Source organism: Chiloscyllium punctatum, chromosome 2, assembly GCF_047496795.1.
Source record: "Chiloscyllium punctatum isolate Juve2018m chromosome 2, sChiPun1.3, whole genome shotgun sequence".
Taxonomy (NCBI): Eukaryota; Metazoa; Chordata; class Chondrichthyes; order Orectolobiformes; family Hemiscylliidae; genus Chiloscyllium; species Chiloscyllium punctatum.
The window spans coordinates 6,267,392-6,389,287 of NC_092740.1; the positions used below are offsets into that span (position 1 = coordinate 6,267,392).

General features: G+C 46.6%; 2 protein-coding genes across 8 annotated transcripts; both read left to right on the plus strand.

The window, feature by feature from the left end:
* The first annotated feature begins 8,964 nt into the window (after positions 1-8,964).
* dab2 (DAB adaptor protein 2) lies at positions 8,965-51,852 on the plus strand. Of its 7 annotated transcripts, XM_072593014.1 has the most exons (16): positions 15,011-15,139; positions 26,443-26,505; positions 30,850-31,020; positions 37,988-38,127; positions 38,992-39,090; positions 39,504-39,635; positions 40,848-40,934; positions 41,620-41,637; positions 42,323-42,370; positions 43,392-43,454; positions 45,466-46,026; positions 46,410-46,521; positions 47,499-48,140; positions 48,789-48,856; positions 49,929-50,002; positions 50,611-51,852. In XM_072593014.1, the coding sequence occupies exons 3-15, from the start codon at positions 30,924-30,926 to the stop codon at positions 49,983-49,985; spliced, it is 2,124 nt and encodes a 707-aa protein (XP_072449115.1). In that variant the 5' UTR covers positions 15,011-15,139; positions 26,443-26,505; positions 30,850-30,923; the 3' UTR covers positions 49,986-50,002; positions 50,611-51,852. The 7 variants fall into 7 exon arrangements, with proteins under 7 accessions (XP_072449123.1, XP_072449140.1, XP_072449105.1 ...); XM_072593022.1 differs by lacking the exons at positions 15,011-15,139; positions 26,443-26,505 and adding an exon at positions 8,965-8,996; XM_072593039.1 differs by lacking the exons at positions 15,011-15,139; positions 26,443-26,505 and adding an exon at positions 13,215-13,387.
* Positions 51,853-65,903: 14,051 nt separating this feature from the next.
* Positions 65,904-117,833, plus strand: c9 (complement component 9). The gene is given in 13 exon segments (XM_072593069.1): positions 65,904-66,034; positions 76,863-76,989; positions 77,785-77,929; positions 82,085-82,226; positions 85,894-86,032; positions 86,644-86,850; positions 88,839-89,079; positions 99,058-99,210; positions 100,768-100,946; positions 110,832-111,063; positions 112,742-112,749; positions 112,751-112,888; positions 117,708-117,833. Coding segments are annotated over 13 exon segments (1,827 nt in total). The 5' UTR covers positions 65,904-65,948; the 3' UTR covers positions 117,738-117,833.
* The last annotated feature ends 4,063 nt before the right edge of the window (positions 117,834-121,896 follow it).

Genomic DNA, 121,896 nt, shown 5'->3' on the forward strand with positions numbered 1-121,896 from the left:
CTCCCTTCAGAATCTTATCCTTACTTACTATCTGGAATGGCCCACCATGTAACCTTGAATTGTGACCTTTGGACTTGGGAAGATGGCAGTGATTCAGTAGAACTACTGTGGATGGCTCTGCCTAATATATTGGTGTTTTTTTTTACCATGGAGGAGTTGTATGGAGGAATTGTTCATTTAAAAACTTGGAGAACACATATTCATTGACAATTTGGAGTGGTAAGGATGCCAAAGGGAAAAGAAGTAAGCAAACAGCAACAGGGAGCGGCTGGAGCAGGTGGAGGGTCAAACCAAGGCCTTGGAAGCGGTGATGGAGTCCTCGTCCTGACGGATCCAGGTACTGGAGTGGGAAGTGCGGGCCTTGCGAGATCAGGTCGACGACCCCCTCGAAAACCGAGGCTCGAGGACGACTCTTCGGGATTGTCGGACCCCTGGAGGGTGAAGAAGGTGGGCAGCCAGTCAGCTTCTTTGAACGCTGGCTGCCGCAGTTCCTGGGCCCTCCAATCGAGTCTGGCAGGTTGCACATTGAAAGGGCCTATCGGGTCGCTGTGCGCAGGTCTGGGCCGGTACAGCACTCCCTCCCGGTCCTAGTGCACTCCCACACATACAGGGGCAAGCAAAGAGTGATGAAGCCTCCAGATCCCTGGGAAAAGATCCACAGGCACTGCTGTACAAGGAGTCAAAAATCATGTTTTTCCAGGATTTCTTGGCTGAAGTTAAAAAGAGGCTGAGGAACCTGGGCATCCAATACTCCACAAGATACCCCACAGTGCTTCATTTCAGACACAAGGACTCAGTTTATACATTTGACTCAGCGGATAAAGAAAGCTAAGAACCTTGTGGACACTTTAAAATAGACCAAATGGTCTGAAGGATATGGTTAATGTTCATCCTTTTCTCCTTCATTCCCTGAGTTTTCCCTTTTCCCTTTTTTTCCTCTTTCCCTAATAATTTTTTAAAAATCTTAGAGTATGCAGTTCCTATTATATTTTTGAACTGGATTTGATCATGGGAAACTTTGTGGGTTCCCTGTTTTAATTTGTTCTTTTTCTCTTTTAGTCACTAGGAGGGGCTGGGCAGAGAGCTTGTCCTGACTTTGTTAAAAATCACACGACACCAGGTTATAGTCCAACAGAGCGACGCTCCGAAAGCTAGTGCTTCCAATTAAACCTGTTGGACTATAACATGGCGTTATGTGATTTTTAACTTTGTACACCCCAGTCCAAATCATATCCTGACTTTGTCTTTTTTAGTTGACTGCAGGATCATCTCCTTGTTTAGTTACGTTGTTTTTGCCTAAGGCTGGGGCACAGTCCAGGCCTGAAGGAGCTGTACAGGAGGGGATGCGTAGGGTGAGTTCATCTATGGACAGAGGGGGGAAAGAGTCTCCCATTCAATGTTTTATAGTTGGTTTTCTTCATAGCTTTTTGGTAACAATAGTCATTTGTAGTTGTGATAGAGTAGTTTTTGTATACTTAATTCTGCGACTCTATGAGTCTCCACTTAACTTGTGCTCGGTGCATTACAAGCAGGATTCTCCCTTCAGCGGGTTCAGGGGTCTCTGGAAGAGGATATGGCTAAGTGTCTTGTTAAATGGTGCACCTGCAACATCATCTTGACACCAAGAACAGCTACATAAGAATCCTACTCATTGACTACAGTTCAGCCTTCAACACTATTATCCCCTCGAGACTGATTACTAAACTTAGGGATCTCTCGGACTAAGCCCCACTCTCTGTAACTGGATCCTCAGTTTCCCGACCCGCAGGCCGCAATCAGTGAAGATTGAGGACAATATTTCATCCTCACTAACACTCAACACTAGAGTCCCCCCAGGGGTGTGTACACAGCCCCCTACTGTACTCACTGTATACCCATGACTGCGTCACCAAATACCAGGCTAATGCCATTTACAAGTTCGCTGACGACATCACCATAGTTGGTCGAATCTCAGATGGCGATGAAACAGACTACAGACAGGAGGTGGAAGACCTGGAAAAATGGTGCACTGAGAACAACCTAGCTCTCAATGCCGGCATAACCAAGGAACTCATTCTTGATTTTCGGCGGGATGTTACTCCTGTTCCCCTACACATTAACAGCACAGAGGTGGAACGGGTGGAGAGTGTCAAGCTCCTGGGAGGGGTCATCAACAACAAGCTTTCTTGGACTCTCCATGTGGACACACTGGGTACAAAGGCCCAACAACATCTCTTCTTCCCCAGGCAGCTGGGGAAATTTGGCATGACGGTGAATACCTTTGCCAACTTTTATAGGCGTGCCCTCGAGAGGATTCTGTCTGGATCTATCACTACCTGGTATGGTACTGTACCAGTCAAGATCGGAGATGGTTACAGAGAGTGGCGAACTCGGCCCGGACAATCACAAAGGCCAACCTCCCATCTATAGAATCCATCTACCAGGCCCACTGTCAAGGAAAGGCCACCAACATTCTCACATCCATCCCACCCTGACAATGTTTTTCTCCAATCTCTACCATCGGGGAGAAGGTACAGAAGCCTGGACACATACACCAGACGGTTTGAAAACAACCTCTACCTTACCATTGTTGTTAGAATACTGAATGGACTCACAAACTCCTAACATTCACCTGGACCTGTGGTGTTGTTTTTGCTGCTGTTTACCTATTATTTACTATCGATGTGACTTAACTCTGTGATCTGCCTGTATTGCTCACGAAGCAAAGCTCTTCACTGTGCCTCGGTACATGTGACAATAAATTCAATTCAATTCAATTCAAGGGAAGTCATTCGCCTGTTAAAAGGAAAAAAGTGCATTCTAGTCTTAAGAGGGAAAGGGTTGATATCGCTTTGTTGCAGGAAACCCATCTTGATGATGGGGAACACCTGAAATTATAACAGGGGGGTTATGACCGGGTATTCTTTTCATCCTTTACGACTAAAAGTAGGGGATTGGCGGTACTTAAGGGCGGCACGGTGGCACAGTGGTTAGCACTGCTGCCTCACAGCGCCAGAGACCTGGGTTCAAATCCCGCCTCAGGCGACTGACTGTGTGGAGTTTGCACGTTCTCCCTGTGTCTGGGTGGGTTTCCTCCGGGTGCTCCGGTTTCCTCCCACAGTCCAAAGATGTGCAGGTCAGGTGAATTGGCCATGCTAAATTGCCCCTAGTGTTAGGTTAGGGGTATGGTTGGGTTGCACTTCGGCGGGGTGGTGTGGACTTGTTGGGCCGAAGGGCCTGTTTCCACACTGTAAGTAATCTTATCCAGAAAAATCTGCCGTTCACATTATTAGAGCCAGTGAAAGATGAGCAGAGACGGTTTGTGATACTTAAAGCCCTGAGACATTGGAAGGAATATGGCATTTTAAATGTCTACTGTCCTCCAGTGCATCCCCTCAAATTTTTGATTAGTGCCTTTTCTAAGGTGAGTGCTTTTGGAACACGGTACATTATTATAGGGGGGGAATTTTAATTGTCTTTTGGATCCGACAGTGGACAGGATGCCTTGTGGGCCCCCAACTATTTCTTCGCAGACCAAGCAGGTAAGGAGTTGGGGCTGGTGGATATTTGGAGATGTCTTCACCCTACCGGCAGGGACTTCACCTTTTTTTCAAACCCACACAAATGTCACACAAGGATTGACCTCTTTCTGGCACCCTCGACCCTTCTGGATTCGATTCTGGGTTGTAAAATTGGGAATATAGCTATCTCTGATCACGCGGCAGTATATTTGGAGGTTAAGGCCAAGAGTGAAGGGTTAGGTTTGTGGCACTGACGTTTGGACCCTTTTCTCCTCAAGGATTCCAAATTTGTGGAATGCTTTTTGAGGGAGTTTCAGGAGTTTTTGACTCTCAACACAGGACGGCTAGTAGTCCATCCATACTGTGGGAGACTGCTAAGGCCTTTGCTTGGGGATTAGCTATTTCCTATTCGGCAAGTCGGAAATGACAGAAGGAGGAACAGCAGTGTCTACTTGAGAAGTGGTTGAAAGCCACCGAGGCGGCACGTTTTGCGCAGCCTTCAGTGATGAAGCTACAGTGGATCACGGCCCTCCAGGCTGCCTTGAATTCACTATTGACACAAAACGCAAGGAAAGAACCTGCTTTTGTTAGACAAAGGATGTTTGAATATGGGGATAGGCCAGGGAAGTATTTCGCGTACCTGACTAGGAAAAAGCGTGCTCCCCAATCCATTACTGCAATCAGAGACAGCGCCAGGGTCCTTACATACGATACTAAAAAGATTAATGAGGCTTTTCAGAGCTTTTACTCTGAATTGTATCAGTCTGAGGGGGACAGGAGGGCTAAAATGGAGACCTTTTTTAAGAAGCTGGACCTCCCAGAGGTAACCTTGGAACAGGCCTCTCTCCTTAATGCCCCCTTAACAGTTCAGGAAATACAGGAGGCAGCTTCAGAGTGGGAAAGCGCCTGGCCCTGACGGTCTTCCGGGCGAGTTTTATAAGGAGTTTATAGGGATTCTGTCAGGACTGATATTGGAGATGTACAATCACTCCTATATGCATGAACGCCTACCACCATCTTTGAGAGAAGCTAATATTTCCTTAATTCTTAAGAAGGGGAAGGTTCCTGAGGATTATGCCTCATACAGGCCCATCTCTCTATTAAATTCAGACTTCAAGATTCTGTCTCAGATCCTGGCGCTGAGGTTGGAAAGGGTGTTGCCCCATATTATTAAAGAGGACCAGACAGGCTTTATAAGGGGCTGTAGGTCCTCTAATAATATTACAAGATTGCTGAAAATGGTCCAAGTTTGTCAGCAACAATCGATTCAGGGGTTGGTGATTTCCTTCGATGCAGAGAAAGCATTTGACCGGGTGGAATGGCTGTATCTTTTTTATGTCTTAGAACAGTTTGGGTTGGGTGGGGTCTTTGCTAGGTGGGTGGAGGTTTTATATCACCACCCTCTGACCACGGTCATCACCAACGGGGTGAAGTCGGGAATTTTAGGATTGGTAGGGGTAGTCGGCAAGGCAGCCCCCTCTCCCCTGGGTAAAAACAAGGACTGCAGATGCTGGAAACCAGAGTCTAGATTAGAGTGGTGCTGGAAAAGCACAGCAGGTTAGGTAGCATCCTGCTCCTCCATTTCATGGCTGGGCCGAATATCTCTTATTAAGATGAATGTTCTTCCCCATTTGCTTTATCCCATGTGTATGCTCCCTATAATGTTTCCCAGGTCAACGCTACAGAAGCTTATGGGATGGTTTGGTTCCTTTGTCTGGCATCATGGGTGGCCCCTCATCAAAATTACTAAATTGCAGTTGCCTCATGGAGGGGGAGGAGTTGATTTCCCAGACATCAGGAGGTATCAATTAAGTTCCCTGCTGTCCTTTGTCTGTGATTGAGTAGGTAATGATCCAAACTCAATATGGCTGGAGATAGAGGCCTCCCAGGCAAAGTGCCCTCTTATTAACCTGTTGTTCATGGATAAGATGAGGACAGTTATGGACCACTGCTGGAACCCCATTGTCATTAGTACAGTCAAGGCATGGAGGGCGAGGCGTCAGAGTGAGGGTTGTTTATCCAAGACTTCACCACTTACACCCATAGTTGGCATGCCAGGGTTCCGACCAGGGATGATGGACTCAGGGTTCAAACTATGGGCAGCGAGAGGAGTTTCTAGTTTGGGAGACTTATTTGAGGGGGAGGTTATGATGTCTTTTGAGCAACTGAGCTGCAAATACGGGTTGCCCAGCAGAGATCTTTTCCGTTTTTCTCAGGTTAGGGATTTCATCCAGAAGAAGACTACACTTCTCACTAAGCCCTATAAGCCTGATACACAGAGGTTGTTGCCATGCTCCATAAGCACCCTTTCAGTTAGTGCCCTCTATCGTCTGCTGGGTGGCAGGGCCTAGCAGGATATTAACCAGTTATGTGAGGTCTGGGAGCAAGAGCTGGGAGTGGAGATCTCTTCTGAAACGTGGGAGAACATATGGGAGAATACTTGAAAGATCTCAATCTGTAATAGGACATGCGCTACACAGTTAAAAGTTCTGCACAGGGCTCATCTGGCACCAGACCGTCCAGCGAAGTTTAAAAAAGGGGCACCTTCAGTGTGCCCCAAATGTAAAATAAGTGTAGGTACTCTTACCCATTGCTTCTGGACATGCCACAGGCTCCGTGTTTATTGGAGTGCTGTGGCGGGAGAGATAGGGAGGGTATTGAGGACCAAAGTCAAAGTAGACCCGACATCTTTCCTCTTAGGTCGACCGAATTTACCATCTTTAGACAGGCATGGGAAGAAACTGTTTAATATTCTTGCATACTGTGTACGGAAGAATATTCTGATGAATTGGGTGCCTGAGAACCTGCCGGGCTTGCTGGGGTGGCAGAAATTAATTATGGAGCACATTCCCTTGGATGTTTTTACAAAAATGGTGCATCACACAACAGACCTTTTTTATAAGACTTGGCAGCTCTTTTTGAGTTACTTGGACACAGATCTGTCTGCTATCTTAACTCGGGTGTTCATTTAACCAGGATGGTGAGGTTTACTGAGCCCTGGGCCCTGGAGGGGGGCCTGGCTTTTGCCCGAAACGTCGATTTTACTGCTCCTCGGATGCTGCCTGAACTGCTGTGCTCTTCCAGCACCACTAATCCAGAACCTGGAGGGGGGTCTCCTGAGTTAATACAGGTATACATACAACACTCCCGTTTATTGTGTGAATTGAATTGAATTGATTGTCACATGTACCGAAGCACAGTGAAAAGCTTTGTTTCGTGAGCAATACAGGCAGATCACAGAGTTAAGTCACATCGATAGTAAATAATAGGTAAACAGCAGCAAAAACAACACCACAGGTACAGGTAAATGTTAGGAGTTTGTGAGTCCATTCAGTATTCTAACAACAATGGTAAGGTAGAGGTTGTTTTGAAACCATCTGGTGTATGTGTCCAGGCTTCTGTACCTTCTCCCCGATGGTAGAGGTTGGAGAAAAACATTGCTAGGGTGGGATGGATCTTTGAGAACGCTGGCGGTCTTTCCTTGACCGCGGGCCTGGTAGATGGATTCTATAGATGGGAGGTTGGCCTTTGTGATTGTCTGGGCCAAATTCACCGCTCTCTGTAACCGTCTCCATACCAGGTAGTGATACATCCAGACAGAATGCTCTTGATGGCACACCTATAAAGGTTGTCCAGGATATTCACCATCATGCCAAATTTCCTCAGCTGCCTGAGGAAGAAGAGACATTGTTGGGACTTTGTACCCAGTGTGTCCACATGAAGAGTCCAAGAAAGCTTGTTGTGGATGACCACTCCCAGGAGCTTGACACTCTCCACTTGTTCCACCACTGCGCTGTTAATGTGTAGGGGGGGGCATGAGTAACATCTGACCGAAAGTCAATAATGAGTTCCTTGGTTTTGCTGGCATTGAGAGCTAGGTTGTTCTCAGTGCACCATTTTTCCAGGTCTTCCACCTCCCGTCTGTAGTCTGTTTCATCGCCATCTGAGATTCGACCGACTATGGTGGTGTCGTCAGCGAACTTGTAAATGGCATTAGTCTGATATTTGGTGATGCAGTTATGGGTATACAGTGAGTACAGTAGGGGGCTGAGTACACACCCCTGGGGGGGCTCCAGTATTGAGTGTTAGTGAGGATGAAATATTGTCCTCAATCTTCAGTGATTGTGGCCTGTGGGTTAGAAAACTGCGGGTCCGGTTGCAGAGAGTGGGGTTTAGTCCGAGATCACTAAGTTTAGTAATCAGTCTCGAGAGGATAATAGTGTTGAAGGCTGAACTGTAGTCAATGAGTAGGATTCTTATGTAGCTGTTCTTGGTGTCAAGATGTTCTAGGGAGGAGTGAAGGGCAAGGGATAGGCATCTGACGTGGATCTGTTGGTCTGATAGGCAAATTGGAGTGGGTCAAGAGGAGTAGGGAAATGTCTCTATTCGGAGAGTGGGGAGCCTCTGAGAATCTCTGCTACAGAACATAGTTCAGGTCAAACCATTAAACGTTTCCACAAAAGAGTTAGATCCAATTCATAAGGATAAAGGGATCAAAGGCCATGGGGAAAAAAGCAGGAACAGGTAAGGTGTCAGGAACAGGAGCAGGCCATTCATCCCTCTAGCCTGTTCCCTCATTCAAATAAATCATGGCCGATCTGTGGCCTAACTCTATATATGTGCCTTTGGCCCATATCGCTTGATACCTTTGCTTAACAAAAGCTTCTCTCTCTCTCTCTCTCTCTCGGGTTTAAAATTAACAACCGATCCAGCATTCACTGTTCTTTTGGAAGAGAGTTCCAAACCCCTCTCACTCTGTGCATGGAAGTGATTCCTAACATCTGGCCCTCATTGTCAGACTATTCCTCTATTTCTGGAATCCCCAACCAGTGCGAATAGTTTATTACTCTGTCTTCTCCAGTTAATTGGACAATTAGTCATGATCATATCAAATGACAGAGCAGGATCAGAGAATGGATTGGCCTATTTCTATTTTCTAATATTTGTTCTCGATTTGTCCGTTGATGCTGTGGACTGTGGATCCTTTTAAAACATTACTATAGACTTGAACAAGAGGATCATTTGTGATCAGGAGCAGGAACCCTGGCTAATTTCCCCTAATTAAATGCCCCCTTAGCTGCCATAGACAAACTGAAATATTCACAAACTGTGGGCAACGTGGTCACTGGATACCATGTGACTTTGCACAATGCACTCTTGGCACTGACAGAGATTTCTTGAGGTAACATCGTGACTTAAAAAGACCTCAATCGGAAGGGAAATCATACACAAGCAAAATAGAAAGGACAGACATGTTGCGTTGGTGATAAGGTAGAAAAGAATTGTGGAAGCCTAGTGCTGACAGGGAGATAACACTCTGGGCCTGGCTGCAGGATACAAATCAATGAAGGAAAGGAAATGGTACTTGCTGACACTGCAGTCATGTGACCTCTCATAGGAAATGGAGTTGATTGGTCACCTGACTCAATTGGACCAAGACAGGATTTAGAGGCAGCTGTGGGAGTTGTGAGGTATGGTCAGTTGGACGAGGGTCTGGTAAGTTGTGTTTCTCTGAGCTGAAGGCTGTGCTACCTTGTTGGATTACTGATTCAGAAATGTGTTTTTGTCTTGTATATTAAGAAAGGATGTTTCCCCATACCCCCACCTTTATGCTATAGTTAACCCATTAACTGTAGGAATGAAATTTAGTCACTGACTTGTGAGTTACTATGGTGAGTAGTTTTTCTGACTGTATCACTCTGATACTCCTTCAACTGTAGTTTACTCCATACCTCTTCAGTGACTCATCCTGTTGCTTCTAAAGTACTAAATGACTTGCCTTACACAAGATTAAAGTAGCAAATAGTATCTTTATTATATGGTGGTCTATGGCAGTAGACTGACTTGTAATTGACCTGTTTAAAATTCTCCCAGGATAATTTTCCTTCAAGAGCACTTTCAACTACTTGATATAGTCCTTCAAGTATGGCTTTTTCTTTGCACTTTAAAGAGCCTAACTCTTATTCCTAATCTTGCCTAGATATGGTAGGATTCTGCTAGTGACCACTCCGTAAGAGTTTAAAACCACTGAACTCCTGTAGCTTTCCATCCCAAGGGATGGGTAGTGAATGTATCAACAGATGTGGTTGAGAGTTTAGAAGGCTGGGGATCTGGGTCAATACTCAGCATTGAGGCCTAGATAGTGCCTGCATGGAGAGACCCTTTTCTGCTTTTTTGTGGAGAAAGCAGTTATAGCTAGTTATTTGCCAGAAGATAGTGAATCTAGGATGACTTTCCAAGGAGGAACACAAATCATTGTCCTAAAGCAGGCTCTTGATTGATGGGGGTCAAGCCTTCTGGGAAGCAGGTAACTCAATGGAGTGGAATAACATCTGCCATCTCTTAATAGTAGAGCAGACTTATGGGCTGGAATGTCAGATTCTGCTCCTGTCCCTATACTCTGCAGGAGAGTGAATTAAACACTACCTGGACAAGGAAATATTTTCCAAATGAAATGGGACTCTCTCCATAACCTTCCCTGAGGATGTTCCTTTCATCCCTGATGGTCAGATTTATAAATTCTTAGTACTCTAATTCTAACAAACTTAGTCTGAACTGGCTTCCATTGGAAGGACTGTCAATGTTCCTTATCTTATCACTCAGGAATGTGAACTTTATGAAGCTTTCTTTGGAAAGGCTAGCAATCCAATTTTATAATCTTCTGTTTAAAAATACTGAAGTGTTTTGTCTAGAATTCAGCAAAGTCAACTGGTCACTTGACACTCGGCTAAGATTTGCAAGTAGTTTTTGTTCACTTTGAATCTTGGTCAAATGCCACATTAAGAGGCTAAGATTAATCTGGACAGTTAATCACTCCTTCAGGCTGACAGACTGAAGTGGTTTTAGTTTGAACTTTGTCTGTAATATTTCTTAGTCCAGTGTTCTGTCATTAGCCAGAATTGTCTAATATTCTGTTTATTTCAATGAAATTTTTTAATCATTGCAAATTGAGCCAAAAGTTGGCCTCTTGGTGACAATCAAGTTGAGAATCACTTTGTTCATGAGTCTATATCTTCAAAATTTAGATCTGGCCAAGAAAGCATAACCTCACTGACCTTCTCCTCTCAGTTAGAGGTGAGGCAGTGAATTCTAGCATAGACAATGACATGTTTATGAACTAAGTTATTAATCTCATTCCCAGAGCCCTATCACATGCAGCTTGTGTTCCTGACTTGTCTTTGCAGGGACCATTCTGTCTAAATAGACACTAGGCCACCCTCCTAAGACCTGCAATAGGTCTAATTTGTTTATTGAAGTTAAATTTAACTCCTCACCCATCTTTAGGTTGGTTAAAAGTGTACTTAACACCGAACATACTAATTCAAGTCTTATGAAGTTTGAATACAATCAACTTTAGCTGGCTAGCATCTCTAGTTTTTGCACAGGATCTCAACTTGGCAAAATTCTAGATTTTCCCCCCTCCTTTCTGATTCCAGCTGTTGCCTGGATACTGGTCAATCTTGACAAGATCCCCCTCCATGGTGCAGGCTAGTATAGATCACTGAATAAAGTAACCTGTAGCCAATGGCTATAGAAAAATAGATTTGTAGCTCCAGCTTTCCTTAAACTTTTTTCCTGAGGCGATAGCAATTCATCAGTCTCTAAGGGGCATTGTCAAAGGACTGTCCACTTCTAGTGAAACTGGATTTAGACTCCACCCCCTGCACCCCCCCCCCGGGATGTTCACTCATGAATTGCTAACTTATTACAATTTGGCAGCTTTTATGATCATACTTTGAACTTGAAGTCTGAGTTTTGGTATCCATTTCACAACAGTCTTGAGATTTGAATAATCACTCTGGATAGTCTGTCATTAGACTTGTTTATTGCCCCTCTGATTTTTAAACCTCCTGAATAAGCTCTTTTGTAAAGAGCCCATTTGCTTAGGGCCAACAGCTATTTTTGCTGTTAATTACACTCCTTCAGGAGTGCAGCCTAACATTGGGGTTATAAGTCAGCACACTCATAATCCTGAATATTTTCAGGCATGGAAAATGTGCATTCCTAACATGGAACTGTAAGCACTGTTAAAGGCAGTGGAGCCAGAGCCGTCTCAACTGCTTTTTGCCAAATCATGTCTTACCCCCTCAATTCTCAAGGGGTATTGACCCACAATATTTTTACATGTAAATCTTTACTGGGGACTCCTTCAGAGTTTGTGTGGTGATAGGAAATGGTTTCTATCATTATACAACTAGATAATGTTAGAACATCCAACTGTGTCAGCTTAACAATTGTCACCCAACCCCCCCCCCATGGTCCTGGGCACTAACCCTCACCTGCATGGATTGGACTACTTCTGAGGAGCAGTCTTTGTTTTTGCAATTGATGTCATAAATCACAGGCCATTCAGCCCACTATTGCTGCATCTCAAAGATCTAATTTCAGATGTACAGCATGGAAACAGACCCTCTAGTTCAATGTGCCCATGCTGACCAGATCTAGTCTCTCCTGCCAGCCCCTGGCCTGTATCCCTCCCAACCCTTCCTATTCATATACCCTTCCAGATGCCTTTTAAAGTTTCAATTTTAAACCAGATGAAGCAATTGCAACACTTAAGGCATCTGGAGGGATATAGGCTGGGTACTGGCAAATGGGACTAGATTAGGTTTGGATATTATGTCAGCATGATGCATTGGACTGAAGGGTTTCTGTGCTGTAAGTGTCTGATGCTCCTAATTGTGACTCTGCTAGCACAATGGTTTCCATGTCCCTTCTGAGGGGACAACACTGGTGTATTGGTTGGGGGCATGCCATTCATCTCTCTATTCCAGGGTGTTCTATACAATAGGCTGTTGCATCTTTCAAACTGAAGGGTCTAAGTGTTTCCTGGTCATGCTGTACCACAGCAAATGTGGCTGTTATTTCTTATACAATTGCTTGGCATGCTGCTATTTAATCAGAACACTGCAAATTAAAGTAATAATGTGGTCTCCCATTGGGTAATCTGCAATTTGAATTCTAGTCTTGTTGTCTCACACCTTTTGGATATGTGATGTGACTTTCCTGTGTCTTTGCCAGGTTCTCAGTTCAAACCAGATGGTCATCTGTTGTCAGAAAGACATTAACTTCCCCCCCCCCCCCCCCCTCCAGGTAAAACAGCTCCATCTCCTGGAGGAGCTGATCAGGTCTTGGCACAAATTGTCCATCTCAGTTGCCCACCTGGAAGTGATGGTGACACCATGATCTGCCCCAGATGAATACCAATATTCCTTTCCTGTTCATAATTGAACAGGCACTATCCCATTCAGCCCTAAACTTGCCCACCTTCAAATATCATGTCAGTCCCTGGTCCTCACTTGTTCCCATGCTCTTGAGCCCTTGGCCCTAAGTTAATCTAACTAAAACGGCCGATGTTTCATCCTACCACCTTCCTTGCAGAATTCCAAGTTCACTTCTCCCTGGGTGAATGAACTTGTCCTAAATAGCCTGCTCAAGCTCCTTAAACTGAGCTTGACTAACACTTGCCAACATGTTACTGACAGGGTTAACATTACTTTATAGTAATTCCTTCCTTTGAATTATTCAAAGCAAGGAATGCTGGGGGAAGGGCCCCACTACTGCATTCCCCTGTTCTGTCAAAACTATGAATAGTTATGAAACCAGACCATGTTCGGCTCCACTTAATTAGCTTCCAGATGAAAGCTGGAGCTGATACCTACCAGTGTCAAGCCCAGCACACACCATGGCATGTGCTACAAGGCTTGTACTGTGTGCTCATGGCTGCACTCCAGTTTCCTGTACCTATTCTGCAGGAACAGGATACAAACCCTCCTTTGTAAAGACTCAGTTTCTGTAACTAGAGTCTGGGCTGTTTAAAACTGCCATCTATGCTAAAATTCTTCTGGGAGAATCTAGGAGTTCCTGCTATCAGGGCAGATTAGAAGGTAAGTCTTTGTTCATCCTGCTCCAGTTCAAACTGAAGCGGGAGCTACAGGCTTAGCTTCTCCAAGCTAATCTTCACTTAAGGGCAAGTCTCCAGTGCATGGCTTGTGTAGTGTCTCTTCCACCCCACCCCAGCCCATCTCTAAAACAAGAGCCCCACAGGATCTGAGGGATGACCAGTCTTGATACAGCAAGAGCCCATATCCCATTCCCTCTATCCACAAAGTGGATACTAGTGCCCAGGGCAAAATTATCTCTTTCCTAATCTCAGACAGCTGAGGCTGGTCCATTACAATGGGTCTGGAGTTGTATCTCTTCCAGACCAGAAGGATGGCAGATTTTTCTATTAGAGTTTAGATATGCCAGTCACTGACATGTTAATGACACATTATCATTGCAGTTTTTTCATTTCAGTGAAATCAACCTCTTTCCAGAATAGGATTGAGCCTGGCATTCTAGGATACTAGTCTAATGACATTACCAATGCCCTGGATATAGCCAGTGAGTGACAGGTCACATTCAAATTTGGAAACTTCTCCAGGGAGGGATTCTGCCACTTCAGCTGAGTTTTTTTTAGGAATGCCCCTTGGGACTGAAGTTACCCCTGGAAATGTTGACTCTTATTCATTAATGTGTCCTGCTGTGCTTTTGTCCAGCACCACACTGAACTGACTCTCCAGCATCTACAGTACTCCCCTTCAGTCTGCAACTTGACCCTTCCTATAGGAACAGTAATAGGAGCAAGAGTAAACCATTAGCCCTTCACCTGCTGCTTCCCCACCCCCCATGATTGTGGCTGATCATCCAATTGTCCCCAGTTTGACTGTAATGTGACTCCCTTGCTCCAAGGTCACCTGAGCTGTATCAGTATCATCTGCTGTTTAGATTCCAGTTGGGTGTGGGCACTGGCAAGTGCAGAATCAACTGGCAAGAAATCCCAGTTGAAGTTGGGATACTTTGGAGAAGGCTGAGGAATTTTTGAGTTGGAGGGGCCCCTCCCTACATAGGGAGATGCTGTTTCGGATCTACTCCAGTTCACGTTTGCTCTGATCACTTGCTCCTACACTTCAATGAAGGATTGGAATGTACCGTCTGGAAATGGGGAGGTAGGCTGAACTCTTCCATTGGATGGAAATGTGCAGGATATTGGGAAGGCAGGAGTGGCACTGGATGGAACAGGTGCTGGCATTATGGGCTGAATGGCCTCTGCTGTAACAGTTCCTTCAGGGGGCTGGGCAGTATGCTAGCTGGACCGTTTCCAGACTCGACTAGAGTTGTAACCATGTCCTCCTTTCTCCCCCCTTCCCCCGGGGTAGACCAGCTCCCAGCCTGATTTCCCTCACTCCAGCTGAACTGGGTCGTTCCTTGCCTTCCTTGTGATTTTTAAACCAAGCTGCATGGGATAAGAGCTAAGCACATAGCAGCTTCCACTGCTGTTTAATTCTGAAATCCCCAAGAGTTGGGGACCACTGTTACCCACGGGGTTCCCTCACTCAGGGGTACCCGGGCTGAGCTGTCTGCAGTGGCAGTGCAGGGGTTAATGCTGGAGGCAGGGTTAATACGGGAGGGATGTTCCTGTTCGGACTTTAGTACATCCTCCTGAGCTGCTGGGAGTCCTCCCAGGGGTTTGGGGGGGGGGGGGGCTCAGTCTCTCACCCCCTCCCTCCTGCAGCTCTTCCAGCAAACCTCGCGGAGCTGTCTGCTTCCCAACTCCTGGGAGATGGGAGTCATTCCCAGTGACTCGGGGCTGGCTGGTAAGATCTGTTCTCTGACCCTCTTCCCGAGACAGTCGCTTATTACATTAGCCGGAGGAGTTTGCCCCCCCCCCTGTTATCTACTGTCTCTCTCCGAGATCCGTCTCATATACTGCCTTCCCCCCCCCCCCCCCCCCAAACACCGTGTCGGCGGGGGGGGTTGGGCTAGTGCTTTCTCTAGAAAGTTTGCTGTCGCTAAGTGCGTGTCAGTGACTGCCTGTAGTAACTGTTTTCTGCTTTAGGATTTGTGCTCAGTGGGGTGGTCTTATGGTGTGACCTGTTCTTCCTTTTCTTCCCCCCCCCCCCCCCCACTCTGGGCAGGGGAAGGATGTGAAGGACAGTTTCCCCCCCCCCCCCCCCTCCCCTCTTTGTAAGGGTTGTCTCTCTATTCTGAGCAGGGCTGTTATTCCCCTCTGCACTGCTGGGTCCAGGCACCTCAGTCAATGCAGCCGCCCTCGGGGCAGGAGGCCAGTTTGAACGGTAAGACTCTGGCTTCTGTTCCGAAATCCTCTCGGAGTTTTCAAGCCTACTCTCAATCGGGGGGTGGGGATGTGTGGAACGTGAGGGGTGCAGATCAGTTGTGTGGTGCTGGAAAAGCACAGCAGGTCAGACCGCATCCAAGGAAGATTAGATGTTTTGAGTAAAACTCTTAATGTTTTCCACTGCCCAGTGTGTTCTCACCTCTATGGATGAATGAACGTTCCATTTTCCCTTTCAGACTCTTCTGTTTGTCTTTTGTTTTAAATCATAAGTGACTTAGCTAGTCCACTTCCCCTGGTGTAGGTATTAACTTCTGGTCTAGGCTGCAACTTAAACACCTGTTAAACTTCAAGTTAAGTTTGGAAGGGTTCAGAAGATTTAAGTGTGTGCTAGAATTGGAGGGTTTGAGCTAAGGGATAGCCTGAAGCATATTGCCACCTCATTGGAGGCTGAGGGGGTGACCTTAAGATTATAAAATCATGATGGGCATGGATAGGACAAATACCCAGGTCTTTTTTTCCCTGGGGTGGGAAACAAGTCTAAAGAACAGGGCAGAAATCTAGGGTGAGGGCAAAGATGAGACCTCACTCAGGTGGTACATGGAATGAGCTGCCAGAAGTAGAGGCTGGTACACCTACATTCAAAATTCATTTAATGAACATAGGAAGAGTTGAGGGATATAGGCCACATGATGACAAATGGGATTAGGTTAGGATAACTGGCATGGGTGAGTTGGACTGAGTCTCTGCTGTATAAGATTCTATAAAAACCATCCACCCCAATCTACTCTAATTGGGGGGGGGGGGGCAGCATAACACCTAACCCTGTTCTGGGGCTCAAATGTTAGGTATAACTTAACCTTCTAACTTCAAATGCTGGCATAACTAAGGCAGCACTTTAAACTAATCTCCAGACTAACTGGACTCTTAACTTTGCTTTTTCTCCTTGGAAGCTCAGACCTGAGTTTCTTCAGTTCACGCAAACCCTACAATGGGTTCAACCCAACAAAGTTGAATCTTGTGGGATTCAGGGTGAGCTTGCCAGTTTCCTACAAATGTTTCTGTAGGAGACAGAGCAGGGTGGTGGAGGGTTGTTTGCCAGACTGAAAGCTTATGACCAGTAATGTTCCACAGGGATCAGTGCTGGGTCCACCTGTCACTTGTCTTGTATTGTCAAATCGCTATTAGTTTGTAGATGACCTCGATTGGTGTCGTGGGCAGTGAAGGTTAGCTATGAATTAAAAACACTGGTCAATGGACTGAGTGACAGATGGAGTTTGGATTAATGAGGCATTGCATTTATTTAAAAATAGGACTTGCACAATTAATGGTAGGGTCCCAGGTAGTGTTCTACCTGAAACCCCAGGTCTCAGTTCCTGCCCTTGTGAACATTCCTGGTCATGTTATCAAAACTGAGGCATAAGCTCCCACTCCAAGCCATGCCAACTATTCATAATCAAACCCTAACTTTCCAAATGCATCTAGAGTAACTTACCCACATGTTGCACTTACTGGTCTATAGTTCCCAGGCTTTTCTTTGCAGCCCTTGATGGCACAGCATTCACTACCCTGCCCCCCCCCCCCAGTTGTCTGGGACCTCATCTGTGGCTAATGATGCTTAAATTATGGGGCCTAGTTAATTTTTGCCTCTTGCAGTGTTATCTGATCAGGATCAAGAGATTTATCCACCTTCATGTATTGGATATATTAAAATACCTGTGGACTGTTCCCACAAAATTACAATTAACTTCCCAGTCATCTTTCACTTGAGAATTTATTGAGCTTCATATCTCTGGTTTCTACACATGTCCATTTTGGTCCAGAGGGTTTTTTCTCAAGTTTTCCTCTTAAATATACTTAAAGAACCACTTTGAACTCTCTCTCTTCTCAACCAAGGCTCTAATGTCCCTTTCACCATCTTGGTTTCCTTTCAGTGAACTCTTTCCCCTATACCTCAGGGATTCCTTGATCCCAGCTACCTGTACTGAACCATGCCTCCTTTTGTGGTCAAAGTCTCTCTACCATCCAAGGTTCCTACTCCAGTCAACCTTGCCCTTCACCCCTTCAGGAACATCTAGACCTTTTAACTATAGCATCTCACTTTAGAAGGCCTCCCATTCTTAGAGATTTCTAAGAATTCACATGGGTTAGTGTCAGGCTAAACATGATCAGGTGTTGCCAAAGATTCCTTTAATGGCACAAGGGGTAGTCCCCAGGGAAGTTACTGGAGTTACTTCAGAGCTCAGTATTACCTGAAGCTCCTACAGCTTCATGTTAAATTGTTGGATCTGCTTGGATTCACATAACTCCCATGGGCACTTCTACTGGGCTTCAACTCAGACTTGCACTTTTGTAAATCAAATTCTCAGCTTGGTTAAGTCAGCAGTGCTGAGCTGGACTTCAACACCCCCAATCTCTAGCTGTTCCACTGTGCTCCAGTATGCTTATTTATAGCAGTCTCCCTCATTTTGACTTCATCTGCAAGTTAGTCATGGACTAAAATAGTTTTATCTTAACCTATTTTTAAGATGTCAGCAGTAATTGTTCCAATGACTTCATTTAACCACAAATCCTTGTCCTGCCCCTCCCTTCCTTCTGAACTTTCACTGAACTAACACTTGAACCTGGAAAGTCAAGATACAAATCCATTCACCACATCCCTGTTTCAGAAAGGAGTTAAATATCCTTGTTCTAAATGATTGTGGTAGCTTTTCCCCACTTCACAAGATTGACCTCCTCAGCCACCCATTAACAATCACCTGGTTTACATTCTTCTCCACACTATGGTGCTGGTCTCTACAATGTACTTCTGGTCCTTCACCAACTTTAATCCCTATTACTGGCAGTTAGTCTTTACAGATGCTTAGTCTAACCATATCCAGACTAGGGCAAATCTCTCCTCATAGGAGGTCAGGTGCCAACCAGAACCTGATACAAAGGAAGGATGATGTAATACTCCATTTCTGGAGAGCAACAGATTCTAAGCTCTTACTCCCAATATTATCAGACTGTTTCACTGCAGATACTTTAGTTGAGGTGATAGTATCTGCTTTCTCAGTTGGAAATCTTGAAGATAACTACCAATTTAGTCACCACCTGTGCAAAGGTCAGTCCATGAGTTCTCAAAGATTCAGCTACAGAGAAAACAGCCCAAGCCTCTCCAGGTTCTCTAACCCTGGCAACATCCTTGTAAATCTGCAGATGTGCACTCAGTGCAACTTGACAATTTTGACACTGAAGCAATAAATGTCTGAATGCAGCATGACCCAGAATTAAGGCTTGGGGCTGAAGTAGACAAAAAGGCCACAAAATGGCTATAAGCATCTAACCACATCCCTTGGCATATCATTGAATTCCCCTGTCAACATCCCAGGGGTTGTCACTTTCAAACTCCACTGATCCCAAGAGAAGGTCAGACATTGAGAATATTGCAGTAAATAACTTGCACTCACCTCTGAAGGTGTTTATGCTTTATTGGTCAGTATTGAGTGCAGGAGTTGGGAGGTAATGATGCAGCTGTACAGGAAATTGTTGGAATATTGTGCAATTCTGGTCTCTTTCCTATGGGAAAGATGTTCTGACACTTGCAAGGGTTCAGAAAAGATTTAGAAGGATGTTGCCAGGGTTGGAGAATCTGATCTACAGGGAGAGGCTGAACAGGCTGGGGCTGTTTTTTTTTCCCCTGGAGCATCAGAGGCTGAGGGTGACCTTTATAGAGGTTTACAAAACTGAGGGGCATGGATAGGATAAATACCCTAGGGTCAGGGAGTCCAGAACTAGAGGGCATAGGTTTAGGGTGAGGGGGAAGATGAGGTCAAAGGGGCAACTTTTCACAGGGTGGTACATGTATGGAATGTGCTGCCAGAGGATGTGGGGGAGGGGGGGAAAGAGGCTGGTAAAATCACAACATTTAAGAGCCATTTGGGTGGCTATATAAATAGGAAGGGTTTGGAGGGATATGGGCTGGGTGCTGGCAGGTGGGACTAGATTCAGCATGGACAAGTTGGACTGAAGGGTCTGTTTCCGTGCTGTACATCTGACTCTCCAAACCTGTCCACTATATCTACAAGCACATACCAGGGGTGTGATGGAATATGGCCAACCTGGCTGGATGGGTCCTGCTCTAAGCACATACAGAACAAAGTAACCCAATTGATTGGCATTAACTTTCTGATCAGTAACAAAGTTGCATCTCCAAGGTGCACTAAAGAAATCCAGAGATCCTTGGACAGACTGTTCCCAGCTCCTGAAATGGCATGTGGGAATACTACCTGCATTATGCCTTTTGAAGGTGCTAGGATTGGAATAGGTGCTGAACCAACCAGTGGTGCCCCAATTCCCATGAATTGGTTTGAACTAAGTTGGCACTAAGACTTTAAGCTGAATGACCCTTGTGCCCATCTTTAAGCCTTGATCTTGGTTTTTTTTCCCCCCTCACTGGGTCATTCTGATAGTTCATTGTGAAATGCTAGGTCCTGTTAATGTCAATGACTAGACATCATTAGTGAAACAGGATTGATATGGAAGGATTAAGTTTGAATTGTTGAACCAGGGACAGTTTAGAAAGCTATCAAAGGAAAAAATCTTGAGGCCACCAAAGCAGTGATAGCCTGTGACTCCAGTCAGGACAGAATTGAATAGGCAATCCTTTAACACTGTCCAGGGAAAGGAATTGTAGAAATGTAGCCATTTGGAACTCCTCTCACAGGATGTGATAAAAGTGAATAGCCTAATTTAACTGAAGGGACAAACTAACAAGGGAGGCTAAATTTGAGTCAATGATCTCCTCCCTCAGATGGGCAAAATTCACTCTCTTCAGTAGAGCTGAATGACCTGCCACCAGACAGGCCTTCAGCTTTTCCCTCCACAATGCAGTAAAAGTTTTAATTCCATCTCTGTCCTGACCATGATCGTTGATATTCCCATGTTGAAGTGTGAACTCCCTCCTACACAAGGATAGGGTCAGTCTTTAGATCAATGGTGCTGGAAAAGCACAGCAGGTCAGGCAGCATCTGATTCATTTGGAATGAAGGGGGTTGTGCCTAAAACAATCAGATGCTGCCTGACCTGCTGTGCTTTTCCAGCACCACTCTAATCTAGACTGATCTCAGCATCTGCAGCCCTCCCTTGTTCAATCTGTATCTTAACTGATCCTGGCATGAAAAACCATGCCCCTGTATCACCAGCACTATTAATCTTAGCTAGTTTTTCCCCTAAAGTGATCCCTGCTGGGGTGAATGCTAGGAGTAATACAAACCATTGGCACGAAAGGCCTCTGGTTCCAGATGTCAATCCTTCCAGTGTCCTACCCTCTGATAGGGATTCCAGGATCTGGAATTTGATAGGTTGACAGATGGAGTCAACCAGCTTGTGGCTGAACTAGCCATTCATAAATCAGTGGGGTCAGACTGACCAGTGAATTTGACATGCTACTTTTAGTGACAAACATAGAATAAACTAACTAACCTGTGCTTGTTACTACAACAAGCTTCAACTTACTGGTCCTTGACCTGAAAACCTGTCCTAGCTCCAGTGTTATCAACTTGATTTAAGTCTGTTCTTTACTCACTTGTCTATTTTAAAAATGCACTGACCTTGAGCTGTTATCTTTGTATTCAGTGTTTTGACTCCCTAATATACTGGCTTTTTTTAAAAAGGGCTATAGCCAACATCACTTACTGCATGCTGCCCCTGGCAGCCTATGCTTTTTTGGAGTTTTCTGGAGTGCGGTTTCTCAAAGCTATTAAATGGGACTTTCTGATTAATATCAAGGGACTAGTAATGCAGAATCTCAAACCTGGGAGACATTGCCTTGGTGGATTCACACCAGAAATTTCCAGTTTTAATAGAAGTTCACCTTTTCTAATCACTAGGTTAAAATAGATGGTGTCATATTCCCTTCCCCATAAACCTGCCCTTGCACGTCTGGAGCCAGATCTGTGTAGCCAAGGGAGCCCATTACCATGGCTATAAATCAGAAATGGATGGGATTGTACCCTGTCCTAGGCTGACTTGGCTTCTCCTCTAGTCAGTAATACTGAATTGGCCACCAGTGAGTTGTCTAACTTCTTTCCCTAAAACTTTCATGACTCAAAAGGTTTGATAATCTAGTGATTTAGTACTACAGCCCTAAGACTCCACTACAGGAGTGTCACAAAATTGACACTTCCTAGTTAACCTGAACAGGTTGACATTACCCACCTCCAGCAAGTGGGGCTGAACCCAGGCTCCTGTCCCTGTTTGGAGCATGGGACCAGGGTGCACAAGCTGACATTTCCTAATGTTCCTATCCCAATCATCCCCATGCTTCAATCTGGAGGTCTGAAATAGGGATGTCCACCAAAAGTCATTCTGCAACTCCTCCAGTGAAGCAGCACCTGTCCCAATAAAAGTGGCCAGTTTATTAGATGTACAGCATGAACAGATCCTTCAGTCCAAGTGCCCAGGTCTTTGCCACTTTAAAACTGGGACAATAACCCATGCCCCACAAATACCAATGCATGCTGGCTAGATTATCTACAGATGTAGACATTTGTGGCATTACTGCCACGACTGACATTCAGTTACCACTGATTAAAACTAGACTCACCACTGCTACAAGAGCAGTTGGGAATACAGCAAGTAGCTCTCTATCTGGCTCCCCAGAGTCTGCCCACCTACCTGGCACAGGTCAGGAGTGTAATAGAATACTGTTTATCAACTAGAGTACCACTTCAAGAAATTAGGACAAAGCCATCTGTAACATCCTGAAGGGCTTACACCCAAAACATTGATTCTCCTACTCCTTTGCTGCCTGACCTGCTGAGCTTTTCCAGCAACACACTTTTAAAATCCATCTTTTTCCCTGCAACTGGTATCAATACCATCTGCAAAATACAATGCAGGAATTCTTTCCCATCTTCTCTGCCAATGCCCTCACCATGACTGACCTCCAATCTATCTCCCAGCTAGGATTCTAGTCAGCTGTTCCTGGATTCCAACTTTTCAGGGCTCCTTTTGTCTTGCTGTCATATGTTGCCATCATATCAAAAGGAGCACAATGAACATTCACACACCTCATACTGGCTCAATCAGCTCTGACTATTAAATGTGCTAACATCAGTCAGTGAAGTGTTTGCTATCTCTGGGTGAAGGTTGTATGCAGTCAGCACCATAAGATCTGCACTCAGGACAAGGCTGTTCAACCCTCTTAACCAGCACCTATTGAAATCTGATCTGACTTTATGTCCCACCCAAGATTCTAATCTTCTATTGTAGCTTTCATGCCTCTGTTTGCCTAGTTGCCATCTTTATCCAGGCAAAATTCTTGATTCTGTTCCAGTTAATAAATTGATTGAACACAATTTCAGCCAGGTGCTAAAACAATTCCAAGGTCTGGCAGTATCAAGAGTCCATGATGCTTAAAGACGACTCCCTCCCTGATTGAATTCTCAAATACTGTTTTGAGACTTTAACTGTTTGAGCTTGCAACCCCCTCAGTGGAACACTGCAGTAAATTTCTATTGTAGAGCAGGGTTGTCTGTGGGATGTGGCTGGAGCTGCTAAAACTCCATGTTGTCTAACAATCTGATTAGCAGGACTGCCATCCCCTTGTCTTCAAGTTCTTGACACTATATAATCTCTTGGCAGAATAGATCTGGTTAGCACTGATGCCTCAGCACCAGGGACCTGGGGTCAGGTAAAGTCAGATGACTGCAGACTTTCATGGATTGACCATGCTAAACTACCTATCTGAATTGCCAGACTTGTTGGGAAAAGGTCAATTTAGTATTTTCACCCCCATGGCTCACAGCCAATGTCAGCTCACAAAACATGACTATGCAAGAAGACTAGCTCTGTTTAATGTGGTCAGTCTACCTGCACTGTCAGCAGTGGTGGTCTTTGTCAATGAATCTGATAATGGAGCTCTTCTGATCCAGTCATCTGTCTGGGGTGGTGATTTGGAGATGTTGGTGTTGGACTGGGGTGTACAGATTAAAAATCACAACACCAGGTTATAGTCCAACAGGCTTAATTGGAAGCATACACTTTCAGTGACACTCCTTCACTTGATGGAGTGTTGCTCCAAAAGCTAGTGTGCTTCCAATTAAACCTGTTAGACCATAACCTGGTGTTGTGATTTTTATCCCCTGGGGTAAGTCAGTGCTGGTCAGATTAGCTGCATTCCTTGGGCTCCCTATACCCAGGTAGTCCAGCCTGAATCAATGATTCAGCTCCATTCCCCTCCTAGTTAATGTATAACCAGCAGCATTGTTACTTGGTTAATAGTGCTAGGAAGTGATTGCAAATCACGACTGTCCTTCATCAGCTCTTGTCGTTTAAAGTCTGAGTGTCTGTGTACAAAGTCCACCCCTCAGTATGCACTAGTACCATTTAAATGGTCTATTCCTAGCTGCTACACTTGAGGGATATGTGCCAAGTGCTAGCAGATAGGACTAGATTAAGTTTGGATATCTCATCACTAAGGATTAGTTAGATCAAAGGGTCTGTTTTCTTGCTCTACAGCTGGTTTGTAGAGTAACTCCCTCCTTTGACCCAGCTCAGTCTGGCATATTAAGATCTTGCTCACAGGATGACTTTGCCAAGCCTGCAAGCAGTCACCCTTGGTATAAAACCACCAGCCCACTTTCTCATCTCCTCTTGAAAGGTATGTCTACAGTTTCCATTCATGTTCCTGGGTGTGCTGATCCTGGTGACACAAGATGACTGTAAATTGAGTCTGAGTCTGGCATTCTCCTCCTGCAGTCAGTGTGGTGTTGGACAAGTACAGCAGATCAGGCAGCATCTGAGCAGGAGAATCGATGCTTCAGGCATGAGCCCTTCATTTCTCATCTTGCTATACTTTTTGGCAAACATGAGCACTTGTCTTTCTGTGACAAGTCGATTCAATATCCTTGTATTCTTTACCCTGGTTACTCAATCCACTCTATTGAAATGTAATTGAGGTTCACTAGAGTTATGTCAACTCCTGGCTGTAAATCTTTAAGAGCTGATCCATGCCCCTCTATCAGTCATTTGAGATGATGGCTAAGGGTTGGTCTTGCTTCCCCACTCCTGTACCCACACTTCCCCAATTAGATCATCCTTTGTTCCAACTGAGTAAGTGGACAAAATCTTAAATGGGAGATTTGTTTTACAACTTCCTAGGGGACTTAAGCACACCTGGACTTGAGCAAGATGCTCATCTAGCACAAGGCATTACCCATTGAGTCTTGACTTGAATTAGTCAAGCAAACCTCCTCTAAATGACTAATTCAGGAGGCCAAGTGGACAATGACAAATCTGACCTTGATGCTCAAACTTCACTATCTCAGCAATAACCAGACCTGGGGAGGCAGTGGTGCTGTTCCTGGACTATAACCCCAGACACTTTTTTTTTTTTGTAGGGTCCTGGATAAGAATTGAACATCTGCAGAGATTAATGCCAGAATTGAATTTGTCACTAGACTAAGACTGTAGTTGCATCTGGCTCATTGAAGGAAATCTGCAGTCCCCACCTGGTTTAGCTTGCATGTGACTCTAGCCCCATAGTAATGGGCAAAAGTTAGGACTGCAGATGCTGGAAACCAGAGTTGAGTGGTGCAGGTCAGGCAGCATCCAAGGAACAGAAACACTGACATTTTGGGCCAAAGCCCTTTTGGGGTTGACTTTGTTAACCCTCTAGCTATTCACTCTCCATCACAGTCAGCAATGGCCAAATCCCATGCCTCACTGACTAGACCTGGTTAACTCTAATCAAAACATCCATCCTTTTATACTTCAGTTCAAGAACTACAATTTGTTACTTTTCTGTCCTCATTCCATCTGCCAATTCTCTTCACCTATTGGTGTATTCCCATTACTACTAAATTGTCACCAAAGTGTTTAATGACCACTAACATTGTCCCATGTGCTTATATTAAAGTAACATCTGAGCCATTGTAAAGGTGGATAATGGTACACTGGATTTAACTTTTTTGGAATACTGCAATTTAGTCTCCCTTCTATCAGAAGGATGCTCTGAAACTTGAAAGGGTTCGGCAAAGACTTACAAGGATGTTGCCAGGGTTGCTGGATTTCCTCTCTAGGGAGAGGCTGAACAGGCTGGGGCTGTTTTGCCCCAGTGCTCTCGGGAAGGGGTGACCTTTATAGAAGTTTATAAAATCACTTGGGGGTGGGGCAGGGGGGCATGGATGAGATAAATAGACAAGGCCTTCCCCCTTGGGATGGAAGTGTAGAATTAGAGGGCCTAGGTTTAGGGTGAGGAGAACAATGAGACCCAAGGGGCAACTTTTTCATGCAGAAGGTGGTGTAGGTATGAATAAGTGACCAGAGGAAAGGGTGGAACTGGTACAATTGCAGCATTTAAAAGACCTCTCAATAGGTACATGAATAGGAAGGACTTAAACATATGGGCCAAGTGCTGGCAAGTTTGACTAGATGAAGTTGGGATATCCTGGTTAGCATGGATAAGTTGGACCAAAGGGCCTGTTTCCATGTTGTGTATCTAAGTGAAACACTTCCTTTAACATGTTTCTTTGAAGAAACTTCAAAACATTGTTACTGTGGTTTGTGGGGATCAGTAGAATCACTGACTAATTTTCTGCTTCTGTATCCTTCCATTCTTCACACCACCCCCCCCCCCCCCCCCCCCAACCAAAAGCTTTGGGTTGTCAGTCCTATTGCCCTTATCTCCAGGTGCTGTTTCTGCACTTTCCCTCTCTCAGCATCTATTAATCAGAACTACTCAACAACAAAGTTAATGTTTTTTCACTTTAGAAGCTATTGGTTTAAACTTCATGGTTTAACCTTTGAACACAGCCTCATCCACTTACTCTGCCTCAGTTTCTATCCTCTGCAGAAGAAACAGGAGCTTTACCAGGAGCAACTACTTTTTTGAGTCTTAAAGTAAGTGAATTAGACTTTATTTCCCTCTGTCTGCAGGCTACTTGACCACCTTGTGCTAATTTCTCTTCTATTCCCACAGCAGTTCCTACTGCAAGGTCACAAGTCCTGGTTAGCTTTGGGTTTCCAAATCTGATTTGACTCTTGTCAGCAGCTTCTATTGCCCTTGGGTGAATGAAAGTTGTAAACCTGGGAGCTGCTCCTAACTCTGGGCAGCATTGATCCGATACCTGCCCTGCATTTAAGTTTCATCCAAGGCTCCAAAGTAGCAGTCACTGGGTGGGCCACACTCTGTCCCTAGTCCACCTTGAAGGTGGGATGAGCTGCCATCTTGAACCACTGTAGTCCAGGGCTGTAAGTAGACCCACAATGCCCTTGGGGTATTCAGGGATTTGACCCAGCAATAGTGAGGAATGGTAGTTATTGCAAGTCAGGGTGGTGAGGGGAACTTGCAGGTGAGGGCATTCTCCTTGACCTGCTATACCCTAGATGGAAGTGGTCATGGGTTTGGAAGGTGCTGTGGAGGGATCTTTGAATTTTCTGCAGTTCATCTTGTGTTTGTACATTGCTGAGCCACGGTAGATGTTGTCAGCAAGCAGGCTGCTTTGTCCTGGGTGCAGTTAGAACTGCATCTAGACAAGGAGGAGTTTCATTGACTCCTGCCATGTATTGATTTTGGGCAATTCCTTGCTGTGGGATTCCTCACTTCTGACTTTTTTAAAGATGTCCCTATTTTCAACCTTTCCAAGCAGAAGCTGCTGGAAAAGTTCCAGTCTGGCACTGGGAGTTAATGCTTCAGGTCCACAGATGCTGCCAGACCTGATCTTTTCCAGCAATTACTGCAAATCAAAACCAGCAGAATCTACAACTTCTTGCATTCTTCAAGTCATTGAAGCATCCAGACACTTTCTTCCTCCCAATGTTTATGACTTCCTGTTTCTCCTTGGCACAAGACCCCACAAACTCCAGGCAAGTTTTCTGACTCTCTGGCTAGTGTTACTCTGGCTCCTTCCTCTGTGTCTACCATGGTCAAAATAACACTTAGCAATTACTGTCTCTTCCTTCAGTCTTAGTGCTGAACACCAGTGCAGCTCCTTCCTGACCCTGTCTCTATGCCTGGAGACAGTGACACAAATCGGGAAGGCAGAGCTAGGACATAACCAGGAAGTGTCTACAGCCATACACTCCAGAGTCAGACCTCACCAGGCTGAGCAACAGTCTGACTAGACAGGTCTCCACTTGTCCCCAGATCCTAGGAAAGAACACTCAAAGATCAAGGGAACAATCCACTGACACCTAACTCCATCCAGGACCGATTGAAACCAGACAGACATCCTAAAACTGGCTTTCTAATCCATTTCAGTTTAGTTGGAGTGTTGTAACTGAACCCATTGGTTCCCAACTGACCATGGTCCATCTACATTAGATGCTACATATCTAGCATTAACTTCCAATTGCAGTGGGGTATTCAAACCAGGTCCCTAGTCATGCTTGGCTGTTGCCTGACAATGCTAGAATCCACTCCCAGTAGGATGTGGCAGTATTGGAGAGTGGAGGAGATCGCAACCAATGTTGCATGGACTGAAGATTCAGCAAACTAGCACCTTACCATAGAGGTGATTATCATGAACCACTTAAAGTTATTGACAGGAAAATATTCCCTCCTGAGAATTGACTGGTTCATACAGTGAAGAACAGGGACATTTGGAAGGTGAGAATCAAACTGAGGCAGGAACTTTTATTTTCTATGTACTTAGATCTGCATTTTGTGAAGCTAAAGTAGAAAATGAAGTGTTACAAAATGGTGTTAGAATTAATTGGCTTTTGACCAGTATGGATCTTGGAGGCTGTTCAGAGCATCATGCTGTAGAACTGAATCATTTTAGCTGATTCTAGCTAGTCAGCTGTTGACTGACATTATCTTAGGATGACAATTCCTTTGACAAGAGCACTAGTAAGTATGTCCTGGATCACTGGACTATGGCAAAAGACTGACAATGTCATGATCTGTGGCACTTTCTCCCCACCCTCCAGTCCTTTCAAATCCCATACCTAGGTACTAAGAACAAAACATGAAACACCTGGATGGGTTTCAACTAACACTTATCCACTGATCAGATCTGTCCCTCAAGGATGGGATTGGATTCAATGACAACTGGGGCACAGCACAAATTTGACTTGAATCTAAATAGTCAGACCTCAATGGAAAGACTTGAGGCACCCAATTTACTAACTTCACCTGATCTTCAAGGAATGAGGCTTTGTGACCAACTTTGTTCCTTGACTTAGCAATTAGGATTGAAAGTTTTCACCTTTTGGGTGCTGAACATGAGGCAGCCCATGCCCTAACTGGGGCAGGACTACATCTCCTCCTCCTCCTCCTCCTCTTCCCCCCCCCCCCCCCCCCCCCCCCCCCCCCTTCTCTCAGATGATCACTGGGTCCATCATAGTTTGGTCCTGCCTGGCCCTCGGTCTTGCAAACCAGTAAGCTGCAACTTTAAGACTTGGCACTGACCAGTGTAAATTGTAGTACAGATCAGACATGTAATGAGTGGAACATATTGAAAGCTGTTAGAACCACTTGTTTTCTCAAGTTCTGATCTTTATCACTGACGATCCTGGTGTCTTGATCAGCTTATGTACTGGAAGTGGGTTTTATAACTGCTGATTTTTCAGATACTACAAAGTTCCTGCTGCTTAATAGCTTTTTTCCAGTGACTGAGGCCAAGCAGTAACAAGGCTTCGGCTTCAGCACAAGTTGGACTCTGATCTCTGACCCCTGTCAGATTGTCTGTAAACACATCTAAACAGACTGCCCTCAATACTGCTATTGCTAGGCATTCTGACATGGAACAGAAGGCCCTCTGCCAGTTCACTCATGCACCTAATTAGCAATCTAGGCTAACAAAGCCAGGTACAATGCTAATCTAAAAACTTTGTTTTTATTGCAATTTTCCACCTGGTGCATAATAGCCAAGGCCTGGTTCTGGACTGAGCCAGTCCTTGTTTCCTTTTCTCAGCTTTCTAATGAGATGTCTAGGGGAGGTGGAATCTAAACACCCCCCTCCCCCAGAGGTAGTGACACCACCACTATTCCTTTAAATTTCCTTGCACAATGGGTTTCTATCTGGAACGTCAGGCTCACCCCTCCGACTTAGTGAGGAAACACTTGCAGCTTTGGCCTGTATGACTCCAGTCCCATCCTTTAATTGCATAATAGCAATAAAGATTGGACTAAGTTAATGGGATGCATGTGACCTAACTCCACAAATCAACATTAGCTTTTACCTTGACCCCCTTCCCCCACAGTCTGACCACTGTCAGCTTGATGACTGTACAGCACTTTGCTTACCTCTAGCAAAAAAAACTGGGGTGATTGGGGAAATCTCCTGTTGGACAGGGTCCAACGTGTCACCTTCACTTTGACACCACCTGTCCTATTTCCATCCTGCTGCATAATACCAGCTGATGGCACACCTGGACACATCTCCTTCCCCCCCCCCCCCCCCCCGATGAAATCTGACTTCCATTAACTAATGGAACAAGGTGAGACACTGGTATAAATGTATACAGGCCTAAGCTTCAATCAGGAAGCCAGTTAACTTGATTTTTTAAAAAAATCTTGCTCCTGTTAAATTATCCTGATTGTTCTCTAGGGTTCTTTAAACTTCTCTGGCCTGGAGACTTTAGAACCCTTGCACCTGAATGGGTGGCACAGTGACGAGCATTGCTGCCTCAACACCCTGGTTTGATTCCTGGTTTGCCTGTCTGGGTTTCCTCAGTGCTCTGGTTTTCTCCTACAATCCAAAGATATGCAAGTTAGGTGAATTGGCTGGGCTCAATTGCCCATATTAGGTGCATTAGTCAGGATAAATATAGGATAGGGGTGTGGGTGGGTTAGTCTTCGGTGTCAGTGTGGATTTATTGGGTCAAAGGACCTTTTTTTTTGCACTGTAAGGAATCTAAATTTGGGTGGACAGTTGGAGTGATGGTGTTCATTTAGATTAAAGTTAAGCCTTCAGGATTTTGAAGCCATTGTATTCTGAAATTGGCATTGCTCAATTAAGTTTGTAACTGAGCATTAAGATGTGTTTACTGTTAAAACAGTACAGCATTTTTCCACTTAATGAGTGCCTATAACGAAAAGTTCCTCCCTCAGTCCCTCCAGATGTAATCCCTATCCTAACTTGAAATCCCAAGTCAAAATTGCAAATATTTACAGATGGCATGTTCCACAAAGCAGTGGCAGACCTAACCTGTCATATAGTCTTTAATGGTGTCTAAAATAGTTGGGCTCTAGCCATCCAATTAGCCCAATTTTCTATCAACTCTCTGCTCTCTCTACAGGCTGAACTGGCATGTCTTGATTGACTCAACCACTTCAGGACACCTTTATCAAAGGCACAGGAACTTGGATTTGAATGCAGATGGCAGCCATGTCTGAAACAGCTGAGATCAACAGTCCCAGCCAATTGGAGACTTCACCTACAAAGGGATCAAAGAAGGATAAAAAGAAAGGTAAACTGGACTCCATGAGCTTAAACCATTTACACAACTAAACCTGGCAAAACCTCCAACCAAAATGGTTGAATCATCCAGTGGTTTGGATGATCTGAAATGCTTCATGGTGATTGAGTTGTTGCTCAGCCCTCTAACTTTTTAGTCTAAATTAGAACACTTTGGGTAAGAAATACAAGTTACACTTGTAGCAAGTAGTACAATAAAGCACCATCCTGGAGTTTTAAACTTGTCCCCAGTCTCTGTGCTGTTGCTAATGTGATTACATATCTGGCACTAACTTGTACCTCTTCACTTCAAGCTTCCATCGGTCACCTTTTTCTTCCAAGGAAACAAGCCTGCCTTCTGACCTTTCAATTGTCTAATCTCCCAAATTACCCACTGGACCCAGGATAATATGGGTCAGTTTTTTTAAGAGTCAGATGTACTGCATGGAAACAGACCCTTCAGTCCAACTCATCTATGCCAACTAGATATCCCAATCTAGTCCCACCTGCCAGCACCCTGCCCATATCCCTCCCAACCCTTCCTATTCATATACCCATCCAAATGCCTCTTAATTGTGGCAATTGTGCCAGCCCCCACCACTTCCTCGAGCAGCTCATTCCATCCACATACCACCCTCTGTGGAAAAAGTTGCCCCTTAGGTCTCTTTTATATCTTTCCCCTCTCAGCCTAAACCTATGCCCTCTAGTTCTGGACTCTCCCAACCCAGGAAAAGACTTTGTCTATTCATCCTACCCATGCCCCTCAATTTTATAAATCTCTATAAGGTCATCCCTCAGCCTCTGCCGCTCCAGGGAAAACAGCCCCAGCCTGTTCAGCCTCTCCCTATAGCTCAGATCCTCCCACCCTGGCAACATCCTTGTAAATCTTTTCTGAACCCTTTCAAGTTTCACAACATCCTCCTAATAGGAAGGAGGCCAGAATTGCACGCAATATTCCAACAGTGGCCTAACCAATGTCCTGTACAGCCACAATACCTCCCAACTCCTGTACTCAATACTCTGACCAATAAAGGAAAGCATACCAAATGCCACCTTCACTATCCTATCTATCTGCAACCCTACTTTTATGGCGCTATGAGCCTGCACGCCAAGGTCTTTGTCCTGCAACACTCCCTAGGACCTTACCATTAAGTGTACAAGTCCTATTAAGATTTGATTCCCCAAAATGCAGCACCTCACATTAATCAGAATTAAACTCCACCTGCCACTTCTCAGCCCATTGGCCCATCTGATCATGATCCTGTTGTCATCTTCACTGTCCTCTAAACCTCCAATTGAGACAACACTAGAAATTGTCAATTCTAGCCATAGGTAAGCAACTAAACTCCTGACTTGAACTCTTAAAGTTAAAATATTATCCCCTCAAAGCACCTGCACAGTCTGTCAAACAGACAAGACATCTGCTATAAATTGAGAATGAAAGGGGGGGATTCAATGGTCTTAAGATTAGCTGAGCTGATCCTAAGACTTGCTATTCCCCTCTGCAGTATTTATAGATCTTGACCCAAACCATCAGCTGCTTCACTAACACCTTTCTGGATCCAAACTGATCTGCTATAATTTGTTTGGCACAATTTGCAAGAGCTAATACTGATCAATCTGTCCAAATAGCAAAGTATAGACTCCAGTTCCAGTGCAAATATTACAAGGGACATTTAGCAACTGTCCATACTGACTCCAGGAGATCTGGGTTCAAGCCCCAAATACTCTAGGAATGTTACATTACTGAACAGCTTTTAATTGGGCAAAGACCCTCCAACAGAATGCCACTCCTGGTCATTCAATGACCTTGCCAATGAACCACTAGCTATCATACTCTGGGGCTGCCACTGACCTGAACTCTACACCAGGGCAGGTCAAAGATCACAAATCCTAGAGCAAGTAACTCTCCACCTGACTCTTTCAAAGTCTGCCCACTCACTAAAACACTAGTGATTGAATAATTTACCACTCCAATAAAATACCATGAGGACAAAGCAGCCCATTTTATTGCAGCATGACCACCAATTCAGTCCTACTCTTCCGACACCATGTACATAGCTAGCTATAGCTACAAGAAGCACTGCAGAATGCCAAAGCTCCTCGTACCTTCCAAATCCACACCCTCCCAAGATGTGGTTGTCTCCTATGTATCCCCCTCACCACCCTGACTTGGGAATGTATTGCCATCAGTGTTGCTGGATCAGTTCTGGGGTTACCTTCCTAAGGGCATGGCTGCCTCTAGCTGTTGAAAGTTTTTATTACTTAACCATTGACCTCTAAGCAGGTTGGTTACACTAATATGGGTAGAATTGTTATGCAAATATTGAAATTTGACATCTGGATTAAATCAGGTGACTGGATTGATAACCAGAGGACACTAAAAGGAATGTCTAATTTAAGAAATGCTGCTTTTGAAGAATTACCTACCTGCAAGGGTTCTTAATTTCACTGGAGATTCACATTGACTATCCTGTAGCTGGAGTGTACCAACTGGGTCAGTTAGAACTTGTAATCGGGTTTTTCAAAACTGTTGTCCATCTTCCCCCTAGGATGGCTAGGGAGGAATGGGTGGGTTTGAAACATTATTTCAGTTTAGCTCACTTATCAATTTTCACACTTATTATTCCCCAAATGGTTAAATGCCAAGTCCAACTTCCACTTGAAACTAAACCATATGCTGCGTGGCCTGTTTGTGTCCACCCTGTGGCCACATGGAGAGCTGCAGTGAATAACCGTATCTGGGACTGCTCCAGTGCAGACCAATCCTTGTCTCAAGGGCTCCACTTTCAGGGGGATGTGAATAAAGGAACCTGGGGCTGAATGGTGCTTGGGATGTCATAGCTTAATGACCCAGGCTTTGCTGATCATCAAGCAGATTTTGACAAATCTGCCTTAAAGTACCCACTTAATCCTAAAGAATAGGGCAGGCATGAAACTAGGATTTGACTGGAATAGGAGAATTCATTCCTGTGGGAGCATGCCACAATATGGAAAATCAAGGCCCTTCTGGCCCTCATTGACTAGTATACACTGTCTGTCTGTCTAGCTGCAGCTCCATCCTTGACACTCAGAGCTGTGGATGAAGCCCTTATCCAGTATCCATGAGGCAGGAAATGTCACTCTACTGTTTTAGAAAGCTAGTATCTCTGTGGGTAACCACAGGACAAGTGCAGTAGTCCTCCATCTACACTTAGATACTGGGGGGGGAGGGAGAGAGACTGGCTGGGGTGGATAGGTGGCAGCAGCTAGAAGATTATTTGCACTTCCTCACTCCTGTATAAGGAGTTGACGTGTAGGTGAATCAGTCATGGTGGGGCCCCTAAAATAGGCAGGTATTTCTGTGGCTGAAAGCTCAAAATGGTGTTACATCCTTGACCTTGGCACCAGGGAGGCTGCTGAGCAGGAACAGGATATTCTGAAAGGGGGTAATGAGCAGCCAGAGACTGTGGTCCATATTGGTACTCCTTCTCAAAGGATGAGGTTCCAGAGTTGTCCCAAGCAGGATCGGAAGGGTTGTAATTCCCACAAACACCTTTTGGTTTCAACTCATCCACACCACCTCTTGCCACTTCTGTCCCACTTGCCAGCATTTGGCCCATGTCCCTAACTTTATTTTGTAAAAACCAAAAGAGCTGCAGATGCTATGGATGAAACCAGTTAAAGCTCAGCAGGCCTGGCAGCATCTGGAGAGAAATCCATTGGTGTCAGGTCTAGTGACCCTCCCCAGAAGGGGAAAAAAGCTAACTGAGATGCTTACACTCATCTTGGATGCTGTTAGGCCTAAGCTCTTTCAGCAAATTGTTTTCCTGTATGCAACTCTTCCGATGCATTCCATATGCAATCCTGTATAATGTTCCCCTCTAATTCCCTTTAATCTTTCCTCACTTTGCCTAAACCTATGCCTTCCAGTTTGTAGAATCTCCCACCCTGGGCATTGGCAGATCTTAGCTAGTCATCTTATCCATGACCCTCCGGTTACACCGCCACTTCCACTCTAGGAGCAGTGGGAGAATAACTCTAAGCTAAGCCTCCCTACAGCTCAAACACTAGTCCCAGTGACATCCTAAATCTCTTCTGCATCTATCATAACCCCCTTACCTGTAGAAGGGTGACCAAGTGGCCATGCCAGTGTCCTGTACAGCCACAACCTCCTGCTCCATAGTCTAGTCACTGACCAATGAAGGGAAGCAAACACCTTCTCCACTAGGAGATAGTGAGGACTGCAGATGCTGGGGATCAGAGCTTAATGTGTTGCTGGAAAAGCACAGCAGGTCAAGTAGCATCAAAGGAGAATCTGCATTTCTGGCATAAGCCCTTGAAATGTCAATTCTCCTTCTCCTTTGCTGCCTGACCTGCTGTGCTTATCCAGCAACACATTTTTAACCACCTTAACCACTGTCTACCTGTGACTTCACTGAAAGTAACTAATGGATCTGCCCACTCCACTTCCTGCAGGCCTACCATTGTCTAAGTCCTGCCTTGTTTGGTTCAAATACAAATATCCATGATACTGTCTACTGTCTCAGCTGATCAGCTCAAATCCTGTTATCTTGGATAACTTTCACTCCAACTGCATCTAGTAAGTATGCAGATGACAACATAATAACCCTATATTCTGATCCTGATTAGGCATGAATCCATGCACTAGCCCCAGTGCTGCTCCTAGTGGGCCCTTTAAAAAGGGGGCTCAGCTACTAAAGTTTTCCAGCTCAGTTGGATCACTCCTTGGGACAGTAATTGTTTTAACAGTTTTACTTAATGGTAAGCTTAAAACCACTTCCAGTGCCCCACATCAGTGGAGCTCAGTTGGAAGATACATCTGCTTTTCACTTCAATAAAAGCATGAAGAGGGAGGGCTTTGGGTATGGATCAGTAGGTTGCCTTCAGGGCAGGTGGGATCTGTACAAGACCAGTTCCATCTAAACTGGAAAGACTTCCATATCCTAGCAGGAAGATGGCTAAAACCTGAGCTGTTGGTCAGCAAGTGAAATGACTAGAAGGAGTCACTAAGGCAGAGACTCTGATTACTGAACATGGCAGGGCTGGTCTGAGGCCTAACTTTGAGTATGATGGGTAAGGCAGATGAACTTGGTTACATGCATTAACCCCCAACTGAGGGCAAGAGGAATTTACACATGGTGCTAAGTGGGCAAAGTCCTTTAATGCAAATTATCAATATTTGCTGAAGGATATAATGGACAGGGAGTCTCCAAATGGGTGTATTCTTGAGTATTGTGTGTGCTCTCAAAAACCTCAAGATAAGATTCTCTTCCCTGACCCCCCCCCCCCCACATCTCCTAGAAGGCTGAGGGAGCCAGGTGAGGAAATTGATTTTGGAATGTCACTAGAGGATGCAGCAGGCTAGAGTAGCCAAAGGAACAAGATAATCCAGGAAAATCAGACCAATGAGGTTTGTACTATTAGGGGAATTACCCAAGCACGTATGTTGGTACTTTCCCAGATTAGATAAATCTATTAGCAATAAGGTTTTTCTCAATCTGGCTTTCTGACTATCCAATAATAAAGGACCAGGTTGTGGATGTTTCCTAAATGGATTTCAGCAAAGCCTCCTAATTCTAATACAAAATGAGGCCACTTGGGACAAGTGAGCTGTTCACTAACCTAGTAGCAGTGGAAGGGTCTCTTTCTGACTAGAGATGACCTGTGGTCAACAGGATCAGTTGAGACCCTGGTTTCCAAATGTGCACATGGGTATCCTGAATCTGATTTGGAAGGTACAACAGGGTAGGGGCTGGAAATGGCAGCTGGAGCTTCCTCTAGACACATTTGGGTGATCTCAATTTGATCTAATGCAGAAGAAAGTGTACAGTAAATGGCAAAACACTTGGAAGCATTAATATAGAGGGATCTGTGTATCCAGGTCCACACTCCACTGGAAGTGGCAACATTGGATAAGGTGGTTGAAGAGTGTGGCTGGCATGCTTTTAGACAGGTATAATTTGATTCAGTCTATTTAAAGGTCACTTTTAGAATACTTGTACTGTTCCAGTTGACACTGCACCTGTTTTGTTTTCACTTAATCTCTGGCTGTTCCTTTCAAGATTTCCAAGTGAGGAATGGAGTCAGTCTTTTTTTTCCCAAGGCAGAAACATCAAATACTAGGATGTAACTAAGAGGATGAGGTAGTTTTGAGCTGGGTGTTTAGAATGTGTTGCCAGAGAAGGTGCTGAAGCAGATCCCAAATGTCAGTGGCCCATGTCACACCCTTGGGGCAAAGGGCCTGTTTCTGTGCTGTACTTGATTCTTGACTAAAGTAAATCAGACTGAAGTTGATGGGAAGCATTAAGTGGAAAGCAGCAGAAGCAAACTGTGGAATCCAATTGGAGGTGGATCTTCATCCTGTCCTGCATTCTGAGGGAGTCAGTGAATTGCTCAATATTTTTTTTTTGAAGTGAAAGGGTAATGGTTTTCCCTCTAGCTAGAGGGTGACCAAGTCTGAACTGGCTACTTAAGTGTCCTTTCCTTGAGGCAGGGGCAAAAAAAACTGACATTACTGAGGATCTAGGAGTGTTTGACCAACCAGTGAATTTTTCAAGAAACAAGTGAAACAATATTCCCTTTTGAGAAGCTCCCCATGGGACCGTAAACAAAACTGCCTGCAATTCCATGCACTCTAATATCCTGTCATGGATTAGCTACACGAGGGGTATGGTGAAGAAACGGTCACTCTAAATTTGCCTGCCTTATCTATGGCCAACAAAGGATCAGTGCTTGGAACCCAGGTTGTAATCTTAACAATTGGCTCAGATGTCCCAACTTATTCCAGCCAATATTAAAAATTATACTCTTGAGGCACTTGGATTCCACAAAAGCTGAGGTTGTTTGTAGGGTCCTTCACCTTTAGCAGGGATGAAGGGGAAGTAACTGACATTGGCTCAATGCCAAAGAGCTGTGGTAAAGAGGGAAGGGAGCAAAGTAGTACATGCCGAAGTTAATGACTTGATGTCTTCACCCAGGATCAGAGAAGACTGAAGAATATCTATTAGCAAGATTTAAAGCTGATGGAGTTCGCTATAAAGCCAAGATAATTGGTGTTGACGATGTGCCAGATGCCAGAGGGGATCAGATGTGCCAGGATTCAATGATGAAACTGAAGGTAATGTCTGGGCTTTGGCACCATTCCTATGCCCATGTCACTGAGTTAGTCCAAGGTGACCCAGAACTGGAACAATCTTAGTTTCCTTAGTCTCAACTCAGGGTTTATTCTAGTAATTCTCTTCCCCGAGATCCCTTCTCGTGTCCACTCTGTCTTGGTATAAACATCAAGTGTTGGCACTCTAACAACCCCAATTCACCAGGTCTCTAGTTTAATCTCTTGGTAAGATAGTCTATGAATATCAAAAGCTTGCTGTGGTTCTGTAGGGATATGGGCTTCAGAAAGCAAAACAAACTAGCCAGGTTTTATAGCACGAGGGCATGAAGTCCTCCAGGCCACACTCTATGCCAATCATGAATCTAATTTCATTGGCCAATAGCCTTATAAATACTACATGTTCATCTCAATACAATGTCTTGGTGGTTCCTACCTCTGCTGCCCTCTAATCTGCATTCCTGACACTCTATGGAAAAATTCCTTAATCCTCATGCTCCTTACCTAAAAATGGCACCAGCTTACCCAGGGGTTACTACCCCCCCCCCCCATCAGTCCTTAAACTCTGCACCTCCATTGGCACCCCCTCCTAGGAAAACACTCCGCCTGTCTAGACCCCCTCCAATAGCCAAACCAGTTTAATGCAATCTGTTCATGTACAGTTCCTGCTTAGTGAGGTGCATGCATAAGCTGTCAAACTGCCTACATTTAATGCATCGTGTTGCTGAATTCACTTCACTTCCAAATAACCTGGTCCTTGGTTAATCTTGAACAGGTTTGAACCATTAAACTCTAGAGCAGAGCCCTCCATCTGGTTTTTAAACTGGTTCTGGTGTACATGTCTAACGGAATTGTTTTAATCCCCTTTAGGGTATAGCAATAGCTGCTCGTGCACAGGGTCAACACAAGCAGAGGATTTGGGTCACCATCTCTCTATCAGGAATCAAGCTAATTGATGAGAAGACAGGTGTAAGTAACAACACTGTAGACCCAGTGGAATGGGAGTCTCTCTAACTTAATGAGCTGGGTATAGACCAGAAAGCTTCCCTTAAAGTTTAAACCCAGATGACCCCATTTGGCAATATACTTTGATCAGTCTGCCATAGCCAAGTCTCAAGTAAGGAACCTAGCTGTTCTCTGAACAAATCTTACCCTGAAACTGAAAGTACTTGTGGTTGAAGTTACATAGCTGTCAAACAGCACTTTGTGATGTAAATGATAACACTCCTTTTATTTAAAAAAAAATCTCTTAACTGATGCTTCCCATTTGGGACATTGAGCCATCACTGAATTGTAGCTAATAGGGTTAAACTTCCTACAGATCCCATTCCTTCAAACCAGAGGGCATTTTTAACTTGCACTCTATGGGTTTTTCTTTTCAGGTGATTGAGTATGAGCATACAGTCAACAGGATCTCCTTCATTGCCAGAGATGTCACAGATAACCGTGCATTTGGATATGTCTGTGGTGCAGAAGGACAGCATCAATTCTTTGCTATCAAGACTGCCCAGCAGGTAGGGTAATCCAATCCAAGAGGAGTGTAGGCACCTGAAACCCAGTTGCCTTGGCCCAGTCAGCTGGCTCAGGTGCCAACACAATGGTTCAGTCACTAGTCTTGTTCACCTGCTTGTGACAGTCTCTACAAACTGTTTTGTAGCAATCCCATAGAAGGGTGGACAGCTGACATTTGTTACCCATTTCACTGTTCAGAAAACAGGAATGACATTGCCATGGCCCTAGCTGAGTTTGAGGTCAAAGCTTGATTAGACTGGCCCTTCAATGAGGAGCAGACCACCTTACTATTATGGGATTGGACCATGTATGTTCAGGTTCCCATGTGACCAACCCACTGGGAGTGTTGCATTAAACTACATTATAAATTCCTGAGATTGTGGGTGACTTGATGTCATTATGGATAATTAACCAGGCCTTTATGGTCCCATGTGGGAAATGGGGTGAAGACATGGAATGCAGTGTAACTTAAGCTAGTTTTGGATCCCACTTGCTAAGTGGTAAGGCTGGTGCTCAGTAGTGCACCATGGAGTCAGTCCCTCCATCTGATTGAAAACTCAATGATTCATATTGATTTACTGGTGAGGAGTAAGTCCTTCTTACAAGAATATAAAGGGGCTGGGCAGATCAGTGGCAGAATTTCTCACTGAGATGTGAAGTGATGCCCTCAGCCTAACCAATGGCACTCTGGGGATTGAAGGATAGGGTTCTCTGGTGTTGTCACCTTTTTTGGGCAACACAGATTATAGGATAATTAAGGAATAAGATGCTTGTTTTTACCAGTCTCGGGATTGTCAGAGCAAGATATATTGGAGCTGGACTGACTTTGGCTAGCTCAGTTGATTGCCGTAGTTCTGATTGCAGTAGGGAGGGTGCAGAGGAGATTCTTTAGCTCTCCAGTTAGAACACCTTCTCAGAGGGTAGGAAAACTCCCTGATCTAGAGTAGGTCACTGAGGGGACCAGGGGTGTAAGATTAAAGAGCATGGGTAGGGTGACTAGAATGCAGCTGCTTCCCTTTATCAAGGGGCACTCTTAAAAGTGAGGCAGGAGGCTGAGGGCAGTGGGATTCTTTACCTTAATTACCCTCCTGGTAGCAAACACTCCTCTAGTACTTAATTTTGTGACCAGGTCTCCTATTCCTAACACTGAGTCACTATCAATTTCCTGATTCTGACTGTAGTCAAATGTGGTTTTTTTCTCTTCCTGTCTATAGGCTGAGGCACTAGTTGTGGATCTGAAGGATCTCTTTCAATTGATCTACAATCTGAAGAAAAAGGAAGAAGCTGAGAATCAGTCTAAGGTGAGGAATATGCATCTTTCTTTAAAGACTATCCTTTGCTCTAGTCATTTGAGCAAATATGTGGCCTGCATAAAATGTCCTTCTTGGGGAAGGGAACAGGTGAGGTGACTCAGGCAGTGAGGCACACCCAGGACCTATTGGTCCTGTGGATTTGAGTTATCTAACTCAGACTAATCAGTAAGTGCTAGATCACCTTGAATTCAATGAGGTGCATTGATCACTGGTCTCTCCAGATCCTTTTTCCTGTGAAGTTCCTAAATTGTCCCAACAGCCTCCCAACCATAGGTTTTTCAGCAAACTTCACTTCAGGAGCTGGCTGCTTGAAACCTTGCTGGTTCTTGTGGGCTGACTCCTATCAGGATAGCCCTGAGGCTGTACCAATTCCACCAGCTCTAGCTATTGCCTAATATCCAATGGGATCAACTGTCAGCAAATCACTTCCCTGTCATTCAAAGCCATTCAGCTCCTCAAAGCTGGTCTGTCCTTAATCTAGAACTAAACCTGTTCCTGCCTGCCCATGTACTGTTGCTGATAAGTCTAAATTATCCTCCTTCCATGCAAGTGTAAGTAAATGCATTCTCGCCTCACTCCTCCACCTGCTTGTTGTTCCCCCTCTTGCCAAATATTTAACAGGCCACATACTGACTCCAGCATAAGTCTAACTTTGTTTTTTTTCCTCTTGCAGGAGGGCCAACCCACTGAGGTAAGATCACTAGCAGGTGGTACTGCTCTCCCTCCCCAGGAGGGAGCTTACCCCCTCACGAGGATACCTAGTGATAGTGTTAATCCAATATTCTGGAGACCCAGGTTCAAATCTGGCAAATGGTGGGTGTTTTAACCTAATGAATCCACTAAGCCTAATCAAACCTTTTTGTTTAAAAACCCATCTAGTTCGCTCATTTCCTCAGTCTGTCTATACCAGACCCCACCATGAGTGACTCTTAGCAATAATTGGGCAGGGATAATGTTCAACTGGATGGTGTTCAACTCTGCAAGTGAGGACTGCAGCTGCTGGCAGTAGTCTAGATTAGTGGTGCTAGAAAAACCTAGCAGGTCAGGCAGCATCAGAGGAGCAATTTTAATTGGGCTCTTGCCCAAATGTCAATTTTCCTGCTCCTTGGATGCTGTCTGACCTGGTTTTTCTAGCACCACTCTAATCTAGACCTAGGTGGTGGTCGTCACCCACCCTCACTACTTCAAAGGCATGAGTTCAAAGAGCAATACTGGCTCTTGTCATATCTTGGGGATGGGTTGATTTTTGTCTGATCTAATTGCACCACCTGAAATTCCAGTAATCACTCCCTCCCAGGTTTTGGGTCACTCTTGTTTAACTGAGAAACTCTAGCTAATTTGGAACTTGTCTAATGCTTGTTCCTTGTTTCACACAGAATGGTAGTCCACTGCTGAACTTTGACCAGGTATCTCAAGTTAAAACTGTAAGTATTCAGCTTTAACAGAACTCTGTACATGTTGCTAGGGTGGGTGACAAGAGTCAATCTAATTTAATACCACTGCATGGATGGTAAAGGCAAAGAGCCCTTAGTATCTAAAGCTGACCATCCTCTTACCTGAGGGTTTACCTTTTTTGGTACAGCACTTGAATGAAAGAGTTGAGGCATTAATTTGATGCCAATACTAGCATGATCTGATTAATCTTGAATATACTTAATGGCCTAATTTTGTTTCTGCAAGTGCTATTTGGAATAGCCACAAAGGGTTACAGGCAGAGGCAAGATGCAGATTGCTCATGATTTTTACTATGGAGTTTCCAGTCTTGGGAATGCTCTTGTCAATGTAACTGGTGGTAGTGTTTGCAACCTGGAGGGTCACAATACTCAGTCAAGGCCAAGAGGGTGGGATCTTTGTGATGGTCTTAGCTGGTACATGAATCAGTCATTCTGCCATACAAACCACAGGCTGCCAGCTAAGCTGACCTCTTCTCAGGAAGAACCTGCTGTGCTTTTCCAGCAACACATCTTCAGCTCTTCTCAGGAACAGACTTATGGGCTGAAAGGCCTACCTCCCCTTTAATGCACCTATTGGGATTAATCTCAGCTCTTCTATAGCTAAAGCTGGGTGGGCAGCAACTGGCAATCACTCCAGCGAGGCTGGTCTGTTTTGCTTAGCAGCTCAAGTAGAGACCCCAGTGCAATAGTTTCAACAATCGGCATGGTCTGTATTTGAGATGTAGTATTCATTGGATACTCTTCAGCCAGGAGGTGCAATACCTCCTTCTACTTGAGGGGAAACATCCAGAGTCTCCTGGACCCTTTGCTCTGACCTTATAACCACAACTGATGCCAGAAGTGGCTAATGTTGAATGTTCCCATTGACTTAGCCCAGCCCCCCTCATTGTCACTAGCATTAAAGTAAAAGTCCAATTCCTGAGGGTGGCTGAATTCTCCCTCCTAGAGAATCTTTCTAACTCAACATCTCTTGAATCTGCTTTTTAAACAGGATATTGATCAGATGCAGCTGTTTGGAGACATGTCAACACCTCCTGACATCACTTCCCCAGCAGTAAGTGAATTTGTTTAGGTCCTCTGTACCACTAGCAGACCGGTTTCTATTGAGACCATTTTTTACCAAGCTGTGAATTGGTTTTAGATCTCCAAAGCAAGACTGAAGAACTCCAGTTAGATATTTCCAGGGTCTTAAGCTGACCCCTTGTAGACTTAATGGAGTTTGGATTGCTGACATCTGCTTCCAATGAGGTTGTATTAGCCCTCTAATGCCAATTCCAACAGAATGCTGGCAGTACTTAGCTTTTAGTAAAAGCTAACTTCCCTTGTGTCTCTTTCTGACCTCCCACTTGTTTAAACCTCTTCACCCTGAGACACTTGGATTACATTGGAGAGTGTACTTGTGGTCTATGTTCCAAGGTTAGTGCTGTTTTAAAATGGGGAAATTGTGCCAAAGCTGGACTGTCACCAAATACACTTTCCTGTTCTTAGTTCTTGCCCAACCCAACTTGTGGGAATTACTAAATGATTAACTGGAGCAATGGTTTCCCTCTTTGACTCAGTCTGTAGTTGATTTGGATTAAATGTGACCCACAGCTAAACCTATGTAATGTTGCATCAGGTCCCTAACCTGCAAGGCTTAATGGTTTAACAATAACTATCAAGAGCATTGTGGGTCAACCTACAGCACTTGGGTTGCAGTAGTTCAAGTGATAAGCTGCCTTAAGGGCATGGTGGCTCAGTGGTTAGCACTGCTACCTCACAGCACCAGGGACCCAGGTTCAATTCCCACCTTGTGCAAACACCATTCTGCTGGTGTCTGCGTGGGTCTCCTCCCACAGTCTAAAGATGTGCAGGTTAGGTGAATTGGCCATGCCAAACTGTCCAGTGTTCAGGGATGTGTAGGTTAAAATGTGGAGGGAATAGGTCTTGGTGGGTCCTTCTTCAGAGGGTTAGTGTGGACTTGTTAAGGGCCTGTTTCTACACTAGGAATCTAAACTACCAGAAATAAATGCTAGCTCAGCCATCACACTTTCCCTAAAGTGAACCCAACCTAACAACCTGGGGATTTTAGCTTGTACAAAGCTGTGTTCTGGTGCAGAGGAGACTTCTCAGGATGTGGGTTGGACTGAAGGGTATGTCTTGAAGGTTGAGGGGACAAAAGGCTTTTCTTGCTCTCCAAGGCTGAGGTGTACACTTTTTTTTTGGGGGGGGGGGGGGGGTGGGGGGAAGAGAGGAGGTGGGGGGGTGGAGGAGAAGGAAGTCTGACTATTCCTAGAGTGGAAATGCTACCAAAGGATGTGATTGGAGGAAGGTTTAAGGCAGACATCAGGTTCTCCTCACTCCCACTTGGGCATTACCAATGGTAGTCAGATACACTAGGGATGCTGACTCTTGCATAGGCACATGGAAGTTGGTACAAAAGTTAGCACCTGAGGGCTGAAGGGTCTATGCTATTCTGTTCAATTCATGGCTACAAAGCTGAATATCCAGAATCTATATGCAAGGTTTTGGTGTAAATGGCATGTTTGACATCTGGCAAATCTTCAACTTTGGCTTTCATACACTCTAGTTAAGAGTTTGAAGGTGATATCACTTACTGATCACTAATTGGGTGCATGTCATCTCAGTGGATGAGTCTTTCAAATTGCCTGAGGCCTGGTCAGTCAATCATGGCCTGGCTCTGCAATCACTTTCCTGGGTGCCAACCAATCACTAATTGCAGCACCCTACACTCAACTTCAGTTGAGAACTTGTTCACTTTAATAGCTTAACTTCAATCCATTTCTAAATCCATGGCATCTAAAGAATATTTAGTTGCACCAATTTAAGTTCTAACTTCCACAATTGCAGGAATTGTCTCTAGACTGGTGACCAGGCTGAGATGTGAGCACAAACTCTCTCCTGCCAGCATTTACCCGTTTCAGGGCCCACATTAAAATCAGTGGGAAGGATTTTCTTTCCAAGAATGTTGTGCACTAGGAAAAAATGGTATTCTTATCCTGCCAAATAACTCCAACTTTTTTGTATTTGTGATTTAAAATCTTTCTTTTCTTATCAATGATTAGGAATCAAATGGCTGTTTGCTAGACTTGTCTTCTCCTGAAATGGATCCTTTGAACACCTGCATGAAAGATCATCTCCAGGAAGTGACTCCTGCTTCCTCACTTCACTTCTTCCCTGCACCTGATCCTAACCCTTTTGGGAATGACCCTTTTTCTGAACTTAACCAATCAGCACCACCTAAACCAGTTGATTCTGTAAAACCTTCTGATCAGAAAGATGGAGCTCTTCCCTTCCTAGCCAATCAGAGTGGAGACCACCTTGGCCATGACTTTGACCAGCCCCCTAGCCAGGTTGCCACTGGTGCGAAAGTTGATGTTCCATCCTGGGGACTGAATGGAGCAGTGGGGCAGGACCAAGCTGAATTGGGTAGCAAAGTGACCCCTGACCCCTTTGCTGAGATCTCAGGGGCCACACCTCCAGCACAGAATGGGTTAAAACCAGACTCCCTGGGTGCTGCAAACATCAAGCAAGTGGACTCCCTCCTGATGCAGAACTTTGATGCAGTGACCTTGTCCCCTCCACCACAAAATGCAAAAGGAGCTCGAGGCAGGAGGAACAATCAGGTGACCAGCATGATCTCTAACCCCTTTTACAGGCTTTTTTATACTTGCTAACCCTCTTGCTGAATAACTAATCCTAATTTTCCAGCTTTGGGATTCTTGAGGCATGGCTTTTTCAAACAATCTGGTCAGCATGGCATCAACTAACCAGGCTGATGCTCTGCTGTCAGATTTCCATTGGCATGTATCTTGGATGCTTTTGGGGAGTTTTGGGAGGCCATTACTGAGTCCTCAGTCTCCATGAGGTGAGGCACCAGCTCCTGCTGTTAATGGAGAATGTAGAGAGGTTACTAACTCCAGATCCTGAGCAAGACATTTGCACAGGAGTAAAGTTATTTGATGTCACTCTGAATGTAATTACCTTTTTTCTTGGCTTTTCTCCTCAGCTGGCCAGTGAGAATTTTGGACCCAGCCCACCTGCTTCCAGTATTCCACCTTCAGGCCAGATCCCTCTGGATCTGTTCAATGTGCCAAGTTCCTCCTCACACGTCAGCCCAGGTAATTCCTTCTGAGAAATGAACTATGTTTGCAAATTGGAGAGCTTGTTTGAGCCAGTGCACTTGTAAAATACTAATATTTGATCTAATTGCAGTCTATGTTCAATTAACTTTTTTTTTTCTCCTCTGTTCTAACATCATTGTACCTTCAGTTCATCAATTCTACTCTCTCATTTTTCTAGCACTCCCAGCCTATAGACTTATTCTGATTTCAAAGTGTCACTTAATGTTGAGCCCTGTCCCTCCAGTAGACTAGATACCCCCCCCCCCCCCCCCCAGCTCTGAACTTGTTTCATTCCTGTCAACCTCTTGCTGATCACATCCATTCCCCTCAAAGGGAAACACTCACCCATGGTTTTTTATCCTGACCTATCTCAAACACCCAGCTGACTTGCCTCTTTCCCCATAGCTGAGCCACCAGCTCTAGTCAATCCACCCTGCAGTTTTGGTTTCTTCATCTGACTCTCTGGAGTGTTATGAAGGCTTACCAGACTAAGTCTCATCAGGACTGGATCAGTTTTCCTGTAATCCAGGAGCTGCAGATGCTAGATCTGACATTGCTTTCTGCCCACAGATGGTGCCAGTACTGTAGACTTTAAGTCCTGTGACCCTTCAGAACTAAAGTGATCTAGTAGAAACGTTTTACTGTTGAACCTATTGAAGTTAGTCCAAAGCTACTGGAAACCAAGTCCATTCAAAAATACAGCATAGGCCACTTTAGAACTTTTTTGTCAATTCTCTGCATAAAGAATTGTGGGTTCACACCTGATTCCAGCAGGTGGACTTACAGTTCAAAGCAGCTCCACCCAAGCAACTAAAGACTGGCCTAGCCTGTGACACCTATAGGATACAAATGAATGTTAGTGTTGTACTTGAGCTGAGCTAAGCACTTGCTCTTGCTTCCAGATTGTCCACTGTTACTTGTTGTCACTGAGCTGCTATTTTCAGCATCACCAAATGTCACGTTGTCTTTTCTAGGTTTATCTGGACCACCTTCTGCTGGACCTTCTCACCCAACGCCATGGGGACAGCAGCCTCCAGTTCTTCCTCAGTCTGGCTCCATGCCCCCAAGACCTATCCTTGGCCCACAGCCTCCCTTTGGACAGCCCAATGTCTTTGGCCAGCCAGCTGCAGCCTGGAGCCAGCCAGCTCCATTTGGAGTCCCACCTGTACCTGCCACTTGGGGGCAACGTAGCCTAGCCCCACCCAATGTCTGGAGTCAGCCTGTTCTGCAGACCACTCCTTTTGGCACCAACCCTTTTGCTGCCTCCCTTTCTATGGTGCCACCCATTGTAGGTCTGGTCCCTTCTGCTGGGACCTCACTGTCTCCACCTCTCCCACCACAAAGACCCAGCCTGCAAGAATCCTCCAAGCCTCAAACTAGTGCCTTCACTGCCTTGGACCCACTAGGAGAGAAGGAAGAGAAGAGTGTCAAGGAACTGTTTAAAGACTTTCAGATTGCCAAGCCCCCAACTATTCCTGCTCGGAAAAGTGAGCAGCCAACTGTTGCTGGGGCATCAGGAGCATTTGGCCAATATTTCACCAGCAAAGTAGGTGTTCCCCAGGAAACTGCTGACCATGATGACTTTGACATCAATCAACTCTCATCTGCAACAAATGGTAAGTTTTCGTAGGGAGGGTGAAAAGTTCTCATGAAGGCTTTGGTTAACTCTGTTCCAGCCATCCACCTCCCCTTGCCTATTTCACTTGCCTTACTATAGCCTGTCAGAACAAAGACAAGCTTCCCATTCTCCTTCTAATCTGGTAAAGTACATGTTGCTGTTTTAGCTCCCAGAAATAGGGTAATCCTGGTCCATGCCTAGCCTAGAGTTGGCCAATGCAGCTCAAGGATGAGCTGTTAGAGGTAAGACTTGAACCAGCAGCTAAAGGGCAATGGAGGTTCTCAGACTGGAATTGTCATGTGTATTTCCTGTCTTGCTGCTTCATGAGCAGTGGTTGAACAGTCTCAATGGGTTGAATGACTGACCTGCTTCAGCTTTTTATGGTCCTGACCAGAAGGAAGGAGTAATTGAGGTTAACTGCAGATTGGCATGGTGACTGGGGGCCTGAGTGGTTATGAATTTTCTCAATTCTGAAGCTGCTCAAGATACTGCAGTCTGCAAGTGTACTTCTGCACTGAGTTGATGGGTATTGGGTTTGAGACACCTCCCTTCCTGGTGAGGGAACAATAGTCTCCATGTGCCTCTCCAAATCTACTAATACCTGGACCTATGTCAAAGGGCACTAATTTTGACCCTTCCCTTTCAGCAGCTCCAGCAGCACCTAGCCCGAGTTCGACACTGAATCCTTTTAACACCAGTGGAGATTCAGCACCAGTGAGTACAAATCGTCAACTTGAGGAATGATTTTGGTAAATCATCTGCAGTGACCTCAAATGTACATACTAGCACAAGCAATGGGCCAAAGGAAACCCCATGCTGTATAAACTACCTTTTGAACAACTCTGTGCCCATCCAGTGCTAGGTGATCTTTAAGCCTTGACTATTCCCCTCCAGTCTGGGTAGTCAAGTGAATTGTAAACCATTCACTACTTTCCTATACTACTGACCCAATACCTAACATGGCCCTGAGATGGCACTAAAGACTGTTCACTTCTGTCCTGCCCCACCTCAGTCCAATGAAGATTTTTGGACTTGCTGTTGAATCTAATATCCCCATCACCTTTGGCCTGCCTGCATCATGAGCTTCATCACCGAGAGCACCATCTTCAGCTTGCAGCTGTTCTGCATTCTCCTCCTTACTCCTGACATCCTACACACCTTAGTCTCTATTTCCTGTTTCATATATTCATGACTGAGCAATGTTGGCCACACCTCCCCTAAACCCCCAAGTTTGCTCCTTCTCCCTGCCTCCCCCACATCCATCAGATGGGGGCTAGAAGCCACCAGGTGAACTGAGTGCAGGGAAGAATTGTCTGCCTGTGGACTCTGGGTAGTGTTTTTTGTGTGCATTCTTATTGCCTGATCACAGCGACTTGTTCTCAAAGAACTCCACCTGGTGCCTATGGTTCAAATTGTAGAACTTAACTCTTCCCCTCTTTTTAGTCTAAAGAGAAGTGCCCTTGGCACCTCTCCATCTCACTCCCAGGACAGGGTTAGAGTAAACGTTCTGGTCTCATTCATTCATACCAGGTCCACGAACTACAAATGTAAAAACAGGAAGCCATCCACCTGAGCTGTGCTGAAAGTAGTTGAAAGCTATTTCTGTTAATGTAAAAGTATCACTTATGCCTCCCCTGAAGGTTCTAATCTTTAGTAGATGAAGCAGGTAATAAATGTTCACTGAAGTGGAGCATCTAGTGCCTTGCTAGTCTTGTCTCCATTACTCTAAACAACTTGCTCATGCCAATTCAATGCTTTGCTCTAACTACAAACTACCTTTCTTTAGGCTGTTCCTGCTCCATCTGACCCATTTGGAGATCCCTTTGGAAACCCATTTGTGTAACATTCTCTACATGGTCTGTAAGTATCACTGCTAATACTGACTTTTCAACCCTATCACTTCTAAGGACCTCTGCAACCACAGCCTTCAATCATGACCAACCCTAGAAAGAGTTGGTATAAACTGTTCAGCTATTCAATAGGATCATAGCTGACCATAAACTCAGTCCTGGTCCCTGTCCCTGCTTTCTCTAGATTCTTTGAACTATTTGAGTTATAACTGGGCAGGAACAAAGATTCCATTTTTTTGGATCAGCCCGTACATAATTCTTCTGTTCAGCATTAAAAGTATCTTAACCATCTAGTTTGGTAGCACCTAGAGAAAGATGCCCACTGACTCTAGATTCATATCAGACTTGGTGTGACTTTCTCCATTACTGAATCAGCAACATTGTGCTTTAATCCATTAACTATTTGAGTTTAATATGATCAAACTGGCTTGTTTTGATTCATCAATAGGATTTTTTCCATTAAACTACCTTTGATCTGGCCAAAGGATCTGACCGCAGGGTTTTTGATAAAATGGGTTTCTTGACTGAGCTGGGACTAGGAGACCACTGACCAGTGGCTGTGGTATCTAACATGTCAGTAGATTTGGCCTTAAAGTGGTAAACTTTTTTTTCTTCCAGGTATTCCAAACTTGATCATCTGGCTTTGACTACCAGCAGCCTTTGTGCACACAACAGAAGGGTTAATGATTGTACCAGGTTTCCAATAAGTGGGCCTTTGTCCTCAAGGTTTTCTGACTTGCAAGTGTTTATTGTCATTGAATTTTAATCCTGTGACCAGGAAGCAAAATTCAAATGTTTGCGTAAAGGCAGTTCTACTGTCTTGTTTCTACAAGCCAGCAAATCCTTCCCTTGAAGTCAATGCTTGTGACTGGTGTTTTAAGTTTCTTCGACAGTTTAATTCTCACTTGTCTTGCTGTTGTAACTGGGTGATCTTTCATTTTGACTCCCATCCTGGACCTGTCTGGTCCCCTTTTTTTATACACCAGTGCCTTGATTAGACAGTGTCTAATCCCTGTTTCCTTTGAAAGGATAAGTATAACATGGGAGTGAAGTCTGATTCTAAATGTCAGATACTAGTTTTTTTACTGACTCGTGACTGTATGCTGGCACACTTTCTATTTTGTTTCAGGAGTGTTAAAGTATCTTTCAGTGGCATGCTAGAATTGCAGCACCTGGGAAAACCTGACACTTTTTTTGGGAGCTCTTTGAAACCAAGAAATGCCATTTTGCACATTCTTAAGCTTAATTCAAATGGAAGGTTTGGTATAATGAAGTCCAGTTATAAATTGGCTTCATCAATGTCACTAACTGGGATAAAGCTCTGGCTCCTGAAATCTCCCTCATCCAGATGGAGTAGTATTCCTGTGCCAGTTAGATCCTCTACAATGCACTTGTCCCCCACAGGCCACTAGTAATGTAGCACATTGCACTAAATAATTTTAATGTTTTTTATAGTTCACAATGACACTAACAGCATGGTTTAGTCAGCTCTTGCAATGTTTTGTCCTTGTGATCTTTTTAACCTGAAGCATACACCACCCTGAGCTGGCCACTCTCTGCACAGGTGCACTGCAAGTATTACCTTGCATCTCAATACAGATCACATGTCAGCCTTTAAGGCATAAGGGTTTGTCTAATACGATCAAAGATCATCTCAATGTTTCAACAGCCCTTGTCAAATCACCAGCAAAAGAGTATTGTAACAGTTACTACAGGTCCTCTATTACCTGATCTCATTAATCCCCTCATCTGTGTCCATCCAAAAATCTAAAGAGCTCACCTGGAAAGTTGTTTATAAGCTGTAACTATTTCAAATGTAATCTCTGTACTGTGGTCTTTTAATAAACCATTAATGCATTATTCTGCCTTGTTGTTCAATTCTGATCGCCTGTACAAGTTTGAACCAGTTGAATGGAGAATCCAATGCTATTGGATACACTCTTCTGCTCTGAAAGAGGGACAAATGGTCTGTCACTGCTATACCTGAAGTGAATACAGACCAGAAGCACAAAGGAACAGGAAGCTTCTAAGAACTGAGCAATTCTTTTAAAGATCAGTGAGTACAAAGCAAATGCTAAACCTGCTTACCTTATTCTCAGGATAGTGAGATTGAAGTTTAGGATTGGAGATTCCAATCCAGTGGATTGGAGTCTGATAAACTGGCCAGCCTAGAAGCAGTTATTTATCAGCATAAGACCATGTAGGTACACCAATCCAAATTAACCTCCTGCCAAAAGGGCAGCATTAGGTCCTTAACTGTGTATGAGGCTGTCATCAGTACAACTGACTGGGAAGCTTTACAGCCACAATCTCTAGCTCAAATGGGGAGAAAATCCATACTGCTTGTGTGGAAGGCGGCCATTTAGCCTGCAGTGCTGTACCCACATCCTAACCACATCCCCACACTTCCCCCTCTTGGGAAGTAAGGCAGGGCAGGTGACAAGTCAGTGAGGGAGCACTCTAGAGCCAGTGACACCAATTCTATTAAAATTAGTGATTGGAAAAACATCAACCAGCTCAAAGTTGAAAGGCAACTTAGTTCTTGCCTAATACTGTCAGAACCTCACATTGGGGGCATCCCTTTTACAGGTAGAGGGATGGCTGGAATATGGAAAGCCCTCAGATTAAATGAGTCCAGAGATGCCTTAGTGACAGGAAAGGCTGGTAAGTATAGGAATGCTGGATGAGTAGAGGAATCTTCCCTTTAAAGGAAGCAGATCTCTCTCATAGACAAGATAGTGAATTTCTAAAGGCAGGAGTAGACTAAAACAGGACTTTTTGGCCCCACATTTCTCTTTAATGTACAGGATCAAGGAGAATCAAAAGTATCTAAATCCAGAAGGGTAACCAGAGAATAGGACCCCCTCATAAGTAAAGCAGCCTGTGTGGAACTGGGAAATCAATTTAATATGGGGCAATAGTATCAGCTTAGACTACATTAGAGGTGGTGATGCTGGATGCCTTGAAGTACATCTGGAACTTCTGGAAAACTGCATGTAATTTTCCAATTCCTTATTGGAAAGATGTTGTGAAACCTGAAAGGGTTCAGAAAAGGCTTGCAAGGATGTTGCCAGGGTTGGAGGGTTTGAGCTATAGGGAGAGATTTGAATGGGCTGGCCCCCCTGGGGTGGGGAGAAAGAGTGGCGTGGGGGGGGGGGGTGACCTTTTTTGATTTACAAAATCAGGAGGGGCATGGATAGGGTAAATGAGTCTTGCCCTAAAGGTATGCCCTTTAGTTCTGGACTCCCCATGCCAGGAAAGGGGATGAGGGAGAAGGGAAACTATTTGACTGTGGAAGCCATCCTCTTAAAGGAACTAAAACTGGCTGTCCAACCAACTCCTGTGAATGGCTTTGGTTGAGCAGAGTTGATGGGAAAGATTTAAAAGGATCAAAGGCACTGCTTTCTGTACAGAGTGAGCTGACAAAGGAAGTGATGGTGGCTAATATAATCTTTAAAAGGCAGCTAGATGGGTATATGAATACAAAGGGTTGAGGGGTATGGGCTGGGTTTGGTAAATGAGGCTAGATTAGGTTGAGGCATCTCTTCAGCAAGAATGAGCTGGACTGAAGGGTCTATTTTCCATGTGAATCTGACAACCTAATGTTAGATCCAGCCCTTCTGCGTCCCAAACCAGCAAATCTCTGGACTGTGGGAGGAAGCCAGGTTAAAGACACTCTACAGACAAGTGTGTAGAGCTAGTTGTTGCCTGAGGCTGGAATCTAGCCTAGTCTCTGGTGCTGAGGCAACAGCTAACCATAGCCTTCATACTGCTATTATAGATTCAGTCAATGCCACCTACTCTATCCATTGCACCTGATGTGGTCTTGTCTAAATGGAGATGGCACTAACTTGCAGATCTTTTCAGAACATCTCTGGGGCACCCATACAAGCAAATACCACTGCCCTGTGGCTGAACACTTCAACTTTCCCCTCTCCCCACCCCAGGGCATGCCAGTCCTAGGCTGCCACCTCTGCCAAACCCTGACCCACTGACACCTGCAGGAGAACACCTCTTCTGCCTTGAGGCCATGTGGTTGAAGGGCTCCAATGTGGATTTCACCAGTTTCCTCATTTCTGCTCCCTGCACTTATACCAGATCCAACCTTCCCAGTGAGGACTGTTGATGCTGGAGATCAGTTATGTGGTGCTGGAAAAGCATAGCAGGTCAGGCAGCATCTGAGGAACAGGAGAATCAACATTTTGGGCATAAGCTCCTCAGGCATTTCTGACAAAAGACTCAATGTTGCATCTCCTACTTATCAGGTGATGCTGGACTTGCTGCGCTTTTCCAGCACTAATTCTTCCCAATCAACAGCACCCTCATGACCTGTCCTGTCAATGTTCCTTCCACCTATCTGCTCCACCTTCTGACTTATGACTTTTTCTCATTCCAAGCTACCTTCCCCCACTGCCTCCCATTTACTGCTCAGCCCCCTTGGCTCTCAGCCTCATTCCTGATTGTAGAGGAATCAACTATTCTCCTCCTTGGATGTTGCCTGACTGTGTTTCTTTCCAATGCTACTCTTTTTGATTCTGCTCTCCAGTCCTCACCTCACCATTATTGGTAAAGGATTGGTGAGGGCCAAGTGTAGAGTGAGGTTCAACCTGAATTAATTGACTTTTGGGGAGGGGGGGGGTGCTGCAACAGTCTGTTTAAAGTATAGGCCATATTTGCATCAGCATCACTCTATTCGATATCTGGTTTCCAACTGGCTGTGTGTAATTGAGGCTGAGTGAGTAAGATGCTAGATAACTTACTCTTCCACATCATACTTGACTCTTTTTAACCACAAGAACAGAATTCTTTAAGGTGGCAGCTCTGACTGACCAGGACCCAGTGGTTGGTGGTACCAGTTAACCCCCTGCCATGCAGTTACAGCTTTCATGTTGGAACAGGTAGTGAGCATCTGTTCAGGGCCTGGTTGGGAGGTAGTGTAGGCTAATAGGTGAAGCAGAATACACTGGGCATTTTGTGTCTAGGGGTTAATGGGGTGGGAATGGAACAACCAAATTCTACCCCTGCCAAAGCAAGCCTGGCATCTTGGAATTAAAGGCCCATCTCATTAGAATAGGGAAGCTTTATCAAAGAGAGGCAGAGTTGGACTTCTGCTGGAGGGTGGAGGCTGCCTTTTTGGTTGGATCATGGTGGAAGTGAGGGATATACTGTTGGCTGTTCATTTGAGTAGGTTTGACTTGTCTATTCACCTTGCTCTCCCTTTGGAAGGATGAAGGCAAACTGTAAAGAGATCAAAAGGATGCAGGATTGAAGACATTGCAATGAACTGCCAGTTATTTGCAGATCAGGCTGAAAGGGCTTCAAAAAGGCTTTTAACCAAAGTATGAGCTCTATTAGAAACCTGTGCCTTTGAACAGTTTAAGGTTACAGATTCAACAGAATTGCAGCCCTGATGATGGGCTATAACAGCCTATGACTTTCTGTTCACTACTATTCTTAAACGGGAAAGACATACTACAACATTGACCAGAAACTCAACCGGACTTACTCCACACAGTGGTTATAAAAGCAAATCGGGTTAGGAATACTGCAGCAAGTAACTCCCCTCCTGCCTGCCTATCCTTTTCAGGCCACAAGTCAAGCGTGTGTGATGGAATATTCCCCACTTGCCTGGATGGGTGCAGCTCCAACAACACAAGAAGCTTGACATGATTCAGCCCACTTGATGTGCACTGCATTTGTCTTCTCCTCCAATATTCAGTAGCAGCAGTGTGTACCATCAGTGTGAAATTCCACAAGGCTCCTTTAGCCAACCCCTTTTACATGTACACCTGATACCACACAAGGGCTGAGTGACCTGCTCATCTGACTCTAACCTAGTCCTGCTGTTCCCCATATCCTTTGAGTGCTTTAGCCCCGAGTGCTGCATCCAATTTAATCTTTCAATGTTTTGACCTCAGCTTTTTGATGGAAACTCCACAGCCTCACCGCTCTCCAGGTGACGAAATTTCTCATCTCAGTCAGATATAGCCTACCCCATGTCATTAGATTGTGACCCTGGTGCTAGTCTCCTTGGTCTTTGGGAAAACTCTCCCTACATCTGCCCTGGATCATCCTGTTAAAAAGACAAGCCATGCAGTAATCTCCTACTACCCAGTTTCACTCCTAGATACTTTCAGAATCTCCGGATGGTCATCTGCTGGAGGTCATTCAGCCCTCGGTGTCAGTGTTGGTTCTATTCCCTAAACATAGTCGCTGGGTTTGCAGATGTCATCAAGTTAGGTGAGATGGGATGAGGGGTTGTGAAGGAAAGGGGGTTGCACATTGATTTGATTTCGAGATCAGTTGAGTGAACGGACAGAAATCTGGCAAGTGAAGTATAATGTGAGATAAATGTAAAGCTATTCACTTTGACAGGAAAATGAAAAGGCACTATTTAAATGGAGAACAACTGCAGAATTCTGATGTGCGGAGAGATTTAGGTGTTCCAGTGCATGACTCGCACCATGTTAGTCTACAGTTCTTGAATGGGATGATTAGGCTCTTGGACAGAACAGTCCTGAGAGACAATGGTGGTTCAAGTCCCAGTCTGACCGTGTTTCTTGTGGGGCTGTGGAATGGATGAACTATGGATGTGCCAGTTGGAGGTGGCTGCAGCTGTTGTTGGTGGGTCAAAGAAACTGCCTGTTGTTCTTTCGGCTGTGCTTTAGCCCCATGCTCCAGATCTTTGGGCACACCCTGTACAAGGCGGGCAGCTAAGTGGGTTAGAGAAGCAGGGACATGGGGAGGTCCATGTATTGGGCTGTGAAGGTGGGTGGGTGGGTCATGTTCCCATCTGTCAGTCTCACTCTCGCTCTCTCTCCCTCCCGAGGGTGCCCTTGGAGAGGGAACAGGTGGTCTCCGGAGAGACAGGTGACCACCACTGGAACTGACGTTCATTATTTCTTTCCTCCAACACAATTTTGATGTAACTCCCTGCCTTGTGTTGTTATTGCACAGCTCCTGGTGGGCTGGATTCGTTGTTACTTGTTTTACTGGTTTAATGGGTGATTCGGTGTTCGCCTTCACAAAAGAAAACTCACTTTCTGAGTTCTTGTCTCAGGATAATGTCCATATTTCTGAGCCAGGAGGCCAGCAGCTCCAGTGAACAGGTTGGTTAAAAAGTGATTGAGCTTGGGTTTTAGTTAATTGAGTGATCTGACAGTAGGATCTCCAAAATAAAAACAGCTTGCTGGTTCCTCCTCCAACACTAAAGAAAACGTTTACGCACCAACATGATGACTCGAGCTTGATATCAATGTGCTTTCTGTTGTTACTGTGTGGTGTCGCCACACTGTCTCGGTTTCCCTTCACTCTGCTCATTCAGCTCTTCTGTGTAGACTCCGGACCTGAACTCCTCAAAGGTCAGATTTGTTAAATATTGAGGCTGTATTGACTCGTACAAAGGTAAACATTGCAGGCAACGCTTGAACAAATCAAATTTTCCCAATCCAATGTTTAATCTGTTAAATTCTGATCTTCCCGGAAACCATCTGCTTTTTGGGAGGTGAGTACAATGCTGTTGTCATTGTGACCAATTGATGCTTTGGGCAATTACATGGTGGATTTTAATTGAAAACAAAATATCCTGAATTAAAGTCTGGTCATAAAATTGTTAACTAATCAACTTAATGGTTTTTTTACAATGATGTCCTTTAGGGAGCGAAATCTGCCATCCTTACCTGGTCTGGCCTACATGTGACTATAGACCAACAGAGATGTGATTGACTTTCAACTGCCCTCTGAAATGGTCTATCAAGTCACTTAATTAGGTCAATTGCGATGAAGTCTCCACAACAAAATGAAACCAAACAGACCATCTGATATGGGCCAAGGCACTGGAAAAAGACGACAGCAGAAACAGTCCTATCGCCCCTGCAAAGCTCCCCTCTCTCTCACCTGGGGGCCAGTGCCGAGATTGGGAGAGCTGTCACTATATTCAATTCTGGTCTCCCTGCTGTACAATAGAGGTTCACAAAAGACTTACAAAGGTGTTGAGTTATAGGGAGAGGCTGAACAGGTTAGGGCTGTTTTCCTTGGAGCATTGGAGGCTGAGGGTTGACCTTCTAGAGGTTTATAAAATCATGAGGGGCAAAGGGTGGATAGGCAATGTACTTTCCCCTGGGGAGGGGTGTCCAGAACTAGAGGGCATTGGTTTAGGGTGAGATTAAAAACTTAAAAGACACCTAAGGGGCAACTTTTTCACACAGAGGGTGGTACGTGTATGGAATGAGCTTCCAGAGGATGTGTTGGAGGCTGGTACAGTTGCAACATTTAAAAGACATCTGGTTGGGGACATGGATAGGAAGCGTTCAGAGAGATATTGACCAAGTGTTGGCAAATGGGGCTAGGTTAGGTTAGGATATCTAATATATATGGACACATTGGACCAAAGGTTCTGTTTACATGCTGTACAGCGCTGACTAGTCAAACAAAAACCAAGCATAGTCATTCTTACAGAGTCACACCTTACAGACAATATCTCAGACACCACCATCACCGTCCTGGGTATGTCCCGTCCCACCGGCAGGACAGACCCAGTAGAGAGGGGGTGTCACAGTGGGGTAGAGTCAGGAGGGAGTTACCCTGAGAGGCCTCAACATTGACTTCGGACCCTGTGAAGTCTCATGTCCTCAGGTTAAGTATGGGCAAGGAAACATCCTGCTGATTATCACATACTGTCCCCCCTCAGTTGATGAATCAATGTCCTCCCCGTTGAACAATACTTGGAGGAAGCACTGAGGGCGGGAAGGATATGGCACGGCTCAGTGGTTAGCACTGCTGCCTCACAGCACCAGGGTCCCAGGTTCGATTCCAGCCTTGGGTGACTGTCTGTGTGGAGTTTGCACATTTCCATCCCCCCCCCCCGTGTCTGCGTGGGTTTCCTCCCAAGGTTCAAAGATGTGTAGGTCAGGTGAATTGGCCATGCTAAATTGCCCATAGTGTTCGGTGCATTAGTCAGAGGGAAATGGGTCTGGGTAGGTTACTCTTCAGAGGGTTAGGTGTGGACTGGTTGGGCCAAATCTAATGTATCTGGGTGGGAGATTTTTAGATTAGAGAATGTGCAAACTCCACACAGACAGTCACCCAAGGCTGGAATCGAACCTGGGACCCTGGCGCTGTGAGGCAGCAGTGCTAACCACTGAGCCACCGTGCCACCCACAAAAATGAAACATTGAACTTTTAATGCAGCAAGCAGGCACCACTGCCCATTACCAAGAGGGGCTCGGCAGCAGCACCACTGATTGAGCTGGTCAGGTCCTAAAGGACATAGTTGCCAGACTGGGTCTGCAGCAAGTGGTGAGGGAACCAACAAATGGGAAAATACCTACCTTACCTCATCGTTACTAATCTGCTGGCTACAGATGTATCTGTCTGTGACAGTTTCAGTAAGAGTGACAACCGCACAGTCCTTGTGGAGATCAAGTGCCACCTTCACATTGAGAATACCCTCCATCGTGTTGTGTGGCACTAATCACCGTGCTAAATGGGACAGACTTCAAACAGGTTTAGCGACTCAAGACTGGGCATTGATGAGGTACTGTGGGCCATCAACAGCAGCAGAATTGTAGTACACAGAAAAAAAAAACGTTAGGAGTAGGGCAGGGGCTTGAGAAAGATTTTAAACTCAGCAAAGATGACAAAATAATAGAAGGAGAAAATGAACTAAGGATAATCTTGCAAGTAGTATCAAGGCAAACAATGTGCTGGACTAGGCCAGAGCGCTCAAAACATTCTTTAGCAGGCAACCCAGCCCATAACTTTGTAATTTGTGTTGGTAAGTGTACAGTGAAAGTTACCCGGAGTAAATTACCGAGGTTGACTACCAGGTTAAAAACAGACAAAAATTTGTTCACCAAATTACACAATGAAATGCAAAGAACAGAATAAAGAACCCCTACAGAACTCAGTCTATCCAAAGTAAACTTAATTATGCTGTTCCAAATACACACAAAATCTCAATAAGCAACCCCCCCCCTTAGAAACCAGTATTAATGAATGGAGCAGATGCTTACAGGATGTGGGGGGGGGTGCAGGGGGGAAGAGAGAGAGAGAGAGAGAGAGAGAGCACTGTTGAACTCTCAACTAGTTCTGGACTGAACTAAACCATTCAGCTTGAGAGCTGATCACACCGCTTTCATTATACAGGTCACTTCCACAACATGACCACTTTGGCCTGAAGTCTCATCTGTTTACATATAAACAAAAAGGCCTCTCAATACCTTTTAATCTCTGTACCAAACCAGACTGATCGGCACTGAGAGTGGTTTATTACCCCTCTGAAGAAAACCAAGGACATAGTCTCCTTGAGAAAAGGAACAGCTTTGTGACAACAAGAAGAGTTTCTTTGAAGTAATTGCAAAGGAAGAGAGAAACCCAAGTTGACACAAATCTCTTAGAGACTGAGGCTGGGGAAATAACAATGGGGACCCAGAAAATGGCAGAGGAGCTGAAGAAATACTTTACATCAGTCTGCACAGTGAGAGGGGAGGCAATGGCCTCGTGGTATTATCACCAGACAATGAATACAGAAACTCAGCTAATGTCCTGAGGAGCTGGACTTCAAATCCACGGCAGATGGTGGAATTTGAATTTAACCAAGCAAAATTTGGAATTAAGTATCCCCTGATGAATGTGAAATTATTGCCAATTGTTGGGAAACTCCATCTGGTTCACTAATGTTCTACAAGGGAAGGAAACTGCCATCCTTACCTGGTCTGCCTTACATGTGACTCCAGACCCATAGCAATGTAGCTCCTAACTGACCACAGAAATGACCTTAGTGAGCTATTTAATTCAAGGGCAGTTGGGAAAAGGCAATAAATGCTGGTCAGCCAACGATGCTCCTGTCCTATGAATAAACAAAAAGAAAACATAATACCATCAAAAATACATATTCAAGGGGTAAACATGGGAGAGTAAATAGATACAATAACTATCATTAAAGAGAAAGGTGCTCAGGAAAATAATGGGACTAAGATCCCCTGGACCTGATGTGCTGTATGCTCAGATATTAAAGGAAATAGCTGCACAGAAAGTGGCAGTCATCTTCCAGGAAGCCTTAGATTTTGAAAAAAAAATTGTCAATGTAACACCTACTATTTAAAACAGAACAGGTAACTGGAGGCCAGTGAACATAATGTTTGACATTGGGAAAATGTTCGAGTCTGTTATAAAGAATGTAACAAAACTACAGACTCTGAGCAAGTAGGGTCAGCGTGGGTTCACAAAGGGGAAATCACACCTGACAGATTTACTATAATTCTTTGAGGAGGTAACAAGCCGGATAGATGAAGGGGGAACAGTGGGTGTAATAGATTTGAGATTTTCAGAAGGTGTTCGATAAGGTGCCACACATTAGGCAACTAAATAAGAGCCCATGGTGTTGGGGACAGTACATTAACATGGATAGAGGATTGGCTAACTGATAGAAAACAGAGGGTTGGGATAAGGGGGGCATTTTCAGAATGACAATCTGTAACTAGGGGAGAGCCGCAGGGATCAGTGCTGGGGCCACAATGATTTACAATAAATCATTAATGACTGGGATGAGGGAAGTGAATGTACTGTAGTCAAGTGTGTGGATGACACAAAGATAGATGAGAAGGGACCTGGTGAGGATGATAGAGTCTGCAGAGACACATTAAATAAGAAGGCAAAAAACTTGGTAGATGGCATATGACCTGGGGAAACGTGGAGTTCTACATTGCACTATAATCAATCAACTTCGAAAAGGTGATAAAAGCCAAGGGAAGGATTATCTTCCATATTTCCTGAGGCACATGGCATCCCATGTTCACTTCCTGGAAGTGATGTCAGTCCTGGTTTGATTCATAAAATGTTTTTTTTAAAAAACACTTGACAAAACCATTCTCTGGTGAAACTCTTCCAACATGAGATGGAACCCAGCTCTGTCCCCACAAGTGTTTATCTGACTTTTTTTCCTGATAGTTATTACACCTTGTGAGGGCTATGTATTTTAATTTTGTTTTGTTTATGAAAAATATGTTTTAAAAGCCAGTAGCGTCCTTCCCATTGCAGAAGGCATTGTGTAAAACACCATTTGAACATTGCTGTTTGAGCTTCAGGTGATGTGGAGCCAAGGGGGTGGATAGATGCGGCATTTGTTAGCAGCAAGTAGCTGACTAGTCTGCAGACAAATGACTGGTCTACAGACGTGTGCCTGGTCTATGGACTAGTGTTCAGTTATCAATAACAAAAGCTTTTTGCCTGCCAACAATCGTTATTGTTTCTCCAGTAACTGAAAAGCTTAGAGTTGGAAACAAGATAGAGAGAGAAGTGTTCAGTTCTTCTCTAGATCAGGGTTAGTCTAAGCCTGAAGAAAGCCATTTTATTTTTCCTGCAAACATTTTTGTAAGCTGTGACAAACCAGAGACTCTTTTTGTGAGTGAACCAGCCACTTTGGGTCTCATACCAAGGAAGCATCCAGAGAAAGATAACTGAAGTGAAGTACTGGCCAACAGAAGAGCCTTAAAGATCATCTTAACATCAGAACCTGGGAACAATGCCAAATGAACTGTCTTTCCAGTTTGTAAAATAATCTACAAGTTATTTTACTCTGTCCATTTCTGCCTGTGTATGTGTATTTGGGAGGTATACGGTGGGTGTTATAAGGGGATTAGTGTTTTCATTAATACTGTGAAATAATGATTTATAACTTGACCTATAGCTAGAATCTAATTACTAGTAATAAATCCAGAATCTTATTGCATGATCCATGCTTTCTATCAAAGTGGATCTTGAAAGCAGGGAAACTGGGAATTTTGTGTGCTTTTAAAAATCTTTAGCTTTGTGACAATTCTGGGCGCAGTGGGCTCAGTTTCCAGCGTGCTGCCCTATGTATTCACAACAACCTACTTTTCCTTGATAGACCCCTCACTGACCTTTTCTTTATTAATTTGTAATTATGTTTGGTTCACAGCCGTGAGTCGTGTGCTAAGACACGAAGGTGACCTTTGAGCTGTGAATAGCAAAGAACAAACAGAACAAAGATCATTACAGCACAAGAACAGGCCCTTCAGCCCTCCAAGCCTGTGCCCATTCAGATCCTCTACCTAAACCTGTTGCCTATTTTCTAAGGATGTGAATCCCTCTGCTCCCTGCCCATTCTTGCATCTGTCTAGATCTTAAATGACACTATCATGCCCACCTCTACCACTTCCACTGGCAATGTGTTCCAAGCATCCACCACCCTCTGCCTAACGATCTTTCTACGTTTCCCCTCCCACTCTGAACTGGTGACCCCCTCGTAATTGAGTCCCCCACTTTGGGCAAAAGCTTCTCACTATACACCATGTCTATACCTCTCACGATTTTGTAGACCACAATCAGGTCCCCCCTCTCAGTCTCCAACTTTCTAAAGAAAATAATCCTAATCTACACAACCTGGGCGGCACGGTGGCACAGTGGTTAGCACTGCTGCCTCACAGCGCCGGAGATCCGGGTTCAATTCCCGCCTCAGGCGACTGACTGTGTGGAGTTTGCACGTTCTCCCCGTGTCTGTGTGGGTTTCCTCCCACATTCCAAAGATGTGCAGGTCAGGTGAATTGACCATGCTAAATTGCCCGTAGTGTTAGGTAAGGGGTAGATCTAGATGTAGATGTAGGGGTATGGGTGGGTTACGCTTCGGCGGGGCGGTGTGGACTTGTTGGGCCGAAGGGCCTGTTTCCACACTGTAAGTAATCTAATCTAACCTCTCTTCATAGCAGTTTGTATTTTTTTTTAAATAAAAGAGAACAAGCAAATTGATATTTCTTATGAGGCCAGGCCTGAAAGTTAATTGCAGGTTGATTCTTGTTTAAAAAGTACTCTGTAGACATTTCAACTCGAGAAAGGGCAATTGCTGAAAGTGAACTGGGGCCTCCTAATGAGACAGCCAGTCGAACAAAGAGAATCATGCAGTCACAGTGTCATAGACATGTACGGCACAGAAACAGACCCTTCAGTCCAACTCGTCCATGCCAACCAGATATCCTAAATGAATCTAGTTCCATTTACCAGCACTTGACCCATATCCCTCTGAACCCTTCCTATTCATATACCCATCCAGCTGCCTTTTAAACGCTGTAATTGTACTAGCCTCCACCATTTCTTCTGGCAGCTCAGTCCAGGCACACACCACCCTCTCTGTTGCCCCTTAGATTAGAGTTTGAACTGGTTTTTGATCTGTATTTAGGTCAGAAGGATTTTGGCTACCAAAGCTACAGGGTGGAGGTTTGCTTGCTCCCTGGTTGTTGACTTATTATCAATTCAAAGAATAGACTGTCAGTTGTAAGAATTAAATGAATATTCCTGAGAGTTTACGAGAAGCTATCTGTATTCATTGGTGGCTTCAGGAGCCAGGTAAAATACAATCCCACGTGCCTGTGAGATTACAGATTGTATTCCTGATGAAGGGCTTTTGCCCGAAACGTCGATTTCGCTGCTCGTTGGATGCTGCCTGAACTGCTGTGCTCTTCCAGCACCACTAATCCAGAATTTGGTTTCCAGCATCTGCAGTTATTGTTTTTATCTTGCTTCAGTGAACTGTCCAGTTACAGCTCACTGATGTTTTTCCTTTGGAATTTATCCTTTCTTTTTGTCTATTTGCCTGTCTGACTGTGTGAGAGTGGAGAGCGGTGTCGGAGTCAAAGATTGGGGTTTAAATCAGACATTAATTAGATTAGCATGTGATTTAACTTTGCTCTGCAAAAGTACTGCATTATTCATAAATTGTTAAATCTTTTGTTTAAACTATAAACCTGGAGTCTGGTATCTATTGTTCACAAAATCTGGTACTAGTTAGTCAAAAGATCTGGTCAGGAACCATTGAGGTCAATTTTGAAGTTCACGAATGTTTGAATTTTGCCATGTTAGCAAATACAGACGTAGAGAAGTTGCTTTGGCTCTGCTGACTTGTCTCTGTATCATAGCAACTTACACTTTCAGACATTGCATCTTAGACTCTCACGACTCCATGATTAAATAATACATTCACTTCCTCCTCACTTTTCTAATTCTTTGCTAATATGTGTCCCCCTGGTTAGTAACTGTCCCACTGTTGGAAACCATTGAATCACTTGTGTGCTTCCTCCACTATTTGGTCCACAGAACTAAGTGATCCCACAAGCAATGGGTCAGATCTAAGCTCCGCAGTCCTGCCACATCCACCTGTGAATGGTGGTGGACAATGACACAACGTTGGTTAGGCCACTGTTGGAATATTGTGTGCGATTCTGGTCTCCTTCCTATCGGAAAGATGGTGTGAAACTTGAAAGGGTTCAGAAAAGATTTACAAGGATGTTGCCAAGGTTGGAGGATTTGAGCTGTAGGGAGAGGCTGAACAGGCTGGGGCTGTTTACCCTGGAGCGTCGGAGGCTGAGGGGTGACCTTATAGAGGTTTATAAAATCATGAGGGGCATGGATAGGGTAAATAGACAAAGTCTTTTCACTGGGGTCAGAGAGTCCAGAACTAGAGGGCAAAGGTTTAGGGTGGGAGGAGAAAATTATAAAAAAGTCCTAAGAGGTGAGGAAGTGGTGGAAGCTGGTATAATTACAACATTTAAAAGGCACCTGGATGGGTATATGAATAGGAAGGGTTTGGAGGGATATGGGCCGGGTACTGGCAGATGGGACTAGATTGGGTTGGGATATCTGGTCGGCATGGAATGAGTTGGACTGAAGGGTCTGCTTCTGTGCTCTACATCTCTATGATTCTATAACTCACTGGAGAAGGGGACTCCACAAATATCCCCAAGTTGCTGATTGATTCTGTGTCCACAGAGCTGCCCCTTGGTGGAAGCTGATGTTTATTTTTCTGTGAACTGCGTGGATAACACGGAGTTAATGACCTCAGTAGTGTGTTCCGTCAATGATTGATAGACTTGTCCTATTTAAATCTTCTTGCTGTAAGTTCTCTGGAGATGTGACAATCCAACATCAGCAGAGTTTAGGAGAAAATGACTGGAATTCCTACCTTTATTCCCCTCTACGCTTTCCTGGTCTCCTCTGTGACACTCCTGTCTACCTTGGAGGGCAAGGAAAGGTAAGTGCATGCGTGTAGCAACTGGAATCAGAATTCTCAAACCCCCTTGCGTTAGCAGATTTTAAACCGGACAGTAAAAGAAAGACAAACTTGCATTTGCATAGCACCCATCACAGCATCCTGAAGTGCCATAAAGCCAATGAAATATTTTTGGATGTAGTTTTTTTTGGAAACTCGGCATTCCAGCTGTCAAGCCAAATAAGAATATTGAATATTGGCCAGGTCAAGATGGAGCGTTCCACTGCTATTCCTCAACATATCCCTCATTGTGGAGCCTTGACCAACTATCCAGGCAGGATCTTGGTTTAAAGTTTCTCTGGAAATCGATATCCCTGACAGAGCAGCTCTCCCTCAGTGCCTCTGGGAAGGTTGCATTGGGAATGCTGCATTGGAAAAGTTGGCCCCTAGCGTGTGCGCTCAGGTCTCCAAGATGAGAATTCTGCCTCTTGAGGGGCGCTGGGAGATAGCAGGAGGACAATCAGGTTCACTCAGAGATTGACACAGGTCTCATGCTGGGAATGACGGTGTCCCGATCAGCAACTGATCGCTATCCTGTGGCCCCCTGCTCCCCTCCCTCACTCATTCCTGATTCCAAAACTGTGGAATCAATTCCAGAGACCCCTACAATGATGACATTTATAAACATACACTTGAGCGCAATGAAAGGGAGACTCATGAAAGTCCCAGAGAACCACTCTCCCATTCGAGAGAGAGAGACAACCATCAGTGGGTTTAACCTGAGGGTCACCATGCTCCAGGCAAGAGGAGAGGTTGAGAAGGAAATCCCATCATGGTAACCTCAGCCCGTACAGGAATTGAACCCACGCTGTTGGCATTACTCTGTATCACAAACCAGCTTTCCAGAGCTCAGTACCGGGATTGAGCTGAAGGGGTTTAATTATGTTGACACCAATCCTGAGCAACGGGAGATCACCAAACCTGTGCCAGATTCAGCCAGGCTACGTTTTTGCCACAAACAAAAGCAGACATCCAGCTGCTCCCGAAACCTCCCATCCTCCTAAATACCCTGACCTATTTAAACACCTACTTAATTTCTCCGTCTTTATACACCATCACCAGCAGGTTTTAAAATCATTCGTGGAACATACATGTCAGTCACTGGCCAGCATTTATTCCCCATCCCTAGTTGCCCCTTGTGAAGGTGGGGGTGAGCTGCCTTCTTGACCCGCTGCAGTCCATGTGCTATAGGGTGACCCACAATGTCCTGAGGGAGGGAATTCCAGGATTCTGACCCAGCGACACTGAAGGAACAGCGATATATTTCCAAGTCAGGATGGTGAGGGACTTGGAGGGGAACTTGCAGGGGGTGGTGTTCCCATGTACCTGCTGCCCTTGTCCTTCTAGATGGAAGTGGTCATGGGTTTGGAAGGTGCTGCCTGAGGATCTTTGGTGAATTTCTGCAGCACATCTTGTAGAGAGTACACACTGCTGCTACTGAGCGTCGGTGGGGGAGGGAGGGGATGTTTGTGGATGTGGTGCCAATCAAGCGACTACTCTGTCCTGGATGGTGTCGAGTTTCTTGAGTGTTGTTGGAGCTGCCCCCATCCAGGGCAAGTGGGGAGTATTCCATCACACTCCTGACTTGTGTCTTGGAGATGGTGGGACAGGCTTTGGGGAGTCAGGAGGGGAGTTACTCGCTGCAGTATTCCTAACCTCTGACCTGCTCTCGTAGCTGCTGAGTTTATGTGGTAAGTGCAGCTGAGTTTCTGATCAAGGTTAAGCACCAGTTTGTTGATTCTAAGGGATTCAATGATAGAAGCACAATCTAATGTCAAGGGCTATTGGTTGCATTGTCTCTTACTGGGGATGGTCATAAGCTTGGCATGAATGCGACTTGCCACCTGTCAGCCCAAGCCTGGATATTGTCCAGATCTTGTTCATTTGAACACGGATTGCTTCAGTATCTGAGGGGTTGTGAATGATGCTGAACATTGTACAATCACCGATGAACATTCCCATATCTGACCTTGTGATGGAGGGAAGGTCATTGCTGAAGCAGCTGAAGATGGTTGGGTCTAGGACACTCCCCTGAGGGACTCCTGCAGAGCTGTCCTGGAGCTGAGATGACTGACCCTCCAACAACCACAACCACTTTCCTCTGTGTCAGGGATGGCTCCAACCAGCAGAGAGTTTGTCCCCGATACCCATTGGTTCCAGTTTTGCCAGGGCTCCTTGATGCCACACTTGGACGAATACAGCCTTGATACCAAGGGCTGTCCCTCTCCCCTCCCCTCTGGAATTCAGCTCTCTTGTCCATGTTTGACCCAAGGCTGTAATGAGGTCAGGAGCAGAGTGACCCTGGGGGATCCCAAACTGGGCGTCACTGAGCAGGTTATTGCTGAGCAGGTGCTGCTTGATAGCTCTGTTACTGACCCCTTCCATCACGTTATTGAGGATCGAGAGTAGACTGATGGGGTTGGATTTGTCCTGCTTTTTATGTACAGGACATACCTGGGCAATTTTTCACATTGTCGGGTAGATGCCAGGGTTGTAACTGGACTGGAACAGCTTGGCTAGGGGAGCACAAGCCTTCAGTACTATTGCCAGAATGTTCTCAGGGCCTGTAGCCATTTGCAATGTCCAGTGTCTCCAACAATTTCTTGCTATCACGTGGAGCGAATTGAATTGGTTGCAGACTGGTTTCTGTGATGCTGGGGACCACTGGAGGAGGTGCTGCAATATGGTAAAAAATACCCCCGTTCCTTCCAACCTAGTTCTGCCTTTGAATAGCATCATACCCTCTGCATAACCCCCTTAAATACCGTCACTACTTTAAAAACTTCCTGTCCTTCCCCAGATAAATATCCTCCACATTCTCATGTTTACATCAACACTTACCCTGATAGACAGAAACAAAGGTTTTTACAGTTACAGGAGGAGGCCATTCAGCCCAGCTCCTGAAAGCCCCACTCTCCACCCCAACCACATAGCCCCCAGTTAGCCCCACTCTCCACCCCTAACCCCATAGTCCCCTCAGTCATCACCACTATCCACCCCTAACCACACAGCCCCCAGTATCCACCCCTAACCACATATGCCCCCACTCTCCAAGGCCCCACTATCCACCCCTAACCACATATGCCCCCACTCTCCACCCCAACCCAATAATCCCCAGTTAGCCCCACTCTCCACCCCGAAACCCATAGTCCCCAGTTATCCCCACTCTCCACCCCAACCCCATACTCCCCAGTTAGCCCCACTCTCCAGCCCTAATCCCATAGTCCCCAGTTAGCCCCACTCACCACCCCGAACCCCATAGTCACCAGTTAGTGCCAATTTCTATCCCTAACCCCATACTCCCGAGTTAGCTCCAATCTCCACCCCTAGCCCTGTAGCCCCCAGTTAGCCCCAATCTCCACACCTAACCCCATATCCCCCAGTTAGCCCCACTCTCCACCCATAGCCCCATAGTCCCCAGTTAGCCCCAATCTCCACCTGCAACCCCATACTCCCCAGTTAGGCCCACACTCTACCCATAACCCCATACTCCCCAGTTAGGCCCACACTCTACCCCTAACCCCATACTCCCCAGTTAGCCCCACTCTCCACCCCTAACCCCATACTCTCCAGTTAGTCCCACTCTCCACCCCTAACCCAATACTCCCCAGTTAGCCCCACTCTCCACCCCTAACCCCATAGCCCCCAGTTAGCCCCACTCTCCATCCCTAACCCCATTGTCCCGCGAGTTAGCACCACTCTCCACCCCTAACCCCATAGCCCACAGATGGCCCCGCTATCCACCCCTAACCCCATCTGCCACCAGTTGGACCCAATTTCCACCCCATACCCTATAGTCCCCAGTTAGCCCCACACTCCACCCCTAACCCCATAGTCCCCAGTTAGACCCACTTTCCACCCCTAACCCCATAGCCCCCCCCCCAGTTAGCCCCACTCTCCACCCCTAAACCAATATCCCCCCAGTGAGCCCCACTCTCCACCCCTAACCCCATAGTCCCCACTTAGCTGCACTCTCTACCCCCATCCCAATGGTCCCCAGTTAGTCCCACTCTCCACCCTGAACCCCATATCCTCCCAGTTAGCCCCACACTCTACCCCTAACTCCATAGCCCCCAGTTAGCCTAACTCACCAACCCTAACCCCATAGCCCCCCACTTAGTCCCACGCTCCACCCCTAACCGCATTGTCCCCAGTTAGCCCCACTCTCCACCATAACCCCATATTGCCCAGTTAGCCCCACTCTCCACCCTAACCCCATATCCCCCATTTAGCCCCAATCTTCACCCCTAACCCCATAGTCCCAGTTAGCCCCACTCTCCACCCCTAACCCAATACTCCCCAGTTAGCCCCACTCTCCATCTCTAACCCCAGTGTCCCCCGAGTTAGCACCACTCTCCACCCCGAACGCCATAGCCCCAAGTTGGCCCCACCATTCACCCCTAACCCCATATGCCCCCAGTTGGCCCCAATCTCCACCCCATACCCTATAGTCCCCAGTTAGCCCCACTCTCCACCCTAACCCCATAGTGCCCAGTTAGCCCCACTCTCCACCCCTAACCCCATAGTGCCCAGTTAGCCCCAATCTCCACCCCAACCCTATATTCCCCAGTTAGCCCCACTCTCCACCCCTAACCCCATAGTCCCCAGTTAGACCCACTTTCCACCCCTAACCGCATAGTCCCCCCCCAGTTAGCCCCACTCTCCACCCCAACCCCATAGCCCTGCATTTAGCCCCAATCTCCATCCCTAACCCCATAGTCCCCAGTGAGCCCCACTCTCCACCCCTAATCCGATAGTCCCCACTTAGCTGCACTCTCTACCCCCATCCCAATGGTCCCCAGTTAGTCCCACTCTCCACCCTGAACCCCATAGTCCCCAGAAAGCCCCACTCTCCACCCTAACCCCATACTCCCCAGATAGCCCCAATCTCCACCCCAACCCTATATTCCCCAGTTAGCCCCACTCTCCACCCCTAACCCAATATCCCCCAGTTAGCCCCAATCTCCACTCCTAGACCCATAGTCCCCAGTTAGCCCCAATCTCCACATCTAACCCCATGTCCCCCAGTTAGCCCCACTCTCCAACCGTAGCCCCATAGTCCCCAGTTAGCCCCAATCTCCACCTCTAACCCCATAGTCCCCAGTTAGGCCCACTCTGCACCCCTAACCCCATACTCCCCAGTTAGCCCAACTCTCCACCCCAACCCCATACTTCCCAGTTAGCCCCACTCTCCACCCCTAACCCCATACTCCCCAGTTAGCCTCACTCTCTACCCCTAACCCCATACTCCCCAGTTAGCCCCAATCTCCACCCCTAACCCTATACTCCCCGGTTAGCCCCACTCTCCATCACAAACCCCATACACCCAGTTAGGCCCACTCTCCACCCCTCACCCCATACTCCCCAGTTAGCCCCACTCTCCAATCTAACTCCATATTCCCCAGTTAGCCCAACTCTCCACCCAAACCCCATATCCCCCAGTTAGCCCCACTCTCCACCCACAACCCCAATACACCCAGTTAGCCCCACTCTCCACCCCGAACCACATAGTCCCCAGTTAGCCCCACTCTCTACCCCTAACCCCATACTCCCCAGTTAGCCCCACTCTCTACCCCTAACCCCATACTCCTCAGTTAGCCCCACTCTCCACCCCTAACCCCATACTCCTCAGTTAGCCCCACTCTCTACCCCTAACCCAATACTCCCCAGTTAGCCCCACTCTCCACCTCTAACCCCATAGCCCCCATTTAGCCCCACTCTGCATCCCAACCCCATTGTCCCCCGAGTTAGCACCACTCTCCACCCCTAACCCCATAGCCCCCAGTTGGCCACACTATCCACCCCTAACCCCATATGCCCCCAGTTGGCCCCAATCTCCAACCTAACCCCATAGTCCCCAGTTAGTCCCACTCTCCATCCCTAACCGCATACTCCCCAGTTAGCTCCACTCTCCACCCCTAGCCCCATAGTCCCGAGTTAGCCCCACTTTCAACCCCTAACTCCATACACCCCAGTTAGTCCCACTCTCCACCCCTAACCCAATACTCCCCAGTTAGCCCCACTCTCCATCCCCAACCCCATAGCCCCTAGTTAGGCCCACTCTCCACCCCTAACCCCATACCTCCCATTTAGCCCCACTCTCCATCCCTAACCCCATAGTCCCCCGAGTTAGTACCACTCTCCACCCCTAACCCCATAGCCCACAGTATCCACCCCTAACCCCATATGCCCCCCGTTAGCCTCACTCTCCACCCTAACCCCATAGTCCACAGTTAGCCCCACTCTCCATCCTAACCCCATCGCACCCAGTTACCCCACTCTCCACCCCTAACTCCATAGCCATCAGTTAGCCCCACTCTCCACCCCTAACCCCATAGCCCCCCCAGTTAGTCCCACACTCCACCCCAACCCCATAGCCCTGCATTTAGCCCCACTCTCCACCCCTAACCCCATAGTCCCCACTTAGCTGCACTCTCTACCCCCATCCCCATGGTCCCCAGTTAGTCCCACTCTCTACCCTGAACCCCATATCCTCCCAGTTAGCCCCACACTCTACCCCTAACTCCATAGACCCCAGATAGCCTCATTCACCACCCCTAACACCATAGCCCCCCAGTTGGCCCCACTCTCCACCCCAAACCCCATACTCCTGAGTTAGCCCCACTCTCCATCCCGAACCCCATACACCCAGTTAGGCCCACTCTCCACCCCTAATCCCATACTCCCCAGTTAGGCCCACTCTCCACCCCTAATCCCATACTCCCCAGTTAGCCCCACTCTCCAATCTAACCTCATATTCCCCAGTTACCCCACTCTCCAAGCCTAACCACATACTCCCCAGTTAGCCCCACTCTCCACCCCTAACCCAGTACTCCCCAATTAGCCCCACTCTTCACCCCTATCCCCATACGCCCCAGTCAGCCCCACTCTCCATCCCTAACCCCATTGCCACCCAAGTTAGCACCACTCTCTACCCCGAACCCCATAGCACCAGTTGGCCCCACTATCCACCTCTACCCCATATGGCCCCAGTTGTCCCCAATCTCCACCCCATACCCTATAGTCCCCAGTTAGCCCGAGTCTCCACCCAAACCCCATAGTCCCCATTTAGCCCCACTCTCCACCCCTAACAGCTTAGTCCCCAGTTAGCCCCACTCTCCACCCATAACCCCATAGTGCCCAGTTAGCCCCACTCTCCACCCCTAACCCCATAGTGCCCAGTTAGCCCCACTCTCCACCCCTAACCCCATATCCCCCAGTTAGCCCCACTCTCCACCCCTAACCCCGTAGTCCCCAGTTAGCCCCACTCTCCACCCCTAACCCCATATCCTCCCAGTTAGCCCCACTCTCCACCCCTAACCCCATAGGCCCCAGTTAGCCCCACTCTCCACCCTTAACCCCATACTCCCCAGTTAGCCCCAATCTCCACCCCAGCCCCATAACCCCCAGTTAGCCCCAATCTCCACCCCTAGCCCCATAGTCCCCAGTTAGCCCCAATCTCCACCCCTAGCCCCATAGTCCCCAGTTAGCCCCAATCTCCACCCCTAACCCCATACTCCCCAGTTAGCCCCAATCTCCACCCCAGCCCCATAACCCCCAGTTAGCTCCACTCTCCATCCCTAACCCCATTGTCCCCCGAGTTAGCACCACTCTCCACCCCGAACCCCAAAGCCCCCAGTTGACCCCACTTTCCACCACTACCCCATATGGCCCCAGTTGGCCCCAATCTCCACCCCATACCCTATAGTGTCCAGTTAGCCTGAGTCTCCATCCTAACCCCATACCCCCCCAGTTAGCCCCAATCTCCACCCCTAGCCCCATAGTCCCCAGTTAGCCCCATTCTCCACACCTAACCCCATATCCCCCAGTTAGCCACACTCTTCACCCGTAGCCCTATAGTCCCCAGTTAGCCCCAATCTCCACCCCAAACCCATAGTCCCCAGTTAGCCCCAATCTCCACACCTAACCCCATATCCCCCAGTGAGCCCTCTCTCCACCCCTAACCCCATAATCCTGAGTTAGCCCCACTGTCCACCCCACCCCCATTGATTCCAGTTAGTCCCACTCTCCACCCCAACCCCATTCTCCGCAGTTAGCCCCAATCTCCACCCCTAAACCGATATCCCCCCAGTGAGCCCCACTCTCCACCCCTAACCCAATAGTCCCCACTTAGCTGCACTCTCTACCCCCATCCCCATGGTCCCCAGTTAGTCCCACTCTCCACCCTGAACCCCATATCCTCCCAGTTAGCCCCACACTCCACCCCTAACCCCATACTCCCCAGTTAGCCTCACTCTCCACCCCTAACCCCATACTCCCCAGTTAGCCCCAATCTCCACCCCTAAACCGATATCCCCCCAGTGAGCCCCACTCTCCACCCCTAACCCAATAGTCCCCACTTAGCTGCACTCTCTACCCCCATCCCCATGGTCCCCAGTTAGTCCCACTCTCCACCCTGAACCCCATATCCTCCCAGTTAACCTCACTCTCCACCCGTAACCCCATACGCCCCAGTTAGCCCCACTCTCCACACCTAACCCCATACTCCCAAGTTAGCCCCACTCTGCATCCCTAACCCCATTGTCCCCTGAGTTAGTCCCACTCTCCACCCCTAACTCCAAAGCCCCCAGTTAGTCCCACTCTCCATCCCTAAGCCCATATTCCCCCAGTTGGCCCGGCTCTCCACCCCTAACCCCATAGCCCCTCAGTTAGCCCCACTCTCCATTCCTAAACCCATAACCCCCCCAGTTAGTCCCAATCCCCACTCCTAACCCCATAGCCCCCCCAGTTATCCCCACTCTCCATCCCTAACCCCATAGTCCCCAGTTAATCCCACTCTCCACCCCTAAACCCATCGCCTCTAGTTAGTCCCACTTTCCACCCCTAACCCCATTTCCCCCAGTTAGTTGCATTCTCCACCCCAACTCTATATCCGCCAGTCAGCCCTACTCTCCACTCCTATCCCTATCGCCTCTAAATAGCCCCACTCTCCATCCCTAACCCCATTGTCCCCAGTTAGCCCCATTCTCCACCCCTAACCCCATATCCCCCCAGTTAACCCCACTCTCCACCCCTAACTCCAAAGCCCCCAGTTAGTCCCACTCTCCATCCCTAAGCCCAAATTCCCCCAGTTGGCCCAGCTCTCCACCCCTAACCCCATAGCACGTCCAGTTAGCCCCACTCTCCACCCCTAACCCCATAGTCCCCAGTTAGCCCCACTCTCCACTCTTAATCCCATAGTCCCCAGTTAGTCCCACTCTCTATCCCTAACCCCATAGCCCACAATTAGCCCAATTCTCCACTCCTAACCCCATTGCCTCCCATTAACCCCACTCTCCACCCCTAACCCCATCACTTCCAGTTAGCCTCACTCTCCACCCCTAACCCCATAGCCACCCAGTTAGCCTCACTCTCCACCCCAACCCCATAGGCCCCTCCAGTTAGCCCCAATCTCCATCCCTAACCCCATATCTCCCAGTTATCGACACTCTCCACCCCTAAACCCATATCCCCCAGTTAGCCCCACTCTCCATCCCTAACCCCATAGCCCTCAGTTAGCCCAACTCTCCACCCCCACCCCCATCGCCTCCAGTTAGCCCCACTCTCCACCCCACCCCCATCGCCTCCAGTTAGCCCCACTCTCCATCCCTAACCCCATCGCCTCCAGTTAGTCCCACTCTCCACCCCTAACCCCATTTCCCCCAGTTAGCCCCACTCTCCACCCTACCCCCATTGCCTCAAGTTAGCCCCACTCTCCACCCCTAACCTCATATCCCCCCAGTTAGCCACACTCTCCAGCCCTAACGTCATATCCCCCCAGTTAGTTCCACTCTCCATCCCTAACCCCATCGCCTCCAGTTAGTCCCACTCTCCACCCCTAACCCCATATCGCCACAGTTAGCCGCACTCTCCAGCCCTAACCCCATAGCCCCCTCAGTTAGTCCCACTCTCCACCCCTAACCCCATATCCCCCCAGTTAGCCGCACTCTCCACCCCTAACCCCATAGCCTGCTTAATTAATCAGTTTCAAATGACATTTCCAGCTCTCTATTGAAACCCCGTATGGATTTGCCTCCACCACTCTCCAGACAGTACATTCCAAATCCCAACAATTGAGTAAAGTAGTTTGTGCTTATCTCACTCTCTGGCTCTCTTGCTGACAGTCTTGAAGTTGTGACCCCCTAGTTCCTGACATACCAACTAATAACAGCAGAAAATCCTCCTTTACCCCATCAAAATTGTTGATAATTTTGAACAAATCAATAAGACCAGCTCTTAAATCTTTTCTGCTCTCAGGCGAATAAGCCCAATTTCTCTAATCTTTTCCTGCATCTAAAATCCCTCATTCCTCCTGTCAATCCTGTCAAGTCTCCTTTACAGTCTGCCCAGGGCTTTAACATCCCTCAGTAAGATGTCTAGAACTGAGCACAGTTCTCCAAATGCGCCTTCCCTTTTAGGATCCCCTCACTGATTCCTCCCATAGATTGGCAGTTCACCCTCTTTAGTGATATTCATCCCCCACCTCTTTAAAAAAATGCTCCAGAGGCTTCTTATAAACCCCACGGCTACACTCTCCACTCATTCCCTGACTCTGTAACCACATTGTGCTGATCTTCCCTGGACCACTGGGTGTTCCCAATCAATCCGCTCTTGGAAGTTAAGCTTGATTATTTCCTCACATCTTTGGTAACTCACTGCTCTGCCGGGGTGACTGGGATCTGCCCCTTCATCTTGTTTCCTCGGTCAGTGTAATGATCGCCCCGGTACAGGTTTCGGGAGTCTCTGATGGCCCAGTAGGAGAGATCCCAACAGACGCTTGACGGTCCTTTCCTTTCTTTAAATTATTCAGGGCTACGGTGGACAATGACCCCCCTTGGAGCAGAGCCAAGAGAGCCGTGAATACTCCTGCTGCAATCGCCTGTGAACTCTCACCTTGGGGTCAATGGTCATCCTGTCAGCCATGCCAAGGCCTGAGGGTAAGAAAGAGCCATTGCCTTTACAACCTGCAGCACCAGGGGCCCGGGTTCGATTCCCACATCAGCCGACTGTGCGGAGTTTCCACATTCTCCCCATGTCCAAAGATGTGCAGGTTAGGTGAATTGGCCATGCTAAATTGCCCATAGTGTTCAGGGATGTGTAGGCTAGGTGCATTAGTCAGGGGTAAATGTAGAGTAATAGGGTAGGGGGAATGGGTCTGGGTGGGTTACTCTTCGGAGTGTTGGTGTGGACTGGTTGGGCTGAAGGGCCTGTTTCCACACTGTGGGGATTCTGTACCATTCTATAAATAGATGCTGCTATCTACATGAATCTGGACCTCACATTGGATTTGTGTATAAATTCATTCTCAAGCTGTGAGGGTCATTGGTTCATGTTACATTTACTGCCTGTCCCTAGTTGCCCCTTGAGGGGGTGAGCTGCCTTCTTGACCCGCTGCAGTCCATGTGCTGTAGGGTGACCCACAATGCCCTGAGGGAGGGAATTCCAGGATTCTGACCCCGGGACACTGAAGGAACGGTGATATATTTCCAGGTCAGGATGGTGAGGGGCTTGGAGGGGAACTTGCAGGGGGTGGTGTTCCCATGTATTCACCGTCATAGTCCTTCCAGACAGAAGTGGCTTATAAGGTGCTGTGAAATAACCCAAAGCAATTCACTCCTGTGCCTTGATGCTAGTGTTTATAACAACAACTTGCATTTATGCAGCACTTTTAATGTGGAGAATATTCCTGAAGTACTTTCAGACAATCTGAATGTTCTCTGTTTCCTGTACAGTATCGATCCAGGAAGATTGTCCGGTTCGGGCAGTTTGGGGGCAGGACGTGTACAGATATATTGTCCACTGAGGAAACCTGTCCACTCACTGGGAACTGTGAAGAGCCACCAGTCAACTGTGGAAACAACTTCCAATGTGAAAACGGTAATTGGCTTTTTTCTCCATGTCTGTGTTAGTGTGTGTGGGACAGAGAGAAGGAGGGGGAGAGAGAGAGAGAAAGGAGGAGGAGAGAGAGAGGGAGGGGTAGTGAGAAAGTGGAATAAAGGGAGAGGGGGCAGAAGGGAGACAGAGATGGAGGGGGAGAGAGAGGGAGAGAGAACATGTTTAGAGTTTTTGTGTGTGTGTGGATGTGTGGGTATGTGGGTGTGTGTGTGGGGGGGGTGTTTATGTGGGTTTGTGTGTGTGTGTGTGAGAATGTGTGGGTGTGTGTGTGGGGGGTGTTTATGTGGGTTTGTGTGTGTGTGTGTGTGTGTGTGTGGATGTGTGGGTGTGTTTGAGTGTGTGTGTGTGGGTGCGTATGTGGGTGGGTGTGTGTGTGTGTGTGTGTGGGTGTACGTGGGTGTATGTGTGTGGGTTTGTTTCAGGTTTCCAGCATCTGCAAGATTTCCCCGTCACCCTCGATCCCCTTCCTGATTAAAACTCTCTCTGTCTCAGCCTTGAATGACCCAGCCCCGACAGCCCTCAGGGGGAAAGACTCCCACAGATTCACTCCCCTCCGAGAGAAGGCATTCCTCCTCATCCATGTCTTCAATGGGTGAGCCCTTATTCTGAGACGATTCCCTCTGGTCCTAGTCTCTCCCTCACAAGGGGGAACAACCTTCCCACATCTCCCCCTGTCACATCCCCTGAGAATCCTGTACGTTTCAGTAAGGCCACCTCTCATCCTTCTAAACCCCAATGAGCACCGGCCCAACCTCCTCAACCTCCCCTTATAGAACACTCCCTCCATCCTCGGGATCAGTCTAGTAAAGGTAAAGGTACCCTAATAACCCAATAGTGATTCCCAATCATGGCCAGTAAGCTAATGAGCCTGTTTTATATCTCCTTCCCTTTGTGAACAAGGGCCATTGCATTTATCGGTTTTCAAATCCTCTGAGTCAACTCCAATATCGAAAGATTCTTGGCAAATTGTCCATTATAACCATGGTCTCTGCAGCTAATTTTTTATATCTGAGGTTGCACATCATCAGCTGAAGGGGAGTTATTGACTTTAACCCCATTAGTGATAATTATTGTATTTAAAGTATTTATTCAACTCCATCGCCATTTCCTGGCTTCCCTGTCAGATTCACCCAGCCTCATTTCAATAACCTAAATTCATTGCAGCCTCACTCTTCCATTTCATATATTTAAAGAAGCTCTTACTGTCTGCTTTGATGTTACTTGCAAGTTTGCCCTCAAAGTTCATTTTCTCCCTCCATATTATTTTTTGTTTGTTTTTGGTTATTAAAATCCCAATCCTCTGGCTTACCACTTGCAGTTGACACATTTGTTTTCTCAATTTGACATATCCATTGGTTGGTTGGTTTATCCCCTTCCTAGGATCCTTCTTCCTCACTGGGATGTACTTTAGTTTTGAATCATAAACTTTATTTTTCAAAGGTTTGCCATGGCTCCTTAACCATTTTTTTCCACTAATGTCCTTTCCCTGTCTATTTCAGCCAGTTGTGCTCTCATTTCTACTTATTTACTCTTATTTAGGTTTAGCACAGTTGTTTCTGACAAACGTTTGTCACTCTCAAACTGAATACTAAGTTCCACCCTGTTATAGTCAGTGTTTTCTAAGGGAGCTTTTGCTCTTATTAAACCTGCCTCGTTACACATTAAGAATCAGCAGTGTTGCTATGGAATTGTCAGTGCTCTGATTGGCCATTGGAGATATAAAGGGGTGTGACCTTAACTAATATTTCTGTTGAGTGTGGGACCCACAAACAGCTGTGATGGTGTCACATCCTGAGTCTTCAGTTTCCTGTCACACTGACGTAAAATCTGGGCTATGAAACAGTCAATTACAGCCTTAATGATCCTCATAAGCACACAAAATAATGAAACACAGCAAACCTTTTATTAACTGGCCTGTGGGGCCAGGGGCATGCTAATGATCAAATATTCTGGATCATCAAGAGGTAGACATAACGACAGTAAATGCTGACCAAGCAAATCCTCGAGACATCAGCAGCCTCACAGCATCAACAGTAAGCAATAGCAATGTAATGCAGGGGATATACACATCACTGTTATATTTGACTTACAACATAAATACTCAGATCTCATGGTATTTGAGGGATTCTTTTTTGTTGGTTTATCAAGAGTGCTGTTGATAAAACAATTTCTACTGTAGTAAGACTGCCTCACTGTTTACAGGAATAATTTCTTACTATAACATAGAAACATAGGGAATAGGAGCAGGAGGAGGCCATTTAGCCCCTCGAGGCTGTTCTGCCGTTCATTATGATCATGGCTGATCACCCAACTCAGTCTGCTGTTCCTGCTTTCTCCCTCAGAGCCTTCCATCCCTTTAGCCCTGAGGACCGTGTCTAACTCCTTGAGAACATTCAATGTCTCGCCCTCAAACGTTTCCTGTAGCATAGAATCCCACAGGCCCCCCCACTCTCAGGGGGAAAACATTTCTCCTCAGCTGGTCTACCCTGTATCCTTCGACTGTGGCCTCTGGTTAGACATTGTGGCACCACGACCTGTGGAGAAAGGACAACAATGCTGCCAACAGCTGACCAAGATACAAGAATAATTTGTTGCTTATTTTAGACCGACACAGAGTCCATTGGCTGTTTTCAATGTGGTAAACCTCGATGACTCTTTGACTCTATAACTGAGACACACCAAGTTAAAAATCACACAACACCAGGTTATAGTCCAACAGGTTTATTTGGAAGCACTAGCTTTTGGAGCGTCGCTCCTTCATCAGGTGGTTGATGGACTTGTGCTTCCAAATAAACCCGGAGAAAGTGAGCACTGCAGATGTTGGAGATCAGAACCTAGATTAGAGTGGTGCTGGAAAAGCACAGCAGGTCAGGCAGCATCCGAGGAGCAGAAGAATCGATGTTTTGGGCATAAGACCTTCATCAGGAATGAAGGCCTTTCCTGATGAAGGGCTTTGCTTGAAACGTCGATTCTCCTGTTCCAAATGAACCTGTTGGTCTATAACCAGGTGTTGTATGATTTTTTAACTTTGTCCACCCGAGTCCAACAACAGCTCCTCCACGTTAAGGCACATCTGACATCTAGAGGTGGATTCGGAGATTGCAACCAGACTTTTCTCCATAGAGCCATAAACATTCCTGAAGAAGGGCTTATGCCCGAAATGTCGATACTCCTGCTCCTTGGATGCTGCCTGACCTGCTGCGCTTTTCCAGCAACACATTTTTCAGCTCCATAGAGTCACAGACATGTATAGGAAATAGACCCTTTGGTCCAACTCATCCATGCCGACCAAGTATCCCAAGTTAATCTAGTCCCATTTGTCAGCACTTCGCCCACATCCCTCCAAACCTTTCTAATTCATATACCCATCAAGATGCCTTTTAAATGCTATAATTGTGCCAGCCTCCACTACTTCCTCTGGCAGCTCATTCCATACACGCACCACCCTCTGTGTGAAAAAGTTGCTTTTTATATGTTTCCCTTCTCACCCTAAACCTATGTCCTCTAGTTCTGGACTCCTCAATCCTATTTACCCTATCCATGCCCCTCTATAAGATCACCCCTCAGCCTCTGACTCCAGGGAAAACAGCCCCAGCCTGTTCAGCCTCTCCCTATAGCTCAAATCCCCCAACCCCGGCAACAATCTTTTCTGAACCCTTTCAAATTTCACAACATCCTTCCTATAGCAGGGATACTAGAATTGAATGCAGTATTCCAAAAGTGGCCTAACCAATGTCTTGTACAGCCACAACATGACCCCCTAACTCTTATACTCAATACTCTGACCAATAAAGGAAAGCATACCAAACGCCTTCTTCACTATCCTATCTACCTGCGACTCCACTTTCAAGGAGCTATGAACCTGCACTCCAAGGTCTCTTTGTTCAGTAACACTCCCTAGGACCTTACCATTAAGTGTCTAGGTCCTGCCCTGATTTGCCTTTCCAAAATGCAGCACCTCGCATTTATCTAAATTAAACTCCATCTGCCACTCCTCAGCCCATTGGCCCATCTGATCAAGATCCCGTTGTAATCTGAGAGAGCCAAATTATAGAGGCTGCTGCATTCTGAATCAGTCTGTACTGTCGGTTTGTCTGAACGTATGGAGCAGTGATTTGTGTGTTGTTCTGTCTGCAGGACGCTGCATCCAAAGGAGGCTGAAGTGTAATGAAGATAACGACTGTGGTGATTTCAGCGATGAGGATGACTGTGAGTCGTTCAGATCCCCCTGTGCCAAAGTCTTGGAGCCTTTGGAAATAGGGCACACTGCAGGATCAGGGTGAGGAACAACACTGTGTCCATACACCAGGGCTCATGACACAGAGAGAGAGAGAGAGAGAGGCACGCAAAAACAGCCAGGCTACTGTGAGCTACACACAGAAAGGCAGGCAGTCCTGACAGAGAGAGACAGAGAGAGATGGAGAGAGACAGAGAGAGGAGAGAGGAGAGAGAGAGAGAGAGAGAGACAGAGAGAGATGGAAAGAGACAGAGAGAGACAGAGAGAGACAGAGAGAGGAGAGAGGAGAGAGAGAGAGAGAGAGAGAGAGAAGGAGAGACACAGAAAGAGAGAGAGAAGTCAAACATAGAGTCATGCAGTACAGAGGAGGCCCTTCCACCCATTGAGTCTGTGCTAAACTATCTACACGAGTCCCACTTGCCCAGACTAGGCACAAAGCCATGGATGTTGTGCTTATTAAAGACTGTGAGGTTTCACACCTCAGCTCCCCACCCAGGCAGTGTGTTCCAGACCCTCACCACCCTCTGGGTAAAAATGTCTTTCCTCAAATCCCTTCTAAATCTCCTGCCTTTCACTGGAAAATGATGTCCTTTGTTATTAGAAAATAGAACATAGAATAGAACAGAAAAGGAACGGGCCCTTTGATCCACAATGTTGTGCTTAACATGATGCCATATTAAACTAATCCCTTCTGCCTGCTCTTGGTCCATATCCCTCCACATTCATGGGCTTATCTAGAAGTCCCTTAAAAGTCCCTATCATATCTGCTTCCACCACCACCTCTAGCAGCATGTTCCAGACTCTTACCGCCCTCTGGGTAAAAAACGTGCCCCTCACATCTCCTTTGAATTTTCCCCCTCTCACCTTAAATGTGTGCCTCCTTTTATTAGACATTTCAAATCAGGGGAAAAGATTCTATGCCTCTCATAATTTTATAGACTTCTATCAGGTCTCCCCTCAGCCTCCGCTGCTCCAAGGAAGACAACCCGTGTTATTCTACCCTCTCCTTACAGCTCACACCCTCTAGTCCAGGTAGCATCCTGGTAAACCTCTTCTGAACCCTCTCCAAAGCCTCCACATCCTCCCTGTAATGTGGCGACCAGAACTGAACGCAAAACTTCAAGTGTGCCCTAACCAAAGTCTAATAAATCTGCAACATGACATCCTGGCTCTTGTACTCAATTCCCCAGCCAATAAAGGCAAGTATGCCATACGCCTTCTTTACCACCCTATCTACCTGTGAGGCCACTTTCAGGGAGCTATGGACTTGGACCTCAAGATCCCTTTGTACATCAATGCTGTTCAGGGTCCTGCCATCAAATGTAAAGGAAACGTATACAGTTAATCTCCCAAAGTGCAGCACCTCACACTTACCTGGATTAAACTCCATCTGTCATTTCTTTGCCCATAGGTGCAACTGATCGACATCTCACTGTATCCTCTGATAACCTCTTACACTACCCACCACTGCACTGATCTTTATATCATCTACAAACTTACTAATCTACCCAACTACACTTTCATCCAAGTCATTTATATATATCATTTATATACATTCTCCATGGCCCTCATAACCATAAACACCTCTACCTGGTCCCCCCTCAGCCTCCTCTGCTCCAAAGAAAACAACCTGAGCTTATCCAGCCTCTCTTCATCACTAACCTGCTCCATCCCAGGCATCAACCTGGTGAATCCCCTCTACACCCCCTCCAGTGCAATCTGAAGACAAAGAGAGAGAGAGAGAGAGAGAGACAGAGAGAGACAGAGGGACATAAATCATTAGGTGTAATTAGTAAATCTGTGGATGACACACAGATTGTCGGAACTGTGGACAATAAGAAGGATTGTCGGAGGATACAGCAGCATATGGATGGGCTGGGCATTGGGCAGAGAAATGGCAAATGGAGTTTAACCAGAAAAAATGCGAGGTGATGCATTTTGGAAGGTCTAATGCAGGAGGGAAGTACACAGCAAATGGCAGAACCTTTGTAGCATTAACATACAGAGGGATCTGGGCATACAGGTCTACACTTCCCCGAAAGTGGCCACACATGTGGCTAAGTTGGTCAAGAAGGCATGTGGCATGCTGGTCTTCATCTGTCAGGGCATTGAGTATAAGACTTGGCAAGTCATGTTGCAGCTGTAGGGAACTTTCTTGAGGCCACATGTGGAATATTAAATGCGGTCTGGTTGCCCCATGAGCAGAAGGATGTGTAAGCTCTGGAGAAGGTACAGAGACAGTTTACCGGGATGTTACCTGGTTTGAAGTGTATTAGCTATGAGGAGAGTTTGGACAAACTTTTTCGCTTAAATGTTGAAGTCTGAGGGGAGACCTGATCGATGTTTACAAAATTATGAGAGGTATGAATAGAACAGATAGTCAGAGACTTTTTCCCAGGGTAGAAATGTCAATTACTTGGGGACATAGTTTTAAGGTAAATGGGAGGGGGGGTAGTTTAAGGGAGATGTGTGAGGCAAGTTTCTTTACACAGAGAGTGGTTAGTGCCTGGAATACTCTGCCAGAGGAGGTGATAGAGGCAGGTACATCTACAATAGCAATCTTTAAGAGACATCTTGACTGATATATGAAAAGGCTGGGAATAGAGGGATAAGGACAGGCTTTTAGTTTCAAAAGGCATCACATGTCAGTGCAATCTTGATGGGCTGAAGGGTCTGCTCCTGTGTTGGAATGTATTTTGTCCTTTGAGTGAGAGACAGAGAGAGAGAGAGAGAGAGACAGGCAGAGAGACAAGCAGACGGACAGGTGGGCGGACGGGCAGGTGGACGGATGGACAGACGGACAGACAGACGGACGGGCGGACGGGCGGGCGGATGGGCAGACCGTCCCTGGGCATGTACCGTCCCACAGGCGGGACAGACCCAGCAGAGAGGGGGTGGCACAGTGGGATACAGTCAGGAGGGAGTTACTCTGGAAGGCTTCAACACTGACTCCGGACCCGTGAAGTCTCATGGCTTCAGGTTAAACATGGGAAAGGAAACCTCCTGCTGATTACCACAGACCATCCTCCCTTGGCCGACGAATCAGTATCCTCCATATTGATCAACACTTGGGGGAAGCACTGAGAGTGGCAAGGACACAGGATTTCAATGTCCACCTGTCTTGGTAACCAATGGATTAGATGGCAGCTTTGCAGTCCTGTCACATCCAGTGGGGAATGGGAGCAAACAAGACAGTTTGGAAAGAGAGGGTGACACGGAGGGATGTTCTTTCAGAAAAAGATACTGCAACAATCTGAATAGAGAGAGGACTTCATGTGAAGGGGATGGAGAGTGGAAGGGAGGAAGGACAGAGAGAGAGAGAGAGAGAGAGAGAGAGGAAAGGCGGAGTGGATTGAGGAAGGGATGAAAGGACCACAGAGGGAGTGAGGGAGGAGACAGAAGGATAGGAGAGTCAAGATTAGAGTGTTGCTGGAAAAGCACAGCAGGCCAGGCAGCTTCCAAGGTGCAGGAAAATCGACGTTTCGAGCAAAAGTCCTTCATCAGGAATTCCTGACGCTGCTCGGACGCTGCCTGACCTGTTGTGTTTTTCCAGCGCCACTCTAGTCTTGACTCTAATCGCTCGCATCTGGAGTACCCACTTCCACCTAGAAGAAGGAGAGGTGAGACAGGAATGGAGGAGAGCCAGCCATTAGCACCTAGGGAGGGGCTGATTGGTGCTGAATGACCAAGTTGGGCCTTGCCTTTTTAGGCTGATCATCTTCGGGATGGAGCCGCGGAAAAGCCCATTCAACAACAGATTCTACAATGGCCTATGTGAAAATGCCTTTGACAGCAACAGGAGGACTCGTTTCCGTATCCCATGGAATATTGGCTTTTTCTCCTTCCAGGTAAGGGTCAGCTGTTTCTTTTATTCATTCACAGGATGAGGGTGTCACTGGCCAGGCCAACATTTACTCCCCATCCCTAATTGCCCAGGGGGCAGTTAACAGTCAACCACATTGCTGTGGGTCTGGAGTCACATGTAGGCCCGACCAGGTAAGAATGGCAGAGTCTTTTCTTAAAGGGCATTAGTGAACCTGTGGGGAAGGCCGTGTTACAAATGAGGAATGGCTTTATCCTCAGTGGGATTGCCGTGTGTCTATCATGTGAAAGGGATTAATGGAGTCTCCCTGCGGGGTGAGGGGTCCATGTAGACACTGACAGGGGAGGGGGGAGGGTGCCTTTGTGAAGCCATCTGTCCTTGGGTGACATCGGACTACGGAGTGGGGTTTGAGGGCTTTGTGAAGCAGGGGCCGAGTATAGGGGAGAAAAATCCCCTCGTGTTTTCTCAACACGGATTTGATCTTTACCTGAATTGACCTTTGCTGGGTTTACAGGGAGACACTGGGGAATGGGACAAGGTGAATAATCTTGTTATGAGCCAGTGACACACATCCATGCTATATCCGCGCTGTACTCTAAGATCGTATTCTTGAGTTGTTTGATTCTATTCACTTAGACACAAGCTACACAAGCCTTCACAACTGAGGTATACGAGAGTTCGACTGAAGTTGTCACAAAGATCATGGAAGAGAGCACAAGTGGTTTCAACGTTGGACTCTCTCTGACCACCAAGTCTAATAAGGTCGATGCTACTGCTGGCGTTGGCTTCAATCTCAACAAGTCACGAAATCTTGAAGTTCTACTAAGTCACAATCAGTCCCAGGTAGAGTCCCTGATCAGCCTGCCACTTGGAATGGGGAGACAGAACCAAACCAAGAGAATTGGGAACAGCACAGAGAGAGAGAGAGAGAGAGATGGTGACCTCCTTAGCTAAGGAAGGAGGGTCTAGTGATGGAGGGTATGCAACAAAGATTTGGTTCCTGGAGTGGGAGGACTGACATCTGAAGGCAGACTGGATCAGTTTGGACCGTATTCATGTAATACAGGCAGACCAGGGTGGTAGCACAGACAGACACACTGTTGTGGACATGTGGATGGTGGGAATCGTTGTACTGGCTGGAGAGCCAGGAAAGGGTGGATGAGAGGGAGAGAGAGACAAACAGATAGATGAGGAGAGACAAAGTCTGTTGAAATGAGAGAAAATGGGTGGAGAAAAAGCAATTGGTGGAGTTAGAAACAGAGGCGGGGAGAGTTAGGGAGTGTGAAACAGGAGAGAGAGGGAGAGTGTGAGGGGAAACGGCTGCTCCAGACAGACTGACAACACACTGATCAATCAGAGGAGGAACTAACAGAGGAAACGAGAGTGAGGGAGCCCACAGAGAGAGGACCTAGCAATGCAGCCGAAGAAGGGGTAGGTAGAGTCTGGGGACCGTGGAGGGAGAGGGGTGGATGGGAATAGATGAACGATTAACATTATGACAATCACTGAATCACAGAGCTGTTATAATGCAGACAAAGGCCATTTGGCCCCTTAATGTCTGTCCAGGTTCTATCCCCTAATGCCAATTTCCTGGCTTTTTTTCCACATCCCTGTACACTATTTATATCCAAAAGAAATCCAGTTTTCCCTTAGATGCCTCAGTTGAACCTGTTCCACACCCTAACTACTCACTGAGTGATAAAGATTTTCCCCTGGCTTTGTTTGCACATCACTTTGAATCAACGCACCTCTCATTCTTGATCCTTTTATGAGCTGGAATAGTGTCTTATGATCTATTCTGTCCAGCCTCCACTCATGACGTTGAAACCTCTATCGGATCCCCCCTCAGCCTCATCTCTCCAAGGAGAACAGCCCCAAAGTCTTCAATCTACCCTCATCGCTGATGTTTCTCACTGCTGGAACCATTCCTGTCGGTCTCACCTATACTTGTGTTCACATCCCTGCGTTAAGAGAAGGCGGTGAGCTGGCCTCGTTCTGCTGCTGAAAGGTAGTTACAGAATCTGCTCAGTCAGGGAAAATATTAACTTTGTTTCCAGAACCTCTCCCTGTGCCGTCATCTTAACACCAGGCTGCATAAACTTTGTGAGGTTACCCTGTGAGTAAGGTCACTCATTAGAACCATAAAGAGTTGATTGGTGCGAATTTAAGGACGAGACAGTGAGGAGTTCAGAGTGGAAGAGTATGTTGCTGGAAGAGCACAGCCAGTCAGGCAGCATCCGAGGAGCAGGAGAACCGACGTTTCGAGCATAAGTCTGATGAAGAGCTTATGCCCAAAACGTCGACCCCCCCCACTCCTCGGATGCTGCCTGACCGGCTGTGCTTTTCCAGCACCACAGGTTTTTGGCACTGGTTGGCAATTTAAGCCGAGGGTGACCACACCTCAGTTGAATCTTTATGACAATCCCAGCCAATGTGGGAATTGAACCCACGTTGTTGGCATCACTATGTAATGGAAGCCAGTCATTCAGCTAACTGAGCTTACCGACCCTGTCCACATCACAGAGCAAGAAATAACCTCTCATACTTACCCCCCTTTGAGTGGGGATTGGGTGCGTGTGAGTTGGGGAAGAATAGCTGACTGGTCTGGAGGAGTAGAGGTGAGTATGTAGTTTGGATGAGGCAGGCAATGGGGTGGGAAGTCTGTGTGAGGGTCAGAGGGCATAGACGGGGAAACTGCGGGAGTCCAATGTAGACATGTCAATGTGCAGGAACAGCGTGAGACTGACCCCAGGCTCCTTATTTCTTGTGATAAGATGCAATTTTCATTCAGAAATAGATAACTCATTCTTACAAATGTATCCAAAATCTAGACGAATGAATACTTCCGGGTAAAGGGTCAAATACAGCTGGCAAAATTCCACATGCGAAACAAACGCTATATGCTCGATGACGATTTTATCATTGACCTGAAGAGTCTGCCGAGGGAATATGACAAAGGGGTATATTATAAATTCCTGGAAAGCTACGGTACACATTACAGCTCTGCTGGAACACTAGGTGGTGATTATCAAATGGTTTACGTGTTGGACAAATCGGAAATGTTGAAGGATCGTAAGTCAAGTTGTTTCACAGTCTAAACTTCATGATGTAATTTCCTCCACTTCACCCAATTCAAACAAAAGCAAAATACTGCAGATGCTGGATTCTTTATTTGTCCAAGACCTCACTAGCTGGGCCAGCATTTAGTACCCATCCCTAATTACCCCGGGGGGAATGAGGAGTCACCCTCACTGCCGTGGATCTAGAGTCAAATGTAGATGAGGATGGTAGATTGGCTTCCTTTAGGGAACCAGATGGGTTTTTCCCCCCAGTTATAGTTCTGCGTTGTCATTAGACTCTTAATTCCAGATTTTTATATTGAATTCAAATTCCACCATCTGCTGTGACATGATTCAAACCTGGGTCCCCAGAACATTAGCTGGGTCTCTGGATTAACAGTCCAGTGGTAATGCCACTAGGTCATCACCTCCCCTTGAAACCAGCAACTAAAACTGAAATCGCTGGAGAAACTCAGCAGGTCTGGCAGCATCTGCGGAGAGAAATTAAGTGTTAACATCCCGAGTCTGATATGACCTGTCAGAATACTAAAGGAGGGTCACTGGGCTCGAAGCATTGACTCTGTGTCTCTCTCTCCACAGATGCTGCCAGACCTGCTGAGTTTCTCCAGCAATTTCAGTTTTTGTTTTAGATCTCCAGCATCTGTGGGGTTTTTAAAAAAATTTATCTTAACTCTCCTTTCAAACTCAGATGACACTTTGTTTGGCTCAGGTTTTAATTTTACTGAAAAGGCACATGTTGTTGAAACTTTCTGTCTTGCACACTTCAGAACAATTCACAAGAATATCAATTGAAAGGGAAAAATCTGCATTCATATGTGTTCCATTTGCCTTGCTTATTACCCATTGAACTTTCTGTGATTCAAGGTCAAGTGTTCCCAAATCCCACTATGGTGTAGCTTTCTTTTTTTTTAAACATTTATTTACTCATGGGATGTGGGGGGTCACTGACTGGGCCAGCATTTATTACCCGTGCCTAGTTGCCCCTTGTGAAACTGCCTTCTCGATCCGCTGCAGTCCACGTGCTGTAGGGTGACCCACAATGCCCTGAGGGAGGGAATTCCAGGATTCTGACCCAGTGACACTGAAGGAACGGTGATATATTTCCAAGTCAGGATGGGGAGTAACTTGGAGCTGAACTTGAGGGGGGTGGTGTTCCCAGGTAGCTGCTGCCCTTGTCCTTCTAGATGGAAGTTCACTTAAACTGTCTATGTCCCATTGTGCTTTCCTCACCCGTTACCTTCCTAACTATCTTAGTGTCATCCCAAACTTGGCTGCAGTCCATTCACTTCCCTCCTTGAAGTCATTAGCATCTATTGTAAATATTTGTAGCCCCAGCACTGATCCACTAGTTACAGGTTACTGTCCTGCCAATACCCACCCGCACCCCCTTCTCACAACTCTCCATTAGTCTTCTATTAATTAGCCAATTCTCCAGCCATGCAAAAGTACTCCTCCCAACACCATGGGCTCTTACCTTACTGCATAGCCCAATGTGTGGTATCTTATCAAATACCTTCCTTCCCTGAGCACTGCCAGTTTGGCATCAGAGAGTGGACACACACAGTACATGGTGAATTCATAGCACCAGGTGGGATGATAAGGGACAGGGTCAGCAAGCTGGGCAGGGAGGAAGAATCTGGGGGAATGAAAGGATCGGAGAGTTTTTCAAGCTTACCTTTCTTAGCAGCTGATTGGAAGACAGGAGATTGTTTGGCTAAAATGGCAATTAACACAAGGTTTCAAATTGAGCAGGGACCAAGCATGGAATGGTAGAGAGAAAGGCAGAGAGTGTGAGTGAGGTGATGATGGAGGGAGGGGTTTGCAGTGTGAATGGGGAGGGGTTTGGAGAGGTGGTGATGGAGGGAGGGGTTTGGGGTGTGAACGAGGTGGTGAGGAGGGGGGGCTTGGGGTGTGAATGAGGTGGTGATAGAGGGAGGGGTTTGGGGTGTGAACGAGGTGGTGATGGAGTGAGGGGTTTGGGGTGTGAACGAGGTGGTGATGGAGTGAGGGGTTTGGGGTGTGAACGAGGTGGTGAGGAGGGGGGGCTTGGGGTGTGAATGAGGTGGTGATAGAGGGAGGGGTTTGGGGTGTGAACGAGGTGGTGATGGAGTGAGGGGTTTGGGGTGTGAACGAGGTGGTGATGGAGTGAGGGGTTTGGGGTGTGAACGAGGTGGTGATGGAGGGAGGGGCTTGGGGTGTGAACAAGGTGGTGAGGGAGGGAGGGGCTTGGGGTGTGAACGAGGTGGTGATGGAGTGAGGGGTTTGGGGTGTAAATGGGGAGGGGTTTGGAGAGGTGGTGAGGGAGGGAGGGGTTTGGGGTGTGAACGAGGTGGTGATGGAGGGAGGGGCTTGGAGTGTGATTGAGGGAGGGAGGGGTTTGGGGTGTGAATGTGGTGATGATGGAGGGAGGGGTTTGGGGTGTGATTGAGGTGGTGATTGAGGGAGGGAGGGGTTTGGGGTGTGAACGAGGTGGTGATGGAGGGAGGGGTTTGGGGTGTGATTGAGGGAGGGAGGGGTTTGGGGTGTGAATGTGGTGATGATGGAGGGAGGGGTTTGGGGTGTGATTGAGGGAGGGAGGGGTTTGGGGTGTGATTGAGGGAGGGAGGGGTTTGGGGTGTGAATGTGGTGATGATGGAGGGAGGGGTTTGGGGTGTGATTGAGGGAGGGAGGGGTTTGGGGTGTGAATGTGGTGATGATGGAGGGAGGGGTTTGGGGTGTGATTGAGGGAGGGAGGGGTTTGGGGTGTGAATGTGGTGATGATGGAGGGAGGGGTTTGGGGTGTGATTGAGGGAGGGAGGGGTTTGGGGTGTGAATGTGGTGATGATGGAGGGAGGGGTTTGGGGTGTGATTGAGGTGGTGAGGAAGGGAGGGAGGGGTTTGGGGTGTGAACGAGGTGGTGAGGAAGGGAGGGGTTTGGGGTGTGATTGAGGTGGTGAGGAAGGGAGGGGTTTGGGGTGTGATTGAGGTGGTGAGGAAGGGAGGGGTTTGGGGTGTGATTGAGGTGGTGAGGAAGGGAGGGAGGGGTTTGGGGTGTGAACGAGGTGGTGAGGAAGGGAGGGGTTTGGGGTGTGATTGAGGTGGTGAGGAAGGGAGGGGTTTGGGGTGTGATTGAGGTGGTGAGGAAGGGAGGGAGGGGTTTGGGGTGTGAACGAGGTGGTGAGGAAGGGAGGGGTTTGGGGTGTGATTGAGGTGGTGAGGAAGGGAGGGGTTTGGGGTGTGATTGAGGTGGTGAGGAAGGGAGGGGTTTGGGGTGTGATTGAGGTGGTGAGGAAGGGAGGGAGGGGTTTGGGGTGTGATTGAGGTGGTGAGGGAGGGAGGGGTTTGGGGTGTGAACGAGGTGGTGAGGGAGGGAGGGGTTTGGGGTGTGATTGAGGTGGTGAGGAAGGGAGGGAGGGGTTTGGGGTGTGAACGAGGTGGTGAGGGAGGGAGGGGTTTGGGGTGTGATTGAGGTGGTGAGGAAGGGAGGGAGGGGTTTGGGGTGTGATTGAGGGAGGGAGGGGTTTGGGGTGTGAACGAGGTGGTGAGGGAGGGAGGGGTTTGGGGTGTGGACCCAACCAGAATTGCTTTGAAATCTGAAGGATGAATTGTAGTTGGAATATGTACAGGGTAAGGCAAAGCCTAGACTATCACTGAGGAAGGGGTTTTGTTCAAGTGAATTTTAGCAAATACTTTGTCGAACAATAGAGGGAAAATATAATTCAAGGAAAGACAAGGAGTCAAAAGTTTAAAAGAAAGTTTTTCCCCTCCTCCGTCCTCCCTGTCCCAGGCCCCAGTCCCACCTTCCAGGTGAAGCAGTGTTTTACCTGGGCTTCTTACAATCGAAGTGCCTGTGTTCACAGCTCTTGATGCAGCCTCCTTTCCAATGGGGAGACCCGGCACTGGCTGGGAAACCACTTTGTGGACACCCTTCCACCCTGTCTGTAAGAACGAGCCCACCCTTCCAGTCATTCCAACCAACCACCTTACTCTCATGTGAACCTTCCTGCCCTGGGCTCACTGCAGTGTTCCAACAGAGCCCCCAAACACTGAGGGGACTGCACCTTATTTTCTACGTGGACACTGCACTTTCTCGAGTGATCAATATTGAGATTCAAACCCACAGGGTGAGCCCTCTGGCTTCTATTTTTCTTACGTCGCTCTCCCTGCTGTGTCTGTGTCTTATTAGAACATAGAACAGTACAACACAATGCAGGCCCTTCTGCCCTCAGTGTTGTGCCCCCCTTCTATCCTACTCTAAGATCAGACTAACCTACAAACCTTCATTTTACTATCATCCATGTGCCTATCCAAGAGTCGTTTAAATGTTCCTAGTGTATCTGACTCTACTCCCACTGTTGGCAGTGCATTCCACACACCCACCACTCTCTGTGTAAAGAACCTACCTCCAACATCTCCCCTAAACCTTCCTCCAATCACCTTAAAATTATGTCCCCTCGTGATAGAGATTTCCACCATGGGAAAAGGTCTCTGGCTATCCACTCTATCTTTGTCTCTCATCATCTTGCACACCTCTATCAAGTCACCTCTCATCCTTCTTCACTCCAATGAGGATGGCATGGTGGCTCAGTGGTTAGCACTGCTGCCTCACAGCACCAGGGACCCAGGTTCGATTCCAGACTCGGGCAACTGACTGTGTGGAATTTGCACGTTCTCCCCGTGTCTGCGTGGGTTTCCTCCGTGTGCTCAGGTTTCCTCCCACAATCCAAAGATGGGCAGGTCAGGTGAATTGGCCATGCTAAATTGCCCGTAGTGTTAGGTGCATTAGTCAGAGGGGAATGGGTCTGGGTGGGTTACTCTTCGGAGGGTCGGTGTGGACTTGTTGGGCTGAAGGGTCTGTTTCTACAGTGTAGGGAATCTAGTCTCATCAGAAAAGCCCTATGTCCCTCCACCTTTCTTCGTAAGATATGCCCTCACCCAGAAATAGTTGGAGCAGGTCTGGCAGCATCTGTGCACAGAAAGCAGAGTTAACATTTTGGGTCCAGTGACCCTTCTCCAGGTTCACTTCCTCCTCCTCCCTGTCTGCTAACAGCATGAAATCCAACATTTTCCAGCTCCTTACACTCCTGTAGAGTCACTGGGCTCGGAATGTTAACTCTGTTAACATTTGGCATGATCAACCAATGTGAGTGTTAAGTGCATTCAAACATTCAGATTGCTTATCCCTTGCTCAGCCGTTCCAACAATGTTTTCCATCTTGAAATTATTTCATGCTTACCATTGCTTCTTGTGTCTTTGATTCTTCTAACTTCAATTTGTCTGCCTTCTCCATTCACATGGTTAATCTCTGGATACAGCATTGACAACCCTGTCTTAATCTCAACATTCCTGAGATCATTCAGTTCTCATTCAGCTCTTCAGCATGTCTGAGTTACTCATGTCGCTTTTAGGATTCCATCCTTTTTAACTCAATCCTATACCACTTGTGATGGCTCAGTGGTTAGCATCACTGCCTCCCAGCACCAGGAACCTGGGTTCAATTCCAGCCTCAGGCGACTGTCTGTGTGGAGTTTGGGCATTCTCCCTGTGTCTGGGTGGGTTTCCTCCCACAATCCAAAGACGTGTACATTAGGTGGTTTGGCAATGCACAATTACGTCATTTGGTTAGGTATATGGGTTGCAGAGGTTTGGAGAGATATCGTCCAGGCCAATGGGTCTGCTTCTGTGCCATATGACTCTATGACTATAAATTGTCCCTAGTTTACAGGCTAGATGGGTTAGCCATGGGAAATGCAGGGTTACAGGGATTGGGTAGGATGCTCACTGGAGGGATGGAGTGGACTTGATGGGCTGAAGAGCCTGCTTCCACCCTGTAAGGGTTCTCTGATTCACTTGCTGGAGTGCTATTTTAATTCTTGCTGCTGTTTGTGTGGGGAGATCTGCTTCCTTCTCCAGGAACTGTGCGCTCCTTCAGGCCTGGCATCCAGCTCCAAGCCAACCAGCTTTCATCAAGTATTTCTGCTTTAGTTTTCATCCCCATGGCAACCTCAGCCACAGTCTAACTTCTCAGAACTGATGCCACCTTGAAGAAGTCCAATTCTATGCCATCCAGAAAACTCCTCACTTTCACTTTGGACTTGGACCTCCATGAAACTCTCTGCCAAGTATGGACAGAGCTAATCGCTTCATTTTATTGAAAGGCGCTACATCAATGCATTTTCCTTCTTTCAGAGTTTACACTCTGGTTCCCCTCCCACCGTTATCAAATCACCTGAATATAGGAATGAGAAGTGCCAGTATCGTTACCATGCTGGTTGAGTGTGTGTATGAGAGCTCTCAGCTCACGACCCCCCCACCTTATACCACCTTTCCCCACACTCAGTTGGCTTCCTCACTCGCTAATAGATTGCCAGTTAGTTCGTTCCTGGCTGCACACCGACACTTTTCCTCAATTTGTAATATTGCATCCACCTCCAGAGAATCATTAGCTGCCTTTGTCAGCAGCTCCAGCGAGAAGACACCCCCAGAACAACATATTCCCCACCCCTCCCCAACTAGCCGCCCACAGGGACCGTTCCCTCTGGGACACCCTGGTCCACCTTCTCCCCCCGCCACGCCCCACCCCAGCCACAAACCCACGACACCTTCCCCTGGAACACCTGCCCATTTACCTCCTCCCTCCTCAATATCTAAGGGCCCAAACACACCTTCCAGCACCTTTACCTGCACTTCATACAATTTAGTCTACAGCATTCGCTGCTCACAATGTGGTCTCCTCTTGACTGGGGAAATGAAGCAAAGACTGGGTGACCACTTCACAGACATCTACCACAAAAGACACCCGGAGCTTCCAGTTGCCTGCCACTTTAACACCTCACCCTGTTCCATCTCTGTCCCAGGCTTGCCACTGTGCTCCAGTGAAGCTCAGCGTAAGCTATAAGAACAGCACCTCATTTTCCGCTTGGGTACCCTGCAGCCTTCAGGACTCAGTTTGGAGTTCAACAATGTTCAGGCCTAAAGCACCTTCTCCTGTATCCTTACCCACACACCTCACACACCAGACCTTGTCATTACATGGTCTGCTATCACACAACCCATTGTCAGTGACAAACAGTCCCCATCAGCAGCTATCGATTCTCCCAGACTGGCCTTTAACCACTCCGTTGTCTATCCAACTGGTTTTGTGTCTCTCTCTTCGGACTTTTATCTCCACTTACTGATTACACACTCCCCCTCCCCACCATCCTTCAGCATAGATACCAACCTTTTCCTGGCTACAATCAGTTCTGAGGAAGGGTCACCAGACCCAAATTGTTAACTCTGCTTTCCTACCAAAAGTGCTGTCAGACCTGCTGAGTTTTTCCAGCAAATTCTATTTTGTTTCTGACTTCCAGCATCTGCTGTTCTTTCAGTTTTGTCAAGGAATTGATGGCCTTCTCGCACAAAGGCATCCGAGATATCGTCAACCATTCAGCCAGGGAATAGCTGAGCTGATCAGCGTTTGGTGGTAATGCTGGTGCTGATCTATAGCTTTATAATGACATAAACATATTGTCAAAGTGATGCTGCAAGAAGCCAGGACTAGAGGCATCCCTAGTTATTTTGGGACGCTGTAGGGATAAACATGAAGGGACTTGAAGACGCAAGGCTGAGAATTTAAAAGGCGATCTGTAGCCTGAGAGGGAGCCAGTAGGGGGCACAAGGGACCTTATCCAGCCAAACTAGAATAGGACGGATTGGGCCTAGTGTAGAGACGTACAGTCATACAGCGTAGAAACAGGCCTTTCAGCCCACTGTATCTATGCCAACCAACAAACAATATACTAATCCCATTTATCTGCATTTGATCCACTGCCTACATTTTATGTGCTCCTCAAAATGTGTCTCAAATGTTGTGAGAGTTACCTACCTCCACACCACCCACTCAGGGAGCATATTCCATATTTCTACTACCCTCTGGGGAAATAATTCTTTCTTAGATCTCCCCTAACTTACCTACTCCTCATCATAAACTTATACCTTCTGCTCTTAGACTAATCTGCCATGAGAAAGACATTCTCACAATCTACTCATAGAACATTACAGCGCAGTACAGGCCCTTTGGCCCTCGATGTTGCACCACCCTATGAAACCAATCTGAAGCCTATCTAACCTACACTGTTCCGTTCTCGTCCATATGCCTATCCAATGACCATGTAAACGCCCTTAAAGTTGGCGAGTCTACTACTGTCGCAGGCAGGGTGTTCTACGCCCCTACTACTCTCTGAGTACAGAAACTATCTCTGACATCTGTCCTAGATCTATCACCCCTCAATTTAAAGCTATGTCCCCTCATGCTAGCCATCAACATCCAAGGAAAAAGATTCTCACTGTCTAACCTATCTAACCCTCTGATTATCTTATGTGTCTCAATTAAGTCTTTCTCAACCTTCTTCTCTCTGACGAAAACAGCCTCAAGTCCCTCAGCCTTTCCTCATAAGACCTTCCTTCCATACCAGGCAACATCCTGGTAAATATCATTTGAACCCTTTCCATAGCTCCTACATCCTTTCTATAATGCGGTGATCAGAACTGTACGCAATATTCCAAGTGCGGCCACACCAGACCTGCAACATTACCTCGTGGCTCCGAAACTCAATCCCTCTACCAATAAATAAATACCACACACCTTCTTAACAACCCTATCAACCTGGGTGGCAACTTTCAGGGATCTATGTACCTGGACACTGAGATCTCTCTGCTCATCTACACTACTAAGAATCTTCGCATGAACCCAGTACTGTTTATCCCTGTTGCTCCTTCCAAAGTGAACCACCTCACACCTTTTCACATTAAACTCCATTTGCCACCTCTCAGCCCAGCTCTGCAGCTTATCTATGTCTCTCTGTAACCTGCAACACCCTTCCGCACTATCCACAAAACCACCCACCTTACTGTCATCTGCAAATTTACCAATCCATCCTTCTATGCCCTCATCTAGGTCACTTATAAAAATGACAAGCAGCAGTCATAGAGTCATAGAGATGTACAGCATGGAAACAGACCCTTCGGTCCAACCCGTCCATGCCGACCAGATATCCCAACACAATCTAGTCCCACCTGCCAGCACCCGGCCCATATCCCTCCAAACCCTTCCTATTCATATACCCATCCAAATGCCTCTTAAATGTTGCAATTGTACCAGCCTCCACCACATCCTCTGGCAGCTCATTCCATACACGTACCACCCTCTGTGTGAAAAAGTTGCCCCTTAGGTCTCTTTTATATCTTTCCCCTCTCACCCTAAACCGATGCCCTCTAGTTCTGGACTCCCCCAACCCAGGGAAAAGACTTTGCCTATTTATCCTATCCATGCCCCTCATAATTTTGTAAACCTCTATAAGGTCACCCCTCAGCCTCCAACGCTCCAGGGAAAACAGCCCCAGCCTGTTCAGCCTCTTCCTGTAGCTAAAATCCTCCAACCCTGGCAACATTCTTGTTAAATCTTTTCTGAACCCTTTGGCATACATAAGGAGGGAACAGGAATGTTATGCTGGAATCGTATAAAATGCTGGCTAGGCTCCCAGTCGACCCAAAACAGACCCTTGTGGTACACCACTAGTAACTGAACTCCAGGATGAACATTTCCCATCAACCACCACTTCTTTCAGCTAACCAATTTCGGATCCAAACCACTAAATCACCCTTAATCCGTATTTTGTGCAATAGCCTACCCTGGGGAACCTTATCAAATGCCTTGCTGAAATAAAGGCATCACTCTCTCTATGCCTCTCATATCTTTGTATCCTTCCATCTGATACCCCTCCCCCTGCTGCCTCAGCCTCCTGGGCATTTGTCGGGATCATTGATTGCCCAGTGGAAATACTGGATTAGTAGTGCTGGAAGAGCACAGCAGTTCAGGCAGCATCCAACGTGGATGCTGCCTGAACTGCTGTGCTCTTCCAGCACCACTAATCCAGTATTTGGTTTTCAGCATCTGCAGTCATTGTTTTTACCTTGCCCAGTGGAAATGCCTGCTGTTCTCTGTTCACAGGTATCACCAATGAACAAGTGAAGAGATGTCTGGGATTTGATGCAAACTTCAACATCCAACAGAATTTGATGGGAGAACGTAACTCCACTAGGGTCGGAGTTAATCTCACTCTCAACACTGACACCTGTAGGAAGGTCACTAAAGGAAGCTACAGTACGTATGAGTGTTCCAGCTATAAGCAGATACTTTCTTCTTCATTAAATCAAAAGCTAAGCAGCAGCAGGACATTCTCCTGTCAGGTTATTGGGTGGTCAATCAACCTGTGCCCCCAAACAGGGACAGCATGGAGTTAGATACAGAGTAAAGCTCCATCTACACTGTCCCCATCAAACACTCCCAGGACAGGGACAGCACGGGGTTAGATACAGAGTAAAGCTCCATCTACACTGTCCCCATCAAACACTCCCAGGACAGGGACAGCATGGGGTTAGATACAGAGTAAAGCTACTGCTACACTGTCCCCCATCAAACACTCCCAGGACAGGGACAGCACAGTGTTAGATACAGAGTAAAGCTCCCGCTACACTGTCCCCCCATCAAACACTCCCAGGACAGGAACAGCACAGGGTTAGATACAGAGTAAAGCTCCTTCTATACTGTCCCCCATCAAACACTCCCAGGACAGGGACAGCACGGGGTTAGATACAGAGTAAAGCTCCCCCTACACTGTCCTCATCAAACACTCCTGGGACAGGGATAGCACAGGCTTAGATACAGAGTAAAGCTCTCTCTGCACTGTCCCCATCAAACACTCAAAGGACAGGGACAGCACGGGGTTAGATAGAGAGTAAAGCTCCATCTACACTGTCCCCCCACATCAAACACTCCCAGGACAGGGACAGTGCGGGGTTAGATACTGAGTAAAGCTCCATCTAAACTGTCCCCATCAAACACTCCCAGGGACAGGGACATTTGTGGGGTTAGATACTGAGTAAAGCTCCATCTAAACTGTCCCCATCAAACACTCCCAGGGACAGGGACAGCACAGGGTTAGATACAGAGTAAAGCTCCATCTACACTGTCCCCCATCAAACGCTCCTAGCGAAGGGACAGCATGGGGTTAGATACTAAATAAAGCTTCCTCTACACTGTCCATCATCAAACACTCCCAGGACAGGGACAGTACTACAGTCAAACACCCAGGTCCTGTGCAGGGAGTTATTTTGCACATGGTCTGTCGTTGTGTTGAACGAATACAGGTATAGGAAGGGAATAGAGGGTTATGGATCCTGTAAGGTAAGACAGTTTTACTACGGAAAGGGCAAAATGTGTTGGCACAGGCTTGGAGGGTCGGAGAGCCTATTCCTGTGCTGTGTTGCTCTTTCTTTGGTGTTTGTTGGTGGGATGTGGGTGTGACTGTCTGGGGCAGTAGTGAATTGTCCCTGAGTGTGGTGTTGCTGAGCTGTTTGGTCCATACACAGTGCTGTTGGGGATTGGGTTCCAGGCCTATGTCTCCATGAAGGAATGGTGAGAATGCCATGGTTGGGAAGGTGTGAGAGCTGGCACTGTTCCCATCCTACTGCTGCCCTTCGCGTAGCCACTCCAGCCTCTGGGAGCCTTGCTACAGTTAACCCTTGTTAGGCACAGAGCAGGATTATCGAATCCCATAGTGACACACCAATACTCAGGAATGGTACACAGGAGGGGTCAGCTGCTCCACCAGCACTTCTCGTCAAATTCCCGTTGATTTTAAAAGTTTTTGTTTTCCAGCTTCGAAAACGGAAAAGCCCATCATCAAGGACGTGCTGTCCTTTGTATCTGGTGGTGACACGGTGTTTCTGACTAAGCTGAATGTGCTGCTGTCTGAGAGAAGGCAGCCTCTCGATGTCTCTGTCTACATGGACTGGGCCAGGTCACTCGTCCACTCCTCAGTGTTAGTGAGGCAGCAGGTCAGGATACCGAGCGCGGCTACATCCAGTCAGATGTTCAAACAACATTGCAAGATGCTGTACAATAGGCAAAACAGTTCTAAAGGGGCTGCAGGAGCAGAGGGAGCTGAGCATATGTGCGTGCAGATTATTAAAGGACACAGAACAGATGGAGAGAGCAGTGAATAAAGCACACAGTGTGCTCAGCTTTATTAATAGGGACAGAGAATACAAGAGCGAGGAGGTGATGGGGAACATGTACAAGACACTTGTTCAACCCCAGCTGGAGCTTGTAGACAGTTGTGGGGGCACATTATAAGAAAGATTTACAAGGGTGGTGCCAGGGTTGGAGGATTTGAGCTAAGGCTGTTTTCCCTGGAGCGTCAGAGGCTGAGGGGTGACCTTATTGAGGTTTATAAAATCATGAGGGACATGGATAGGGTAAATAGAGAAAGTCTTTTCCCTGGGGTAGGGGAGTCCAGAACTGGAGGGCATAGGTTTAGGGTGAGAGGGGAAAGATATAAAAGAGACCTAAGGGGCAACTTTTTCATGCAGAGAGTGGTACGTGTATGGAGTGAGCAGCCAGAGGATGTGGTTGAGGTTGGTACAACTGCAACATTTAAGAGGCATTTGGATGGGTATATGAATAGGAAGGGTTTGGAGGGATATGGGCGGGTGCTGGCAGGTGGGACTAGATTGGGTTGAGATATGTAGTTGGCATGGATGGGTAGGACTGAAGGGTCTGTTTCCATGCTGTGCATCTGTATAACTCTATGACTCTATCTGAATGCATTGGAGCGAGTCTGAGGGCAACTTACAAGAATGGTTCCAGGAATGTGAAACGTCAGTGATAAGGATAGATTGAAAACACTGGGACTGTCCTCCCTGGAGAGAGGAGGTGGACAGGGGATCTGATGGAGGTTTTCAACGTCATGAGCGGGGGCCGGACACAGTAAATAGGGAGAAGCTGTTCCCACTTGTAAAAGTAACAAGAAGCAGAGGGGGCAGAGATATAAAATGATGTGCAAACAAAGCCAGGGGAGTGTGAGAAGATAACCTCCTCACACAGCACGTGGTGAAGAAATGGAACCAGCTCTTTGGAAACTTGGGGAAGGCACGGTCAACTGAAGCATTCATACAGTCACAGAGATCTACATCACAGAAAAGGGCTCTTCAGCCCTTTGAATCTGTACCGGTCAAAAACAAGAATCCAACTACTCTAACCCTATTTCCAGCTCTTGTCCCACAATCTTGGCGTCACAAGTGCACATCCCCAAATGCTTCTTTGATGTGATGAGATTGCTCTACAGACAGCAAGTTCCCAGATTCCCACCACCCTCTGGGTGATGGGTGGCACAGTGGCTCAGTGGTTAGCACTGCTGCCTCACAGCACCAGGGACCCGGGTTCGATTCCAGCCTCGGGTGACTGTCTGTGTGGAGTTTGCACATTCTCCCCGTGTCTGCGTGAGTTTCCTCCAGGTGCTCCAGTTTCCTCCCACAGTCCAAAAATGTGTAGGTTAGGTGAATTGGCCATGCTAAATTGCCTGTAGTGTTCAGGGATGTGCAGGTTAGGTGCATTCGTCAGGGATAAGTATAGAGTAATAGTGTAAGGGAATGGTTTTGGGTGGGTTACTCTTCAGAGGGTCAGTGTGGACTTGTTGGGCCAAATGGCTTGTTTCCACAGCAGAGGAATCCTATGAATCTATAAAACACTTTCCTCACATTCCCCTCTAAACCTGCTGTCACTCAACTTAAATCAACACTGTCTCCTCTCCCACCCCCAGTCATTAGTCCCTCCATCAATGGGAGATGTGCCTTCCTGTCTATGCCCCTCAGCATTTTATCCATCTCAATCAGGACCCCCCCCCCTCAGTCTCCCTGCTCACATGGAAAACAACACCAGTCTGTCCAATCTCTCTTCATAACTAAAACTCTCCAGCCCAGGCAATATCCTGGTAAATATCTTCTGTACCTAGTGCTATCACATCCCTCCTATAATTTGGATTCCAAAACTGCATGCAATACTCTCTCTACGGCCTATCCAATGTTTATACGTTCTAGCATTAACCATTCTTCACATAAACTCTGCGCCTCAATTATTAAAACCCCTTTAACCACATAAGCACAGTAGCTCAGTAGATAAGCACGGTGGCTCAGTGGTTAGCACTGCTGCCTCATAGCACCAGGGTCCCAGGTTTGATTCCAGACTCGGATGACTGTCTGTTGAGTTTGCACATTCTCCCTGTGTGTGTGTGGGATTCCTCCGGGTGCTCCGGTTTCCTCCCACAGTCCAAAGATGTGCAGGTCAGGTGAATTGGCCATGCTCAATTACCCGTAGTGTTAGGTGAAGAGGTAAATGTAGGGGAATGGGTCTGGGTGGGTTGCACTTCGGCGGGTCGGTGTGGACTTGTTGGGCCGAAGGGCCTGTTTCCACACTGAAAGTAATCTAATCTAATCTACATGCCCAGCTACTTTAAGGACCAATGAACATGTACACCAAGGTCCCCCTGATCCCCAGGGTCCTTACATTCACCATGTATTCCCTTACCTTGTTTGTCCGGTCTGAGTGCATTCAAGAGGGGCATTGGTTGGTTATTGGATAGAAGTGGTGTGCAGGGGAAAGGCAAGAGGTTGGATTTGGGTAATAGAAACAAAGCAGGCATGATGGGCCAAATGGCCTCCTTCCTCTGTTGCAGGAGGATATTGAGGGCAGAGTGAGGGCGTTTCTCAGTCAAGGCCTCTCTTATCAGTGAGGCAATGAGACCAAATATCTATGCAGTTGCTCTTCCCTCTCAGTACACTCCAGTTCAATCTAAAACAGACACTGTCCTATCAGCACTGCAGTGTATTCCACCACTCCATGAGATGCTGGCTATTCTGTGATTGTACATCTTTTCCCCATGTCCCTTCATACCTTTCATTCTTAAAAAAATCAATCCCTCTCAGTTTTGACACTGACAATTGATTATTCCCAACTTCGCTCCTGAAATGCCTGGCTCTGAATTTTTGGTCTATAATTGCAGTCTTTAACCAATAGGAATGGTTTCTGTTACCATGTGCTTTAGGTCAAATCAATCATTCCATTTTTGCACGTCAGAGGACACAATAATTATGATCATACCTCAGAATGTAACTCTTGGTGTCCAGGTATCACCCTGGTAAACTAATGTCACCCTCTTTCTCTAAGTGAACACCTCCCTTTCTAAAATGTCATACCCAGAACCATTGTCAGAGACTCCAAGATCTAAACCAGGCTTTGTGCAGTTCAGGCATAACTCCTATCACATTGTATTCCACTCACTATCTACTATCCATTAGCCGGTTTGATTATTTCTTCATCTGTTCATGAGCCTTTCCCCCAACGGTTTTCAACACTCACACCTTCCCTTGTTGTGTCCTTTTTCTGATCGAATGAGGAAGATTTCACATTTGCTGACATTGAAATTCATTTGCCACAGTTTTCCCACTGGTTTCATTAATTAACAATTCTTTATCATTTTATGCTTCCACCTAAATACTTCCAGTGGCACACCTTTGGGATGTTGGCAATGCTGGAGATATGGTTTTTCTCCATGTTATCAACATTTTGCAGATGAGAGGAGAATTGGTCGGGTGAGGAGATTAGCTGCATGCAGCAGGAAGGTATCAGTGGGTTGGTCAGCTGGCCAGCGCAGGGACAAATGGAATTTAATTGGAAAAGAGAGTGTTGTTGGAGCTGCATCCATCCAGGCAAGTGGGGCGTACTCCCCATTGTGCCTTGTAGATGGTGGACAGGCTTTGGGAAGTTACTTCACCATTAATCATATAGTGGCTCAGTGGTTAGTACAGCTGCCCCACAGCGCTAGGGTCTCAGATTCAACTCCACCTTTGGACAATTGTCTGTGTGGAGTTTGTACATTCTCCCCGTATCTGCGTGGGTTTCCTCCAGGTGCTCCGGTTTCCTCCCACAGTCCAAAGGTATGTAGGTTAGGTGACTTGGCCATGGGGAATGGAGGGTTATAGGGTTGTGTCTGGGTTGGATGCCTTTCAGTGGGTCAGTGTGGACTCGAAGGGCTGAATGCCCTGCTTCCATGCTGCAGACATTCTATGACATTTACCCTTTCCACATCAAAGGTTACTGCAGAAATTAAAAGCTCATGTTGTAGGGGATAATACATTGACATGGATGAGCTGATTGGCTCCAAACTAGATGATGTGTAAGTGGGTCTTTGGTTGGCAGGGCATGACAACAGGGATCCTGCAGGGGTCTGTGCTAGGCCCTCAATGTTTAATCATTTACATCAATGACTTGCGCGAGGGGAGTGAAGGTGTAGTATTCACTGACAGCACTAAAATGAATGGGAAAGGATGTAGTGGAAAAAGACTGAAGGAATAATAATAGGCTGAGTGAGTGGGCAAAAATCTGACAGGTAGAGTTTATTATCGGACAATGTAGAATTACAGTAGCGCCTCGACTTACGAACTTAATCAGTTCCGGGACCCGGTTCGCGAACCGAAAAGTTCACGAACTGAATCAATTTTTCCCATTTGAATTAATGTAATTCCAATTGATCCGCTCCCCAGCCCCGAAAACATAGTGCGTGCATGCACGCCAAAGACAAACTAAATGAGATCATGCGGGGCCCGAGAGCTTCTGCGTTCAACAAGCGCGTAGCAAAGCAGAACAATGAAACCACGTGGTCGCACACAGGCTTTTTGCGTTCGTACCTTCGTTCGCACCTTGAATTTCGTACGGACATTGAAGCAAGATTTTACATACAATCCTGTTCATAAAGCGATTTGTTTGTAAATGGGGTCACTCGTATGTCGAGGCGCTACTGTATTTACTTTGGCAGAAAAAATAAAAGTGTAGAATATTAAATGACTGATGATCACAGCAGGATTGAGGTGTTCCACTGACGAACAAAAATATGAGAACACAGGTACAGCACATCCTCAGGAAGGATAGTCGGATGTTCTCCTTTATTATAGACCATCAGGCATAGCAGCAGAAATCAGGCCATTCAGCCCATCGAGTCTGCTCCACCATTCAATCATGGCTGATAAGTTTCTCAACCCCATTCTCCCACACTCTCCCCATAACCCTTGATCTCCTTAATACTCAAGAACATTTCGATCTCAGTCTTAAATATACTCAATGATCTGGGTCTCCATAGCCTCTGTGGCAGTGAATTCCATAGATTCCCCACTCTCTGGCTGAAGACGTTTCTCCTTATCTCCATTCTAAAAGGTGTCCCCTTTATTCTAAGGTGTGCCCTCGGGCCCCAGTCTCTCCAACCAATGGAATCATCTTCCTAACATCCACTCTGTCCAGGCCATTCAGTATTCTGTATATTTCTAATATATTCCCCCTCATCCCTCTAAAGTCCAAAGAGTATAAACCCAGAGTCCTCAAAAGTTCCTCACGGGTTAAGCTTTTCATTCCTGGGACCATTCTCATGAACCTCCTCTGAACACACTCCAGGGCCAGTACTTCCTTCCTGAGATATGGGGCCCAAAACTGCGCACAATATTCCAAATGTGGTCTGACCAGAGCCTTACATTATGAAAGGAATTGGACATAAAAAGAGTGTTATTCCTAGAATCCCTACAGTGTGAAAGTAAGCCATTCAATGCACATCGACCTTCCAAAGATCATCCCAACCAGACTCACCTATCTCTATAAACCTGTATTTCCCATGGCCAATCCACCTAACCTGCACATCTTTGAACTGTGGGAGGGTGAATGTGCAAGTTGGGTCACTTAGACAGTCACCTGAGGTATGTCCCTTGCACTGTGAGGCAGCAGTGCTAGCCACTCAGCCACTGTGCCACCCCTTCAGTTTAAGCTCCTCTATTTTTCTCATTATGTAGTTGGTGAGAACATTGGCCTTAGCACAGTTCAGTGGACACCATACCAATATTGGCTCACACACAGACATCAATCACCCAGACTGGTAGTGTACAGGGCAGAAAAGATCACATGTTCCTGATCTTCAGTTATACATTGATGAGTCCCATCTCATACTCAGAAGTCACATGGCACCAGGTTATAATCCCATGGGTTTAATAGAAATCATAACCGATGTGTGGCTCAGTGGTTAGCACTGCTGCCTCACAGTAACAGGGTCCCAGGTTCGATTCCAGCCTTGGGCAACTGTCTGTGGAGTTTGCCCATTCTCCCCGTGTCTGCGTGGGTTTCCTCCGGGTGCTCCGGTTTCCTCCCACAGTCCAAAGATGTGCAGGTCAGGTGAATTGCCATGCTAAATTGTCTGTAGTGTTAGGTGCGTGAGTTGGAGGGGGCTGGGTTACTCTTCGGAGGGTTGGTGTGGATTTGTTGGGCTGAAGGGCCTGTTTCCACACTGTAGGGAATCTAATCTAATCATGTCACCTGACGAAGGAGCAGTGCTCCGAAAGCTTGTGATTTCTAACAAACCCGCTGGGCTATAACCTGGAGTCATGTGACTTCTGACTTTGTCCACCCCAGTCCAACATCAGTATCTCCCCATCATGGCCATCTCAATACTGTGTGCAGTCTGGCTTTCCTGACTTAAGGATGGATGCAAACACACTGAAGGCAGTTCAGAGGATGTGTATTGGATTGATACCTGGAGTAAGTGGGATGTTTTATCAGGAAAGGTTGGACAGACTCAGTTTGTTTCCACGAGATTTTAGAAAACTGAGAGCTGACTTGATTGAAGTGTATCAAGATCTTGCACGATATTGACAAGGTGGATGTGGGAGGGTTGTATCCTCTTGAGGGGGTGGGGGAAGGAGGGGGGTAGCAGTCCAGAACTAGGGGTACAACTTTAAAATCAGGGGCCACCCTTTTAGGTCAGAGATGAGGAGAAATGTTTTCCTTTCGGAGGATTGTGTGGCTTTGACACTCTGTCTCAGAAGGCGTTGGAGATGCGATCAATTATTATTTTTAAGACAGAGGCGAATAAATTCCTGATGGATGAGTGTTCGCGAGGGTAGATGGAAAAGTAGAATTCCAAATATGATTAGACCAGTCATGGTCCTACTAAACAGAAAAATAGGGTCCAGTGGTCACATCTGGTTTCTATTTGTAGTTTGTATCGGTTTCCCAGTCTTTCCTTAGACCAGCAGGAAGCTTAAAAATACAAGAATGTTATCTCTATACTGATAAAGGCTCTTCTTTGTGTCATGTACAAGCCTTCACTAGTTATACTGCAATCAGTTGTGTCTCATTGGTACATTATGAGTTGTGGGTTCAAGTTCCACTTGAAAGATTAAAGAACACAGAGCCATAGTCATAGAGATGCACAGCACAGAAACAGATCTTTTGGTCCAACTTGTCCACACTGACCAATTATCCTAAATTATTCTAGTCCCATTTACCAACACTTGGCCCATAACCCTCCAAACCCCATCCTATTCATATACCCATCCAGATGCTCTTTAAATGTTGTAATTGTACCAGCCTCCACCACATCCTCTGGCAGCTCATTCCATACACGTACCACCCTCTGTGTGAAAACGTTGCCCCTTAGGTCTCTTTTATGTCTTTCAAAAATTTGACACACAGTCCAAATATGTGGGTTCTGAATTCTGACTTCCCAATTTCTCCTTAATCTATTTTAGTGGTCCTCCCACTTCATGCCCAAAAACTAAGTCAGATGGACTGAATTTGATCGATTCATTTGGTGCATCTCTGATTAGGAAAAGTAAAAACGGAATTCTTTTAAGGTGACTTTCTTGTCCAAGTGCCAATTTCTGAAGTTGAAACTCCTTCGCTTTCTTCCTCTCTTCCCTCTCTCTCTCTCCCCTTCTCTCTTTCCTCTGCTTTTAATCGTAATTCAAACCGCTTTATTTCTGTTGCTCTTTCATTATCTTTTGCCGCTAACTCACGTTGCTTCATTTTCGATTGAATTTTAGCCAACTCTAAAGTTTCTGAAGGCATTTCCAGCAAAGTTAAACGCTGAGCTATCGCTGTCTCTCGTTTCCTCGTGAAAGGAGGCAGCTCCAAGTCCAGCTTGACTGCTAATTAGATTAGATTACTTACAGTATGGAAACAGGCCCTTCGGCCCAACAAGTCCACACCGCCCCGCCGAAGTGCAACCCACCCATACCCCTACATCTACTCCTTACCTAACACTACGGGCAATTTAGCATGGCCAATTCACCTGATCTGCACATTTTTGGACTGTGGGAGGAAACCGGAGCACCCGGAGGAAACCCACGCAGACACGGGGAGAATGTGCAAACTCCACACAGACAGTCGCCCGAGGCAGGAATTGAACCCGGGTCTCTGGCGCTGTGAGGCAGCAGGGCTAACTGCTGTGCCACTAATTCCAGCAGCTTGGCCTTAATCACCTTTTTGTAAAACCTCCAAAGTCACTTTTTCCACATCCAGAAAACCTCTGGTGACTGTAAAAGCCATTGCTATTCCACACGCTGTTTAAACCAACCGAATTCAAGACTAGGAACAAAAGATACTAACACTCTCCACTCGCTGCCTTCAGGCGGGATTCAGGAACTCTAGAACAATCTGCCCCCAATCTGTATGGACCAGGGCAGACCCTCTCAGCACATTTCAAGAAATTAGCTCTGGCCCGAACTTTGCTCGTTGTTTTAAGCTGGCGGAAATGGGATATTCCAGGATGGATGCAGCTGGCCCAACCAATCAATTTTAAACAAAACGGAATTTATTTGCAAGATCACCGAATGAAACACAAACCAAAGAGAATAGAATATAGAATAACCTATCCCAACTTAATGATGCTTTTCCCAATAGTGGGAACAATCCCCATAGACACCCCTTTGCAAAATAAAAGATACAATCAAACACAGGGTGTTACAGGAGAGAGAGAGATGGTGGAGAGATTCAGTATGGAACACCTTCTTCCACGCAGCTGTTACTTGGTCCAGTAGCCTCATAACTGACTGACCGCTTTCAGTGAACAACCAGACCGCTCAAACCAAACCAGAGAAAAGCTGAGCTGGGGGAACTGGCCGCTCCCCTTTCATTGTACAAGGGTTTCTTTTTAAGCTTAAAAGTCTTTCACCTGAGGCAGCATCTGTTAGCTATAATCAAACCAGCCCTAAAACCCTTCAAACCTGGACTTTTCGGAACTGCTGCTCTTATGACTTCTCTAAAAAACAAACAAGGACATGGTAACCTTGTTAAAGGAGCAGCTACATCACAGCTCGGACTGATCCAGAATCAAGAAAATCTCTGGGAGATTACTATCAATGCATTCCAAAATCTCTGCAGCCAAAATGTCCACATTCAGTTTGAGGATGGGAAATTTGGATCCGGGACTGAAGTCTCAAACTTAAATGAAGATTTTTAAAAGATTATGGAGACAGAGAGAGAGAGAGAGAGAGAGAGAGCGCTGGTGAGATGGGCAAGTTGGTTAAAAGTTGGTTTGTGTGTGGAGTGAATACTAAAAATCAATTCATAAAATCCTGCCATTCCAGTTGTGTGAGGACAAGCTGGATTGCCCAGCTGATGAAGAGAGGCTGGATAGGCTCAGGATACTTTCTCTGGAACACAGAAGTGGGTGTAGAGGGGAGGGGGATGGGGGACAGGTACTTGGTGGAAGTGTATAAGATTATAAGGAGCATGGACAGGGCGACGAGAAAGCTGTTCCCCTCATTTGGATGATCAACAACAGCAGTATATCATTTTAAGGTGAGGATCAGGAGGTCTAGAGGAGAATTGAAACCTTTTCACCCAGAGGGCAGTGGGAGTCTGCTATGGGAGGGTAGTTGATGCAGGAAGCAGTACTTGGATGACCACTTGAAGTGTCAGAACATTCAAGGCCATTGGTCAAGTGGGGCTTCTGTGGATTGAACGGAGTTTTAGTGGGACAGCCTTGAAGGATCTCGTGTGCACTGTATGATTGCTATGATCTTTTCTAGCCACATGTTGGTCACTGACTGCAATGTTGCCTCTGCCAGGTGGTGCCAGTCTACAGTTTGGTCCCAATCACGATGAGAGATGCCACAGTGATCAGGCAGAACCTGGAGCGAGCTATCTCTGACTATGAGGCAGAGTACAGCGTGTGTAAGTGTGCCCCGTGTATGAACGGTGGCACGGTGATCCAGCTGGATGGCCAGTGTCGGTGCCTGTGCAGCATGATGTTCCAGGGCCTAGCCTGTGAAATCTCCAAACCGCAAAACAAAGGCAAAGGTAGGTCTGGGCCTGCTCTGGAGAAGGACATGCCACCTCACCCAGCTTCCCAACACTCTCAAGTGGTTGGCACACTCTCCAAACCTCTCGCTGGAACTCCCGCCCCTCCTTTTCCCTTTCCACAGGGTCCAGTTACCCTGGGGTCACACCCCCTGGAAATCCAATCACTTACTCCAAAGCTATATTCCATTCGGTCCATTGAAGGGGTTTGTTCAGGGGTGGGGGAGGTGTTGCATGTTAACAAGTAAGTCTGCAAACACTAGGTAAACCTCTCAATAACTGGAGGGTTACTGAGCTGGGAGCAGTGTCTGGGAGGCCACCCTGTCACTGTAAGAGGGAATGAGAGGGTGGGGGTGGGTGGGGCCAGAGGCTGCTCCACCAACCCCCAAACCTGTCACCAAACCCAGTGAGGTACAAACCCTCCAACATTACCCCATCACCACCGAAGCAACTGCTGGAATTAGCCCAGGGACCAGTATATGTCATAGCCAGTCTTTCCCAATATGTTGTCAGGTCCCAGAGTGCCCTGGGTGGATTCAGGATGGAGGGGAGTGGTGTTTGAGTTCTGGATCAGAAAGTGATAAAAGGGGGCGTTGGTGCAGCGATAAAGACTCCAGGTTCCTGAATGGTTAGTAGCGAGTGTGGGATAGTTCCTGTGGGCGAATGCGGAGTTCGGATAAACAAGTCTACAATTGTGAGTAGATGTAGGAGCTTTGTGTCTACAACCCCACCTCCAATGGGGTGGCAGGAATGCCAGCTCACCGGACAGTTACCTTTGGAAAGGACTCCCAGCAGAAGATAGGCGCTTGGGCATTTGGGTGGGGGAGGGGAGTGGAGGGGGGGGGGGGCGGTGTGTTCATGGGGGTCAGTAAGAGTAGGGTGGGAGAACACTCTCCCTTGGGGATGGATGAAAGTCTCACAGTAGACTGAGGGATGGTATCCCAGGGGTGTGAAGGTGTGTTGGGTTCGGTGCAGGGTTTGGTTGGTGTTTGGGGGTTGGGATTGGGAATGAGGTGGAGTTAGGGTTCGGGTTGGGTGTTGGGGGTTGGGATTGGGGTTGGTTTTGGGGTTGAGTTAGCATTGGTATTGGTGTTGGAGTTGGGTGTCGTGTTTGAGGGTGGGTTTGGGATTGGGGTTGGAGGTTGGGATTGGGATTAGGGTTGGGGATTGGGATTGGGGCTGGGAGTTGGGGTTTGGGGTTGTGGATTGGGATTAGGATTGGGGTTGAGGTTGGTTTTGGTGTTGAGGTTTGGGGTTGGAAATTGGGATTGGGATTAGAGTTGGCATTGGGTTTGGAGGTTGGGATTGAGATTAGGGTTCAGGTTTGGGGTTGGTTTTGGGTTTGGGGTTGGAGGTTGGGATTGAGATTTGGGTTGGGGTTAGGATTTGGCATTGGGATTGGGGTTAGGATTGGGAATGGGGTTGGGATTTGGAGTTGGAGGTTGGGATTGGGATTAGGGTTGGGGTTTGAGATTGGGGTTGGGGTTTGGGATTGGGGTTGGGGTTGGGATTAGGATTGGAAATGGGGTTGTGGTTAGGGTTGGGGTTTGGGATTAGGATTGGGTTTGGGGTTTGGGGTTGGAGGTTGGGGGTTGGGATTGAGACTGTGATTGGGGGTGGTGTTGGTGTATTGTATGAAGCAGCAATGAACTGCATCTCTCTTCTCCTCACTGAGCAGCAGGTTACACCGATGGGCAGTGGAGCTGCTGGTCAGAGTGGTCCTCCTGTAGCAACAGCCAACAAGTGCGTAGCCGACAGTGCGTGGGCACACAGGGTGAAGGTGCCCCATGTGCGGGGGAGAACCAAGGCACCCGTCACTGCTGAGGTAAAGAACTGTATGCGGCACTGAATCCACGGGAAAAGTGAAAACTCACTGACCCCGTATGATAAAGACATGCTGTTGATTGAGAGATAAATATTTGCAGGGACAATGGGGAGATATCCCCAGTCTACATCGATATCCCCTACTATCCACTGACATAGCACTGTCAGATTCTCTGTGTCTTCCTGAGAGAGAGATGAGGCCTCGGTTTGATGAAAGTTTCTCATCAATATTCACACTGGAAAAAGACAATGTTATTGAGGAGAATACTGAGACACAGGCTTTTAGACTAGACGGGATTGAGGTTCATAAGGAGGAGGTGCTAGCAATCTGGAAAAGAGTGAGAATAGATAAGTCCCCTGGGCCAGATGGGATTTATTCTAGGATTCTCTGGGAAGCGAGGGAGGAGATTGCAGAGACTTTGGCTTTGATCTTTATGTCATCAATTGTCCACAGGAATAGTGCCAAAAGACTGGATGGTCACAAATGTTGTTGCCTTGTTCAAGAAGGGGAGTATAGACAACCGTGGAAATTATAGACCAGTGAGCCTTACTTCGGTTGTGGGTAAAGTGTTGGAAAGGGTTATAAGAGAGGAATAATTTGATGAGGGATAGTCAGTGCGGTTTTGTGAAGCGTCGGTCACTGAATTCTTTAGAAGGTGACCAAACAGGTAGATGAGGGTAAAGCCGTTAATGAAGCGTATATAGATTTCAGTAAGGCGTTTGCTAAGGCTCCTCACGGCAGGCTATTGCACAAAATAGGAGGCATGGGACTGAGGGTGATTTAGCAGTTTGGATCAGAAATTGGCTACCTGAAAGAAGACAGAAAATGGTGGTTGATGGGAAATATTCATCCTGGAGTTCAGTTACTAGTGGTGTACCACAAGGATCTGTTTTGGGTCCACTGTTGTTTGTCATTTTTATAAATGATCTGGATGACGGTATAAAAGGATAAGTTAGTAATTTGCAGATGACACTGCTGCCTCACAGCTAACAACCCAGGTTCAATTCCCACCTCAGGTGACTGTGTGGAGTTTGCACATTCTCCCCGTGTCTGCGTGGGCTTCCTCCAGGTGCTCCAGTTTCTTCCCACAATCCAAAGATGTGCAGGTCAGGTGAATTGACTGTGCTAAATTGTCCCATAGTGTTCAGGGATGTGTAGGTTAGGGATGAATGTTGAGGAATGGATAGGAAAGGATACTCTTGGGTAGGATACTCTTCAGAGAGTCGGTGTGGAGTTGCTTGGCCAAACAGCCGGTTGCCAGATTGTAGGGATTCTACCAACTAAAGTCAGGGGAGTTGTGGATAGTGCCAAAAGATGTTGCAGGTTACAGAGGGACATAGATAAGTTGCAAAGCTGGGCTGAGAGGTGGCAAATGGAGTTTATTATGGAAAAGTGTGAGGTGATTCACTTGGGAAGGAGCAACAGGAATAAAGAGCACTGGGCTAATGGTAAGATTCTTGGCAGTGTAGATGAGCAGAGAGATCTCTGTGTCGATGTACATAGATCCCTGAAAGTTGACACCCAGGTTGATAGGGTTGTTAAGACAGCATATGGTGTGTTAGTTTTTTTTTGGTTGAAGGATTGATTTTCGGAGCCATGAGGTCATGTTGCAGCTGCTACAAAACTCTGGTGTGGCCGCACTTGGAGTATTGCATATAGTTCTGGTTGCCTCATTCCAGGAAGGATGTGGAAGCTTTGGAAAGGGTTCAGAGGAAATGTACCAGGATTTTGCTTGGTATGGAGAGAAGGGTCTTATGAGGAAAGGCTGAAGGACTTGAGGCTGTTTTCGTCAGAGAGAAGGTTGAGAGGTGACTTAATAGAGACATACAACATGATCAGAGGATTAGAGTGAACAGTGAGAGCCTTTTTCCTCTGATGGTGATGACTAGCATGAGGGGACATAGCTTTGAATTGAGGAGTGATAGATACAGGACAGATATCAGAGGTAGTTTCTTTATTCAGAGAGTAGTAGGGTCCTGGAGCACTCTGCCTGCAACAGTAGTAGATTTGTCAACTTTAAGGGCACTTACATAGTCTTTGGATAGGCATATGGACGAGAATGGAACAGTGTAGATTATGCACTCATAGAGTCATAGATATGTACAGCATGGAAACAGACCCTTCTAACCCATCCAAGTAGACCAGATATCCCAATCCAATCTAGTCCCACTTGCCAGCACCCGGCCCATATCCCCCCAAACCCTTCCTATTCATATACCCATCCAAATGCCTCTTAAATGCTGTAATTGTACCAGCCTCCACCACTTCCTCTGGCAGCTCATTCCATACACGTAACACCATCTGTGTGAAAAAGTTGCCCCTTAGGTCTCTTTTATATCTTTCTCCTCTCACCCTAAACCTATGCCCTCTAGTTCTGGACTCCCCTACCCCAGGGAAAAGACTTTGCTTATTTACCCTATCCAATGCCCCTCATAATTTTGTAAACCTCCATAAGGTCACCCCTCAGCTTCCGACACTCCAGGGAAAACAGCCCCAGCCTGTTCAGCCTCTCCCTATAGCTCAAATCTTCCAACCCTGGAAACATCCTTGTAAATCATTTTCTGAACCCTTTCAAGTTTTACAACATCTTTGCAATAGGAAGGAGATCAGAATTGCACACAATATTCCAACAGTGGCCTAACCAATGTCCTGTATAGCCACAACATGACCTCCCAACTCCTGTACTCACTACCCTGACCAATAAAAGAAAGCATACCAAACACCTTCTTCACTATCCTATCTACCAGCAACTCCACTTTCAAGGAGCTATGATCCTGCACTCCAAGGACTCTTTGTTCAGCAACACTCCCTAGGACCTTACCATTAAGTGTATAAGTCCTGCTAAGATTTGCTTTCCCAAAATGCAGCACCTCGCATTTATCTGAATTAAACTCCATCTGCCACCTCTCAGCCCATTGGCCCATCTGGTCCAGATCCTGTTGTAATCTGAGGTGACCCTCTTCGCTGTCCACTACACCTCCAATTTTGGTGTCATCTGCAAACTTGCTAATTCTACTTCTTATGCTCGCACCAAATCATTTATGCAAATGACAAAAAGTAGAGGACCCACCGCCAATCCTTGTGGCACTCCACTGGTCACAGGCCTCCAGTCTGAAAAACAACCCTCCACCACCACCCTCTGTCTTCTACCTTGAGCCAGGTCTGTATCCAAATGGCTAGTTCTCCATGTATTCCATGAGATCTAACCTTGCTAATCAGTCTCCCATGGGGAACCTTGTCGAACGCCTTACTGAAGTCCATATAGATCACACCTACAGCTCTGCCCTCATCAATCCTCTTTGTTACTTCTTCAAAAAACTCAATCAAGTTTGTGAAGATGGGCTTCAGACTGGTTTCACAGGTCGGCACAACATTGAGGGTCGATGGGCCTGTAGTCTATGTTCTTTCTGACAGTGCAGCTCCTCCCTCATCAGTCCTGCGCAGACCTGGAAGTAATTTACTGTTCTGTTCATGTTTTTGGAGATGGACTGAGCTGCCTTTTGTCAGAGTGAGGCACGAGGATCAGAGGCATCCCCCCAAAACCCTGCTGAGCCCCTCAATCATGATGGCGGACAGGGAACCATTCTGCCAGGCTTTTCGGATAGCCTCTTGGGGAGCAGGGGGGCTGATGCTACATTAGTTTGGAATGAGTTAGTGTCATTTAGTATCACTGTTTAATGACGTTAAGGTCCGAACAGTTTTGTGAGACAGGAATGTTCGGAATTGCAGGATTACCGTTATGTTGATGAATTCGGAGTCAGATCAGCAATGGTCCAATTGAAAGCCAGAAGAGGCTGAGGGGCAGAGCGGCCTCCTCCAATGTTTAGTTTCTCTGACTCCAGGTTTTTACCACACCTCCCCTTGTCATGAATGCAGCCTATCTAGAAATGGAGATCTGATTTCCCATCTCTCTTCCCTCTTTTTCTCTATCTCTCTCTGTCAGTTTATTTTCTCTCTCTCTATCTCTCTGTCAGTCTATCTCTGTCACTCTCTTTCTCTCTGTTAGTCTGTCTTTCTTTCCATCAATTTCTGAATCTCTCTCTCTCTCTCACACACTCTCTCTGTGTCAGTCTCTCTCTCTCTGTCAGCCTATCCCTAACAACCTCTCATTCTGTCAGTTTGTGAATCTCTCTCTTTGTCAGTCTCTCTATCTCTCTCTCTCTCTCTCTGTGTTAGTCTCTCTCTGTGTCAGTCTCTCTCTCTCTCTCTCTCTCTCTCTGAGAGTGTCTCTCTGTCTCTCTCTCTCTCCTTCTGTCAGTCTCTCTCTCTCTCTCTCTCTGTCAGTCTCTCTATCTGTCTCTCTATCTCTCTCCCTCTGTCAGTCTCTCTCTCTCTCTCAGTCAGTCTCTCTCTCTGTCAGTATCTCTCTTCTTCTATCTCTGTCAGTCTCTCTCTCTAACTCTCTCTGTCTACCTCTCTCCCTCTCTTTGTCAGACTCTCTCTATCTCTCTCTCTCTGCCTATCTCTCTCTCCCTCTCTCTGTCAGTCTCTCTCTGTCTCTCTCTATCTCTCTGTCAGTCTCTCTATCTCCTTGTTTATTTCCCAACCACTTTGTGAAAATGGTCCTCACTCAGTGTAAAGTGTAAAGCTCTATTATTCAGATGACAGAATTCTTACATTTCGTAATTGTTATTTCAGCCAGGTTTGATCTGTGCTTTGCATTCTCTGGGACAAATTGGAAACTCCATGGTGTGGTTTTGATTTTGGGTGAGACTGATTGAGGTGCTCACGCAGCTTTCCCACTGCATTCTATGGGACTAGAAAAGCAGCTCACGCCCAACCAACCATCCAAATGACAGCAATCCCTTTTCCATTTCAGACCCAAGACCACGTGGAGGAGGCAAAGTGAGCTCAAGTCCAGCGGATCATCACCCAGCGGGCATCACTGCCAACTTCCATCAGAGGCACATCTATTCGACACTCATAATAAATGATTCCAAAAATATTATATGTTCTCATTGTTGGCATCAACGCTCCCAGGACAGGGACAGCGCGGGGTTAGATACAGAGTAACGCTCCCTCTACACTGCCCCTATCAAACACTCCCAGGACAGGGACAGCACAGGGTTAGATACAGAGCAAAGCTCCCTCTACATTGTCCCCCATCAAACACTCCCAGGACAGGGACAGCACAAGGTTAGATACAAAGTAAAGCTCTCTCTACACTGGTCAGACATTGCCTTAGGAGAGTTGCAGCGAGTGTGTGAGTTAAGGACAGTATAGTCAGAGCATGGTTTGGGTTCTACGATATCACTGTGGAGGGGTTGAGTTATGGACTGAGTACTGGGGTTAGCAGTGTAATGGTCAGGGAGTTGGTGCTCAGAGTCACAGCTAGATCTTGGGCTGTGAGCATCACAGTCAACACGTGCACTCGGCACTTCTGACTGAAGGTTGCTGCAAAAACTTCAGCCTTACCTTTTGCCCTGATGTGCTGGGCTCTTCCATCATTGAGGGTGGGGATACTTGTGGAGCCTCCTCCTCCACTGAGTTGTTTAATTGTCCACCACCATTCACCACTGGATGTGGCAGGACTGTGGAGCTTAGATCTGACCCATTGGTTGTGGGATTACTTGGTTCTGCCTCACATTTGCTGCTTATGTTGTTTAGTGGCTTCACCAACCTGACACCACATCTTCAGGTCTGCCCGGTGCTGCTCCTGGAATGCCCTCCTGCCCTCTCCACTGAACCAGGGTTGATCCCCTGGCTTGATGGTAATGACTGAGTGGGGGATACGCTGAGCCATGAGGTTACAGATTGTGCTGGAGTGCGGTTCTGCTGCTGTAGATGGCCCACAGTGCCTCAGGGATGCCCAGCCTTGAGTTACTGGATCTGTTTGAAGTCTGTCCCATTTAGCATGGTGACAGTGCCACACAGCATGGTGGGGGATATTCTCAATGTGAAGGTGGGACTTTGTCTCCACAAGGACTGTGCGGTGGTCACTCTGACCGATACTGTCATGGACAGACACATCTGCAGCTGGCAGTTTGGTGAGGATGGGATCAGGTATGTTTTCCCCTCTTGTTGGCTCCCTCACCACCTACCCCAGACCCTCTTGTTGGCTCCCTCACCACCTACCCCAGACCCTCTTGTTGGCTCCCTCACCACCTACCCCAGACCCAGTCTAGCAGCTACGTCCTTTAGGACCCGACCAGCTCGATCAGTGATACTGCTACGGAGCCACACTTGGTGGTGGGCATTGCAATCCCCCACCCCGAGGGCATTCTGTGTCCTCCCCACCCTCAGTGCTTCCTCTAAGTAATGTTTAAAATGGTGGAGTACTGATTCATCAGCTGAGGGAGGATGGTCTGTGGTAATCAGCGGGAAGTTTCCTTGCCCATGTTTAACCTGAAGCCATGAGACTTCAGGGGGTCCGGAGTCAATGTTGAGAACTCTCAGGGCAACTCCCCTACCCCGGTGTGACTCTGAATGTGGTTGAGAGATGTTACATTTTGAGAGTGGGTTGGGGATATCATTCGGAGTGTGAGAGATGTCAGAGTTGGTATCTGGTTTCAGGCTTTTTGTAGACAGAGTGTGGCTGAGTGATGTGTGAGAATGGAAGAAGTGTGCTGACTATTGGAACATGTCAAGATTAAACTGGTGAAAATATTGCACAATGTGCAGAGAAGATTTTCAAAGGGGAATTGAGAGCAGATTCAGCTATGAAGAGGGAAGTGAAAATTGATAAATTGGAGATTGTCAGCAAGGATGCCATTTAAGATTTCTCCAAATGGATTAATTGTGGCTCAGTGGCTCCAATCCAATCCAAAGATGTGCAGGTCAGGTGAATCGGCCATGCTAAATTGCCCATAGTGTTGAGTGCCTAGTCAGGGGTAAATATAGGGGTCTGGGTGGGTTGCTCTTCGGAGGGTTGGTGGGGACTGGTTGGGCCAAAGGGCCTGTTTCCACGCTGTAGGTAATCTAATCTAAAGGAATCTAATCTAATTTCCAGTCCCACACGCTCATTTCACAGCCAGAAACAATAATCATGTTTTTATATTGTCAGAATATTTAACAGAATGAAATGTTCACAGGAGTGTAATGGTCCTGATGAAGAGATACTAGTCCCAACAGACAATCCACAGAGTATTTTACAGCCCGTAAAGGAGAAGTAGAGAGTTAGAGGGGTCGACAGAGCAATTTCCAAGGGTTTGAGCCTGAAAAACTCTGACGATGTGGCACTGTAGAAATGTTGAGAGTAGGAGCAGGACTGGGGCCTTTGGTTATTCAAGTGTGATTGAATTTTATGGATTTTTATAAGATCCTTCTGAGATTTCGAATTCCAGTGAATAGTCCTAACCAATCCATGCTGTCTTTGTATGTCAGTCCTGACATCCCAGGAATCAGCCTTGTAAACCTTTGTTCCATTCCTCCATAGCTAGGACATCCTTCTTCAGATAAGGAGACCAAAACTGCACACAGTATTCCAGGTGTGGTCTCTCCAAGACCTTGTACAGTTGCAGCAAGACATCCCAGCTCCTGGACACCAATCCTCTCACTATGAAGGTCACCATCCCATTTCCCTTCTTCACTGCCTGTGACCCCTGCATGGTTACTTTCAGCGACTGGTGTACAAGGACACCCAGATCTCTATACAACTCCCCATTTCCCAATCTATCGCCATTTCAATAATAATCCCCCTCCTGTTTGTGCTTCCAAAGTGGATCACCTCACATTTACCCACATCTGGCTTGCATTTTCCCCCTCACTCAGTCTGTCCAAATTGCACGGAAGTATCTCTGCATCCTCCTCACAACTCATCCCCCCACCCAGCTTTGTCTCTTGTGTAAAATTGGAAATGTTAGAACATAGAACATAGAACACAAAGGTACAGCACAGAACAGGCCCTTTGGCCCACAATGTTGTGCCAAGGAATAATTTTAATGTAAAATATAATAACCTAACCTACGCATCCCTCAACTCACTGCTCTCCAAGTGCATGTCCAGCAGTCGCTTAAATGTCCCCAATGACTCTTCTTCCACCATCACCGCTGGCAACGCATTCCATACATTCACAACTCTCTGCATAAAGAACCTACCTCTGATGTCTCCTTTATACCTTCCTCCTAATATCTTAAAATAATGACCCCTCGTGCCAGTCAATCCTGCCCTGAGGAAAAGTCTATTGACTCTATCTATTCCTCTCATTACTTTGTCCACCTCGATCAGGCCTCCTCTCTTCCTCCTCCTCTCCAGAGAGAAAAGTCCGAGCTTATTCAACCTTTCTTCATAAGGCAAGTCCTCCAGTCCAGGCAGCATCCTGGTAAACCTTCTTTGCACCCTCTCCAAAGCCTGTGTATCTTTCCTATAGTTGGGCGAACAGAACTGAACACAATATTCCAAGTGTGGTCTCACAAAGGACTTGTAGAGCTGCAGCAAAACCTCGTGGCTCTTAAACTCGATCCTCCTGTTAATGAAAACCAAAACACCATCTGCTTTCTTAACAACCCTATCCACTTGGGTGGTAACTTTGAGGGATCTATGCACTTGAACACCCAGATCTCTTTGTTCCTCCACACTGCCAAGAATCCTGTCTTTACTCCTATATTCAGCATTCGAGTTCGACCTTCCAAAATGCATCACTTCGCATTTATCCAGGTTGAACTCCACCTGCCATTTCTCAGCCCAGCTCGGCATCCTGCAGTAGCCCTCTATACTATCGACACCACCTCCAGTCTTTGTGTCATCTGCAAATTTACTAACCCACCCCTCAATCTCCTTATCCAAGTCATTTATAAAAACTACAAACAGCAGGGACCCCACTCAACACTGACCTCCAGGCAGAATACTTCACATCAACAACCACTCTTTGCCTTCTGTGAGCCAACCAATTCTGAATCCAGATAGTTAAATCTCCCAGTATCCTAATGCAGGGGAACCTCGATTATCTGAACGAGATGGGCGGGAATTATGTCGTTCGGATAATTGGTTATTCGGTTAATCGACTTAAATAACTTTCCTCTGGGGCTCGGAGTTATTGAAGTCTACTCCCGGTTCAGGAGACTGCAGCA

Excerpts from the sequence above, each read along its gene's own strand:
- dab2 (XM_072593022.1), top strand. The coding sequence starts at position 30,924 with ATGCAGATGGCAGCCATGTCTGAAACAGCTGAGATCAACAGTCCCAGC. Across the intron at positions 46,027-46,409 it reads GAGGCAGGAGGAACAATCAG|CTGGCCAGTGAGAATTTTGG; the intron begins GTGACCAGCATG and ends TTTTCTCCTCAG. Across the intron at positions 46,522-47,498 it reads CTCCTCACACGTCAGCCCAG|GTTTATCTGGACCACCTTCT; the intron begins GTAATTCCTTCT and ends TGTCTTTTCTAG.